The following is a 144179-nucleotide window of genomic DNA, read 5'->3' on the forward strand; positions in this document are numbered from 1 at the left end:
ACCTCACAGCAGGGGGGCTCCCGGAAATTCATTTCTACCCTTCAGTGCTTGAAAGGGAATTTCCCCTCCTTGGGCCACTCCTCAAAGATGCCTGCCTCTGGAGGGGAACCACCCTTCGCGGTTTGCCCGATCAGGAGGCAGAAGGGTGTCTTGAGATGTGGGTGAACCTGAATCCTCAGTGACTTTCCGGCAATGACAACAAACATCCCACTCCAGGTTAAAGAGTCCGAAGGACTTGCTTGGGTCTTGGGTTTAAAATAGGAAAGGGGGTGAGTGTGTCGGAGTTCCCTTCTCGGAGTTCATAGTCTTTTGTTAAATGAGATGCTATCAGGAATTTGAGAGTGATACTAAGCCGGAATCTCGTGCTAACTTTGCCTCCCCCTCTTCATCAGCGAGATCAAAGGCTTGCAAGGTTGGGGCGGGCCCTCAAGGGGGTCTCTCTCATCTCCCCTCCACCCCCTCAGTGGCAAATGGTCATTCCACTCTCCTGGACTCAGTGACACTCGCTGAGACAGAAGAGACAGAGAGGCACCTCCTGTTTACGAACATTTGATTCTTCTAGATCAGAGCTTCTTAAACTGGATTTTGACCCCAGATGGGCTTGTGTGACTGAATGTGGAGTCACCAAAATCTGGCAACTGTAGAAAGCTTCTGACGCATAAGGACCCAAAAGCGATTCAAACGCAAACACGGAATGAAGGCAGCGCTTGTCTGGGCCGCACCTTGAGCCTTCACTGTAGCTCTGGTTCTGAACACACTACGGTGCTCCTGGTCACCGCAGCACCAGGCTCTGTCGGGGTCTCTGCCCCAAAGGCTACGCCTTACGTTTAACTTATTTTCATTTCCATCTGTCCTTCCCCTCACCCATGCTTATTAAGTTAATTCTGACACATGGGCAGGGCGTCTTACATTTTGTTCCACTTGCAATCCCTTTTGGCCCGAGGAATTGTTTCATGACCTGGGTAGGGTATACAGGTGCTATATAAAATAAGCACACAAATCAAACGTGGCTTCTAATGACGTGAATGATTTTGGAAGTACTGTGAAGCACCACATTTCTGGTGGTATTTTTTGGCTACTATGAGCCAGAATCAACCTGATGGCAGTGGCTTTGGGCTTACTAGGGCTTCTGGGTTTTGGTTGTTTTTTTTTTTTCCTGTGCTTTCCTCTCCCTTCCTGTCCTTTTATCAGCCTTCTGCAAGCACTAGGTTCTATGACAACGGAGAAGAGCAGGAGATGCGTTATACTGAGGGCCCAGATGTTAAATCTTTTTCCGAAGCATTCTTATTTTAAAAGCAAAACAGTTTCGTTCCTTTGGGGCTGCCTAACATTCGCTTCCTCTTCTTCTGGTGGTAGCACATTTTGATTGCTTGTTTAATGAGCTTGGAGTTAGATGGTCATTTCCCCCATTGGATGGCTTGATTTGATGTTTCTTTGGGGATCATGCATTCTGAGTTGTCTTAATTAGTGTTCTCTACTTGTAGCTCTGGGTCGTAATATCCTTTGCACTGGCTACATAGACTTCACAGACAATACTCGTGATTAAAGGCTTTATTAGGGAAGTCGGCAGGTTGTCATTCGAGCAAGAAGGGCCCAGGAGACAGCTGTTTGTCTTAGGATATGTTACAAAGATCTTTATGGTCTGCTTAAGTATGTCCAAAGGGGCATACCACTTCGATGGAAGACCCAACAGGAAAATGTTCAGCTCAAGGTCTGTGCCTCAGCAGGCCCACTTTCCCCAATTAAGTGCCCAGAAGCGCCCACTTCAAAAGCCAGCCTCGTGCACAAAGGCGCTCAGCTTTACTGGCTCTGTGGGGTGGGAAGTGCATCCCTCTGTCCCAGGCTCGGGCTCCTGTCCTGCTGCTGCTCCTCGGATGTTGCAAGGGTCTTTTTGATGCAGGGGTCTCAGGTGCAGCGGATGTGCTCCACTTCTGGCTCTTCCCGGTAGTGAGACCTCTCCTCCTGCTTCTTCTCAGTGGGCTCCTTTTATGCACAACAGGATGGCATTCCAGAGAATCCTGTTCACAATTTTCCACAGGTGAGTCCTGTCATATCTTCCCCCACCTTCTTACCAGACCCGGGCAGGGAAAGGTCATTTGGTGGGAGTTAGAGGCTCTGGCTAGCAGAGCCACGTTAAACAATTCACTCACCTGTGCCAGCACATGTGACCAATGAATGTTTCCAGGCACCAAGTCCCTCTGCAGTTACCAGCTTCCTTTTCTTTCCAAACCTGCTCTTTAGTCTTTTTGCCTATCCTGAAAACTCCGTTGTATTTTTCCAGTACATTTCCATATCGCAAATCTCTGCTTAAGATCCCTATTATCTTCCCAAATTGGTTCACAGATTTAATGCCATTCTCTAAAATTTTCACAGAAATACAAAGGTCTTGACTATTTTGAAATAGTCAAGAATACTTTGAAAACCCATTCACACAAAGATTTGCACCCAAAAAAAGCTTATAGCAACTTTAGAAATAATAGCCTAATGCTGAAAACAATGCAAATCATCTGTGAAGAGGAGCATGTGCTATGTGCAGATAATGGAATCCGGATGCCAAGACCAAACTCACTGTCGCCACGTAAATTCTGACTCAGAGTCATCGACGGCACAGAGCAGCCACTGTGGGCTTCCTAGACTCTAACTCTTTACTGGAATAGAAAGCTCCATCTTTTTCCAACAGAGCAGCTGCTGGTTTCAAACTGCTGACCTTGTGGTTAGCAGCCCAACGCATAATCCACTGTGTCACTAGGGTTCTTTAGCTAACAGAATTTACTCAACAATGCTGAGAATGAACCATTCACTCTGTACATACTATGAAGGAATATATAGACACACGGGTGTGCGTATATGACTCCAGTATGAGAATTCTAGACTATAAAATCCAATTTGTGGTGATACAAGTCAGAACATTATTATTTATGGGACATAGGAACGATCTGAAACAGGACAGGAAAAAACCTTTTGGGCTGACTCTAATAAGGTGTGAGTTACATGATTCTTTATTGAAGAGTTAGTTACATGGGTGTATGTTATTTGAAAATTCATCAAATTGTACACTTAATGCCTATGTATTTCATTGTATGTAAATTTGCTTAACAAACTATTAACAAAATATACATTTCTCATTTGAAAAACAAAAACAAAAAAACCTTTTTCAAAGTAAAATATTCAGCTGAGACTTAAAAAGAAAACGTGCAAAGCCCTAATGTGGGAATCATTTGACACACATAGAAAAGGACTTGCTTCTCAAATATATAAAGAACTCTTAAAAAAAACTAAATATATGTACACACTGTGTTAGTCTGGGTAGACTAGATAAACAAATTCACAGACACTCGTGTATGAGAAAGAGCTTTATATAAAGAATAATTTCTTATAAAAAGAATTGTAAATTTAAAAAAATCCCAGCCAGTCCAGATCAAGTCCATAAGTCTGATATTAGCTCTTATGTGCAATACGAGCCTATAAATTCCTCTTGACACTCACAACACATGCAATGACACTGAATGCAGGAAGATCACAGATCAGTGGGTGGAAAGTCTTGTGGATCTAACGACAGTGGAAGCATCTCAGTGCCGGCATGGTCTTCATGTGGCTCGTCCAGGTCCAGGGCTCTGGCTCAATCAGCGTCACTCCTCGTAGTTTGTCAACAGGAAGGTCTCGCAGGGAGAGTGTGTGTCCCACCTCCCTGGAGGGAGACAGAGGTTCCCAGAATCCTCAGGAGAAGGCCATGCCCACACAGAGGCCTCATTGGCTATGACCTTATTGACAGGCTAGATTCCACCCCTTCATTCAAGTTGACAGTAGATTATGTAACTGCCATACACACACCAACAATTGTGTATAAAAACAGATGAAAGTTTTGTTTTGACTTTTGACTTTTCATGGAAGTAAGAATAGCTTATAAGCAATTAATGGATAAGTGTCTTACAGGAAATGAATATTAAAACACATTTTGAACTAAGTAGGCACACAGCCCCTGGGTACAAGCAGTTTACCTGTTTGGTTGCTAACGTAAAGGCTGGAGATTTGAGTCCACCCAGAGGTGCCTTAAAAAAAGGTCTGGAGATCCCTTCTGAAAAAATCAGCTACTGAAAGCTCTATGGAGCATACAGTTCTATTCTGGCACACATGGACTTGCCAGGACTTGAAATCAACAAAGCACCTGGTTCCTTGAAGAGGTGACAGGATTGGTAATAAATGCCAGGGGATTCCAGCAGGCTAAATAAAGCATTTCCTCGTTGGGAGCTATGGTGTTGCTATTGTGAAGTGTTTGACTGCTAACCTCAAAGTGGGTGGTTCAAACCCACCAGCTGCTCCAAAGGATAAAGATGGGTGTGTGTGATTTCTCCTCCTGGAGGGATTTAGCTCCGAAATCTTATATAGCATCTGTGGCAGTTATATACATTCATGCCAACTTGAGGGTATATAAAAGTGTAGGGGTGGTATCCAATCAGGTGGGTGTCTCCTTGAGGGGGTGGCCTCTCATAAGGAGGGCCCTGGGAACCGCCCCTTCTGCCTTCCTGTTCCTGCTGGCTGACCCTGGTTGCTGCCAGAACCCTGTGGTGGTTCCACTGCCATTGGATCCACATGACTCTGCTCCCACCGACCTGTGATCTCCCTGCATATTGTTTGTGGCTGCATGAGTCTGAAGTGGGACTTATGGTCTAGTATCAGACTCATGGACTTGAGTTGGAGTGGGCTGGGATGTTTTCTTAATATAATGCTCTTTCTTACACATATATGAGTGTCACTGGATTTGTCAACCCGGCCTCACACAGCATCCTAACTAAGTGGCATGGCAGTGACTTTGCTTGTTTTGGTGGTCCAGTGGTAGAGCTTTTGACTTCCATGTGGGAGATGAATCAATTCTGCTCAGTGCATCTCATGAGTGCACCTGTTGGACAACCAAGCCACACTGCCAGCAAAGGCGTCAGTGTTACTGTAAGGCTAACCAAGTTTCAGGGGAGCTTCCAGACTAAGGACTAGAAAAAAAGGCCTAGCAACCTATTTCTGGTAGTCAGTCAGTGGATCACTGTGGTCCAATGTGCAACCAACCATGGGAATAGCACTGAATTGGGCAGACTTTCCATGTGAAACCAACCTCGCTATGTGACAGGGGTGACTCTACAGCAGCTAACAACAGCAAAGAGGTCATAAATAAGAGGAGTCATCTACACTGCTGGTGGGTGGGTGTGAATTGCATACATTTTATAAAACAGTATGAAAAAATATATGCCTAGGGTCGCTCTGAGTTGGAAACAACTTGACAGTACTTAACAATAACATGAAAAAAGCAGTATGTAAAAATTGGCATTATCATGTAAAGCTGAATATGTCTGTCACTATAGAGACACCCCCCCACCCCCTAGCGCTGTGGATTTCCAAGACTGTAACTGCTTATGGGAGTAGCTAGCCTAGTCCTTTTCCCTGGAGGTTGTTTCAAATGGTGCAGTCATAGTGTTAACACAATTCAGCAAGTCCCCTGTAAGACGCGTATGGAAATGTTCAGCATTGCATTGTTGGTAACAGCTGAAAAATTGAAAACCGCTGTTTCCATACAAAGGAAAGTACCCGAAGGCATTCCAAAGACAAGGAAGGTGCATGAGCTAAATCCGAAAAAAAAAAAATCAGTTTTGAGTGAAAAGAGCATTTGTGGGAAAATGCATACCAAATAGCACATACATTGAGAAATGTAGTAATCAACACACTATTGGTCCTAGGGAAACGATGGTAAAAGCATAGGAACGATAAACACAAAGTCACAACGTTCTCCTAGGGAGAGGATGCTGCTCAGAAGTGTGCCAGGAGAGCCAACCCATAGCCACCCAACAGGGCGGAGTAGAACTCCATAGGGGTTCCCAGAAGAGTAAGAGGACAGGGGAAATGTCTCATAATCACCCCCCCCCCCACCCCCAGGGGACGAACAACCGAAACCACGTGGGAAAAGAGACAGCGGTCGGTGTAAGATATGAAAATAATAATAACATCATTTATCAAGGGGTCACGAGGGTGAGCAGGGAGGGAAAAAAGAGGAGCTGATACTAAAGGTTCAATAAAGTACATGTTTAGAAAATAATGATGGCAACATATGTACAAATATGCTTGATACAGTTGATGTATGGATTGCTTAAGAGCTGTAGAGCCCCCAATAAAATGATCTTTTAATTTTAAAAAGTTAAGGTAACTAATGATTTATTTCCTGATCCGGTAATGGGTCCATTATATATGCTACGCATATACCTGCACGAGACAAGTTTTTAAATTAAAAATCACAGAATGTTAGTTCCGTAAAATCCCCCTCCCAGATTACAGCAGAAGAAACGGATAGAGATAACATGACGTGCCCCAAAACACTGATTAGAGGGAGGATCCGGGATAGAAGTCTTTTTGGCGGAGTTAAACTCTCAATGACCAAGCAGCGCGGCTCAGACCGGTTTACATTTGTTTTACATGTGTTTTTGTCGCGCCAGCGGAAGCTTCCGCACTAGCTCCTCCCCCTCCCGCCCCCGAGGGGCCGGCCCTCCGGCCTACGGAGTGGGCGGGCCAGAGAACTCGCGCAGGGCGCGGGTGGAAAGGAAAGCCCGGGATAGATCCGGAGCTGCAGGAATCCTTCGGTGACTGATTGCTCGGCGTGGACTCCAGCTCCGTTTCGAATGATATCCATGCCGGGGAGGAGCCCTGGCCCTGGCCCAACGCACAACGTGGTCGCCTTCGGCTCCGTCGCGATTGGCTGCTCAGAGCGGCTGGGGGCCCGGCGGTCTCCGCGCGGTCTTTACGGCCTGGGTTTAGGTCCCGCCGCGGGTTGTCGCAGCTGCGGAAGCGCCTGGTGGGCGCGCAGACGCCCTTCCGCAGGCTGGAGACGGGCGTAACTTCCCCTCGGCTGCCGACGTAGCTTCGTGGGTTCCTTTGAGCCGAGTCCTGGGACTCCATGGTTCTGCCTCTGTGGTAACTTCTCCGAGCAGCAGTGAGTGCTTGGGCGTCCACGCGAGTAAAATGTGGATAGTAGCGCCGGCGTCATGGGATTTTCGTAAAAATTAAAGGACGTGGTGGGGAAATTGGTGCTTGGCAAGCACGTGAGTTGTTTGGAGTGTTGGCGCTGCGAGAGAGCGCCCGGGTCTCCGCCCCTAAGAGCTGGGTAGTCTGGGAAGCGCCCAGACCCTGCCGGTCGGGCTGTCGGAGTCGGTGTTTATTGGTGTTTTTTACTGTCTGCATGAATGTAGCGTGGAAGCGTGAGGCACCGAATAGTTCGCCAGGCCTTCCAGTCCAGCTAAGTGTCCTCTGAGGAGTATTTGCTTTGTGGCCTTCTTCCTGTTGTCAAGCCCCCAGCGTATTTGTAAAACAAACCCAGGAGAGTAGAGCTGAAGCGAATCATCTGGGAAGACCGAACGGTCCTGGTTGGCCCAAGCCATATACTATTATTTTTTAGGCTTTCATTTGAAGCCTGGTTGGAAAACGGCGCTTGGAATGTTAATTGCCTTCGCGGGTTGTGTGCACTTGCGGCGTTGAGGATGTCAGGAGCCTGTGTATCCCCGGCCCCATCACGCCCAGGCCTGGCTTGGGTGTTGAGGATTTCCACCTGCAGAAGAGGTGGTATTTGTCCTGAACTTGGGGTGAGGGTGGAAGGCCGCCCAGCAGAGCGGGGTGTGTGTGCGGTGGGGGGTGGATGGAGCCTTACTGAGCAGGAAGGTGGGGAAACCAGGAACTAGAGTCCTGTGGTCAGTGGGGAAGGACCAAGGACTTCCCCAGTGGAGAAAAAGTGATGGAGAAGAATTTAGGGGCACTGGACATCAGCTGCAATAAGGCCAACTTAATTTAATCAATCAGTGGCTTGTTTTTGTTTAACGTTTTTGTGTTAGAGGCAAGAGATTATGTTCATTCCCCCCCACCCCCCAATGCACTGTTAAAAATATACCATCAACTCTATGTATAGCTATCAGATTTATTTCCATCTTTCCAAAGTCCTACCTAGGACCTATTAAAGGCACAGAGGAATCTGCCTTTTTTTTTTTTTGGAAGACGGACATGGTAAGAGACCTTGGAAAGGACTTTGGTGAAGACATGTAATCTGGTATCTAGTTCTGTTACTATTACTTGGAGAAAGAACCGTTGTTTCTCTGAAGTAAGGATCATGCTCTATTAAGAATGTTTTAAAATGAATACTATTCCTACCATCTCGTTTTGATAATCCAATAAAATCATGTTGCTGCAAGTGGCTCCTGGACCAGCTAGCTACATACATCAGCATCACCTGGGAACTTGATAGAAAGGCAAAATCACAGACACCAGCCAGGTCTTTCCTTTTGCTTCTTGTTAGCTCCCTGGAGTCGGTTCCCATCCCAGGTAACCCTCTGTGTGAGAGAATGAAGCTGCCTGGTCATGACCAGTTTTGCAGCCATTGTGTCACTTCATCCATTGCACCATTTCAGGAGGGAACATGAACAAGAAGCTTAAGCTTCCCTGAGAACATTAGCAAAAAAATCAAAGCCTCAGGAATTGGCAGGAGATGTTTCAACAAGTGGGTACATTGCTAGAAGCACTCCTGTCTAGCCAAGAAGTCTGGAAAGCAGTAGTTACCTGGCCAACTGACTGGCAGATATCTGTTGTATGTGTGCGCATTCCAATTGAGGGTGATCCAACAGTGTGATGAATATAGCATGTGGTTAACATTTTGTTGATGACAGTAAGATCTATCTGTACGTCAACAAGGAATTGCCAGAAATCCGCCCTGGATGCCGCAGAGGATATGTTCTTGCTGTTGGGGGCTGTGTGGAGCCCAGTGCAAGGCGTAGCTACCCCGTGTGCAGCAGAGTGAAAGAATGCCCTGCCTGGCCTGCGTCCGCCTCACCATTGTTGTTGGACTTGAGCCATTGTGTGGCCACTGTGTTGAGCCACTTCATGGAGGATCTTCCACCCCTTTTTGGGGCGGACTTTCTATTTCAGTGAGCATGATATCCTTTTCCAGAGACCATCTCCCCTGATTCACATTATGTGAGGTGACGTCTTGTCCTTGCTTCCAAGGAGTGCTCTGACTGTCCTTTACAACAGGTTTGTTTCTTCTAGCATAGTGGCCTTCACCCTTGCTAAGGCCGCAGCCCTTTCATATAGTTCCTCATGATGGTGACCCCAGCCATAAAATGATTTCCGTTGCTACTTAATCACTGTAATTTTGCTACTGTTAGGAATCGGGCGATCCCTGTGAAAGGGTCGTTTGCCCCCCCTGTTCTAGCAGGTTATGTTACTTTATTCTTCACCAACACCAAAGTTCAAATGCGTCAGTTATTTTTCAGTCTTTCTTATTCATTGTCCACATATATGAGGTGATTGAAAATACCATGATGACTTGTGTCAGGCACTTCTTAGTTCCCAAAAGTGGCACCTTAGCTTAACACATTAAAAGGTTTCAGCACTGTTTTTGCCCAGGCAATATGTCATTTTGTTTCTTGACTGCTGCTTCTACAGGTGATGGTTGTGGATATAAATAAAATTAAATCCTTGACAAGTTTGGTATGTTCTGTTTATCATGATCCTGCTTATTGAACCAGCTGTGAGGATTTTTTTTCTCATGATGAGATGTGATCCATACCAAGGCTGTATTTTTTGATCTTCATTAGTAAGTGCTTCAGGGCTTCTCTGAAGAAAGATTGTGTGTGTGCATATCACAGGTTGTTGATGACTTTTCCTCTAATCCTGATGATGAATTCTTTATACGGTCCAACTTTTTGCATTATATCTCAGCATACAGATTGAATAAGTATAGTGATAGGATGCAACCCTAATGCATGTTTTTCAGGATTTAAGACCAAGCAGTATCACTGCAATATAATGAATTATTTAATATTGCTCTTCTAGCCATAACTTGTTTTACCAACCAAAGATCTTCATTTTTATGAGACTGGGAAAGATGAGCGGGGAACACCTGGCCTACAGGCCTATAATATCAATACCAGTACTTATTATCAATACCAGTAATTATTGCATGCTGTTCTAGCCATTCATTGAATTAGCTATGAGTTAAAGGTTTGACCAGTATGGCTCGAGAATGATGTTATAAATATCCAAATGGCCCTTGGGAGGAAAAAGATTCCCCAGGGGTGGGGAAGAAAATGGGAAAGACACTAGTTGATTATATGATTAATCTGAGTGACTGTTGACAGAGTTAATTGTGAGTGCCATCTAGCAGGTACAAAATCTGCCATCTCTGAAACAGGAAAGAGGACTTATTACCGACCATAGATGAGAGCTGTACCCCAACATCCTTACATGTTGATCCTCCTTGATCCAGGAGACAGCTTTGACACCAGAGGAGTCCAGATGAGCAGCAGCAGGAGCTAAAGCCTGAAACAGTGCTAGACTTCCCAGCTAAAAGGTGAGTGCTTTGGGGCATGAGGTTAGCTTGTAGAGTGGAGGGACGTTAGACTCAACTAGGGCGTCTGGGTTTGCTGACCCATGGAAGTGGCGCGGCTCTGGCTTGAGACTTACAGCAGAATGGCATGCCTTGTAGACATTCATTGGCAGCCTTATAGGAGGTTTCTAACGTTGGCAGAGGCTTGGCCAAGACGCTGAAGGCCAGGGAGAGGCCTGCCTGTGGACACGGCAGAGATGAAACTGACTGAACATCTGTTTTCTGAGCATTTCTCACCTGGTTTGTAATCTGTTACCTTCCTTTATAGCCCCATAATCATGACCATTGTGTATTCTGTGTGGCCATTATAATGAATTATAGAACACAGCCACCAAAGTAGTGCTATGGGAGGGCCAGTTGGTGATAGAGGAGGATACACGGGATGGAGGATGGTGGTATGTCTAACTTCTGCCATGTGGCAATTAACCTAGGGAACAGAGGCGGTCAGATTGGGTTCCCATGCTATTACTCAGTTCTCTTGTGTTTGAACGACTCTATGTGAAAGTTCCACCTGAGCACAAGAGTGTTTTGAAGTGTTACCTAGTTTGTTCTCATCCACACAGTTGAGTGTCTTTGCGCTAAATAACGTAGACAGAACTCTTCCTGCTCTTCTCTGCTGGCACCCAGATCCATTGGATGTCAATGACAATATCCCTTCTTCTGTGTCCTCTGAATCTGACAGTTCTGTGTTGAAGTGCTGCAACTGTGTTTTAGGATCTTCAGCAAAATTGTACTGTACTGATAATGACGTTTGTTAATTTCCATTTTCTCTTGGTTCAGTTTTCATTTGAAGGACCTGGTGGCTGTCTTCCAAATTTGGTTTTGATGAGTGCTTCTATCATTGCATTTGTTTGTTGAAAAGTCTCAAAGCTATTTAGCTTCACAGATAAATGCCCATAAACATCTGGTTTTGGCCTTTAGGCTCTATGCTCTGTAGCTCCATTTGTCGGTAAGCCGAGCTGAGCTCTTTCAACAAGAGTACAGAGGCACCAACAAACAATCCTTGAACTAACTACAAGCTTTTCTTTCTCACTGTGTTTTGTTTTGTTGTCATTGGTTTGTTGTGTACTGTTGCTTGGTTTTGCCCTGTCTTTTGTGCATGTTATCTCCGCAGGTCTGTCTAAATAAGATAGGTTGGATGAACAATCTGGAGGAGAAAACAGGACTGACAGTTCCGGTGGGACATGGGAGAGAGGGAGGTGGGGGGAAAGGTACTGGTGTTAACAAACCCAGGGACAAGGGAACAACAAGTGATCCAAATCGGTGGTGAGGAGGGTGTGGGAGGCCTGGTAGGGCTTGATCAAGGGTAATGTAACCAAGAGGAATTGCAGAAACCCTGGTGGGGGCTAAGCATGATAGTGGGACAAGAGGAAAGTCAAAGGAAATAGAGGAAAGAGCTGGGAGGCAAAGGGCGTTTATAGAAGTCTAGATAAAGACATGTACATATGCAAGTATATATATGAGGATGGGGAAATAGATCTATGTGCATATATTTATAGTTTTAGTATGAAGGTAGCAGAAGGACATTGGGCCTCCACTCAAGTACTCCCTCAATGCAAGAATACCTTCTTCTATTAAATTGTCATTCTATGATGCTCACCTTCCTGACACAACTGCTGAAGACAAAGCAGGTGAATAAGCAAATGTGGTGAAGAAAGCTGATGGTGCCCGGCTATCAAAAGATATAGCGTCTGGGGTCTTAAAGTCTTGAAGGTAAACAAGTGGCCATCTAGCTCAGAAGCAACAGCCCACATGGAAGAAGCACACCAGCCTATGTGATCATGAGGTGCCGAAGGGATCAGGTATCAGGCATCATCAGAACAAAAAAATCTTATAGTGAATAGGGGAGAGTGCGAAGTGGAGACCCAAAGCCCATTTGTGGGCCACTGGACATCCCCTTATGGAAGGATCTCTGGGAGGAGACAAGCTAGTCAGGGTGCGATATAGCAACAATGAAAAATACAACTTTCCTCTAGTTCCTAAATGCTTCCTTCCTCCCCTCCTCCCCCATCATGATCCCAATTCTACCTTGCAAGTCTGGCTAGACCAGAGGATGTACACTGGTACAGATAGGAACTGGAAACGCAGGGAATGCAGGGTGGATGATCCCTTCAGGACCAGTGGTGTAAGTGGTGATAGTGGGAGGGTGGGTTGGAAAGCGGGAACTGATTACAAGGATCTACATGTGACCTTCTCCCTGGAGGACGGACAACAGAAAAAGTGGGTTAAGGGAGACGTGGAACAGGTCAAGATATGACAAAATAATAATTTATAAATTATCAAGGGTTCATTAAGGAGTGGGGAGCGGGGAGGGTGGGGGAAAAGTGAGGACTTGATGCCAAGGGGCTTAAGTGGAGAGCCAATGTTTTGAGAATGATGAGGGCAATGAATGTACAATTGTGCTTTACACAATTAATGTATGTATGAATTGTGATAAGAGTTGTATGAACCCCTAATAAAACGATTTAAAAAAGAAATTTAAAAAATGTACAGCAAAACATAAATTAAAAAAACCCCAGAGACAGACAACCCTCAGAGCTGGTAAAGTTCATGTCTGAAGGTGCTTAGCTTTCTTATTCAATGGATTTCCCCTCACCGTGCTATCTCTTGCTGGTCTCCTGGTTCTACCTCTGATTCTTGCCATTCCTACCATCCCTGGTGTTACAGTTCTTCCTTTGTCTCCTAAGTTTAGGAGGTTCACTGCATAGGGAACCTGGCATCAAAGCCTCGTCTACTCCTAGCTCTTCTGTCTTGGTGGTAGTGAGCTCCCCTTCCTGTCCCTGGCAAAGTTCTATTTAAGCCTAGCAGGATGACAAAACTGACCAATCCTCATGTTACAGTTTTGTATGCATTATGTTCGTTATTAGCAAGCTGTCTCATCATTTGGTGGGAGTTAATGAACCTGTAGAGAACGGCCTAAAACCTACAGTACAGTGCCGCAACAAGCTGACAGAAGAGTGGTAGAGCTTAGCGTCTGTGTTTTTGCCAACCTTCCAGGTGATTCTGATCACAATAAAGCCCAAAAGCTTTTGAGCTGTTTTTGACTGTGCTTAATAGGAATGAAGGAGCCTTGGTGTTGTGGTGGGTTACCCAAATTGGACTAACAGCAAGTTGGTCAGCAGTTCAAGCCCATCAGCTGCTCTGCAGGAGAAAGATGAGGCTTTCTGCTCCTGTAAAGAGAGCATTGGAAACCCAAAGGGTCAGGTCTCCCTTGACTTACACGGTCCCTATGAGTTGTCATTGACTCAATGGCAATGAGTTTGGATTTTTTTTTTTTAATGGAAGTAGAGTATCCTGCGGAGCAGCTGGTGCTTTCAAAGTGCTGACCTTTTGACTCACTGCCCAATGCAGAAATATTACACTGCCAGGACTCAGTTCCATAAAGAGTACAATCAAAATCCCAGGGGATCAGCTCCCCTCTGAATCACAGGCTTGCCATTCCTCACAAGCAACTCGATGGCAGTGGACTTAGTTTTCAGTTTTCATAGGATGGTAGAGGGAGGCCTGCTGGTGCAGTGCTTAAAGAGCTCGGCTGCTGACAGAGGTGAGTGCTTTAGACCCACACCAGAGATGGAGAAGAGGGGTAGTGAGTTATGTACCGGACTGCTACCAGCAAGGTCAGCAGTTTAAAGCCAGCAACCATTGCGAGAGGATGTCTGTTCCCATAAAGAGAGGAAGGAAGAAGTAAGTGATCACCTGCTTTTGGAGAGATTAATAACCTTGGAAATCATAGGGGACCATTCTGCTCTGCTTTTAGGCCAACTTTTATTTAGTTGAATTGATACAGCAGTCGTAGGTTTGGTGTGAGTTAGAGTTACATCAGAAAATGGGTGTTGAAAAGCCTTTCACCATTTGGGCCAGGTGTTAGGCATGCAGTGCATGAAGTTGCTTCCCCTTTCCTGACTTCTGCAGAGATGTCTCATCTAGCGTTTGCTAATCCATGGGGACTTCAGAGTAGAGGCAGGAGTTCCATGTTTACCTTGCCCCCCAGGGAGAGGACTGAAGGTGTTGTATTACACAGCAGGGATAGGATTTGATCTGTAAAAATCTGTGGAAGATGGGTTCTGTTTCCTAAAGAGGATTTTGCTCTAACCTAAATTTCTTCTCATGAACCCTGTGCAACCAATGAAGACTGTCGGATTCTTGTGTCTTTTTGGCTGTGGGGATGCTCTGAAAAATATTTGTGATTGTCGTCTGTGTTTTGGTGTTTTACAGTATGAAGCATTCAAAGAAGGCCTTGGGAAGAGCACACCTCACGAAAGATGTAAGTTATCTTTTAATAATCTTAGTGTGCTTCTCTCAGTGGGGGCTGCCCCCTCGCTGCTCTTTTGGTTAACTGTTTTATCATAGGGAAAAATGAATTGTGTTTCCTTCTACTTCCCCAACGTCGTGGAGAAATTGGCATCATGTTTGTGTGGGGAAAGCATATGCATTCTGTGGCGTTTGCAGACCTAGCCGATGTGCTCATGTGTTTGTTTCTATATGTGCTATTTACGTGGACATGTCATGTGGGGAAGTAATGATAATATTTTAGAATTGTGTTTCTTTTTCTTTGAGTCTCCGTTGGCTTTATTTTGGTTTGTATAATTTCCATCTTGTGAAAATTGCACCACTTGTATTTTGCTTTTTTTTAAAAAAAATCATTTTATTGGGGCTCATACAACTCTTATCACAATCCATACATACATCAATTGTGTAAAGCACACTTATACATTCATTGCCCTCATCATTCTCAAAATTCGCCTTCCGCTTAGGTTCCTGGAATCAGTGCCTCATTTTTCTATTTTCCCTCCCCCTTCCTCCCTGTTCCCTCCTCCCTCGTGAACCCTTAATAATTTATAAATTATTATTTTATCTTATCTTACACTGCCCAGCGTTTCCCTTCACCCACTTTTCTGTTGCCCGTCCCCATTTTGGTTTTTTGACTTAGGCTTTTTTCTCCATGTTATCCATTAGCTTTAAAAAAAATTTTTTTTTGTTATCCATTATCTTTTTAAGTAACTGTGTTTTAAATCATAATATCTTCCTTAGTGCACATGACAGTTTGACTTGACCAATTCGTCATTTCCAGTTTTTCATTATTTTAAATAAAATAAGATTTTAGGGCTACTGAGTATCTGTATAGAGGAACATTCCTTTAGCGTGAGAATAAAAGGGGATGTACAAAACAGATGCATTTGTCTAACCTTCTGGTGCCAGTTTTTTTCTGATAACTTGTCCAGATTTGAATTGGTATTTGCATTGTTTGCAAGTACATGATTTCTAGGTGAGAAAATGAGGTTTTCCACCCTTGTGAAGATTTACTGTCTTGGAAACCCAGAGGGGCAGTTCTTCCCTGCTTTTTAGGATTCCGATGAGTCCGAATTGACCATAAGGCGGTGAGCTGGGTTTTGGTTTGGAGCCTTCTCTTTGTTCTCCGGTCCTGCCCTGGGCTTTCTCTGTCTTGCACCTTCTCTCTTTGCTGGGCGGCCCTAACCCCAGCCTCCACTGGCTGGCTGCTCTGCTCTCTTCAAGTCTTAGAATAGAGCACCTCCCCTCTGGAAAGTGCTCGTAGCGCTTGGCTCCCATCCAGCCTCCACGCGCGCTTACGTTTGTCTTTGTTTTTAATGACCGTTTCTCCGTTCTCCTGCCCTCCTGCCAGCCTTGGGGAGCTAGTACCCAGTATGTGTTGGAAGATTGATCTAAGAGACCCAGCCCTGATCCCAGCCTTCCTGTCGCCTTCTGAGGGCAGCTGCCTTTCACTGTTGGGAGCGACGTTCCCTCAGCATCTGTCAGCCCTTCTTGGCATTCCACCCCCAAGTCTCCCTGAGGAAGTCAGTCTCAAGGTCTGCGAGCAGGAAATGGTTTTGTTTGCCAGTTTCATCCCATCTTTCTCATATCTTTCAGATTTCTTCATGTTTTCTTGCCTGTTAATAGTACCCTTCACATTTTCCAGAGTTATTTATAGTACCCTTTCACATTTTTTTGTCATTTTATAAATGTTTTGTTTTTTTAGTAGGGCTTTCGGTGGTTAAAAAAGGGGGGGGGGGTGGAAACTTCATGGGATGAAAGTACATTGGAATGGAAACCCTGCTCACACTGTCGGCTCCCCGATGCCCGCATGCACTCCCCTGGGGAGTTCTAGGGGTGAACTTTGGGTATGTGGATGCCTTTCTGGATAGAGGGCTCTAGTTGTTGGTGAACTACCCACAGGCAAATCGAGCTCTCCTTTTTGACTGTGGTTTGGTTTTGTACAGCTCTTCAAGCGAAAAATGCCTTTTACATCTTTACGTGGCTGAAAGAAATCAAAAGCATAGCTAACACTTAGGACAGCTCCATGAAATGCGAATTTCAGTGTCCTCACAAGCAGCTTTATTGGAATCCAGCGACAGCCATTCTTCCTGCAGTCTCACTTTAGTGGCATCAGAAACCTGGTGGCCTGCAAACCTGATTCCCGCAGTATCTGCCCTAGACTCTGAGTGTGTCTACCCCTACCCCAAAGTGCTAGGGATTGTGCCTGTAAGCAGCAGGCATAGCAGGCGTGTTTGTGAAAATCGATGGGACTTTGTAATGTTCTCAGCGTATTAGAGCCAATTCAGTAACTTTGATTTATTCTCTTTTAGAGAGCCACAAAGCCACCTGATGTGTCCCCTTTTCCTGATCGTTCAAATGCCTTCTGCTTGGGCAGGCTGGATGAAAATGAGCAAGATGAGGAGCCTTATGAGGCCTTTGGTTAGTCCTTTAAATCATTATCCTAAAGAATAACATGTAGGCTAGATACTGTGATAGCCACAAAAACAGCAACTGAAAAAAATCTGGGATCGACTTCAAACTTAACAATGCTTTGCCTACATATAAATATGTTCTGGGGAGTGGCTCAGTCGCTCAGCTGAGGTGGTCTCCTGTCTGGATAAATTGGAACTGTTGTCAGTTGCCAGTGAGTCTCCTCCGACTCCCTACAATTCAGGAAGTTTTCTAGCCTGGGATTGTTGGGAAGCAGATTGCCAGGCCTGTCTTCTGCGGCCCCACTGGGTACATTCAAACAGCCACCCTAGTGGCCAGTAGTGGAGCACAAAACTATTTGGCAACTCTCAGGAACTAACAGGATCTGTGAACTCTAACCACTATCCAAGTAGAAGTCCTCTATGGCATTTGTTACCCAGTTAGTCACATCTACCGACTGTGACACTGTAACAAGAAGGATGTAAAATGTGTTTTTCACACCATACTACTAATAGAGCCAGGAGAAGAAGAGGGGCTATTTCCTCTTAAGTCACCTGAGACCAGGGATCCTTCAGGAGATCGATTGCTGAGTGTCACCTACGTTTTGAGAATGTGAGGAAGACGGGACCAAGAGCACAGTGCATTGCGCAAATGAGACTGTTTCTGTCTTGATGTGTCATACACAGCGAAGGAAACCCAAGAATAGAAAGAGCCAAGTAGCTGACTTCTGGAACAACAGTGATTAGAGATTTGTGCTGGAAGATCTAGCGTCTAGAATATCTTGCTGCACAAGACCTCTTAAAGTTGAGAAGTAAAGATGATACTTTGTGAGGACTAAAGTGTGCCTGATCCAAGCCATGGTATTTTTCAATGACTTCATATGCACGGGAAAGTTGGCCATTGAATCAGAAAGACTGTGGAAGAATGGGTGCCTTTGAATTGTGGTGCTGATGATGAAGCTTGAAAGTACCACGGAGTGCCAGAGAACAAGCGGATCAGTCTTGGAAGAAGTACAGCTAGAATGCTCCTTAGAGGCAGAGGCAAGGATGGCAAGACTTCTTCTCATGTTCTTTGGACACGTGATCAGGAGAGACCAGTCCCTGGAGAAAGGACATCATGGTTGGTAAGGTAGAGGGACAGTGAAAAAGAGGGAGGCCTTCGAGATGGCGGGATACCATCGCTGCGCCGAAGAACTTGACCATAACCATGGAGAGGATGGCACGGGACTGGGTGATGTTTCTTCCTGTTGGGCACCAGCCTGCTATGAGACGTGACCGACTCAAAGGTACTTAGCGAGAAGTACATATTTTAAGAGAATTTTGAATATTTGAATACTTTATTTAAAATAGGGTGGAGATGGTATCTGATGACCTCTGGCTTCATAACAGGAAATGAGAATTCAGCCCCCCATCGGTTTAAGGCCAGGTCCCATGATGCAGAGGTCAGAAATGATTCCTCCCTCTAATCTTGATCTATTCTGACATTGCCTCACATGACAATGCCTCCCATGTTATTCTCTCTCTCTCTCTCTCTCTCTCTCTCTCTCTCTCTCTCTCTCTCTCTCTGTCCGCTAGTCTGTTGCAGTGGCCACACAGAGCTCACAGACAATACGAGTATGCGACTTCTTGGGGGAAACTAACAAGTTACACAGTTCAGGCTCAGAAACAGTTCTCTGGGCAGGAGTGCCTCTTTTCAGGCACACCTCTCCCTCTGGCTCTCATCCCCTCAACTATTTGGCCTCTGCCCTGCTTGCACAAAGGTTACAAAGCTCGTTTACTGCTGCTGGTAGATCCCCAAAGAGCACACCTGTGTTCCTCTGGGTAGACTAGAGAAACAAATTCATGGAGACACTCATGTGTATAAGAAAGAGATTTATATACAAAGGAATTGAACATTGAGAAAACATCCCATCCCAGTCCAGTCCAAGGCCATAAGTCTGATATTAGCCCATATGTCTGATACCAATCTATAAAGTCCTCTTCAGACTCACGAAACACTTGCAATGAAGCCAAATGCAGGAGGATCACAAGCCAGTGGGTTGAAAGTCTTTGGGTCCAGTGGTGCTAGAAACATCTCAGTGTTGGCAGGGGTCTATCAGTGGCTTCTCCAGCTTCAGAGGTCTGGTTGCATCCATATGGCTTGTCTTCTGCAATGTCTCCCGGGGAGTAGCAGAGAGAAGTGTCTCTCACCTCCAAGGAGGAAGTACCAGATTTCCCAGAATTCTCAGGAGAAGGCCATGCCCACACAGAAGTCTCATTGGCTATCTCCAGATTGACAACCTAGAGACTCCTCCCCTACACTCTAATCCTTACATTGACACCAGATTGGGTGACTACCACAGCACCATTTTCCCGTAAGCTTCAGTCTGAAAGTGCTCAGCGTCAACTCTGGTGGGGTCAGCTCTGTGAGCCAGAAGCCCACTGCTCTGTTCAAGCACTTGGTTCTGCTGCTGCCACCGCTCCTTGGCATCATAGCTTCCTGGCTCCTAGATCAAGAGGCGTGCAGTGCAGGAGTCTCGTGGTCCAAATGACAATGCTCCTCTCCTGCTCTTCATTTTTTATGGTAGTTAGAGCCTTCATTTCTTTTATGGAATGGTGGTGTAGTGGTTATGCATTGGGCTGCTAACTGCAAGGTCAGCAGTTTGAAACACCCCACCCCCCCCCAGCCCCTCAGAGGCAGAAGGATGTCCCTTTCTATTCCTGTATAGAGTTACAGTCTTGGAAACTCACACAGGCAGTTCTACCCTGTGCCAAAGGATCGCCATGAGTCAGAATCACCTTGATGGTAGTGAGTGAGAGGATGGCAGAACTGACCAATCCCATGATAGTTTCACACACCCTCTTTGCTTGGTCCAGCCCAGTCTTTAATGGTAGCGACAGAAGTTATGTCTAGAAAAGTCATACTGGGCAGTTGCACCACAGCCTTCTGCTGACTTTCAATTTAGAATCTAAACATTTTCAATCTATTTTTTGTTAATAAATGCAGAAAATATTTTTAAATTTCTGTTTTCGATCAGGTGAAATAAAATGGGAACCATCCCCAGAATATAACATTAGTACTATTTAATACTAAAAAAGATTAAAAAGTGACATACTAAAAACATTATAGATAACAATACAATAAGCTCACCCTTTTTACCTGTACAGCTTTTTTAAAAGTGAGGTGTAAGTTACATACAATAGAACGCATCCAAAACTCCCTACATTTTTTTCTCCCAAACACTGGCAACCATTGACCTGTTTTCTATATTTCCATATAATTTGTGTCAGTTTGTCATACTGTGGCGACTCGCATGTAACTGGTGCTAGAAGGTCCGCCGCTGGTATTTCAAGGACCATCAGGGTTACCTAGTGGGCATTTTCAGCAGAACTTCCATTTCAGAATTGAATAGGAGGAAGAAAGACCTCTAGGGGTCTACCTCTGAAAACTGGCCAGCAGACACCTTATGAATAGCCGTGGGCATTGTCGGATTGTGTGCTGGGAGATGGATTAGCTCTTTGGGCTGAAAGCTGCTGGAAGTACAATAGGGCGAGAGCTAGAACTCACAGTAGAATTGACCTTAATGACATGGATGGAGCAAAGCTTTCAGGAACTTCATTTGCTGTTGGGCACGACTCACAATGAGAAGAAACAGCCAAAAGCGTCCATCAGTAATTGGCTCATGGAATGTACGAAGTATGAATCTTAGAAAATTGGAAGTCTTCAGAAGCAAAATGGAATGCATAAAGATCTGTATCTTAGCCATTCGAGTGCTGAGATGGACTGGTTAGGTCAATTGGAAGCAGATCATGGGGTTGTCTGCCAGGAATGTTGAAGAGCAATGGCATCATGGTCATTGTCAGAAAGCACCTTTCCAGATCTCTCCTGAATGAGAATCTGGCCGTGATAGGATAATATCCACACACCTACCTGCAGCAGAGGCTCCCAAACTTATTTAGTCCTCTGTCTCCTTTTCAGAAAAAAAAGAAAATCAGCATGCTCTTGGCAATGAAAAACTTTTGCACTATCGCCCATAATCCAGGATAAAGTGTAGGTATCTTCCTTTGCCTGCCCCCATTCCCCTGGAGTCATTCCAGTACCCTGGAGCAGTATGGCCCACTGGATGGCCAGTTAGCACAACGGTTATTCAGATCTGCACAGTGGCCACTACTACTAGAGAGTAAGACAGTCAAGAGTCTGAAGTCCAATAAGCTATCACTGTGTATTGATAATAACTGGGGGGTCTGCTGAGAAAGAAACAAAAAGAAAGGTTCTGCAGGGAAAGGTTTGGCCTGGATGAGACAAACCGCCTTGGAGATCACATGCTAGCATCTCGTAAAGCCAAGGGCTTATTAGAAGTACCTCTTTTTCAACATTAACAGCAACTGTACATTGGACTTCACCAGATGCAATACACAAAAAATTAATAAACTATGTCTGTGGAAAGGTGATAGAGAAATTCAGTATCAATCAACAAAAAGAATAGCATCTATTGCTCTTAGGCAAGTGTAAGTTGAAGAACCAAAGTAGAGCCAAAAAGAAAAGTTCATTAAAAAGGAAAGAAAAGACCAAAGCAGACGGCAGCAGAGACTCTTGAAACTTGCTCCTGAATTAGAGTACTGCATATACTCGAGTGTAAGCCGACCTGAATATCTGCAAGGCACCTAATTTTACCACAAAAGCTGCGTTAAAAATGTGCTGAAAAACTCTGCGTATACTCGAGTATAGATGATACCTAAAGTAAAAGGAAGAAATGAAATGAAAAGGCTAAGAGAGGATTTCAGAGGACATTTTGAGAAGACATAGTAAAGTTTCTTGATGAAATGTTCAGAGACCACCTGGAGTGAGACTCAGAGAAGACACCCATGCCGTAAGCTGGAAGAACTGAGGAAAATTCAAGCTTCAAGTTGCAATGTTGAAGCCTTCTATTAAGTAAAAAATTGCACGATGTAGGAAACATCAAAGGTAATAGAGTGTACAGGCTTTTTTTACACCAAAAATAATTGGTTGATGTTCATTTCAGGAGGTAGCTTATGATAAAGGACTGATGGTATTGAAGGAAGTCCAAGCTTACACTGAAGACATTGACCACACACACAAAAATAAAGGCTCCGGGAATTGACGGGGTACCGATTGAGAATTTTCAACACAGAGATAGATTGCTTGAGGTGCTTACAATGAATATTGACTGTGCTATGAATTGCCAGCAGAAGACACACGTCTTTCCTGAAAGAAATCCAGCCACAGTGGTCCTTGGGAAGGAAGGTGAGACCTATGTCCTTTGCTTTGTCTGCATCGCAGTAGCTGTGAGGACGGCACAGGACCCGGGTAGTGTTTGGTTCTGTTGTAGAGAGATAGGGTCACTGAGGCTGAACCGATTCAATCGTCGCTAACAACAGTAACTTACAAGATTTGACCTTTTGAATTGCTATTTTCAAGTTTCATCTGTATTGCAACGTGTATCATGAAAATTGGCGTTTTGTGAAAGTAGATTACATGCTGTAGCTGCAGTTCCCATCATTGCCTGTGAAAAACTGCGATCACAGCCCAGCCCACTCTACTCACCCAGCCTTAGCCATCACAGTGTTGCTCTTGCCCGGCACCTCGGTCATGGCCATGGCCATTGTTTGTCCCTGTTGTCAGGTAACTATGCAGTCAGTAATCGAGGGGCGTGTGCACTGCCAAATGCCACATTGTAACGGTTGCGCTGCTTTTGCAGTCCCTCCTCTGCACAGCACTGCGATCTATGGCGACGAGGAAGAACTGCACAGATTAACTGGGTCATCTACCTCCTCGACGCGTCCAGGGAAAGACACTGGAAGACGAAGGTAGTGGTGCTTCAAGTAGGGGTTAGTTTATGGTTGATGAGATTTCTGAGAAGCCATTAAGACAGTGGGTCTCATCCTGTGGGTCAGGACCCCTTTGAGGGTCGAATGACCCTTTCACAGGGGTCGCCTGATTCATAACAGTAGCAATATGTCAGTGATGAAGTAGCAATGAACATCATTTTATGGTTGGGGGTCACCACAACACGAGGCACTGTAGTCAAGGCCACAGCCTTAAGGAAGTTGAGAACCACTGCTTTAAGATAACTCACTCACTGCTAATAGAGTTGATGTGGCTTCAGTGACCCTGTAAGACTGCAGACTGCCCCTGTGAGTTTCCGAGTCTCTAACCCTTTATGGGAGGAGTAGAAAGCCTCACCTTTCTCCCGAGGAGCGACTCGTGGTTTCAAACTGTTGACCTTTCAGATTGCAGCCTAACTCCTGACTCTACTGGATTATAAAACTTAAAGCTTATGTAAACCAATCTTTTGCGCTGTCTCCTGGTATTTCCTCATGAGAACCAGGGAATATAAACTTGATTTTTAAAATAATTGGCACAATGAGAGCGCAGCCCCTGGAGAAGGATCTCATGCGTGGTAAAGTAGAGGGGCAGTGAGGCCCTCGACAAGCTGGACTGGCAGCAGTGGGCTCCCATGACAATTGTGAGGATGGCGCAGGACCGTTGTACGTGGGTCACTATAATACATGACAGTTACTATTGTCCTAGTAAACAGGTCTACAGTTTACATCACCAACAAGACAGGTGAATCACCTAGAAGTAGTTTCATAGGCAGCTTCAGCACACATGTGCAGGTGGTTGCCGGCGTGACAATACCGTCGTGCTGACAGCTGTGCTGCTGAGACGCTGCAGTGGGTCCTGCTGGCCCTGCAGCTGGGTCTCACTGCTCACAGCTCGAGGGAGAGCTCAGCAGCCTGCCCCCGGCGCTGCTCCTCCCCTGCCACCTCCAGGTCTTCCCGAGCATCACCTTCTCCTGCACTTGTGCTGGGTCCCACAGGCAGGCTGCCGTATACCACCGTGGTTTGACGTTGGCGTTTCCTTCTACTCAGTCAATACTCTTCTCTCTGCTTCTCTGCCTGGAAAAGTATGTTCAGAAGTCAGCTATGTTGTTCCATACCCACGATGCCCTTCCTGCCACCCCCGTCCCGCATCTACCTTTTCTCTGTCAAATGCTTACCAAGGCTTCACTTTCTACTATCATTCCATCTTCCTTCAAGGCAGTAAATGGTTTTAAAATAATTTATTCCGTGTATATTGCACTGCAGAGTGGGTGCTTAAGAAATGCTTGTACTGAGCTGAATGAAAACATGAAGGAAGGCAGGGTTATATTGCTCCAATGTTCCTTGGGGTTTCCTACTGGGCTGCTAATAGCAAAGTCAGAAGTTCAAAACCTAGCCGCCGCTCCAAAGGGAAAAGATGAGGCTTTCCGCCTCTGTACAGATGTGCAGACTTGGAGGCACAAAGGGACAGTCCACCTCGACCTTTTCTGGTTGCTGTGAGTCAATTAACTGGATAGCAGGGGGCAATGTGAAGCTTTAGAAGTCCCTGACATAGCACAAATGTTTTTTCAGTCAAGTACTAGCTGAAAATCCTTAGAGGAATGTAGGTGGACAGACCTAAGACCTATCCGTCTACCTTACAAGCCCTAGGGAGCAGCTCCACTCTGCACACGTGAGGACCCATGAGCTGGAACCCACGCGTTGACTGCTCACTGCAGTGATAGCAGGTTAGCTGTCAGTGTGAGCAACATGTGTGGGGAAAGTGCAGTTATCGTACATGACGACAAGGGGCTGCAGGAATGGGACACGGGCAGACCAGCAGAGGTAGCCTGGGAATGGGAAGATAAGGGAGATGGCTGGTCAGTCTGGGATGGGCGGGCCTGCCCACCACAAATACAGGGTCTCCTCACTCCAGGGAACCTGTTTCCCGCTTGGACAAGCACTTACAGTGTTAAAGAAAGGTACTGATGTCTTTCTTGTTCTTTGCTCCAGTTCCCGTGCTTCTGCAAACAAAGCAAGTCAAAGCAACTCTTCAAAACATGAAACGAATGAGGTGGGTAGAAATGCTTTCTTTTCTGCCTCTTGTAAACTACATCATACTGGGCTTAGGGACTAATAGGGAAAATACTCTGTTGTGACATTTTTCACAGAGCACAAGTTGACTGTTTTAGAAGGAAATGGCCCGATACTTGCAAAAGTATCTATATGTGCCCGCCTCACTGAAGAGGTCTGTGACCTCTGCGCACCAGTGCCCAACAGCCCTGTGCTCTGGCGAAGCTGTGATTGGAAACGGTACTGGGACTCCCGGAGACATTTATATGGAGCTTGTTATTTTAAGATAATTTTATTGGCTCTCACAGCTTTATAATAATCCATACAATTGTATCAAGCTAAATTGTGCATATGTTGCCATTATTATTTTCTAAACATTTACTTTCTGTTTGAGCCCTTGGTATCAGCTCCTCTTTTTAACACCCCCCCCCACAACCTCCCACCCTTGCGACCTCTTGATAAATTATAATTGTTTTCATATCTTACACTAACCATTGTCTCCCCCCACAGTTTGTTGTTCATTCCCCTGTGTGTGTGTGGGGGGGCATGCATTGATCGTTGCCATCAGTTCCCCCTTCTTCCCCTCTTCTCTCCCCATCCCCCTGCCCTTCTGGTATCGCTACTCCCATTTCTGTTCTTGACGGGTTTATCTGACCTGGATCCATGTGTCTTGAGCTTTTATCTGTACCTGTGTTCATGCTCCAGTCTACGCCACAGTGAAAGACAGGACTGGGGTCATGGTAATAGGGGTGCGAAAGCCTCAAGGAACCAGAGGAATATTGTGTGTTTCATCGGTTTTATACTGTACTCTGGTTTACTCATCCCTTCCTTGTGACCTTCCTGTGAGGGGATGTCCCATTGTCTACAGATGGGTTTGGGGCCTCTGCTCGGACCCCCCTCTTATTTGGAGCTTCTTAATCCTGGTTTCCCTTCCTATACATTAGTCATGCAGCCACTTTTCTTAATAGGAAGGTTATGTTCCTGCCATGTTTGAGGTAGACATTCAGAAATTAGAAGTGTGGATTTGCAATGATGTGCGATTGTGTGCAGAATTGTAAGCATCTGTGTTTCCTAAACCAGTATTTCTTGATGCAGCTTGAAGGAAGCCTACAGCTCGCCCTTGATGAATCCAAAAGCAGTGATGGAACCAGACAAGATCAACCAGCCAAGAAAAGGAGCTCACAGCAGCATGAAGCAATTCCAGCCACTGCGCCTTCGGAACGTTCCCCCAAACCTAAGGTCACTCTGAAAAAAAGGATGACGCAATGCCCATGCCTCTGTTGAAAAGAGACCTGGGCTACAGACGAAGAGTGCCTGCCTCCCTTTTTTTTGGGGGGGGGGTGGTGTTTCAAATGTTTAGGAGCATTTTCTCACTCCTTCAGCCCCTTGAAAAGATCAGTTTGCCATTTACAATCTCAGGGGCCTAAATGGTGACTGCTAAAGTTAGGTCCACGTCCTAATTCCTAGAACCCGTCTGTTATTTTGCCTCTTTAGGGTGGGAGCCCTGAGGTATCGGATGAGATGTGTGAGTCTGGAGAGAGGTTTATTTTAATAAATTGACTCATGGTTATAGGGGCCAGCAAATACGAGGTCCGTGGGTCTTGTGGAAGGCTGTGAAAGCCAGCAGTCTCGAGGCTGAACTCTGGGGCAAGCAGAGCAGGAACCCCAGCAGCACACCGACTTCAGCTCCCTTGGAAAATGTCGGCTTTGCTTTTTTTAAGTGATGGGATGGAGCTCACTCATTACAGAGGGTAGCCTACCACACTGGAAGACCAAAAAGCCCATGCCGTTGAGTCCATTCTGACTTGTTGCCACCTATAGGACAGAGTAGAACTGCCCCTGTGAACTTCTGAGACTATCTCTTCATGGGATTATAAATATTAATCATCTCTAAATACCTTTAGAGCAATATTTAGATTGGTACTTGACTAATTGGAGACCAGAGTTTAGCCAAGATACACATAAAAGTAACTATCACACACCCAATTATGGTTGCTTATGGAAAGAGAACGAGCCCTGTTGGCAGAGTGGGCTATGTGTTGGGCTGCCAACCTCAAGGTTAGCAGTTCAAAACCACCAGCCACTCTGGGGAGAAAGATGAAACTTTCTACTTAGATAAAGAGTTACAGACTCAGAAACCCACAGAAGCAGTTCTACCCTGTCCAGTAAGCTCTATAGGAGTCAGAATCGAGTCTGGCAGTGAGTAGGAATATGGCAAGAAAAGGGATCTAGAAGCGGTTATTTCTCCATTCCTCGGAAGAGAACTATGAGCTCTCATAATGTAAGCTCTGCTGCTTCCCAAGGAAAGCTCTCTAAAATCAACTGGACTTTGTTGTATTTTCTAACAGTGTTATTTAATTTTTGCAGTGTTTCTTTGTCTGGATTTAGTAATTTACATAATCAAATATATATAAATTCATAACTAAACGAGAATTAAAATAGTAACTGACAGTAGTTGGTAGTACTGTTTTCTCAATTCTTTAAAATAATCTCTTCAATAGAAATTGCTACTTTTTTTTGGTAGAAAACCCAGAAAAAGAGGCAGAGGCTTAATGACCAAAGGAAGAAATCAAGAAGTAAAAATGTAGACTCAGGTACCAATGATGTTTTACTTGTCCACTGATTTAGAAATTTCTTTCTTCCCCCCCCCCCCCAAAACCCTCTATCTTGATATACCATATATACTCAAGTGTAAACTAACCCGAATATCTGCCGAGGCACCTAATTTTACCACAAAAACTGCATTAAAAATGTGCTGGAAAAACTCCTTATCCTTGAGTATATATGGTAGTTAGTTTGGGATTTGTGTTTCTTTATGTGGTAAGTTGTTGGACTTTTACATGGCAGCATAGTTCCAAGAGGAAGCATTTAAGGAGGCAAAAACAGCCTGCATTTGAGATCTCTTCAGACCAGGCCTTCTTTGTGGAAGTTGCACAACATCCCTCCCTCATCTTCTGGTCTCAGCCAGCCAGGTTCAGGGGGCGAGGGACAGGCAGCAGGGGCAGGGAATCGATGGCTGTCATCAGCCAAGAATCGAGTAGAGATCAGGGTGAATCAGAGACAGTTCTCAGTCAGCGTGCTCATCAGTTTTAGGTATTAAATAAGGAACTGGCATCAGGGAAAAGTGAAGTATCTTTTCTCAGTATCTTTTTTGATCCCCCCTCCCTCGGTATCTTTTGTGAACATTATAAAAGAAATAATTTGGATATTAATGAGAAATGGACTGGTAGTAGCCCCTAACAAGCGAGAAAGACAGGGCTTTTCACTCCTGTAAGCAGTTGCAGTCTTGGGAATGGGGGCAGTCCTACCCTGCCCGATAGGGTCGCCATGTGTTGACATGGCTTGATGGCGGTGAGGTTTTTGTTTTGTTTTGTTTTGTGAGCACTTCACAAATGCATTTATGGATATTTCCTTGGCTCGCGTCCCACCATAAACATAACAAGAACAACATGGTTTTCACTTTGCTTTTCTTCCTGTTAGCTGTGAGAACCTGTGGCTCTGGAAGGTTACATGATCTGCCTGAGTCCAGTAGGTAGCTTTTCATAAATATTTTAGTGGCTGAAGAGCAGAATACTGTGAGTAATCTTGATGTGTTCCAGAAGTGGTCTATCAGATTAAAATTCAGGAACACTTAAAGGGGAGTTCATTCACTAGTAGTCTTGATTACAGCAAGCTAAGACGTAAATGCCCATCAGAACTCAAGCCAAATTCACTGCCATTGAGTCAGTTCCACTCATAGCGAGCCTGCAGGACAGGGTTGAACCGCTTCTGTGGGTTTATGAGACACTCACAGTCTGGGGGTAGAAATGGCTGTCTTACTTCCACGTAGTGGCTGATGGTTTCAAACTGGTTAGCAGCCCAACTCATAACCACTGCGCCATCAGGGCTCCAAAGCCCATCAGGCTAACTAAAATTGTTTTTGGACTGCTTCAGCATAAATGGTAGAGAAGCTGAGGACACAGCAGTTAGATCGGCAGAGAAGGCACAGGAGACTGTGTCCTGGGAGAGGAAGAAGTGAGTGAGGTTGCTCATAAGCTACTTCAACTACAGCTATCTGTATATCTGGTTGGGCTGTCTTTGACCCATGAATGGAAACCACAGTATGAATAACTTGTAAATTGACTTATTGGAATGTTCTAGATGGTGACAATTCTGACGGTGCATTTATTTGGTGTCTAGAAGGAAAGAAAACCAGGAACATCCAGGAGTTGGATGTGGTTTTGTCTGCATTTGAGAAAACCTTCTCGGAGTATGAGTAAGTACTTTGTTGTAGTGATACACAGGAGGGCTTAAAAAGGTTGTGAGAAATTCCTTTCTTGTAATTCTATTTTTCCATGCGCTTCTTGAAGCTCCTTCCTATGTACCTAATTTCCCTTGAAGCGCCACTTTTGGTCTTCAGTCTTTGATGTGTAATATTTTCATTAGCATTCTGTTTTACGGATTTTGTGCAATTCCTTGTAATATTTTCTCTAGTCCTGAGTTTATTTACCAGTCTTGTTTTTAAATATTCAAATAGGTAGACTTTTAATTTATATTTTCCCATTACCCTTTTATCTTAAATATGTTAAAATATAATCATGGTCTGGAAGTACTTATTTTTTTTCAATTTTGTGTCTTGCTTTATGGCCTACCATATGTTCTTTGTAGAATTCCTAATTACTGGATTTGTGCTTAATCTATGATCAGTTTTTCCCAGTGTTTCTGTCAATTTTTGCTATATACGTATATGTGTGTATATATATATTTAGAGATTGTTTTATTAGAAACTTCATGTATAAAATGCTGTCTTGTGGATTGAAAACTATAATTATGTAGCAACCTTCGCCATCCCTAACAATACATTATCGTCTTAAAAATACCTTATCCTTACCTACACTCACTAGCTTCTTCTGTTAGTATTTACCAGAGTGTACGTTTTTAATCTTTTTTTTCTGACCTTTTGTGTGATCTTAAACATTGTTTCTTTCCTTTTTTTGGTAATTATTTTATTAGGGGCTCATATAACTCTTACCACAATCCATCCATACATCTATTGTGTAAAGCACAATTGTATATTCATTGTTTTCATAATTCTCAAAACATCTGCTCTCCACTTAAGCCCCTGGCATCAGCTCATTTTTCCCCCTCCCTCCCCGCTCCCCCCTCCCTCATGAACCCTTGATAATTTATAAATTATTATTTTATCCTATCTTGCACTGTCTAACATCTCCCTTCACCCACTTTTCTGTTGTCCATCCCCCAGGGAGGAGGTCACATGTAGACCTTTGTAATTAGTTCCCCCTTTCCACCCTCCCAGTATCGCCACTCGCGCCACTGGTCGTGAAGGGATCATCCACCCTGGATTCCCTGTGTTTCCAGTTCCTATCTGTACCAGTGTACATCCTCTGGTCTAGCCAGATTTGTAAGGTAGAATTGGGATCATGATAGTGGGGAGTGTAGTGGAGGGGAGGTAGCATTTATCAACTAGAGGAAAGTTGTATGTTTCATAGTTGCTATGAAACACTGCACCCTGAATGGCTCGTCTGCTCCCCGCGACCCTTACATAAGGAGATGTTCAATTGCCTACAGATGGACTTTGGATCTCCACTCTGCACTCTCCCCCTCATTCACAATGATAAGATTTTTTTGTTGTGATGATGCCTAATTCCTGATCCCTTCAACACCTCATGATCACACAGACTGGTGTGCTTCTTCCATGTGGGCTTTGTTGCTTCTGAGCTAGATGGCCGCTTGTTTACCTTCAAGCCTTAATACCCCAGACACTCTTATCTTTTGACAGCTGGGCTCCATCAGCTTTCTTCACCACGTTTGCTTATGCACCCATTTGTCTTCAGCGATTATATCAGGGAGGTGAGCATACAGTGATATGATTTTTGTTCTTTGATGCCTGATAACTGATCCCTTGGGCACCTCATGATCCCGCAGGCTGGTGTGCTTCTTCCATGTGGGCTTTGTTTCTTCTGAGCTAAATGGCCACTTGTTTACCTTCAAGCCTTTAAGACCCCAGACGCTATATCTTTTGGTAGCTGGACACCATCAGCTTTCTTTACCACATTTGCTTATTCATCCGCTTTGTCTTCTGCGGTTGTGTCAGGAAGGTGAGCATCATGGAATGCCAATTTAATAGAACAAAGTATTCTTACATTGAGGGAGTACTTGAGTGGAGGCCCAATGTCCATCTGCTATCTTAACACTAAGCCTATACATATATGCACATAGATCTATTTCCAGATCCTCATATAGAAATATATTTACATATGTACATGCCTGTATTTAGACCTCTATAAATGCTCTTTGCCTTTTAGCTCTTTCCTCTAATTCACTTTACTTTCCTCTTGTCCCACAGTCATGTTCAGCCTTCATTAGGGTTTCAGTAATTCTTCTTGGTTGCATTACCCTTGGTCACGCCCTATCAGGCCTCCTACACCCTCTTCACCACCGATTTGGATCACTTGTTCCCTTGTCCCTGAGTTTGTTAACTCCACTACCTTTCCCCCACCTTCCCCTTTCCATGTCCCCCTGGAACTATTGGTCCCGTTGTTTTCTCCTCCAGATTGTTCACCCAGTCTATTTTATTTAGACCTGCGGAGATAATAACATGCACAAAAACAAGACAGAGCAAAAGCAAGCAACAAAATAAAACAGAACAACAATAAGCCAATGAAAAAAAACAACAAGAAAAGCTTGTAGTTAGTTCAAGGTCTGTTGGTTGGCCTTTAGGAGTGTTTTCCCGTCGAGTCTGCTGGCATGCCAAGGCCTGGTCCCAAAGTCTGTTATTCCCTGGGGACTTCATTGCTGTGTTCCCCTTGCTGGTCTGTTGCACGCCCTTAGTGTGTTGCCTCGGCGTGGTGGGATCAGATCAGGCGTATTCCCACCCTGTGTCTCCAGTGTTGTCCCCTGTAGGGTTATGGGTCAGTGAGAGATGTCGTGTCTCATAGTGGGGCCTGGCCATATGGTCTCCTCTATGGATTGGCTGCTCTGAGCAAGAATATCTTCCTCAAGGCTGGTAGGCCAGGATGTGCTCCACTCTCTCTTCCTCCACCTTCATCTGCTCCCGTGTGCTCTGATCAGATATGTCCCTCTCCCGGAGCTGCAGATTCAGTGTCATCCTTCGAAATAAATTCTTCTCCGGGGAGGGGCAGCTGTCCATGTAGTTGGGATTGGGGTCAGCCTCCCAGACCTCTCCACTGGTTCCCTACTCCATGCCGGCATGTTGCATTCATATCTTGGAGCACCGGGTTGAAGCCTGGTCCCTCTTTCCCTGTGGGGACCTAAACAATACCCTCCCCTTGGGTGGGTTAGTGCCCCGTTACCCATTTAGTTATTTGTTCATTCATTCATTCCCTTTCCCCGCCTCCTTTTTAGTTGTCTACCATATGTATTCCTGGATTTGGTCTGGCCCCTGCCATACTACTTGGTCCTATCACAGGAATGTTTGTATACAGTAGCTTTTTCCCTATGCCCCTTTTGCATTTTTTTTTTAAGCTTACCTCAGCAGACTCATGTTGTACTTGTCCTTTTGTGCATGGCTTACTTCTCTTAGCATGATTTCCTCCAGTTCGTCCCATGCGGGGATGTGTTTCATGGGTTCATCGCTGCGTTGTGTGTGTCTGCACCACAGTCTAAACATTGTTTCTTACAGTTCTTTCCATGATGCCTGTCTTTGAATTGAAGTTAGCCCACTTACGTCTGTCATTATTTCAACATATTTGGACCAGTGTACCGATCCTATTGCTTCTACCTATCTCTTTTCACTTTTTAATGTTTTTTAATCTTCCTTTAAGTCTTTGTGGTGGTGGTAGTGGGCTACACACAGAGCTGCTAACTAAACACAAGACCCAAAGTTTGAACCCACCAGCCACTCCATGGGAGAAAAATGAGGCAGTCTACTTCCATAAAGATTTAAAGTCTCCAAAATAATAATCTATAAATTATCAGGGTTTATGCGGGAGGGGGGAGCAGGGAGGGAGGGGGAAAAAAAGAGGACTTGATGCAAAGGGCTTACGTGGAGAGCAAATGCTTTGAAAATGATTAGGGCAAAGAATGTACAGATGTACTTTATACAATTGATGTATGTATATGTATGGATTGTGATAAGAGTTGTATGAGCCCCTAATAAAATGTTTTTTAAAAAATGATTTAAAGTCTCAAAAACCCACAGGGGCCATTCTCTAATGATTTACTATACCGGGAATAACACAGTCAAGAGGAATGACATTTCCTTCATTGTCAGAAAGGAGCTTGCTAAATCTTCAGGTCTAATGCATCGGATTACATCTATCTGCCTCCAAGGAGATCCAGTCAATCCAGCGACTATTCAACTTTATGCACCAACCAAAGAGCTAATGATGAAGAAATTGAATTCTACCAGCTTTAGTCAGACATTGATCAAATATGCAATCAAGATGCACTGGTAGTTATTGATGATTGGGATGCAAAAGTTAGAATCAATGTACCTGTCATTTTTAAGATTCTTTTTTTTAACCTTTTTTTAATTATTAAATACTTTTATTGGGGGCTCTTACATCTCCCATCACAATCCATACATTCATCTATTGTGTCAAACACATTTGTACATATGTTACCATCATCATTTTCTTTTTTTAATCGTTTTATTGGGGGCTCATACAACTCTTATCAGAATCCACACATACATCAGTTGTGTAAAGCACATGTGTACACATTCATTTCCATCATTATTCTCAAAACAGTTGCTCTGCACTTAAGCCCCTGGCACCAGGTCTTCATCTCCCTCCCTACTCCCCCTTCCCTCATGAACCATTAATTATTATTTTGTCATATCTTGACCTGTCTGACGTCTTCCTTCACCCACTTTTCTGTTGTCCGTCCCCCAGGGAGGAGGTCACATGTAGATTCTTGTAATCGGTTCCCCCTTTCCAACCCACCCTCCCAGTATTGCCACTCACACCACTGGTCCTGAAGGTGTCATCTGCCCTGCTTTTCCAGTTCCTATCTGTATAGTGTACATCCTTTGTTCTAGGCAGACTTGCAAGGTAGAATTGGGATCATGGTAGTGGGGAGGGGGGCGGGGGGAGCATTGAGGAGCTAGAGGAAAGTTGCATTTTTCATTGTTGCCACATCACACCCTGACTGACTCGTCTCCTCCCCGAGACCCCTCTGTAAGGGGATGTCCAGTGGCCCACAGATGGGCTTTGGGTCTCCACTCCGCACTCCTCCCTCATTCACTGTGGTAAGATTTTCATCTAAGATTCTTAATGCCGGTTTTTATTCCTTTCTCGTTTTCAGACTGTTTGAATGATAGAATTGCTTCTTTTCTTACCCGTGCAATGTGGCTTTTTAAAAAAAAATAATTTTCCTGTTTTCATTTTTATTTCTCAGATGTATCCATTCTATTGTTCAGCTATTTTGGTTTAGCTGTTTTTATTAGCAAGTGAGCACTTCACCATTTTGCTACCAGGGCTCCTGGTTTAGCTGTTTTTATGGTTACTATTTTTGCCTTTTGTTTCCATGGTATGTCTTATGTTGCTAATGGCTCTCAGAACATTCCTTTGACTAATTTTAAATAACTACACCATCAGTTCTAAAAAAGACAGTTCTCCAGTGTCTTGTGACTGCAGACTGTGAGCTTACTTTCCTTGGGGCTCTCGGCTTTCCTCTCAGCCAGTGAGTGTAGGTGCAGGCTAAGCCAGGCCCCATCACTTCCCAGGAGTTCAGGGTGGGGAGTTGGTTGGACCGATGTTAGGAAACTTTAGTCGCTCACCCCACAAAACATGGCTTGCCAGGACTTCACCCTCTGCCCTTCAGAAGTGAGCAGCCTGAAGAGCAGATACTCTTGGAATGTCATCCTCCACGCCTGAGTGTTTGGCAGAGGAAAATGAGGCATCAGTTACCAAAGTTGGTTGGTTTTTCCCTCCAGGATTTCTTTCTGGTGTTCACACAGCCCTGGCTTCGCTCTTGAGGGCACGGGGATAGAGGTCCACATTGCTGCAGGTGCTGGGGTTATTGTGGGAAGCAAAACCGAAGTCTGCCGCAAGCGGGGCTTCTCTTATTTATGATTATCCCTTACAGCCAGGCTACAGCCAGCAGACTTCAAGCAGTTCTAACCTATGCCCCCTCAGACCTCAGTTACTTTGTACATCTTTCCCTCCATTTTCTCTGTCTCCATGCTTCACTGTAGGAAGTGTCACTTTAGTCATCATGCTATATGTCTCAAAGCCACTTTCTGCACAAGTGGATGGAAAAGTTCTGACATATCTCTCAGTTTCCTAGGGCGCTGTCACGAAGTGCCCCAGGCTTACTGTCTTCACTCAGTAGAAATGCATTGCCTCCCAGTTCTGTGGCCTCTGTTGTTGTTAGGGGGCCACTGAGTCCGTTCCAAGTCCAAGTCCATGTACAACAGTGCGGCACGCGGCCTGGGCGGCACCATCCTTGCAGTTGCCGCCACGCTGGAGTGGGTGACGACTGCAGCTTCCGTGTCAGTCCTCCTCCATGATGGGCTTCCTCTCTCTTCACCGACCCTCCACCTTACTAAGTGTGATGCCCCTTTCAGGGACTGAGCTCTCGATAAAGCCTCACCCTCCTCAAGTCTAAGGGGCATTCGACCAATTTGTTCTTCTGGCAGCCCATGCAGAAGTGCAAGTTCTGGATATTGACGGACCCATGCGTTCTTCAAGATTCTCCTTTCCTCCGAGCTCCTGGTAGCCCAAGGCGTTCCCGGGCTTGCTCTTGTAGATGCTCCATTCTTGCCCCCAGAGCGCTTCCTCCTGTGCTTCTGTCTCTTCTTCTCTATAAGGACACCATCAGTCATACAGTATTAAAATTGGAATTTTTTCATTCGGGAATTTTTTCCCCTTAAATTCAAGTTGTAAACAGTTATATCTACATTCTTTCTAAAGTTCAATTTTTGATTTTGAGATAATTGTAGATTCACATGCAACTGTAAGAAAAATGCAGACAGGTCTCTAGTCTTCAGGCAGCTTCCCGGTGGTGGCCCCTCACAATTAGGACACACACGGGCGGTGGTGCCATCCACCGACCTCCATGAGCATTCCCACTCTACTGGTGTTCTCTTGTGGCACTTAGTTCTGTGCTGATTTCTCGCATGTGTGGGTGTGTGTCTCCACCACTAGTCAGGATGCTGAAGTGCCCACGCCCCAGGGACCCCTGTGCTATAATGACAGTGACCTTTCCATAAGCCTCCCTGCTGCCCCTACCCCACTGCCCTAACTTAGCCCCTGGTAAGCTCATCACTTCAGCCTAGCTCTAATTCTGTCATTTCAAGATTGTTGTACAAATGGAGTAATATAATGTGTAGCTGTTTGGAAGTGGCTTTTTATTTTTACTCAGTGTAATTGCCTGGAGGTGCCTCGAAGGTGTTGGGTTTATCTGTTGTTTGTAGTCTGTGGTGTAGGTGTTAGCAGTTTGTTGACTCATTCACCCGTTGGCTACCTGACACATACTGGGAGACTTACTACTCTCAGCCCCAAGGCCGTGTGTGAAATGATGTATCCTGCAGTGCGCAGGCCAGAGGTAGGGTTCTAGCTGCTGTCTTCTGCGCAGTCCTAGTAGGACTGCCATTCAGCTACGCACGTGAGCTGGATTTCTACAACCAGAGCTTGCTCCCCAGTTTCCTCCTCTCAGTGACAGCGGACCTGAGCCCACTTCTTTGGGTCAGGTTTATGCTTTCTGCAGGGCTGGAGAGTTGATTGTTGGCTACGTAGCCGACAGTCCAAACATGTAGCAAGCACTGAGAGCAGGGATAAGAGCCTTGTCAGTCGTTGGACCAAGCAGCAGCACAGGGTCTGTGTTGGAAGGCATTTCAACATGAATTGGTGTCGCTTGTGGCCATGGCCTGTGTCAGAGAGTGAAGATGAGAACATACCAGACAGTCATTGGAAAAATATTTCCTCTTTTTGTTTTGCCGAGACATGCTTCCAGTACGTTGTCCTCCTCAGAGATGCAGACTAAGCATTGCCCTCTTAAATATTTTAAATGCCATGCATCGATTGTGTGTGTGTGTGTGTACATTAAGCAAATGAAGCACCTTGCAGAATCCTTTTAAGTAACTTTTTTCTTTTTTTTTACTCAGACAAAGAATAAAATCTAGCGTGTGTAAGGAAGCCATCCACAGATTCTACTCTACCGTTAAAGACGACCTCATCAAAATGGTAAACTCATGGACATAAATGTGTCGGCCAATTTTTTTTATTTGCTAATCCTATAATGCTGTAGGAAAGCTGGCCTTTGCTGGCAGGCTGTCAGTGGTCTCCTGATGCTGATGTAAATGACACGTGACATGTTACAGTAGTTACATTGTATGTGCCTTTAATTTTGAAAAGCACATGCAAATACGTGTTTGTTTTGTGTAGATTAACGAGGTCCAGAAGCTGAGAACCCTGAAAAGGACAAATGTGAAGGTAAACGATTTCTGTGTGGACGTGCAGTCAGACGGCAGGGGTGGGTGGGAGTGAGGCAGACGACACGGGCAAGGGTGGGAGCAGCGCGGACTTCGCGCATCTGCAGGAGGAGGTGCTCTACTGCTCACTGTGACACGTTCCCAAGGAGCCCTGGTGGTGGGACCGAGTTAGACACCGGGCTGTTAACTGACAGGTTTGACCCCAACATCTACTTCTCCCGTAGGGATTGACAGCATTGGAAACACCGTGGAGCAGTTCCGCTCTGTCCCACACGGTCATTAGGAGGCAGAGCTGACTCGGCGGCACCGGGTTTACATGGGTCCCAAACATCAAGGCTGATTTTTTTATTTACTCCTGGGTCCATCTGCCCTAGGAACACTGGCATTTGCTGGCAGTGGTCTCCTGATGGTGATGTAATGACATGTGACATGTAACAATCGTCACGTTATATGTGCCTTTAATTGTGAAAAATACATGCAAATGTTTATTTTGTGTAGATTCCTAACACCATGCGACATTAACTACGCTCATCTCGTTGTGGTGCCCGCACACCGCCACGAGTGCTTCCCAGGTGCTTGCCCTAACGGAACGCGGCAGCATTGGACAGTTGTCGTCAGATTTTCATGGAGCCCTGTGGCATAGTGGTTGTATGGGGTCAGCAGTTCAAAGCCACCAGCCAGCTCTGGGGGTGAAAACAAAGCTTTGTAAAGAGTTACCATTTTGGAAACTCGGGGGCAGCCCTCCCCTGTTAGAATTGACTCAGGATGGTGAGGTTTGAGCCAGCATTGTAATTGATTGATGTGGTGGGTGCTGTAAATGTCAGCTAAGGCACAGGGACCTAATCGTCTTTGCTTCTTAAAGCTGCTCAGATGTCAAAATAAGGGTTTTTTGAGCACAGATGGGGGGAGTCAGGCCCTTTGTTTCCAACATTGACCTAGAAGTGGCTGTCAAGGCCAAATGACTCCATTGATGAGTATCACACTGCTTGGTGATGGCTTTTGTGGATGTCAGAAAGCTAAACTCCCCAGAGAACTGTCCCAGGTCAGAGGACAACTAGGGACAAAACCTCGATTAGTGGCCAGGAGACTTCCTTTCGAGCCCTGGGCTGCTGCTGGCGTGTTGCCCCCCTGACGGACCCTATAAATGTGGGTGGAAAGCAGTGAGCTCGGCCACAGCTATAGAACCACCGCAGGGCCCTCGCTGTGTGGATCCGGGACTGAAGGGCGTGTCCGCTGCGGCTAATAGAGAGGTGGGTTCGAGGTGTGTAGTTTTCTCTCAGTGGTTCTAAGCCTTTGTATTCGCACTCTCAAGCTCTAAGTGAGCGTTTGATGGTGTTGCTTATAAGGAACGGTCTGAATATCCAGCAGTAGGATATTGGCTAGTCAATGAAAGTGATGGCTAAGATAGTGAAGTTTTTGATGTTGAGATGTTCTCCTTGGACCAAAGCATTCCCGGCTTCCACATTTAATGTGACCCAGATCAGGTCTAGCTAGGAAGACCTTTAAAATCGTCATGAGGTAGAAATGCCTGCTATTCTTTTCGCAGCCTCACTGCCAGCCACGGCAACCCTATAGGGCAGAGTATATCCCTTTGGGATTCTGAAATATAAATATTTATGGAAAGGGGCAGCCTCATCTTTCCTCCTCAGAGTGGCTAGTGCGTTTGAACTGCTGGCCTATGGTTAGAAGCTGTCTTCCCTGCTAGACCAAAGCTCTGTGATGGTCAAGAAGCTCTTCGCTGCTGTGTCTCTTAGACACGGCAGTGCTCAAACACTGGCACAATTAACCGAGGCGTCATTGTGTCACGTAGATGATTTCGGCTATTGAAAAGAAAAGGCAGCGTCTGATTGAAGCCCAGAATGAACTGCTTCGGTAAGATGGGATCTGAATTTATGGTATAAAATTGAGTGCCATTTGGGAGTAATGGGTTGATGTGCTGTAGTTAAATCCCCTAGCTTTGGATATCCATGAAGAAGGTTATGCTGCCTAGTTGTAAAACCTTGATCAAAAGAGAATTCAGTAGTCCTCTTGTGCCAGCAGTGTCTGGACTCTGGCCTGAGAGGCAGCGTACATGTATGATTGAATGCACCGGTTGTAGAACCTGCCTCTTGCGACTGTGCGACCTTGGGCGAGCAAACCTCCCTGACCCTCAGAGTCCTCATCTGTAAGATGAGCCTAACAGTAACACCTGCCACCTCATGTGTTCTGATGGCATATAAGAAGCGCTATGTCTGTGTTAATCACCCTTTTTTAATGAGATCGGTGAACCCCTTGCTAAAAGCTGGGCCAGGAGAAATTCCCAGGCCTCCCAAGCCAGAGCTGCCCCTGTGTCTGTGAGAGAAATCGGAACACACACTACCAGCCTGTTGAGCAGGCTGTAGGTCTGTCTTAGAGTTCTCCTGGGAGGCCCAGCAGTCATGAGAGCTGGAGCGTGGCTAGTTGCACAGTAGCCATCGACTTTCGCTCCGCCAGGGCCAGCTGTAACATCCCTGGGCTACACAATCATCATCACCTGAAAAGACGGTGTGAAACCAAGCGTAACTTCTAGAGATTGCCACAGGAATTTAGAGAAAGGAGAGATTGGTTCTCTGGTCCATTGGTCTTCATATCTCACCTGTAAATGGGTGTTGGCCCATGATCAGGTTCACTGACCCAGGCCAGAATAAGAAACAAAGGCAATATAATGCCTAACACAGAAAAGCTTTCGGAGTGCCAGACACAGTCCTAAATTACTTTGTGTGTTAACCCATTCGTCATCACGATAATCCTGTGAGGTAGCTATACAGTAAGAGCTGGTTTAGTAGAATTTTCATCAGCATTGAGACCACTGACATGTTTTAAAGAGCAGCCTCTCTTGTTCCTTTTCTGGGTGTGATTTTAGAAGTTGAGAAGCCTATTCAGAAAGGCATAGGAGGAGAAACATGTGATCTGTCATTATCTTAGACATGAAATCCCAACCCAGGATGGTAGCTTACACACTTAGGAGGCAGCGGCAGGGTCTGATGGCAGCTCCTTCTCAGAGTGCTGGGTTTATTTCAAGAACTCCTAAAATTGACTTACAAAGTTACAACACTAGATTAGTTCTTTTTTTCTACCGTTATCTGAGAAAATAAAATACTGGCAGTCCTCCTCACCCCCACCACTCGAATCCCTTGCACTTTAAAAAATGGATCCATGGAAGTGTCGAGATCCTGTCCTGTCCAGTGTTTCGCACAGGCTCGGAGTCCCAAGGAGCACTTGATGCGTGGTGGCGTGTTGCAGCGCTGAAGCATTGGATGCTTGACAAACTGACGGGTGTTTTTACAGCAAAGGCACTGAGAAGACGGTGAACATTTTCGCCTGATTGGTGACACCAGAGGCCCTCTTCCTGTTCATTGTCCACCTCTGACGAGGCCAAGACAACTCGTTGCCTCCTGGGACCCATGACTCGGGAGAACAGAGGCTTGCATTTGCAGTGCATTCTCCAAAGGAGCTTCTTAAAAGATTGCACAGTTGGCCAGGCCCACGTGGGCCTAAGTGGATGAGAGCCGGCTGGGACAAGATGGCGCAGAGGGCGGTGCAGGCTGTGCACCGAGAAGCAGGGGTGTTGGGGTTATGCATCGGTGGGTTGGTTGATGATGTAAGGAGTGACTCAAGATATGCACACACTGGAACTAAAGAGCCAGCCCTTGGTGAAAAGGTTGACACTGAGAAGATTGTTCACATTCATTTTGTCATCATCACACAATGTTCTCATAAGAGGAGGGACTGAGTGGAGATTTCTCCAGAGCAGTTGTGGGTGGCTTCAATAGAAGCAGAGAGGTTGGCTGAGCTCACAGGTCTCCCCATGAGAGTTGTGGGCTGGTACCATTCCCATCTTTGTATAACTGTTTGGCCTTCTCATGTTGATGCTTGCACACAAGCCATGTACCAGATGATGGACCAAGGATTTGTTGGGCTGGTTTTTACCTGTTTCGTTGAAGATAGAAACACCAAGACTGGCTGGCTGCTCTACACTTGCTTCCACAGGAGCTCGGAATATGAGAGCACTGAAATTCCAATGCACATTGTGCCTCATGTCACCATTGGGAAAGTGTGCCTTGAATCAGCAGTGGAGTAACTCAAGATCCTGTGCCAGCAGGAGCAGCATGCATATTGAAGTACCCAAAGCCTTATACATCTGGACTCAGTAACCAAGATCCATAATGGTTCCATGTTTGCCAAGAACCTGTGCAGTCAGATGTCAGCAGTCAGTGGGCCTCCTGCAGTGGTTGGAGGATAGACCGGGGCAAATCCAACAGCATTTGCAAGCGTTGCAAAAAGAAAAAGAGCTTATGCAAGAACTTTCTCGCCTGGAATAAGGCAGGAGATGAAAGAGGAAAGACTAAACACCCGCTTGTAAAAGTAATAATACACTGAATCAATTTTGAAGACTTAGAAAGCTTGAGGACTCATAGTAATAGGCCAACTTCCAGGCCACAGTAATCAAGGCGGTGCTGTATTTTCAGAAGATGGAGGCACGGAAAGAGACGTGAACAAGTATGCCCAGGTAATTCTGACAATGGTGCAGAGCACTTCAATAGAATAGAATTAGCCTTTTGGACATGTGGGTATCCATACACGCAAGCATTGAGAGTGTGACTTCAACCTCAAGCTCCTCCTTTTTTACAAAATGTAACTCACAATGTACCGTGAACATAAATGCAAGTTACCAAACATTCAGAGAGAAATAACGGCAGGAAACCCTCAGAAGCTAAGCTCGGGAGAGCGATGGGCTCCTTGCCATCAGATTGCCTGAACCCCAAAGCATTGACGTCTTAGACTCCATCAAAATTAAAATGGTTGCTTGTGAAGAACTAAAGAAAATGAAAAGACAAGCTGCAATTTTAGGGAGCTTGTAGACAAACCTTACATGTTTCTGACCCATGCTGAAAAATAGAATGTTTAAAACTTCCAATCCAAAAGGTCAGGAATTGGACAGAAGACAGGAACAAGTAGTTGATAAGTGGCGAAGAAACACGGGGAAAGGTGTTGGATACCATTGGTCCGCAGGGAAATAAATAATATCACAGTACGGTAACATTACAGATCTATCAGAGTGGCTACAGGGAGAGAATAATTGTTAAAGTCAAATGCTGTTGAATTTTGAGCAGAAACATTTGCCCTATCAAAACTGGATAGATCCCATGGCCCTGTTGGCAACGGGAAACTGTAAAGCCGCTCTAGAAGAGTCTGGAAATGTCTTACACGTACCCCTGTAATTACCCTCCTTCATGTGGCTGGCTCTCAGTCGATGGAAAGCCTGTATCTGCAATAGAAAGCGATGCGGGAATGTTTGTAACTGCTTTCCCACCATTGGGCTTTAACTTGAAATCTAGAGGCATTCACATATTCTTATAATGATCGTTTACGAGCCAAAGAAATCTGCGATCATCTACGCCATATCCCCTATTTTGCATATTCACTCACTGCACTCAATCTCATACACTTTTGTACTTTATTATACTTCTTTGTTTTGGGGGGATATGTTTTTTTTTTTAAGGTTGGAACCACAGCTGGAGCAGCTCCAAACAAAATACAAAGAGCTTAAGGAGCGAAAATCTTCCCTTATGAGTGCAGCATCCTTCTTATCTGACTTACAGCAGCTTCACCAGGGTTACTCAGCTGTTCCAGAAAAAGAACCAGACACCACGCCAACGGTCAGTGCTTTCACTGGGTTTCAGGGCATAGATGTTGCTCCCCGTAAAGCAGCACCACTGCACCCCAGGGCTACAGCCGTGCTGTTCTAGCGAGAGACATAGTGAAGACCGGAGGGGGCTAGAGAACCACCCGGAATAGTGGTCGTACGTTCTCATCATAACCATGCTGAGGCCACTTCTGAAGTGAACTCTGACCTCTCTCACTCTGTCTAGCCCATGCACCTCTAGCTTGAGCACCTCTGAAAAAAAAGGGGGTGGTGGTGAACCATCGATGGCAGGTGCTGTTTTAGAAGTTGAGAAGTCTAGGTGAAAGGCACACAGTACCGGGAAATATGATATATTCTTACTTTAATGTCAGTTGCTTCTGGATTATTCCTACAGTTTGTTGCCTTGTGACATCCAGCACAAATTGAGATTTAAGCAATTGGAAAAAATTATACATACTTATATATTTTACTATTGTCATAAATGTCATGTATGTTCATGCCCTGATGCTAACCAAAAGGCAGGCAATTTGAACTGGGAGAGAAAACCTGGCGTCTGCTCCGTGAAGATTACAGCCTGGGAAACCCCCTGCTGGTCATCCTGAGTGGCTGTGATCCTGCGTCCACTGGACAGCACATGGTGCACCATGTGTACCGGTGTGTGAGAATATAAACATTCACACATGCACACGTCCCTGGAGCTGTTTCTTCACTCCCAACTTAAACTTTACGCTTTTGACATTACCCTGAAAATTAAGTCTCTTAAGCAGACGAGAACTGGAAATAAAAATGGTTTTTAAATTTTTAAAATATAATACTACCCAACTAGTCTAGCACTATTGAAAAGGGATTTGGGATGACTTTTTGTAATGGATGACAATTTTGTAATGAGTTGAGAGTAGCACTGGTTGAGTTTGTAAATAACAGCTTTGGTAAACACCAAGCATACTGAACCTACTTTGTTTAGAGCCCACTAACACCTATTCTTTGCCTGTTGGACTGCTAATGAAGCAGCCTTCCCGTTTGCCTCAGTCTGTGGTATTTGGGTGTACGCCTTTCCTCTTGTCCTGAACTACCAACGCAGCACCAAACGTTAGTTCGTGGCCCTTCCAGAGGACAGATGCCCAGTGGCTCTCAGATGTTTCTGAAAAGTGAATTGTGTAGCATCCCATTCCATGGGTGATAGTCCTGGTCTGGCAAACAGTCACAGGCGTGCGCAGCATGATACAGTTTTGTGACGCGGAAAGCTGTAAAACAGTCGCCCTCAGCCACGGGTTGCAACAGGAAGAAATGAAAGAAGCCGCAGGAAGGTCAGCTGGGTTAGTGACTTCAAAACCAAGAGTTGGATTTGGCGTTCCAAGTCCGTGGGTTTATATTGTCATGTTTGTCTTTTAGCCCCACCACGGGACGGGCAACCTGTAGACAGTAAAATGGTCTCCACAGTAAACCATTTTCCTAGATGGGGCTTTTTGTCTCTAAACCTAGTGTGTTCTATTCTCCCTGCTCTATCAAGAAAAGCAAACCCGCCTTACACTTTGGTTTCAAAAGAGACGAGATGAGCAGACGTCACACTGTACCACAGTCTGTCCCAGGAAAGGCTTGCTTTACCTAACTCCGCAGTGAGAAGCCCAGCTGGGCTGTGCAGAGCAGGTCCTGCCACATCTGTGTGTGATCAGTTTGTCCTAAGGAAAATAGATGACAGCTAGTTTTCACAATGGTCTTCATTTAAACAGAAGCGCTAATGAACCATAAGATTCTGCTGTTTAGAAGACATACTGTTGGGTGCTAACCTAAATGCAATGCTTTCCCCCCAGCAGTACGATGCATCCAGCCTCCCAGCTCTGTTAATGAAGGCACGAGGTCTTTTGGGAGCTGAAACTCACCTGCGGAATATTAACCATCAATTAGAGAAGCTCCTTGGTCAGGAATGAGATCAGTCTACTGAGCTGTCCCTGTACAGAGACCTGCCTCATGCCACTGTCAGCATTCTGCAACTCTTATTTGTAAATAAAATTCTTTTTTAATTAATGGAGGGTGTACATTCTTACTTCCGTTTTTCCACACGAGATGGGGAAAACACGAACTATATTAATGTTTCAATTGAACATTTTATTGTTAAAACAACACTGAGATATGTGAAAATAAACTTGTCTGCTTGTTCAAGTTGGATATCTGGTTTAGTCACCAAAATAAGATTTTGCCATCACATCAAATAAGCGGCATCAATTTGATTGTATAGTTTGTGTCATATGCATTTCTAGCTATTGAGTAATAAGTTATAAAATGTTAACACCTTATTCTAATTAACTCCAGGCATGTTTTAAACTATAACTCAAATAGATGTGAAGATAGACTAATTCTGGTATATCAGTGGAGATTTTTATTTACACCAGTGAATTTTTAATAAAAGTAGTTTACATAAGTTTAAAAATATATCTATATAACAAACAGCAATGTGATAAAACTTTGTTCATATAAATAGGTTTAAGTTAATTTAATGTTTATATTATAAAATCTAACAATCTTCAGGCAAAATAAAAGCTAGTTATAGAAGCATCCATTTAGAAAGTGTCCACAGCTACTCTTGTAAGATTTCCTGAAGTAGTTCATCAGGAATATCCTCGATTCCACTGTTGTAACTCAGAAGACTATTCTCTGTTGCTTCAACCAATTCAGCATCTTCAGTGGCTTCTAGAAAGCCAGCATCGTCAATGCCATTATCCCAGTCATCGATGGAAGGCACACCCGTTGATAACTTGCTATTTGGTGGCTTGTGAGGATTCTCGGTTTCAACGTTCTGGACTTCAGCTGTCATGACTTCCTCGTCCTTTGTTTCCATGGGGGAAGAAGCAAAGGCGGCAGAAGGAAAAGGTAACAGTTATAAAACGTGGCTTCACCCTACACTGTATTGAGGCTTTCCACTGGAGTAAAGAGTTAAGCTGGAGAAACCCATGGGGTCAGTCCTACCCTGTCCTACAAATTGGCCATGAGAATCGACTTGATGGCATTGGGTTTCTTTTTTGGTATTGAAGTAAGATGGCAAGTAAAAGGGCCAATTCTTTAGCAGGTTGTAAGATGCATACACTGGATGAATACAGTGTCTCCAGTATCGCAACCATGAGCAAGCCCACCCATCGAACTGTTGCTGGCACTGCGCTCATGTACTTTTGAATGCCAAATGTGGAACGGGTGGCAGTCTCTGTGGGGGCGCGCTTGTCGGTGCCCTCAGCAAGGGGAGATTTTGTTCAGTTAGTGTAGCTGAACACAAGTGGGAAACGATTCCGTTATTTCTTGATTTAGAGCACTCAAGAATTGCTATAAGGGAGAGCTGGGGGATACTTGTCAACATTAAGATGCACCAGTGGCCATGAAGTTGATTCCAACTCCTGGTAACCCATCTGCATCAGAAGAGAACTCAGAGTTCAGTGTTTGATTTTTCCAAGGTACCTCTTAGTGGACTTGAACTTTCAAAAGCTTTGTTAGCAGCTGAGCTAACCAAGTTAACCACCAGTACTACTTGGGGACTCTGGATTAGACAGTACGTAATAGTAATATACCAATGAATATTAAAACACCTGGATTTCATAGTTCTGCCATGGTCATATAGCAGTGTCCTAATTCTTCAATTACATGTTTAAATACTAAGAGATGAAATGTTTTCATGTCTGCAACTTATTCTCAAATGGTTCATCCAAAATAAGGCAAATCTAGGTAAAGAACAGACACAGTTCCTTGTTCCCTTGCAACATTTCTGTAGGTCTGAATTTTTTAAAATAGAGAATTTAACAACCTCAAAAGGTTTAAAAAATCAATAGCAAAGATCATTAAATGGAAAACCAGCAAGTAAGCTACTTGGTAATAAAGCAGAAATGACAAAATGGTAACGTAAGAATAAATGGGTATTCATTACACTGTTCTTTTTAGATGTTTCAAATTTTAAATGGATGTCTAACCAATGGTAATCAACCTCCACTGGCAATCTGCTCATAAAAATAACAAATGAACAAGGAGGAAAAGACTAAAAATGTTTTTCCTCCAAAGAATTTTTTCATCAGATCTTCCCTTAAATGTATTCGTTTATCATAGAATCTGACTCAGCTATATTGTCGCCAGAGCAAACAGACCAGTGAGATTTTCACCCTTTCTCACGTGGATCTTTAAGAGTGGTCGGTGGACTGTTTATATAATTGGATACGACTAGTACCGCACCGCTGAACAGAATGTAATTCAGCTTGGAGCAGGTGACGTTTAGTCCAAATATAACACTAAGGAAAAAGCCTGTTAGCCGTGACCTCCCACCCCCCCAAATCACTGTAAATTAAAGTCAGATTTTACAGAGCACCAAAAAGAACACGTAGGAAAAAGATCTTCAGTGTATTCACAGAAAAACAAGCTAAGGACAAGTACAGACCATTTGTAATAGAATTACAAGTAGCAACTGAGAGGTGTTCCAAATTTGTCAGAACAAAAATATAAGCCATTTATTTTTTGCTTCTCTGCTAAAAATTAAAAGGCTAAACAAAGGCAACACTGGCAGAAGTATGGGTGACAAGTATTAAGAACTAGTTGTGTACACTTAATTATAACTTTTATAAAGTTTTATCAAAGCAGTTTGGCAGTATGTACTATTATTTTTTGTTGATATATCAAATAGGAGAAAGCAAAATTAACCTTCCAAATTGTGTACTATGATGTTTAAAAAGTCGCCATATACACCTATGCATAAACTCTGGAATGATGGATAACAAAGTTTTCTCTCAAGTAATCAAGTATGAGTGAGGAGGATTTACCCCTTTTGTTTTCAATGGATTTTATAATTTTTTACAGACTTTTATTTGTGTAAATAAAAGTTGATTTAGCCATTTGCAAGGAGCCTTGCGGTGCAGTGGATTGGGGCTTAGTGCTCTGCAGTTAGCTGCAAGGTTGCTGCCTCCCACCACTGACTGCTGTGCAGGGGGAAGATGTGGCAGGCTGCTCCAGAACGATTGCAGCCACCGGGGCAGGTGTACCTGGGCCTACAGTGTCGGAGGGGCACCGCGTGTTGGCACTGACTGGACGGCAATGAGTTTTGTTTGAAATCAGAGGTGCATTATCTTTTAATTCAGTGAAACTTCTAGAAAGCCATACTGTAGGAAGAAATGCTCAAAAGAACACATACAAAGACGTGTATTTTTTGGCATACTGGGAAAGGGAAAAACGGTTTAAAGGTCTGGGATTGAAGGGATTTCTGTACAATGGCTGTGCAAGCAGTAAATTAGAATGAGGTACATATTCTCAGGTATGAGGTGAAGTGAGAATTGCTACATTTGAATTCTAAGTGAAAACAAGGCACCAACCAATCATGGTGTTTAAAAGCAATCTGGATGCAACTGGCTACTCCGCTCTCTGGTCATTCAGAACTGGAAAGCGAGGAGAAACAGAACCACACTTACGTCTTTGAAAAGCAACTGGAGACACACTTCCGGAGGTAATGGGAAACCTGAGCCGGAGAGTAAAACTGCTTTAGAGAAGGCATCTACTTTTCACTTTGTGGAAAGCATTGTAAAAAAACGAGTAACTTACAGTCAGATTTGAAGTTTTCTGCTTTACATATAGGGTCATGACATTTTTGATACCAAATTTCATTTTTCATATCAACCAGGATCCTTTAGATTAAAAAAAAGTATTAATACCTGTATTGGACAGGGTTCTCTAGAGAGACAAACCAGATTGCTAGTAATTATATATAAATATATTTATAAAGATAGATCTATAATTCAAGAAATAAACCGTTAAATAATATACAGATAGATAATACAATAAATTAACAGTTAAATTATAAAGCAGTGAGACACTAGCAGTCCTTCAAGTTTTGAGAACTGCCAGTTGCCAGTCCCCTTCTGTAGAGAGAGCTGGACTATATATACCCAGGCAGCAAACAGCAAGGCAGGTCCCCAACTGTCATCAACTGTCAGTCCCAAGCTCCAGAGATGAACATTCCAATCGTGTGGGCTTAAAGGGACCTCAACTTACAGCGACACAGTCCACAGGCTAGGCATCCCACAGGTAGTGTACCCCTTTAAACTGAGGCACAGAACAACCAAGGTGAGGCTCACCGAGCCATTTAATCCCTCTGCCCTTCAGTTAATCCTACTTGTGTTTATCGGCCAGGCTGGCACAATAGACTATAGCAATACCCAAAATGGATTTTTAAAAATCCAGCTATATGTTCCTTACTGAAGATAAGCACAAGGCTTAAAAAATAGAGAAAAGCATGAAAATAGATCGAATGCTATGCCTAAAGAAAGAAATGCTATGGCACCCAAAAATACCACACAAAACTAACACTAGGGCAAAACGTGTATGACTGAAAAAAGTCCCCCAGGAACACATTACAATTCTTCATCTATATCCAGCAAATGACACAGCTTCACAGTATGTAAGAGCAACAAATGGACATAAAGTGTAAACAAGTCAAGATTTTTTAAAAACAGAATTCAAAAAATAAAAACAATTCAATAATAGATGAGTAAAATCAAGAATTTAGGAAATGTCAATGATAGTTTCACTGCTTAATTGTGTTCATGTGGAAACACGAGACTTACTGAAACAGAGCAGATGGATATCGCATGGTCTAAAATTGGGAAAGGTGTGACGGTTGTAGCCCATCTCCATTACTTATCCAACCCAGGTGCTGGGCAGATGACCCACGAAGCTGGACAAGATGCATGTGTAATCGAGATTGGAGGAAAGCTCATTAACCTTGGAATGCAGATGCCACAGTTTTGCTTGCTGAAAGGGAGAAGGGCTTGAAGCACTTGCTGATAAAGATCAAAGACTACACTCTATTCTGTTTTACAACTCAGTGTAAAAACAAATCTTCACAACTGAACTCTGGGACAGTGTGATAAAGGGAGAAAAAATATCAAAGATTTCATTTTCGATCCACATTTGAGGGCTAAGGTGTGCCCAACTCAGGCCATGGTATTATCAATTGCTTCAGATGGATGAGAGAGTAAACCCTCCCACTATTTTAATCTTAGTTCAAACTCACAAATCCTGCTAGACAGATGTACATACAGTGGCAGACAAGAGCTTTCAATGTACAGAACTCAGGAGAGAGAAACCTCAATCAGTAATGGGAGTAACGATTCCAGGAAGGGAGGGGAGGGGGAACAGAGCAATGATGGCAGATTAACCCCCCTCAAGGGGGATGAATACCAGGCTAGCAGGTGAATGGATAGAATGGGAGGTGTAAAATATACCGATATATAAATAATAACAATACATAATAAGGGTTCGCAGGGGAGCGAGGGGGGAAAAGCTATCAAAGGGCTTAAGGCAGTATTTAGAAGTTGTTGATGCCAACAACTGTACATATCCACTTGATAGAAGGGATGTATGGACTGTTAAATGTAAGAGCCCCCAATAAAAAGATTAAAGAAGAGTCGCTAAGAAGGACTGAGCTTTTAAATTATGGTGGTGTTCAGAAATACTGAAAGTATTGTGCATTGCCAGAAGAGCAAACAGATTTGTCTTGGAAGAAGTGACGACGTGGAGACTCGTCTGACGTAGTTCGGACATCATACTATGAAAAGGATAGCACACTGGATAAAGAGCGTCCCGGAGAAGAGGAAGACGCCGAGACGGCTGACACGGTGGCTGCTTGTAAGGATGGAGCGGGGCCAGGCCAAGTTTTATTCTCTTGTAAGTGGGCTCACCATGAGTCAGAGCCAACTACAGCAGCCACCAATTCTCAGAACTTACTAAGTTTAATCATAGAGGCGGTTTCCAATAAGTAGAAATTGCTTTTCACAATCACATGCAATACATTATAAAAACTGACTCCAAGCTAGGAATCTATTAAGAGTAACACTGTCAGTTCACTCAGCACATTTCTGACCCCACACACAATTATTTAGGAATAAATAATAAAAAAAGCATGATTTGGAAATCCAAAACTTTCTAAATAACCAATGTCTCAAGGGGAAAAGGGCATAATAGGAATTAGAAAATGCTTAGGGAATGAATGGAAATGAAAATACATTAAAATGTAAAGGGTAGTAGTCTTTACAGGGAAACTTATAGTCCTCAAAGAGCAACTATATTATTACTAAAGGGCAACTAAATATAAATAACAAATTGGAAAATGAACAATAAGCCATCGACTTGATTCTTGGTGGCATAGTGGGTTACACAATGAACTCCTAACCTGCAGGTCAGTGGCTTGAGCCTACCAGGCTCAGCAGGAGAAATATAAGACTCTCTGCTCCCAGGAGAACTTAGAAATCTCAGAAACCCTAAGTGGCAGTTCTGCTCTGTCCTGTGGGTCACTGTGAGTCAGAAAATGAATAATACAAGTAAAAGGAATAACAAAGAATTCAACAGAATCAATAGACCCAAACTTGAACAATGACAATTCATGCAAAATTAATTGAAAGATTCATAAATGTTACTAGAAAATATAGATACAATGGCAGCCTATGCTAGAAAAAAATTTTTTTTAACCATTTTATTTGGGGCTCTTAACAGCTCTTATCACAATCTATACATCTATCCATGCGTCAAGCACCTTTGTATATATGTTACCATCATTTTTTAAAGTATTTTTTGAGGACTCTTACAACTCTTACCAAAATCCATACATACATCCATTGTGTCAAACACATCTGTATACATATGTTGTCATCATCTCTTTCAAAATATTTTCTTTCTACTTGAGCCCCTGGCATCAGCTACTTTTTTCCTCTCCCTCTCCCATATCCCTTGATCATTTACAAATTCTTTTTTTTTCTCCATGTCTTATACTGACTGCTGTCTCATTGCACCCACTTTTCTGCTGTATGTCCCCTTACTCTCCTCCCCACTACCCTTACCCTCCTAGTATCACTACTCCTGTTATTGGTCCTGAGGGGTTTATCTGTTCTGGATTCCCTGTGTTGCGAGCTCTTATCTGTACCAGTATACATGTTGTGGTCTAGCCAGATTTGTAAGATAGAACTGGGATCATGATAAGGGTGGGGGGCATTAAACAACTAGAGGAAGGATGTATGTCTCATCGAAGAATTCTATGAACAACTTTTGCCAGTAACTTTGAAAACTTTGGTAGACACGTTACCGACTCGGAGCAGAGCAAAGCTAACTAACACCCCTGCTGCTTTTTGCTGCCATCAAGCTGATTTGCACTCAGTGATGCTGCTTCTCGGGGTTTCTGGGCTGTAATCTTTATGGGGTCAGATAACCAGGTTTTTCTTTCTGGAGTAGCTGCATGGATTTGAACTGCCAACCTTGTGGTTAGTAGCCCAAAGTTTAAACATTTGTGTGATGAATGCTCCTTAAACAATCCCTGACCACTAACAATGAAAAAACATGTTTTTTTAAGAATAGAGAAGGTAGCATTTGTTCAGCTCCATTTGTTATAAGTATACAGTACCAGATGCTTAAAATTAGGGTTGGTGATGGTTACAGAGACAGTCTATTAGCACTGTTGTGGTTTCCTCGCTGGTATACATTCTAAACCACGGTTCTCAACCTGTGGGCCCGTGACCCGTTTGGGGGTTGAACGAGCCTTCACAGGGGTCACCTGATTCATAATAGTAGCAAAATGACAGTGATGAAGTAGCAATTAAAATAATTTTATGGTTGGGGTCACCACCACATGAGGAACTGTATGAAAGGGTCGCGGCATTAGGAAGGTTGAGAACCACTGCTCTAAATAATATCTTCTGACTTGGAGTGGGTAAACTGGCTGTGATGCTCCAGTTACCTGCATTTCAGGTGACAGGACACCTGTTACAGCTTTTACTCAGTGATGATTGGGAAACGAGGAATTCAACAAAAAGTAGCCCTGCAAATCTTGTTACCACTTGAATCGTTTCTGGTCATAGCGTTCACATGTCAAAGCACTGAAACTCTTCGGCTGTTCCAGGATGTAGGAACATACTTGCTTGTTAACTGTGAAGAATTTCTCACGCTGCATTCTGAGAAGCTGTTCATATTTCACTACTGAAAAGTCAGTTACAACTCAGCAACGCTGTCGATGGCAGAGTGAAACACTGCCCGGTCCTGGGCCCCACACAGTAATTCTTACATTGGAGCCCAGTGTTGCAGCCATTGTGTTACTTCACCTTGCTGGGCCTTCGTCTTTTGGGCTGCCTCTAATCTACCAAGCACGATGTCCTTCTCTAGGAATTGGCCTCTTTTGACAACGTGTCGAAAGTATGGGAGACAAAGCCTCACCACCCTTACCTCTACAGAGGATTCTGGCTCCTTACATACGTCCTCGAGGACAATGTGTTTGTTCTTTGGCAGTCCACGGCACTTTCAGCACTCTTCACCAGCACCACGACTCCAGTGCATCAGTTCTAGCGTCTGTCTTCCTTCATGTCACAACGCATCCGAGGCCACTGAAAATACCATGAAACATCCTTGCATTCCAACACTTTAAAGAAGTCTCGTGCAGCAGATCCACCCAGTGCAAAGTGTCCTGTGGTCTCTCCACTGCTGTACCCATGGGCATCGACTGTGGGTCCAAGCAAGGCGAGATCCTTGACCACTTTTGTCTTTGCTCCATATACCGTGATGTGACCTATTGGTTCAGTTGTGAGCATTTGGGTCTTTCTGTGATTTATAATCTATACTGAAGGCTGCCATCTTTGATCTTCATCAGGAAGTGCTTCAAGTCATCACTTTCAGCAAGCAAGGTAAGCCTTCCTCTAATCCTGATCCCACATTTTTCTTCATATAATACAGCTTCTCTGATTATTTGCTCAGCATACCTATTGAGCAAGTAGGTGGGAGGATACAACCCTAACACACACCTTCCTGATTTTAAACCATGTAGTATTTCCTTGCTCTGTTCCCACAACTGCCGATTGATCCATATACAAGTTCCACACGCGCACAATGAAGTGGTCTGTAGTTCTCATTCTTCTTAAGGTTATCCGTAGTTTGTTATGATCCACACAGTTGAACGCTTTCACATAGTCTGTGAAACACAAGTAATGTATTGTTGGATGATCTTCAGCAAAAAGTCACTTGCATGTGACATTGTTCTGTAATCTGAACACTGTTGGATCACCTTTCTTTGGAACAGGTACCAATGTGCATCTCTTCCAGTCAGTTCGCCAGCTAGCTGCCTTCCAAATATCTGAGGGCTTCAGCGCTTCATCTACTTGCTGAAACATTTCAATTGGTATTCTATCAATTCCAGGAGCCTCGTTTTTGGCTAATACTTTCAGTGCAGCTTGAACTTCTTCCTTCTGTACCGCTGGTCCTTGTTCATCTGCTACCTCCTGGAATGTTGACTTCTCTTTTTTTGGTACAATAACTCTTCTTTCCATTTTCTTTGACGTTCTTGATTTGGTGACTGCATATGGTAAACACACCTACAATCTATGAATCTGTGGTGTGTGGCTCAGGGAAATCTCTCACATACTTTGTAACTACATGATCACAAAATGCAGCTATTTTCATAACACAATTGCTGTCTGCCATATGAGAGGACCACACGCTTCTGCGAGCGAGTCCAGCACAGGAGGGCAGACCCCGGGGAGCCCGGCCATATGTCCCAGTCCTCATTCCCTCCACTTCACATGTGCCAGATCTCTGACTCACGCATGGCTTCACAAGCCAATCCTCAACTTCATTAGTAATCAGAGAAATGCCAAAGAAAATCACATGACTTCTCGCACTCATCAGCTTAGCAAAAATACTATCAATAACAAAGCCTAGCAATTATATAAAAAGGTGTTCTGGTGGCACAGGGGCTAAGTGCTGGCTACGAATCGCAAGGTCAGTGGTTGAAAAACTATAAAATAATCCAAATGTCAGAGCACACTGGGCAAACTGGTATGTTTACATGACAAACTTTTCAGTGATGTCACATAGAATAAAAATAGCTACACGAATGAGTCTGACAAACACGCTGCTGTCAGAAACATGCTGAAGGAGGCAATTTATATAAATTCAAAAAGAGAAGTAAAATGAGACGAGGTTACAGCGAGAAAGGGAAGACACTCGGGCCGAACCCACTGATTCCAGGTCCATAAGGTTCTTTCCTCGGGGAGGTGGTAGATATGATAGGTGTTCACTGATGGTTAGTTTTTTACACATACACAGACACTATTAAATACACCAGTGGCATCCAGTCAGCTCCGACTCATTAACAACCCTCTGCATGGCAGAGTGGACCTGAGCTCCACTGGGTTTCAAGGGCTGGCTTTCTGGGAAGCAGATCACCAGGCCTTTCTCCCGAGGTGCTCAAATGGATGGAAACCTCCAACCTTCCAGTTATTGGCCAGGCACATTAACCACTGGCATGGCTCAGGCTCACAGGCCTGTGTGATGGCTTATTAGAGTAGATTATGAATACCACTTTGAACAGATGACGAATGTGGCAAAGTCAGTACATACGACTTTGTGATTCTTCAGAGGCAAACATACTGTAACCTTTGGAAAACAGCGAATGGGTCTAAGATAATCGTGGATGGCGCTGCCTGTTTTGGGTTGTTGTTTTTTTTTTTTTGGTAAGTTTACAGAGACAGAAACAAGACGAGTAAAAGAAGAGCTACACTAGAAAGACATACATGGAAATGTTAACTGTCATTTTGGCTGATTTGTGGACCCAGGTGATCTTGTTCTGTGTGTTTTCCTGTGATACTTGCCTGGGTGCTGTGTTAGACAGGGTTCTCTAGAGAAACAAAGGCCAGGTTGGCACAATAAATTATTATTTTAACGGCATTATTCTAAGCGTACATACCAACTGTTGCACTCACACAGCCACTAAACAGATGTTCCAGCTGCCAGCAATGGCTTCATGATGGTTTTCTCATGTCTGACCTATGTACTGTGTATGCCTGGTTATACAGACACCACACCTTAGGTACTAAATATAAAAAACATAGCAAGCTCTCTCTGTCATAGCCAGTGGGATTTAATTTTACCCCCATTCTAACCATATTCTTACATTCGTTAAGATTCCATTCTTGGCTTACTTCTCTTTCCTCCCTCTCAGGGGCATTTTGAAGGAAATACAGGACCACAGGGCTGGGCACACACAGAAAATATTCAACACCGCTCAATGGATGGATGTATGGATTGTGATAAGAGTTGTAAGAGTCCCCAATAAAATTATTTTTAAAAAAACAGCACATCTTGGTGCCCTTCAATATCCAGTCTTTGTTTTGAGCAAGGAAACAACCTTAACCTCCGATTCTTTTTTACAAAATCTCTTTAAAGAGGAAGATGGAAGATGCTTATTTTGTCCCTCTTCAGTTGCTTTTCCCTCGAGCGCTCCCCACCTCGGGTGCTGTGTGTGACACAGGTGAACGAAGGCAAGGGAAACCCTCACCGCTGGACCAACAGCACCGTGACATGCGGAGACGTTAAAGTCGCACATCGCACGTGTCTCTGGACCACAACAAATATCCATGGACGCAGCAGTTAAGGAATCAAGTGACGCATCACACTGGACAAGTCTGCTGCCAAAGACCGCTTCAGGGCATTAAAAAGAAAAGATGTCGTTTTGATAGCTAAGGTGTGTCCCACCTATTTTCAAGCACCTCATATGTTTGTGAAAACTGGACAATAAAATAAGGGAGGCTAAAGAGGAATCTGTGTTAAAAGAATTAACGTTGAAATGAAAATAATCTATAATATCCAACACTAACCAAATACAACTATAAGTTGAATTACAAATTGAATTTACTAAACTAAACTTATTACAGAACCGTTTTTAATCTTCTCAAGTATGAAATTGCAGACATTTAAAATGCAATAGTATTAGATACCATACTTACATGATATTATTACTCTTGTGGGCTCTTCCAACATTGTCACACCAACGATATTTGCAAATGTCATAAACCAGTAATTCTTCTGGAAAAAAGTAGTTCCAACGCCGAATTCCTAAAATACAAACAATGTTCCTAAAGGTCCTAATATTCTGTGACATAGTAATTAATAAAGATAAATATTTATTTTTTACCTCCTTTAATGCCATTTTTAGTCACCAAAGAAAGAACAAAACGATCAATCTCAGGGTAGGGTGAACACTGAAAACCTTCAAGTGTTTCTACTGCAAAATACAAGAAATATTTATAAATCACAATTGTCAAATGTTGAGGAGTTAAATTTTTATTAAACTCTTAATTAATACACTTATGGATCTTATAACCTCAGCATTTTTGGTTGGTATATTTTTGTAATCTGCCTTTTAGTTGTCAGAGATCCTACTATCCAACAAAAATTATAACAGCATTTGAAATGATACCATCGACCTCTTTCTTCTGTCATTCTGAGAGAGACGAGCTGCCCTGGTGTCAGGAGCTGGCCTGGGCGGGACACACCACCTACCTCAGCCTTGGTGTCCTCGGTCGAACATACCCTCTATCACAGAATGTCAACCTCAGCGATGGCCTCCGTGGTCACAATAAATCAAGACCACTCCAGCACGTCCGAACGCAGGCAAAGTGAGCAACACCTTCCCATCCTAGCCAACAGAAGTGACTGCTGCGTCTTCACCAATCACTAGTCTCCCTCCAGTTGTGCCTTCCCCTTACAGAAGAGTGGTGCGCTTCTGTGCGTCAGTGCTTGGCAGCTACCAGAAGGGCATCTGGTTGGAAGCCATGGAAGAAAGATGAGGTTGTCTGCTTTCATAGAGATTACAGCCTCAAGTCTCTAAAGGGGCATTCTACTCCGTCCAAGAGGGACATGGTTAGAAGCTATTTGGTGGTCGACGGGATTTTGTTTTTGAAGGCTTTCTTACCCCCCAGTATTCAGACACCCAGTCATAGATGGCAGCACCAGGTGTCCCTGGCAGTTCCTTCCATTCCCCAGTGCACTTTACTAAAGCCTATAAATCCTTTCCAACATCCTCTTATGGCGTCCTGGTGGTGCTGTCAGATAAGCACTGGACTACAAGGTCTGTGCTTCGAGCCCACCAGCTGCTCCCCGGGGGAAAGTGGAGACTATCTGCTCTATGAAAGCTTCCAGCCTCGGAAGCCTTCTATCCCTGTGTCACTGAGTCAGAAGGGTTTCTTGCTTAGCTTTGAACTTCCTCTTTCTGAGCTGCGTGTCCTCCCTTGAGGCAGTGAGTAAGCAAGCTGCCTGTGCACTGCAGGGGGTCCTGGGCGATCAGCAGCTGGAAGGCACTGCCAATTCAACTGCACACTAAGAAGCTACTGTAATTGTGTATTTAAATCCTCAGTTTATTTCATAAGACTTTTCATTGTGAACCCGGTGAAGGTTTACAAGGGAGATCATCAGCTTTACATGGTTCAGGCATGTTTGGTTTCAACTCATCCATTGCAATCCCCTCAACATACCAACCAATGTATCGTCACTGATGCGCTGTACTTACAGTTTCCATCCCTAACCCGACTGCGCTCTGTCTTGGGCAAATGCTGCCCTGTTGATCTGAAAGGGTTGATTATAGAGGCTTGTCTGTTGTTTGGCTGAAAGCTGAGCAATGGAGTGAGTTCAATTCCAAGCCTGAATGGGCCTAGGGCCTTAATCTCATGGGTTACATCAGTCTCTACCCAACCACCAAGTCTGGTCTCTCATGATTTTGAGTTTTATTCCACATTTTCGCCTGCTCTATCCATGATCTAATGTGATTCTTTTCAGAGTACTTGGTAGCGGTAGCTGGGCACCATCTAGTTCTTCTGGTCTCAGGGTTGTGAGACTGATGCGTGTGGTCCATTAGGCTATTTTATGTTTTTGATTTTCAACATCCTTTTATCTTCCAATCAGGGAGATGGAGATAATTAATTGCACCATTGAGGGCCACTAACAATCTCACAACATCCCAGTCACTACTCACTCAAAGGATTTAGAGCAGTCTTTGTGAACTACGCTATGCTGATTGACCTTAGTGTCCCCAGAGACTAGGATCCAGCTCCGCAAGGGCCCAGGCTCATTCCCTCAAGGTGTATGATTATATTTAAGAAATTTTCAAAATTTGGCCTTGGCTTATATGGCCTTGGTAGCATAGTGGGCTATATGCTGGGCTGCTAACTGCAAGGTAAGCAGTTCAAAACCATCAACTGCTTCATAGGTGAAAGAGGCTTTCTGTGCCTGTAAAGATATACAGGTTCAGAGACCCACAGGACAGACAGTTCCCACTGGGTTGCTATGAGTTAGAATCGACTTGATGGCAGTGGGTTTCTTTTTGGCATAGGCAACCAGATGCATAGGTATATTTGCAGCAAAGATAAATACACACACACGTGCTCGCACACATGTTCTCTGTCAAAACTATATATATTTGTGGGTACACTGCTATTCTCCCACCCATTTGATTTTTAAAGATATAATTCTCATTGCAATTTTAAGACTAATACATCTTAGTTTTCTTAGAAAAGGGCTATATTTCAATGATAAAAGTAATATGCATAATTGGAGAAATCTTAGAAAATATGTTAAGGTAGAAAGGAGAGAAATAAACCACAGACTAACATCTGGAAATAAGTCTTAAACAGAAGAAAATAATCATAAAAACTGTTTTCTACATTTCTTTAATAAACCTGTGGTCCTATCACATATATAATTTCAGAGCTTATTTTTCCTCATAACATTGTGAATAAGTATTTTCCCTTTTAATATATAAGCTTTGTAAATTTAATTTTAGTAGCTTTAAAGTATTTCATACTATATCAACAAACTTGTTGTATTGTGAGTTTACAATATTTTCAGTTTTCACTATTAAGAATAATGATCACTGATTAAGATATGATCACTGAAGACAAACATGTGCATAAGCAAATGTGGTGAAGAAGCTGATGTTGCCTGGCTATCAAAAGATAAGAGCATCTAGGGGCTTAAAGGCTTGAAGATAAACACACGGCCATCTAGCTCAGAAGCAACAAAGCCCATATGGAAGAAGCACACCAGCCTGTGTGACCACGAGGTGTCGAAAGGATCAAGAATCAAAGAATAAAAAATCATACTGTAAATGAGGGTGAATGCAGAGTAGAGACCCAAAGCCCATCGGTAGGCAACTAACTGTATACCCCCTTACTGAAGGATTGTGGGGAGGAGATGAGCCAGTCAGGGTGCAGGATAGCAATGATGAAACATATAACTTTCCTCTAGTTCTTAAATGCTTCCCCACCCCTACGCCCCCCACTATCATGATCCTAATTCTACCTTAAAAATCTGGCTAGACCATAGGATGTACATTGGTACAAAAGCAATTGGAAACACAGGGAATCCAGGAGAAATGACTCCTTCAGGACCAGTGGTGAGAGTGGCGATGCCTAGAGGGTGGAAGGAATATGGGGTGGAAAGAGGGAACCAATTACAAGAATCTACATATAACCTCCTCCCTGTGGGATGGACAACAGAGAAGTGGGCGAGGGGAGACGTTGGACAGTGTAACATATGACAAAATAATAATTTATTAATTATGAAGGGTTCATGAGGGAGGGGGAGGAGGGATAGAGGGGGAAATGTGGAGCCAATATTAAGGGCTCAAGTAGAAGGCAAATGTTTTGAGAATGATGATGGCAACAAATATACAAATGCGCTTGACACATTGGATGGATAATGAATTGTGATAAGAATTGTACGAGGCCCAATAAAATTATTTTAAAATTTTTAAATTAATAAATTCTGTGCTATTGATAAAATTTTTTAAATGCTGTACCAAAATATATGTATAAAAATGTTATAATCAGTACCAATCATTATAACCAGAGACGCAACGGATGGTCCCTTATAGAATGGGAGAAAATAGGGGGGAAAAAACCACAAACCCTCTAATTCTTTAAAAACAAATGTCAGACTTGACATACTGGTTGAAACTAGAGAAATCCCTAAGACTATCACTATGAGATACATTTTAAACTTTGAATTGAAACCACTGTCAGAGATCACCATTCACCTAAATAACAGACTGGCTCATCACATAAACAGTAGGTCTCCTGAATATTGTGCACCTTTAAAAAATTCATCTACGAGACCCATCAACAGTCTAAAGCAAAAACTGAGACAGTAAGGTGAGGCAGGGAAACTAAATGAACTGAAACAGAACAATGCTGACACATTGTAAAAATTGTAGCCAATTGTTAAATGGGAACCTAATTTGCTAATGTTACTTTCTCATATATATATGAGAAAGTTCTTGGGAAAATGGAATTAAAAGATAATATAATTTTCCATGAATTTTTAAGCCTATATTGTAAAAGGAATATGTAAAGAATAAAACTTTATCAAATTAAAATTTTTACAGAGGTAGAGCGTTTATGTAAGAAATCTTGGAAAAACCCAACACATTCTTTCAGCTCTGGAAAAACTAGCTGTCATTATGAAAATGAAGATTTCCACATACTAGAAACACAGGGAAAAGGGTCCCACATAGGAATACTGGCAGTGTTCTCTCCTTTATTGCAGGCAGAAAGAGGAAAACTTTTGAATTTTGGTTTTATTATTTTTATTATTTGGTTTTGAATTTTGGTTTTTTAGTTTTATAACCTCCATGAGTATTGTATTAACCCCCCCCCAATAAATAAGAAGCAATCAATGCTGCTTTAATAAGTATCTTCTAACACAGTCCACAGTCCCCACTATAGATGGAAACTTAGAAGCAGGTTTAAAGGGTCAGAGATATGAATACATATCACTTAAGACTTTTGAGGTCACTGAGATTTCGTATTTCTAAATTCTGCGAGGAACTTATTTTCTGAAAATTACCTGGAGTGGTGCTGTGGTTAAAACAGTCAACTTGCTTTTGTTTGTTCTGAGATGTGTCACATCTAAGAATTCGTAAGGTATTTGAGAATCTGAAAGAGAAAATATGTAAAAGAAACAAATTAACGTTATAATAGAATTAAAGAGGCTTGTTACAGAAGAGAAACTGAATTTCAAGTAGTTCAATATTAAAATTCTTTCTTCAAAGGCTATTTGTTCTAGGATATTTATGCCACATTTACCCCCAACGGCATCATTCCTATGCAGATAAAAAGAAGAGGAGGCTGGTGATTGTTAAAAGCACTTTCTAAAATTACAGAGTAACTCAAAAGACCCCAGGCGTGCTCTATAGACTGAAGTCTAACTCGGTTCACAAGCCTTCGAATTTTTGTTATAATACGCTGTATAATAGGAATTGAAGGAATTATTTCGTTTTTGTGAGCACAATGAGAAAAAGGATTAAAATTAACTTAATGAAAGATACATTCACAGCCTTATAGAAATAATTTAGCCTTGCTTTCAGGAAGAAAAATATCTGGTACTTAGTTGGCTATTCAGAAGCAAATTAAGATGACCTATCCAGAAAAGAAAAGATGACGCCATCCAATAGAAAAGCAACCTTCTCATTCAGACTCTACTACAGGCCAACTAGGATTTTTATCCCACATGATTAAAAAAAAATTGGCTTTATCCTCATGCCAGCAACAGGGGGTGCCAAGAGGCATACACGTTTTATAAGCTGACTACTCTTGTCCTAAGAAGCCCTGGTGGCGTAATGGGTTATACTTCTGGTCTGCTAGCCACAGGGTCTGTTGAATGTCGATGTTGCCTGGCCGATCTTCCTTGGAGAAAAGCCAGCAAGTTTGCCATCACAACAGAGAGAGTCACGTGCACAAGACAGCAACCCACGACAGTAAACAGCAAAGATTTAATCAGCAAAGTATACTTCAATCACAAAGCAGGTCGCCTCATGGTTTCAAGAACCCGACAGTGTCTAAAGATAGGATGCTGAAATTCACAGGGGTCGGGTGATCTGACCCCAGTGGCTCACTTCAGCCCCTATGGCCTGAAGTCCCATTGGCCTCACTCTTGCATGCTGATTGGTGCTTATTCCAGCACGATGGTCAGTCTCATAATCCACGGCTTGTGCCACTCAATGTCATGTAGGGTGTCTTCTGGAATGGACAAGGTGAGACAACTTGGGATGGGTCATCCAGACCTCTAGTTGCCCTGATGTGACTAGAGGAATGGATCAGATGGGGTGGTGTTGGGATCCACGCTTGACCAGTCGAATGGCTCAAGGGGAGGCCATTCAGATTTCATAGGGCATCAGGCCTCTAGCTGACCTTGACAGAAACCACCAGCTGGTTCACAGCAGCAAAATAAGGCTTTCTGTTCCTGTAAAGATTTACACCCTCAGAAACCCAGTAAGGCATTTCAACTCTGTCCCCGGGGGTCAACTCCATGACAGGGAGTCGAGTGACTATTATGTGGCTTCTGCCAGCACTTACCCAACAACTAATATTCACTGAGCAAATGCCATGGGCTGGCACTGTTCTGAAGGCCTCCCAGATACAGCTTAAACATCCCACGGCACCTCATGAAACAGATGTTATCATTGCTCCTATTTTAAAGGTGAGCAAAGGTAACACTTGATTTGCCTATGAGATACGACAGGAAAATGACTCAAACAGTGCACAGCTACATGAACCACTGTCAACTAACTTCCCACACTCCTGGTGAACTACTGCTAGCAGGAATATCCTGATACAACTTCCCTACAGTAGTGTGTTTTAAATATTTATTACGAAAATTTGTAACTGTGTTAGGCTGGGTTGAATAGAGAAACAGATTCAGAGGCACTCGTCTAAGAAAGGGCTCTGTATCAAAGAGTAATTGTATATTAAGAAAACATCCTGGCCCAGTCCAGATCAACTCCCAAAGTGCAATGTTGGCCTGTATGTCCTCTACTGGCCCAGAAATCCTTCTTCAGACACACAGCACATGCAAGGATGCAAAATGCAGATCATAAGCCAGTGGGTTCAAAGTCTCGTGGATCCTGTGGCGGTGGGAGCATCTCCAGGGTTCCAGCAGGTGTCAGCATGGCTCCACATGACTTGCCAACAGAAAGATGATAGGAGAGAAAGGGTGTGGCCCACCTCCAGTGAGAAAGAGAGGAAGGTCCCAGAATCCTGAGAAGGCCATGCCCACTAGGAGGGATCATCAGGCTGTGACCTGATTGACAAGTCCGACTCCGCCCCTACGCTTATTTACGAAGTTGACATGAAATTATGTAACTACCACAGTAGCTAACACCATTTATTTAAAGGTGTACCTAAGTAGGCAAAGGAAAGGAAATCTAATCAGTTAGTTCTCCTTTTAACCACACATTTGGGGCTGGCAAAACTAGATGCTAGTCCAAATTGAACAGGAATGAAGGTACAGATTTCTGTTGAAAGATGTGCTTTGAAAAACAACCAAATAAGTATATATGTATCATAAAATTATACGGGCATTAGAAGTTATATTGGAATTAGTTGTTAGCAAATTATTAACTTGGCAAAATATTCATGCGATGACTATAAGTATAAAAAAAGATGATATAAATAATCTTAAGAAATACTTTGAAGGAGCTATGTAAATTGTGTATTATATAAATTACATGTGCACACTTGAAAAGAAAGTGAGGATTTAGTAATTGTTACCAAATGCAATACATTTTTTATTTTCTTCTTTAGGTGTAATTACATTCTAGAATAATATATAAAATAGAACCATAAAGACATAGGCAGAAAATATTAGGTGGCTAAAAATACCTTGTACAACAATTTTTCAGTTAATGGAGAAAGAGAACATAATTTTTTGTTAAGGTCGAATTAGTTTATAAAACTCATGCCTTATTAATATGCAACACCACTCACTGATTATTAAATATTTATAAGTACACCGCAGTTTCATTGTGGTACTATATACCTGACATTGCTGACCAAAGATGAGAGGAAATATTGATTTTCTTCGGAAATATTCTTTGATTGCATAGGAAAAAATCTATTATCTTCAGCAACTTCCAAAGCCGCATGTTTTCCAATTTTTGATGATTTGTACAGCCGAAAGTTCCTATTTTTTGTATAAACTCCTGTATATAAAATAATTAAAATACTGTAAAATATACTCTCAGTAATTTGTTTTTAGAGTCAGCAAATATTCTTTTTTTTTAGTAAGATTGTACACAAAATGAGAGCAATATGTAAATTTAAACTAAACTAAACTTGGCCTTGAACAATGCCACAGAGATGGCGAACTAATGATTTTGGACAACCTTTCCACCGTCCAGTCAGTTCTTAAACAGTCTTCTGAGGGTCCCGAGATTTCATACTACGTGCCAGTTGTTCTTTGGTCAGCTTCTTAAGGGAAACATTCATATACAAAAGGCATCACTCATGAAGGTACAGCTCCAAGAATCACAAAGTCAACAACCTCTTGTTACCACACCACTCAGAGACATGACTGCCCGGACCCAGATCCTCCCCCATGCCCCTCGCCGGCCCCCGTGCCAGTCAGCACCTCTTCTTCCTCCCTGCAAGTCTGCCCTGTTAACATCAGAGATTACTTTAGCCTATTATCGGACTTTACCTAACTGACATCCCATCACATGTATTCTTTGTGTCTGTGAGAGGCATCCTGTGTTCCGTGTGGAACAAGATCCAGATTCATTAGTGTCTCCCAATGTGGGCAATACCACACTGGGGGTAGAGGGTGCCACGATGCTCCAAGGGGTTACAAAAGCAGATACCTAAGTTTATCTTGGATTGTGGGTTATAGTATAAACATCTTTTTATTGCCAGGGGGCGCTGAGTAATTTTTTTTTCTGAAAAGGGGGCAGGCCAACCAAATTTGAGAACCTATTGATCAGATCAATGAATCAGTGCTCATCTGATCCATCTTTTTGATACTGAAATAAAGCTGTGTCTGCTTTTGAGATAGTTCTTACTAGAAGATCAGGGAACTTCCCATGCGAATCAAATCATCTAACTTTCCAGGCTAGAACTGTCACGCCTCAGGTGTTGTGTTTGGAGTTTTTAATCTCGGGGCAGAGGTGGGGCACCGTCCCTGGTTACCGCTGCTCTCTTGTAGAAAGCTCACTCACGCCTCTCTCCTGGTTGATCACAGGCAAGTCCTCCTGGAGCGGATCGGTCCTCAAAGATAACTCACCTAACTACGCGAGCGCATTGTCTAGGTCTGGCACTTGGTTGTCAGAGGTGCCAGAAAGACTCGCGGTCTTTCCGGATCGTTAGTATTCCTCACACTGTTGCCAGTCACCCTGATTCCGACTCACTGTGACCCAGTGAGTGTGCAGAGTTCAAGGCTGTAAAACGCCAGAAACTGATCACCCAGCCTATATACTGACGTGCCTCCAGTGGAGTTGAGGTGCCAACCTTTCTGTTTCCAGTCCAGAGTTTAGCCGTTTGTGTCACCAAGGGCCTTGAAAGACAAGGAGCACTTGTTTATCCTGCCTGTAGTTTAACCTACTTTCTCTCAACCTATCGGTACTGGCCTCTCCAAGGGAGTCACACGGAGGACGGCAAAGGTTGCTCTTACGACTTTTGGAACCACAAGGTAGAACCCGAGTACAAAAACCAGTGGTTCTCAACCTGTGGGTGTGACCCCTCTGGGGGTCAAATGACCCTTTCACAGGAGTCACCTGATCCATAACAGTAGCACAATTAGTTATGAAGTAGCAATGAAAATAATTTGGTGGTTGGGGGGGGCGGTCACCACCACATGAGTAACTGTATGAAAGGATCGCGGCATCAGGAAGGTTGAGAACCACTGACCAAAATGAAGTTTAGTGCATCACATGCCAGGCCGGGTGCTGCCGGAGTAGACTGCTGTCTGGCCTGCCTGCTCGCTGATTGAGAGAGCAGGAGAGCAGCTGGGTCCTGGCAGCAGATAAAGTGGGCCTACCTACCCCTACCAACAAGCTGCCCCGCTGCTGCAGAGCCAGCAATGGGCCCACTGCCCAGCCTGACCTGGCCACACAAGAGACCCCGTTCTAGATTGTCTTTACATTTATCCACTAACCCAGCCTCTCGGCGGGGTCAGAGGCTGGTCCATTTGTTCCCTGCCAAGGGTCCCCGCAGGAATCCCTTGGCATTTGGAGCAGAAACAGACCGCCCTGCCCTTTGGGGCTCAGGCCGCCGGGTGTGTCCGTTTCACAGGGACCCGAACAGGCACCCGAGGTCACTGGGTGCATTCTGTTAGTGACCCCACCATCCCTGTGGGGAAGTGGTGCTGGGTCGAGGGAAATGACAAGTGGGTATTGACTAGTCTCCCACAGACATACCCCAGGACAGTCTACTGAGAGAGAGCTGTCGATTGCGCTTACCCAGATCCACAAAAAGGTGCTTTTCTCCCGTCTGATTCTTCACAACTAAAAACGAGAGCTCAGGGCAGCTCTGCGCAGCGGAACCAAGCCTCTCCAGTTTTCCTGCAGGCAATGCCCCACTCTCGTCCGGATCTTTTTGCTTGGACATTGTGTCAAAGGAAGTTGCTTGTTTTCTTGGTGCTTCAGAAACATGGGAAAATCCAGGCCCTGCTGTCTCTGGAATTCCATCATCATCTCCACTGGTGATTAAGTTAAGAGCAGGCTGCAAAATTTTTCTTACAAAATTACCTAAGGAAAAAAAGCCGTATGATTACGCTGTTTTATGCAAACTAGAACCAAGGGGCAAATCCACACATGGCAACTTTACACCTGATAAGACTTGCTACTTTTGGTTTTGGAACTGACTTGTTATTGTATCTAAATAGACTGAGTTGTTGTAAAGACCTGCATCTTGATAAGCTACAGCATATCAAGCTCCTTCCTCTTGTGCCATGTCTCCATTTTAACTCCCACTGATAGGGCACTCCTAACCAAATGGCTTAAGTGGGAAGGTTAACTTGAGAAAATACATCCATGTTGCTAGTATGGACCTGCATGTAGCTTACTGATGTCACTATAACCACCACTTAAAAAAATTATTTTATTAGGGGCTCATACAACTCTTATCACAAAACATACATACATCAGTTGTGTAAAGCACATCTGTACATTCACTACCCTCTTCATTCTCAAAACATTTGCTCTCCACTTAAGCCCCCGGCATCAGGTCCTCATTTTTCCCCCTCACTCCTGAGCCCTTGATAATTTATAAATTATTATTTTGTCATATCCTGCCCTGTCCGACGTCTCCCTTCACCCACTTTTCTGCTGTCCATCCCCCAGGGAGGAGGTCACACGTAGATCCTTGTAATCAGTTCCCTCTTTCCAACCCACTCTCCCTATACCCTCCCAGTATCGCCACTCACACCACTGGTCCTGGAGGGATCATCCACCCTGGATTCCCTGTGTTTCCCGTTCCTAACTGTACCAGTTACATTCTCTGGTCTAGCCAGACTTCCAAGGTACAATTCGGATCATGATAGTGTGTGGGGGGAGGGGGGTGGAGAGGAAGCATTTAGGAACTAGAGGAAAGTTGTATTTTTCATCACTGCTACATCGCACCTTGACTGGCTCATCTCCTCCCGTAGAACCCTCTGCCAGGGGATCTCCAGTGGCCGATAAATGGGCTTTGGGTCTCCACTCTGCACTTCCCCCTCATTCACTATGGTAAGATTTCTTTTGTTCTGATGATGCCTTAACTTGATCCCTTCGACACCTCGTGATCACACAGGCTGGTGTGCTTCTTCCATGTGGGGTTTGTTGCTTCAGAGCTAGATGGCCGCTTGTGTACCTTCAAGCCTTTAAGCCCCCAGACGCTATATCTTTTGATAGCTGGGCACCATCCGCTTTCTTCACCACATTTGCTTATTCACCCGCTTTGTCTTCAGCGGTTGGGTAGGGAAGATGAGCATCATAGAATGCCAATTTAATAGAAGAAAGTATTCTTTTATCAACGCAAACTGGGTAGAATTATCTTTACAATCAACGACTACAGAATCGAGGAGTACAGGGGAGCACGTGGACTGTACTTTCAGGTAACACCACTCTACTGAGCGCCCCGCCACGCCCTCCTGCTGGGGTGTCAGGAAACCCCCAGGAGAGTACGCGCCGTGGCACACCATGAGTCGAGGCACACCATGAGTCAAGCCTCAAAAGGAAAGTCGCCTTTCTCTTCTTGCTACAAAGAAGGCACAGCGCGGGTGGAGCACTGACACTCAGACAAGGGGAGTGAAAGGGAGTGGGCAAAGGGATACCAGTTAAGAGTTAAGATTGACTAAGGATATTTGGAATGAGGATAAATTCCTGCTAGATCTTGCTAAGGAAGAAAATCTGACTGCTGTCAGTGTAAACGACGACATGCCTTTGGTGATGCATCCATAAGGAGAGAGAGCAGTACTGGTAAGAGAGTAGGATGCGACAGTGTCTGTGTGTCAGTTTCCTCATGTGAAACACAACGATAACAATCTGAACGGTGCAGTACTGACGGGGCCTAACGGGAAGTGAAGCTTCTAGCATGGACCTTGGTATTTGTAAATGACCACTATTGTTACACAATTGCATTGCAACAGGTTATTATTGTCCTTTTTTTAATGTACGACATTGGTTTTTAGTGACAGAAGAAGAAATGAAATACCAGTATTAAATATATTTATTGTCTTTTTTTTAAAAACCTAAACATTTTTTAAAATTGCCTTACCCTACCAGGCAGAGTCCCGGGCCCCTGTGGGTTTCCAAGACTAACTCTTGATGTAAGTAGAAAACCCTCTTCCTTCAATGCAATAGTTGGTGGGTGCAAACTGCTGGTTAACAGCCCAAAACACAACCACGCCTGTCCCACGGCTCCTCAAACTCCCTGCCATCCACTAAGTCCCTTCCGACTCATCGGACCCCACAGGACAGGTTATAACAGCCTGTGGGTTTCTGTGCGTTATTCTGAGAGTTCTTACTATTACTGGTCTTAATCTGTACCGTGAAAAAAAGTTGATGACAGCAACTGAAGCGTCTTGAAATTCCCATATATTGTTTATGCTACTTTATCAGGCCACAATTTAGTCCTCTTTCTGTTTTATGTAGAATACTAGGGAAATGTACTACTGTAAGGAAAGCGTAATTTAATTTTAATGTCTAAAACTGTTACAAGTTTGTCACCTTACTCATCACCTAGGTTTGGACTTGTACATCATGAGACATGCAAACTCTAAATTAAAAATTCCCTTTCCCAAAGTTAGACTGAGTCACTTTCCTCCCCCAAGGAAATAAATCCAGTGTATTGTGAAACACTAAACATCACAATGAAAGCGAAAGCATTGGATGCCTGGCAGTCACAGTGAACATGAGGGACTCTGAACTTACAGAGGGACGGGCAGGAAGCCAGAACACGGGCAAGGACAAAGCAATACAGGTGAGACAGGGCACATTCAGGGGTCTGGCCGGGGCAGGACACAGCAATCTTGGGGCCCTTACATCTCCGCTACTTCCTGTTGTGTCCGGCTGGGTTGATGACTACTCGGGGCAACCGCATGGGGTGAGTAGAACTGCCCCTCTGGGGCTGTCAGGCTCTGGTCTTTACGGGCACAGAGTGCCAGGTCTGTTCTCCTGTGGGACCACTGGTGAGTTTGAACCACTGACCTTGGGGTTAGTGATTAAGTGTTTAACCAATGCACCCCTTGGGTTAATGAGACAAGTGAGAACATGTTTATGATGGTCGTGCTAGGTGGCTGGGAGGCAGAGAATATGACCGCCGTGAGCCACCACACTGGCAATTAGAAGCAAAACAACTTTCTAATTCCCTTCCCCCACCTCACCATCCCCACACACATCAATACAGGGACCACCTGACTGACTGATAATAACTCAAAAGAACTGGTCCATCACAGAATTTCAGCAGGAGGGCCAAAGAGGATCTTTTGGCAAATCAAATGTAAACATTTTGCAAACCTATTGTCTCTTACACTTAACCTAATGTTCTGGTTTAAAAGGTTCACAAAGGGAACCAGAAATGTAGTCAAGAGATAGATACTGGGAAGGGAATTCATGGGGAAATTTTAGGAAAGGCTTCATATCCTCTTCTTCATTCCTAATCCTGGTAGCTCATATGTTAGGGCCTGAGACTCAGATGAAGTTCTATTGAGCAGGGGATGGTCTCTGCTTCTAGCCACAAAGGATTACCCGCTGCTCCCCGAGTGAGCCACAGATTCCTGTCTCTGGACTTGTGGGCACGCTGTTCCCTCAGACAGCAAAGCCTTTCTGATCTTTGTCTATGTGATGAAATTTTATCTCAAGTCCAGCTCAACCATCACCTGCTTTCGGAAGACACCAGAGCAGAGACCGTTAGTTACCCATCACACTTCCACTCTCGTCCTCTTCCCCATCAACAGATGCAAATGTTTCCGTCCAACACAGGCTACGAGGAGCAAGTAGGAAGCAGAAAAGTCATCTTGCTTCGTTAGCACTCTGCCTTCCTGCTCCGACAATCGAGCCTAACAGTCAGTCAGTCATTCAGCAAGTATGAGACGCCCACTTATGCTTGCTATTGCTGTTACGTTCTTATTATCCCTATTATGTGCTAACCTTGGAAAGACAACGGTGAAGAGGAAACAGTCTCTGCCCAAAGGACCAGCAGGGGAGCAAAAACAAAAAGCACGCCAGGAAGGGGTGAATGCTGCGATGCATTACGCGACGAACTAAGCTACCAGAAGGCCAGGGGAGACCTCTCACAAAAGACTTAGAGCTGGTTCGATGTGACAGGAGCGGCTTCTCAAATGACTTCATACGTCTTCTAAGTCTTACAGACCATTAGGACTGATCCAGGTGGATGGAACTGGTCAATTGTAAAAAGTGCGCAGGCGAGCAAGCAGCCTTCCTTCTCGTCCCTTTGTGAGCAGCGCACTTACCAACGTGGGTGTTATCTTGGAACGCCGCGTTGTGGAGCTGAAAGATTAAATGGCGGCTGAACTTTTCCTTCGTGCTCGAGTCCAAATTGACAACATCCTCAGCTGAACAATTCACGCTGTAGAACTCCTGAAGTGCTTTACAAACGTGCTAAAAACACAAGAGGAATAACTCTAGCAAGTCACTTATGAGTGGAAAAATATATCAAACTTAAATGATCAAATTATTCATGCTTATGTTAAAAAAACTCAGGTTCTCGGGATTAAAATCATCTGAGAAATAAAATAATGTACGCATTAGTCTTCTCTACAATCACAATGAAATCATGTTTTCAGCATCTTTTTAAATACTGTCTATGAGTTGAAAAGTCATACTTTACAGAGAAAGTTTCTCAGCCCAAATGGGTCTGAAAGAACAAAGTCAGGGGCTACCTGACCCCGATCGTGGAGGCAGCACACGGGCAGGACGCAAGCTCTGTCGTCACAGAGATGTAGATTTGACTCGGAGCTCGGTTATCCACCAACGCCGGGACTCTGGCCCAGTCCACACCGTGTGCTCCTCGCTGCGCCGGGGCCGTGATGCAAGGCCAGAGCAGTCGTGGTCGAGTCCATTGTGACCCCTGGGCTCTCAAACCAAAGGGCGCTCCTTAGGGTTTCAAGGCCATGCCCTTTCTGAAGCAGCCCCCCAGGCCTTGCTTCTGAGCTGAGAGTGGACAGATGAGAAATGCCAGCTGTGGGGGGCGTCGTTGAGCATTGCACCATTTACATCACCCAGAAACTACCCCGGCAATAACCGTGAGACTGAACACGGGGCTGTGGTAGGGAGTAAGTAAGAGCATGAGACAAATGTGTGAGAGCAGTGCGTGGTGCCCAGCCACCACCAGCGAGTCCATTCTGACGGGTGTGACTTTCTATAGGGTTTTCGAGGCTTTGTAAATCTTTATAGGAATGGACAGCCTCATGCGTCTCACTCAGAGTGGCTAGGGGTTTGAACCACCAACCTTGAGGTTAGCAGTCTCATGCTTACCTGACAGCTCCTTATATCGGGCACAGTCACTGCTTACAAGCATTATCTGTGCAGCCTTAAACAATCACGTCTCCCTAAGCCTCACTATTCTTTTCAAAATGTAGCTGCGTAGAACATCATGCATGGTTGCCATCAGATTTGTAAACTGCCAAGTCTCCAGGCTCCTAACAGGTGGCGTCATTCAATCACCACATTCCTCTTTACATTCTCAGATCCTGTTCTTGTCTCAAGTCTTCTCCAAAGTCCCCGCCCACCACAAATTCCTCCTCTACTTCTCTCTTAGCAGCTGAAAGTTATGCTAATTTGTGGTGGTTTTCACGGTTTCTCTGTAAGGGCTATCTGCCAGGATCTCCTTTTTTTTTTTTTTTTTAAATCTTTTTATAGAAATAGAATCCCAAATTTTAGCTAGACTTCTAGCCAGCCAGAACAAAGACTACATTTCCCAGATTCACTTGTAATTAAGTCTGGCAATGTGACTAAATCTCTCCCAGGAAAAGTGAACAAAAGTAGAGTGTGCACCTTCCAAGTCGCATGCTTCAAAGTCAGGGACACGCTGCTCCCTCTCTCAATTCCTACTGACTGGAAGGGAGGCTGGGCGGGGGTGTGACATCTTGGAAAATGCCACTGAGGCAATTTCTTAGGGGGAGCAAAGCAACAAGACAAAGACAGCGCATTCCTAATGTAGGGGAGCCACACCTAGACATTACGTGAAAAAGACATATGTTTCTAATGAGTGTAAGGCACTTTACTTTTTTATGCTAGCAGCTCAATATCGTCTATTTTATATCTCCGTTAGACTATACATTTTGTGACGGCATAAGCCATGTCTTCTTGGCCTCACCATTACATTCTGAGTACTTAGCACGGTGCCTGGTCTTTACTAGCTTCAGAAAACAATTGATAAATGAATGAAGGCTAGTTTTCTGTTTTAGAGCAACACAGAATGAACATAATGCTTCTTCAGGTAATAAAAGATTATCACACGCTTGCTAAATTCTCTGCCACATTAAATTTTAAATTAAAAATATAAGTTTTAAAAATAATTATCAAATACAAAAGCTAAAAATAAAGCTTGAGTATTATTTCTAATCTGTATGATTTTGCCAAATGCATTAAACCTGGGATTCATAGTTTATTGAAATGTGTCAGTTATTGAATCAAAGTACATTATCTATTATCACCAGTTGTAATTATCCACTTATTTATTAACCATCCCTTAAACAAAAGCTGACCTGATTTGTGCCTCTTTACACAGACCAATTCAAAGAAAAAGTACTTACTGGATTATAAACTTGTTATATTCCAATTATCCAGTAAGTAAAATAAATGCATTTAAACATATAATCATTTAAAAACCTGTTACAGAAATTTTTCAATCAAGTTGGTAAACATGTTCAATACAACCACTGTATACATTTTGAATTCATTTCTACAACTTTTTACCCCCAAATTTTCCTGATACAGGAGATAACAGTTCTAAACTTATCTGGATAATGTACAGAATTAAGGGAGAAAAATGTAATCCCCTACATGATCCTTGACACACCAGTGTGAATTAATCTATGTTACAAATGGGATTTGTACTGGCGTTGCTTCCATTAGGAATAGTTCAGGTTTTTACTACAATGCTTTCTTTTTGCCTGTGGTATCACCATGTTAAAGTACCACTAGTAAACCCTCTGTCTTTATTTCTAGTTGTCCACATAGAGCCTATACAATACATCCTATCTTAGATTTCAGAAGCGGTCTACAGCCAGACCACCTTGAATGTGCCTGATCTCATCAGATTGTAGTAGCACATTACATATCATAAAAAGTCAGTATTTATATACATGGATAACTAAAAGCGAGGCGCCCCGGTGGCAACAGGTTGAGCTGTTAACCACAAGGTCAGCAGTTTGAAACCCCCACTGCTCCTCGGGAGAAGGCGGGGCTTCTACTCCCGTCAACGGCTAGTTGCACAGGCAGGTCTACCCTGTCCTATAAGGTCTCGTGAGTCGGAATCAACGCCACGGCAGTGAGGGTTTTAGTTCATTTCTAAAAGAAACTGACACTAATTTTACTACAGCTTTCTTGATGTCCACAGTACCCATTTGGATGGTAAAATTACTTTGGCCTTAGTCTGAGTAAGTTATTGATACTGGAGGTCAGATAATTAAGCCATAAATTAAAAATGCAGAAAATGCCCAAGCTTCTATCTTTCTCAAAGATTTTCACCAGGTAGAGTAATGTTACCAAACCTATGTGCATACATTGAACTGCCCCCACCCCTTTCTCAGCTTGCGAAGACATGTGATGCTCAGAAACAAGTCACAGGGGAAAACACTAGGAAAACAGAGATGCAATTCCGAACCTGTGTATCACACGAGCTAGCTTCACCAACAAATGCAGGAAAGAGTGGAGAGCTGCCCAGAGGGAGAACGGGAGACACGGGCGTCTCTATTTACCTCAATGAGTAGGGCCACCATCTTTTTCCCATCGGCTCCTGGATTGGCCAGTCTGTTGAATTCCAGATCAAAATAAAGCTTGCACACCGAATTTTCAGGTATAACTTCATAGCAGTGCAAGAGATTTTTGCTAGATTGAAAAAGTTGAGAAGGTGAGATTCCTGTCTTCAGTCTTTTAAACCATATGAGCTAAACTTGTATCTCAAGAGATACTTTGTTGGCTGTAAATGACATGTAACAAGGCAGTAATGGAGACACGAGAGAGTGAGCATGTACTATCCACGGGTTTAAGGCTCCCGAGTTTCCACCAAACGAAACATGACACTGTGCTCTGTAGCATTATCTAACGAGAAAACGCACTTCACCTCAACCAACATGTTATTTCCTGCCAGGGGACCGGAACAGCGGCTAACACTTCTATATTGGCTCTGTTGTTGCTGAGGTCTATTGTTTTAGAAAGGAGCTGCATTTCCCTTAAAGGATCACACATTCTGGGAAGTCCATGACTCTTCTGTGAGGACATTGAAAAGCATTTCCACCCGGAAGACACTACTTTAATACTGATTTAATTTTTTAAAATCATCTGGCTTCCAGGAACTTTCAGCACTCCCGTGTAGTTAGGTACACAGGCGGCGTGACTCTGACTCGCGTTCCTGAGGACAGATGGTGATTTCAAACATAGCCGATACTTTGGATGGTCCCTTGAACACCTAAGTAATAGCTGGGTCGAGAGACTGTCCAATGGCAGCTTATACAAACGAAGGTTTCGTAATCAGATGAAAGGAGGCCTGGGGCGCAACAGGAGCCACGTTGGGCTGTTACCTGCAAGGTCAGCAGGTGGAAACCATCTGTGGCTCCCGGGAGAAAGAGGCTTTTGACTGATGGGAAGAGTTCCAGGGACCATTCTACCACGTCCTGTCGAGGTGCCATGAGTAGGAATGGGCTCCCTGGCAGTAAGATGACCATCAGAAAGGGGCAGGAGAATTTTGTCCTGGTCTGGCACAGGGAGTATAAGAACACAAAACGCAGGTAGAACTAGACACACATGCTCTGTAATCATACAGTGCTGGCATTTCAAGATGAAACTTAGTTTCAGCAAGCATCGTCTCACACTATCTTGATGGCTTTAGCTCCATTCAAAGTGGAGTCACCGATACATAAACATAAGCAAACTTAGTTTTATATTTGAAGGGAATTACAGATATCAAAATAGAAATCCCTTAAGTCAGTTGATTAAATAAATTAATAAAAATAGCATTAATCGGAGGGAGGGGGAGGGAAAAAAGGAAAACGAGCTGACTCCAGGAACCCGGGTGGAGGGCGAATTTTGAGAGTGACGAGGGCAACGAATGTATAGGGGTGCTTTGCTCAGTTGATGCATGTGTGGATTGTGATGAGAGTTGTATGAGCCCCAATAAAGTGATTTATTAAATTTAAAAAAAAATAGCATTAATCAATTCAGGAATCCACATTAATTTGTTCCCCTTTTCTACGCATCACTCAAGTATGATAAGTACTTGACTAGATCTAAAGTTATATTAAGCAGCAATTTCTTCATTGTTAGATGGGAACGCAAGAATTCACCTGGAATTAGGAAAATCCACACCAAATCCACTGTAAATCTCCACAGGAGCATACAACCTCATCTTTGTCCCACAGAGTGACTGGTGGGTTACTGAAGAGCTGACCTTGCACTTAAGCAACTCCACATTTCCCCCACAGCACCACCAGAGCTCCCAAATCAAACCCACTGTCATTGAGTCGCTTCAATTCTAACTCACAGTGACCCTACAGGACAGGGTAGAATTGCCACGGTGAGGTTCAGAGGCTGTAAATCTATAGGAGCAGACCTAAGACAAACTCACTGTCATTGAGTTAATTGGTGGGAGCTGGTGGATGTGAACCATTGACCTTGTGGTTAGTAGTCCAACTGGTAACCTACTGCAAGGCCAGGGCTCCTTTCTTGATTAATAGTACAATTTAATTTTTGCTTACAAAAAGAGAACCTTCAGATCCCCTGTGGGTAACAGAAGGACGCAAACATATGAGGCTAAGTCAAAAAGTCTTGCTACTGCTGTGGTTCCAGCTATACATGTCCGGCCTTATTCCAAGCAGAACGTATTTCAACTAACACGTCTCTAGATGCAGTGGGTGACTACAGACAAGTTCTCTCTTACTGTAGGAGGCGCCCTGGTGGCTTAGTAGTTACGCATTAGGCCGTTATCCGCAAAGTCGGCAGTCCGAAACCAGTAGCAGCCTGGCAGAGCTTTCTGGTCCCATAAGCAGTTCAGGGGCAGCTGTACTGCTCTCTAGGGTCGCCACGAGTCAGCATAAACCGGAAGGCGGTGAGTTAGACGTTTGTTTTGGTTGTATCACTAAGGGTGACTTCAAAACAGAAAACATAATCCAAACACTGAACAATGGCTTCTGAGGCGAGCTGCCAGCCTGGGCCGGTTAAGTTCAAGGCAGAGAGAACAGCTCAGACACTTATAGAGATTCCTTTGTAGAACTCCAAGGGAAATCTTGGTAGATTTTACCAAAAGACACAAGAAAGTTTCGAGAAAATTGAAAACTGCATTGTACCAAGGAATTTTCCATGACAATACACTGTCCCTCCGGACTTCTTTTTCTTCCCCAAACTCAAAGAACATTTAAAAGGAACATGATTGGAATCCCTTCAGGAAGCCAAAATAGCGGTTTTGACAAGGTGCAAATCCAAGAGCACCGAATGTTGCCATGTTGCCGGGAAGGGCTCGAGAGACGGAAACACTGCCTTCAGAAGAGTGTACACGTAAATGGAAGAAGATACGTAGGTAAATAGCTGCACATTTTGATATTTATTTTTTACTAAAGGTGCCTGTGATTTTGTCGCAGTACTTTCTGACTTACTCTGTGTGCGTGCATACACAAACGCACATGAACAAGACAGGTATATTTGCTCCTCACCAACCAACATGCTTAGCTTCCTAAGGCCGGGTCCTATTGCGCGAGCATTGGTGTCATGCAACAACAGGGGATGATCACATCAGTTCACAAAACGGAGGGTGACTACATCACTACGTAACTGCAAATTACATCATCGTACAGCTTCCAAGCCGCCGAGAATCCTGGCCCAGCCACGCGGACCCATGACCTAACATGGCAGCCAGAGTGACTGGAGCTGCGCACATCAGCATTCACTACTGCCATAGCACACAGCTGATGCTCCAGAGACAGATTTGTTTATGCTTGTCATTAGTGCAAAACACGAGTAAGTGCCCATGAATTTTTTTCCCCTAACAGCATCTGGTGATAGAATTCAATGTTTTTATAGTCTTTTAAATCCTATGGAGGTAGTTTTATTCTGTCTGCTACAGTTGCTCTAAGTCAGACTCAGCCTGAAGGCATAGGTTATTTGGTATATTTGGTTACCAAAAAGTAACGAAATTTGGGGTCAAGGACCGTGAAAGCCAATTCAATCTGAGTTTATTTTACAAATACTGCTAGATGAAAGAAATGTCACGTTAGCTTAATCTGCGGCATTGAAAAACGACTCACCGGGACTGATAGTGGAACCAAAGCTGAGCATAGGTGGTGACGAGGTAAATCCGCTGTCCATCTCCCACTTTGTATTCCAAAGCAAATACATGAACATCCTTCGCAAAATCAAAAGTGACATTCCAAAACTATTAAAAATGCAACTGTAGCAATTAAATGCACAGAAATCATTTTACCTTCAAATTTTAGTAAAAGGTGAAAGATTGATAAGATCTGAAGAGAAACCAAAGTATACCTTCAAATTTTAGATAACTAGAATTTGAACATTCGTGTTATTAAAGGAAGATTAAAATACTTAAGTCTAGGCCAAGCAAAATCGAATTACTTATATTTATTTTTAATCACCTAAGTAATCTATGTTTAAGGCGAACAACAGAACATCCAGATTTTTAAAAAGGGAGGTGGGGGATTAAAAAGTACTCTTAATTCTACCATTCTAGTTGACTTCCTGTCATAGTTTTGATTGATAATTTATTAAATTAAATCTATTTTGCAAAACTACTTAAACACTCTAAAGTGTTTGAAGTAATAACTTCCTCTCTGCCAACTCGCTGCCATCTAGTCTTTGCTGACTGAGAGTGACCCTATAGGACAGGGTCCCTGGAGATTTCTGAGAATGTCATGCTTTGTGTGAATGGCAAGCCCCATCTTTCTCCCAAAATAATCCTCTAGTACATAGAAAATGTATGTGGGAATCCATCTTGAAAGACTGATGACTGTGGTGATTGAGTAAATGCTACTGGTTACTTTGTTTTGTTTCTATTACACAAAGAGTTGGAATATGCACACAAATTCCTTTTGTTTCTGGAGGAAAAGGTTGCTCGTGTGAATGAGAAGTTGAACGAGGACTCTACCTGGCCCTGTTAAACTGCTTTTGAGGCAAGCTTTAGACTAGTAATTGGGATGTCCAGCAATCATACCCTTGCATCTTTTATTAAATTTCAGTTTAAAAAGAATCAGCTGTTAATTTTTTGACATTCTGATGCTTGCACCAGCGCAAAAATAATTAAGCAAGGTCTCCCTTCCTAGACTCCTCGTTACGACGAGGCCCCTTCAAAAGCTATGGCACTTTAAACTCTGCTCCCCCTTCAGCACCGCATGGCACAGCATACTGATCTTAGGGCGCACCCTTCACCTCACTTCCTAGTCTCCACGGTGCCCAGCAAGGCAAAGCAGTGCATAGCACACACCCACTGCTTCGTTTCTTTTTGTGTCGCATTGGCGTGTAGCAAGCAGTTCCTCCTACTTGCCTGATGTGTTGACAGTTATTATGACAAATCCACTCTACTACTCCAAAGCGTAAAAGGAGGTAGTAGAAAGAAAAACACAAGTCTGCTTTGAAACCATGATTTACATTCTAGGGTTTACTTTACTCTTCACATGTCTACTAATGTTGGAGGAACTTTTGAGTACGAGCTCCCAAATCCAGCTCCTTCTCTTCTTCCTAACAAATCCACGCTCCTCCATTCATTCCTACATCTGCTCGTATTCCTGAGTGTGCGTTTAGTTTCGCTGAGAGCAATGCGGTTTCCATCCCTGGAAACTTCAACTCAGCACTCCCTCAGCAATGACTTTCCGATCCTGCTCCCTTCAGCATTCTATTCTCTTTCAGAGTCCTGGTGGTGCTTCTGGGTGCTGACCCCACCAGCTGCTCTGCAGGAGAAAGAGGAGGTGCTCTGTTCTCATGATGACTGACATCACATATCCTATGTAGGATTTGGAGTTGGAATTGACTCGATGGGAGTGGGGTTGGTCCTGAAAGCACAGCTTCACTTAAGTGGCATTACAAATATTGAAAATGGTCCATTTCTGTCAAGTGGATTCTGACTCACAGAAACCCAGTGAGACAGTTGTACCAGTTCTACTCTGTCCCGTAGGGTTTCGATGAGTCAGAATCCACTTGACTGAGTAGAACTGTCCCATAGGGACAGAGTAGAACTGTCCCATAGGGCTTAAAAGGCCGTCAATCTCTGAAGCAGAGTATCATATCTTTTTCATGGATGACTCATCACTGCTCCTGTGGGTTTCTGAGATGATAAATCTTTATGGAAGCCTCATCTTTTCCCCAAGAAGCGGCTGGTGTTTTCAAACTGATAAGCTTGCAATTAGCAACTCAATGTATAACCCATGAAGCCACGAGGTCACTATGCGTCAGAAAGGATTCGAGGCAGTAAGTTTGCTTTGGTGGCTGGTCTCCTAAAGAGCTCTTGGTGTTTTGAAGACAAGCCAGGTTGGTTAGCCATCCCCTTACAGTCTCTGTTTAAAAACCAAAAAAAGGAAGGTGATGAGACAATTACCTCTTTACAGCTTTTAACGAAGCTGAAAGCCTGAGTCTGTCGATGAAACAGTTTCCAAATAGAGGCTGGCTCTTCTGGTTTGGAGAGCCGCGGTCTGTACACTTTGGACAAAGGTTTCCTCTCATAATAAGCAGCCCGTTCTTCAATTTGCTTCAGCTTTGCTTCCCATCTTCCCTTCGTTAGTTCAGAAGCACGAGAAGACTCAAGCCCGTCCATGGAAGACTCCTACCGATCAAACGAAACAAGGGCATTAATGGTGTTTTATTTTGAATAGGTTTGTTTGGTGACATTCCAAATGTCTTTACCTGAAGCTTATTTCTATGTTTAAAATTTTTTTTCAGCAAGAGGTTTCACTGTGGAAAGAGAACATGGGCCCAATTGTGTGGCCCCAAATTACCATATACACTCGAGTATAAGCCAACCCAACTATCAGCCAAGGCACCGAATTTTATGACAAACTGAATAAAAAGTGTGCTAAAAAAGATTCTATATGAGTATATATGGTAGGTGTTGAAATTTCAACCCCTGTATCTGTGGATGTAATCCTACTTGTGAATATGATTTTCCCTGCTCTGTTAATGAGGCCACACCATAGTGAATGGTTGCTAGATTAGGGCTAATGGATGTGTCTCCACTGAATGCCTATGCTCAACAGAAAGTAGCTGGCATTGCTACAATAACAGGGTTGGGAAGAAGTCAGGCACACTAATCACACACCTATTGGAAAATCCAGACCGAGGTCACCTAGGCCCAGGTGAGAGGTCCACCTGGGCACAGAGTAGGCACTGGCTACATGGCATCACACAGATGCCTGAACTCAGCCAATAAGATCGGCCAATACCCTCAACCATGCCTCCCCAGCTAGTGGAGAGGGGAAGGGAAAAAAACCAGACTGAGGGCAAGCCACTCTCCCTAGTTCGGGAGGCTCTCTTGCAGGTTGGAGGGCAGGGGTGCCTAAGTGCCCCGTGCCCTCTCCGGGCTCTAGCTCTCTCTTAGGCTCTCAGGCAGCTGTCCCCCAGGCCATGCCCTCTCCCCCTTGGCTGCACACCCTGGATTCGCATTCCTGTTCCAGGACTCCTTTTGTGTGTTTTCCGAACTCCCCTGACCTGGCTGGAGGGGCCAATTTCAGTCACAAACTTTCCCACACCCCTGCCATTCGGCACTGCACGCTTTCCAGAGATTGTGCGTACCTTTTGAGACTGTAGTACCTGAAACTTCCCTTTCCCTCTTAAAAGTTACTTGGATTTACAAAAGTGCTTCTGCCAGGAAATTCTTTCAGCGTTGAGAAGAAAGAACCAAGGTAAACCACCCCAGAAACCTAACAGGAAAGTACGTCCTAAACCTAATGTCTTAGTGAGGAGCAGCACAGACACAGAGACAAGCAAGCACACAAGGGAGGCAGACAGATACCATGCGAAGAGAGCACTGTCCTTCACAAGGACCCCTAGCCTCCTAAGCCACAAGATCATCAGTTCAAAACCACCAGCTGCTCCACAGGAGAGAGGTGAGGCTATCTCCAGTCTCAGAAATCCACCAGGACCGATTAGGGTCACTATGAGTCAGCATTGAGTCGATGGCAGTTGAGTTTGGTTTGATTTTTGGTAGTCCCCTAAATTTCAAGAAAATTTAATTCTGTCCTTAAAAGCTACTCCCTTGTGGTAATTCTGTTACAGCAGCACTAGGAAATTCAGACAGCTGGTTCTCAGAAATCCTTGGCTCCTCCTTTGAATCGTGCTATGATTTTGGACAGGTTAATGAACTACCTGGATTTTATGTAATCAACAACAAAATGATAATCAGCACCATCTCAAATGCTTCATAAGGTTACCTTGAGGTTAAGTAATGATAGGATATAATTGAATGCTGCATAAACAAGTCTTACAGGTTATCACTGGAAGTTTTCTTAAAATGGTTTTATTTAACCAAGTGCTACCTACCTGGCCCAGCTGACCCTGTTGCCTTGGCCACCATTACTGTGCTGTTATTCGATGTAGAATTCATTTTCTGGTGCCCCTGAGCCACTCTCAATCAATTCCCTTTTGCTCTGTTTCTGTCCACTGCCTCCTCTTCTTTCTAAATACAACTATTCGTTGGAAGGAGAACACAGTGTATGAATGGGAACCACAATATCTGCGAGTTTGGGCTTTGAATGTCTATGGCCGTGGGCAGTTTCTTGACTGCGTATGGTCCTTCCATGTTAGTCTTGGCAAGGTGAGGGCCAGGCGAGGCGTTCCTCAACATGCCTTCTTGAAAAAGAAAGGGAAGAGGTGGAGGGACTTCCACCATAGACTGAAAATGGCTGCAAATTCCTTAACATTTTCCCCCTAAAGACCACCCTCACACTGACTGGGCGTGACCTTGTGCTTTTCTTAGCTAGTGAGAAGTTGGTAAATGTCCATCTAAACCCCGAAAAACAAACCCACTGCCGTCAAGTCGAGTGCTCCTCATAGATGCCTACCTGTAGGAGAGAGTCGATCTGCCCCCCAGCATTTCCGAGACTATAAACCTTGTAGCAGTTCAATCTAACCTATAGCACCCCCAGACTTCTCAGCAGAGCTTTAAGAAGTACAAAGGTAAGAAAAAAAACCCAAAACTTGCAGCTGGTTTCAAGCCAGCAAGTTTATGGGTCATTTTCATATAGAAAAAGGAGGTGTATAGTTCTCCTCTTCACGGAGAGCAGCTGGGGCAGTTCTTCTGTCACACAGGGCCACTGAGTCACAATGCCAGGCACACAATATTATCATTTAGGAGTCCATGGGTGATATCATGAGCCCATTGCTTGACCACCAGCCCAAAGGTTGGCAGTTCAAACATCCCGAGGGGCCTCAGAAGCAGGCCTGGCCGGCTGTTTTGTTGTTGTTTGTTTGAGAGATGGGTTACAGGTGTGAAAACTGCATGGAGCTCTGCTCCTCAGCACACCTGGGTCACCGCGACTTAGGATGAACTCCACACGGAACATCAACAGCGTCCTGAGGCATCTATGTGAACATAGGGTCACTGGTATTTTTTAAGTGAGCCGTGAAAGCATTCGAGGGTAAATTTCTATTTTCCTTTATCAATGCTTTTCTAGTCCTCGTGCTGTCTCAGGTGAGAGATATTGCCTTGAATTTTAGCAGAAAACTTTGAGGCGAACTCAGTCGTGACTAATGTAATTCTCAGGAAAGACAAGCAAAATGATCCTAGAAGATGGAGAGGGCAGGAATAGGATGAGGTTGTTGCGGGGAAAGGCACGTTCTCTAGGCACGCCAAGCTTGACCCCGCCGGAACAGACCTCGATTCTCGCAGCCCTGCACAGTCCACATGAAAATTACAATGATAAAACGAGAAACCGAAGTATGATTCTAAATGTACTGACATAAGAGGCTTTCCAAGCAGATGTGCCTAGGAACGAAAGAATCCTCCGAAGGACTGAGGAGGTTGGACAACTTCAAAAAAAATCATGTCCAATGGGAAATGACTGGGTTCCTTATTGTTCCATCGACCTGAATATTTGGTTATTTTAGCTGCTCTGGGTAAAAATAGAAATCGCCTCCAGTCAGAAAAACTTACCTGAGAAATTGATTTTCTCCTACGAAAAGCACTAGCTTACCAACACCCACCGGTGACTTAGGAAGAAAATAACACACAGAGCACCATGGGATGGCAGCTGCTATCCCAAGCACTGACTAGCAGAAACCACGTGGAGGTTCCCATGGTAATGAATCATAAAAGGACTCTGTCAAAATCTTGGCATGGCCAGGCCACTGTGCCCCATGTGGAAACCATCAAAACCATCCAACTCTGGGCTGGGGACGGGTGCGCTAGCTCCCACAGAAGGGGAAAGGAAGCCAGTCAGCGTGCAGCAGGGGCCACGCTCCATGCCCAGCTCACGCTTTTCAACAGCCGAGGGAGGAGCTTCAGACAGCTGGGGTTTGGGCGACTCCAGCAGAAAGGCGAGACGAAGAAAGCGAGGAAACGCACCAAGGAAGGCACCTGTCACTCCAGCTGTAGACTATCGTATTCCCCACTCCTGCCTGCCCTCTGGGGAGAAGGCCCCATAGGAGACATGCTTGTCATTCTTGGTGGAGCAAGAGCCCTGTCTTTCCTTTAAGATGGCATCAAACCCTCTCTACACAGAGACCGTTAACTATGTTGGGTAACAGCCTCCAAGCCCCAAAGAAAAATGATATTCATCTGGTTTTCTAACAGCAGGCTTAAAAGATCTTTTACATATTTCTTAACATAGCACCACAATATTGAACCATTGTTGAAACTGATGTTACAACTCATGTGACCAGGACAGAAAAAAAGGTTAGCCAGCAAAGCAGAGTTGGCTTAGACCTTCTAGAGTAACTGGAGTGCACGAAGAAGCAGTGGAAAGGGGAGTAGCCTCGGCTTCTCTGAATTGATGTCCAGACTTGCTCAACTATGGTCCCTGAAGATGCTCCCAGGAGCCTTCAAGCTCGCCTTTGCCATGGTCCTCGCCAGCCCAGCGCTCCAGCTTCTTTCTTCCGAGTGTCTGTCCAGTCCCTGATCGATTCCTCTTCCTCAACTTCTCCCTCTGCCCCGAGACTTGGGATTCATGAGCATTTTCTGTTTTCCGGCATCGACGTTCTAGTTCCAGCATGAAGCAAGGTGTCCTTAATTGACGGCCTGCCTCTTGGAACGTACTCATACATTTCTCCCGGTAGTAAAGTTTTCCAAGTCGGGTCTCTTCTTAAAATACATTCATAGTAATATTATTGAAAAGTTTACTTTCTGGATTAATAGCACCTTAAGAAATTTAAGTATGTATGGATGGATTGTGATAAGAATTGTATGAGCCAGGGCCGGCGCAAAAAAAAAAAAAAAAAAGAATTGTATGAGCCCCCAATAAAATGTTTTCTAAAAAAAAGAAATTGAAGTATAAAAATAGACTGGATTTTCTTTTTTATTTCTCCACTTTAGTTACCTTGTCTGTCTATGCACAAATAGAAATGACTCACATTTAAATTTCAGCAAAACCTACTGTAAGGGATAGGAAAGCAGTGACATGGTTTTTTTCTTGTTCCTATTTTCTACTTGGCTACATGATGCTCCCCCGCCCTCGACACACACACAACCCCACCCCCCACCGCCAATCCAACGAGCACAACTATCTTTGCCAGACTATCTTTAATAACTTTTCAGAGAGGCATTCATTTTTCATTCGTGTTGATATTGGTGGTGTTGGTGTTATTGTTAGGTGCCATCAAGTCAGTTCCAACCCAGAGTGAGCTGATGCACAACAGAACCAAACCCTGCCTGGTCACAACCATTCCCCTTTTTCCTGCCTGTTCACTTTCCCAAGCAGAGGTCCTTCTCCAGGGATGGTTCTCTCCTGACAACATGTCCAAAGTAGGGAAGATGGAGTCTCATCATCTGTGCCGCTAATGTTGTTAGGTGCTGTCAAGTCACAGATGGAAAGACTGCCCCGTCCTGGGCATCCTCGTAATCACTGACAAGTCGGAGCTCAGTGGTGTGGTTACTCTGTCAGTCATCTCACTGCGAGTCTTCCTTGCTTTTGCTGACCTTCCACTTTACCAAGAAGGACGTCTTTCTCAAGGGACTAGTCTCTCCAGATAACACATCCACTCTTGCTTCTGAGGCTCATTCGGGCTATATTCTTCCAAGACAGACATGTTCACTCTTTTGGAAGTCTGCATGTAAGAGTGGTGTGAGGGCAGCATCATAAAAGGTAGCTAGATAGGGACAAAGGAGGATTGTCTCCCCTGAATGCCTAAGCTAAGGAAAATTAGCTGCCCATGCCACAATAAAGAGATTGGAAAGAATTCAGGCACACTAATTAAATACCAATAGGAAAATCCAGAAATTAGCATGCTGAGACTCGAGTCACCTAGGCCCAGGTGGGAGATCCATCTGGGTGCACAGACTAGGCACCTGCCACATGACATCTCACAGGTACACTTAAACTCAGCCAATAAGGTCGGCCAATACCCTCAACCACACTCCCCAGCCAGTGAGGAGGGGAGGGAATAAAAGCCAGCCACGGAAAGGCCACGTTCTCTCTTCCCCTTTGGGTGTGCTCTCCCAGCAGAGGGTGGGGCTCTCTCCTGCAGGCGACAGCCCACATTCTCTTGGCTCTCTTGGGATTCCAGGTTCTAGGCTCTGCCTGCTGGTTCCGCGAGCTCCTGTTCTGGTACCCCTTCCCGTGTTTTTCCCCTGCAACGGTCACTTTCTCATGGCCCCGCCATGCGTCCTTGCACGTTGTCCAGAAATAGCATGTACTTTAGAGATTGTAGTACCTGAAACTTCCCCTTCCCTCATAAAAAGTTACTTGGATTTACAGAAGTGCTTCTGCCGCCTGGATTCTTTCAGTGTTGGGAAGGTCTGAGGTAAACCATCCCAGTGACCTACAATCAGACCTCGGCTAACTTCCGAGAGGAGGAGGGGGGAGAACCACTAACACGTTTCTATGAGACAGAGGTCAGACAAGCCTCCAACCTCAAGACGTTTCACCAACTCTGACATCAAGTGTCCTTCCCTTGGCGTTCGCGACTTCTCTGCTGGAGGCGATAGCCGGTTAAAGTGGCTACACAGAGCCATATTCACAGACAATCTTCATCATGCTGAGGTTTATTAGGGAAGCAGCAGGACTAGAAATGCTCAGGGCACTGTTCTTCCACCAGGCAGCCACCTCTCGGTAATACCTACAGGCATACCTCTTCCTGGCCCGGGGCCTCTGTGTCACTAGGCCCCTGGGCCTCTGTCCTGAATGGTTCCTAACTTTCAAAAGCTCTGCCAGTAAGTGGTCACCAGAGTCACCCACTCTGCCGTAATCTTCAGTCCAAAGGCACTCAACTTGAGCTCCGAGGGTCAGCAAACCTAGCCCTTCTGATTAAGAGCCTAGAAGGCATCCCATTCCACCTGTGAGCCTCCTGGCCAAAGGCACTCGGCCTTCTCACTCGGCGGACCATGGCAAAGCCTCTGCTTGCTGCGCCCTCTGCTTCTTGCCACCTCCCGCCACCTGAGCTACCACAGCAGTCTCCTGAATCACGGAGGTTCAACACAAGGCTCTCCGGACGCACTCCACTCCTCTTCCTACTTGAGGGTAGTGAGATCCCTCCCCTGTTTATGGGATGGCAAAACTGACCAATCCCCCCCCACGAGGGACCCATAGACCTTATTTGCATGTTCCCATCCCACAGAGGGGACAAGTATCTTATTTACATTATTTGTAAGCTATCTAACCCCCTTGGAGGGCCACAAGCACCTCACATTGGCATAGTCCCAACCACTCACTTTGAAGGCGGTATAAAGATAATGACAAGGAGGGTCATGTTAAGTAATTCAACACAGCACACCATGGTGTAAACAATGTGCTTGGCTCCCAACCGCCGAATTCAAATGCATCGATTCTTCATCAGTTTGTCTTGTTTACTGCCTAGGTTCTCGTGCATGCATGTGAGGCAACTGAAAATACCAAGACTTAGTCTTCTTAAGTCTTAGTCTTCAAAGTAATACCTTTGCTTTTTAACATCTTGAAGAAGTCTTTTTGCAGCTGGTTTTTGAAGTGAAAAGTGTTATTAAATTTCCTGACTGCTGCGGCCATGGACATTGATTGTAGGTTCAAGTAAAAGGAAATCCTCGCCAGCTCAATCCTCTTTCCACACAATTATAATAATGTTCTTTAGTGGGTCCGTTGTAAGAATTTTTATTTTCCTTAGGTTGACTATAGTGTCGATAGTGATTTTTACTGGTAAGTGCCTTGAGTCCTATTTGCTCTTGGTATTAACTGAAATGGACTGGTAGCGACCACTTTAAGCAGGATAGTCGCGTACTCTAATGGGCCGGAAATGCTAAGCTCAAGAGGAATGGTGTTGCAGTCATCATTCCAAAGACCACTGCACGGTCCATCCTGAATTAGAATGCGGTCAGGGATAGCACAGTTTCATACATGTATAGTACAGTGGGCATAGTATATACGTGTACGTAGTATACGTCCTATAGGGAAGACAGACTACTACAAAGATTGTTGCAATTTACCCACCAATCACTAACGTGAAAGATAAAAAATTATAGATTCTTACCAACTTCTGCAGTCTAAACTTGACCAAACATGCAATCAAGATGCATTCAAAATTACTGGCAACGGGGGTGAGACAGTGGAAGCCTGAAAGGATCAGTACCTGGAGACAATGCCATTGGTGGCAGAAACGACAGCGCAGATCACAGGATAGATTTTGTTAAGACCAATCACTTCTTCAACACAAACACCGTTTTCAACACTTTCAATAGCAACGATCATTGTGGACCCCCCCAGAGAGAGCACACAGGAATCCAACGAACTGAAGAATATCACTAATATTACACGGAGGCAAACCTTGAAGGTGATTCAGACACGAGTGGCAGTAGTAGGACAGAAGAGTGCCACAAAAGCAAGCTGGATTCCGAAGAGGACTTGGCAAGAGGGCTCTCGTTCCTAATGTCTCAGAGATCTTGGCTTAAGGCAGACAATACCGGAAAGATGCCCACCTGCTTTATTGACGATCCAGGGGCGTTTGACTCTCTGGGTGATAGCAAACTATGGATAGCGTTGTGAACAATGGAAATTCCAGTTCTACTCGAAATTCTACTGCTCATGCAGAACCCAAACATGAACTATGAGGAAGTCGTTTGACTAGAACGTGGATGCTACATGGTTTAAAATGAGGACAAGTAGTGTGTCAGAACTGTCCTGTCACCAAGCCTCTCCTTTCACTATGCTTTATTCAATTTGTATGCTGAGAAATAATCCAAGCTGGGCTTCACGAAGAAGATAGCAGGGTCCGGATTGGAAGAAGGCTTATTACCAGCCTGCAATATGTTGAAGACTCAACGTCATGATTCCTAGTATCACTATGTTCACACTACAGTTTGCTTCATGGAGCTAAACTCATCTCCATAGTCTGGTCCTAACTAACGTACCCATTTTCTCTCTCGTTGCTTGGCCTTCTCAGCAAAGGAGTAACGACCAGTCCCTGCTCCGTGGCTCTTGCACAGGCTTCACGCACCTAGAATGCCCCATGGCAGCTCTCCCAGGCTGGTCCTTTGGCACTTCAAGGCCCAGATCCAGTGAACACCTCTGTTACCATAGCCAGAGAAAGCAGCCTTCATGCAATCCTTTTGCTGTAATTAAAGATTGGCTAGAAAAACTAAACATGGTAACTTGCAGAAAAACAGAAATCTGCTGCTCTATTTGCAGCATGTTGGTGTTTGGCCCGGGAAGAGGCTGTGCAGTTGCATCATTAGGTTGGTAGGGACTGCCATGGGTGACACTGTTGGAAAGGGTGACACCAAGACTGCCTACAAAATTTTGGTGCATTTTTTTGGCAGCAACTTATTATTCTTTATAAAAATATTCCTGTACTTTACTAGAGGCACAAAAATATTTTTCATAAATTTAACTTACAATGTTCATTAAAATTATACCTTAATATATAAGGTAAAACGCAATGGTAATTAGCTTCTTTATTTTTACATTGTTAGATTGAGGCTTCCAATTACGTGGTTGGTCTGCATGCGCTAATTAGATGGCATGGTTCTCATTGTTGCTACCAGCGCGTTCATAGTTGCTGGCTATGTCACATATTCTGGGGTTTTAGATACAACAGTATGGTCATTAGTACCACTTTTATGTCACTTTGTCATACTTTGGTGGTTTGCATCATATTACTGTGATGCTGGAAGATATGCTGCCAATATTTCAAATATCAGCAGGGTCTCCCACGGCAGCCAGAATGCAGCAGCGCTTCCAGATGAAAACAGATTAAGAAGCTGGTGGTGCACTGGCCAGTAAAAATCTTACGAATGAAAGTGGAACACTGTCTGATAGCGTCCTGGAAAATGAGCTCCCCGGGTTGGAAGGCATTCAAAATACTACTGGAGCAGAGCTGGCGCCTCAAAGTAGAGTCGGTCTTAATAGACAGGTGAAGCGTTGGGGCCTTTATTGGCTGATGGTGCACGAATCCAAAGAAGAAGAAATAACTAAACATCAGTGAATAATTGGAATGTGGAATATGTGAGGTAGGAGTCTAGGAAAATTAGAAGTAGTTAAGAATGAAATTGACATCTAAATCTATACCTTATATCTTAGTGAGCTGAATGGACTAGGATTTTTCATTGAGGCCACTGACCAGCTACAGATTTGGCTCATTAACACCCTCTATGAAATAATACACTAAGGAATTTATGACTAGTTGTTATGTATGCATGATTATAAGCATTCCTATCTAAGGATTCTATATAGTCTGCTTAGGGAGAAGGTCCAGGTTGGGTGAGTGTAGAAGGGGTGACACCATAAGTTACCCCACTGGGTGAAGAAACCCTAGTGAACCCAATGGGTTTGGGCATCAGCGTTGGGTCAAGAAGGCTTGTTCAACTATCCCTGTCACCTCCTTGAGAATCACTGTCATGCTGAGCCACTGCTAGGAATGAGTCCTGTCCCTCACTTTTGCTACAGCAAAAAAAAGGACCACAAAACATTGGTTCCTCAGTCTGGGAACAGGAGCCTTGGCGGTGTAGTGGTTACACATTGGTTACACATGCAGAAGGTTGGCAGTTTGAAGCCAGCCGCTGCTCTGTGGGACAAAGACAGGGCTTCTGACTGCCATGAGGAGTTCCAGTCTCAGCAAGGACCCTTACCTATAGGTGGCTATGAGTTGGCATTGACTCGATGGCACTGAGGAAGGAATTTTAAAAGATCAAAAACAGTTTTAGCAAAGTTGAGCCTGGCTCATGTGGATCCCTTCATGTGTGTGAGAGGCCTAAACTTACCTCTGAGATCTATGGTTGACTCATGTGTCTTATAAACAAAAACAAACTTAATAAGCCTTGGTGGGTTGGAGAATTCCTACTTCGAAACGTTGTTCAAAGAATACAACAATAAAATAGATAGTGGAAAGGTAAGGGCTTGGGATAAGCATTCAAAAATGGTAGCCCGATATATAATTGTGTATTTTAGGCACCCGTGTGGCCCTGACTCACAGTGAAGTAGGCAAAAGTGGTGGGGCAGGCAGGCTAGTTCTTCTGCAGAATGCCAGAGCCTCATGCAATGCTATGCAGAATGCCATGCTCACGCATACTTTCCTGGGAAATCGGCTCATAGTTCGCATCATGCTCTGAAATAAGTTCATGACCCCACACAGGCAAGAACCAGTAGGTCAATGAAAGCTCTTGATCTGGGGAGAACACAGGCGGGTAACAGAAGGAAAGGCGGCTGGTCAGAGAGGAAGAAGAGGTTACCAGTGCAGGTTCCGATCTGTCCCCTTCATCACAGACTGGGCGTTAGGCCAGGCGTCGACTCCCTGCCCTCCGCTCCTCGGACTCGGCACGGCCGGCGGGCATCCCTCAGTTTACCTTCAGAAACCGCGCGCTTGGGGCGGAAGCTCCCGGGATCGCAGAAGAAGGGGGTGGGGCGCCGCCGCCGGCGGATCCGGGGGCGTGGCTAGGGGCGTGGCCCGAGCGGGGCGGGAAGGGGAGCGCGCTCGGCCGATAGGCTACCGGCGTGGGGGCGGGGCCAGCGGGGCGGGGCCTTGCCGCCAGCTTCGGGCTCCAGCGGGAGCGCAGCGGAAGCCGAGCCGGAGTGCGGAGCGCAGAGCGCAGGAGGGTGTTTTCCTGGTGGCGCTGCCGACGCCGAGCGGTGAGTGTCGCCCGCAGCCTTCGCTCCGAGGCCCTGTCACCCGGGCCCGCGCCCTCCGTCCTCCCCGCCTCGGGCCGGCACCTGCTGGATCCGCAGCGGCCTCGGGGACTCGGAGGAAAAGGGCACGCTCCGGGCGGCGGGTCCTTTGTCTGGCCACGACGCCGGGTGCCGAGCGAGCGCCGGAGCGCGCGGCCCGGCCGGGGGCGCCTCGGCTCGGGGGGCGGAAGCCGGGCAGGATGCGGGCGAGTTGGCCGCGTCGGAGGCCGCAGACCGAGGGTTGGGTCGGGGAGGGAGGAGGAGCGCCCTGGGAAATGGTGCCCCGAGGGCGCGCGGCCGGCCGGCTGGGTGCTGAGCGTGGGGCGCGGGCGCTGGGACGTGGCGCTGTTCTGTGCCTGCTGGATTGATTGTGGGACTGAGCTTTGCCAGAGAGCTCTTTTCAAGCTTCCATTCCATTTCAGACCCACACATTTCCCAGGATCCTTCCTGCTGATGCCAATGGCTGTATGCGTGGTCAGAGTCGTTTAAGGTCTGCGTGGAAATCCCCTCCAGCCCTATTGAATAAGAATACCTTTCCGACACCGGAACCCACCTTTTAGCCCAGGGTAGAACTCACCTACCGTAGCCTCTACTGAACCGCAGTACTTCATCTTTCTCCGGCTGATCTTGGGCCAGCTTGTGGTAACCGTTTAGTTAGCAGCCGGTGCTTAACCCAGGGTTTCTTTCCCAGACTAATCACCCAGGTTTTTTTTCCAGTGAATCTACTCGCAAGCCAACCTTCCCCCGCCCCGAAATCGCCTCATCTTTGCCCCTTCTCAGTAATTGTCATCAACCATGGAAACCAAAGGTTATTCTTAACTACCTCCATCACCACCTCCTCCCGCCTCCATGCCTAGTCCCCCCCCCCACCCCCAGTCAGCCACTGTGTGGTCTTCCTAAACATCTGACATATCTCCCCACTTCCCTCCATCAGATTTAAGCAACACGCTAGAGTCTGGAGTGTAGACTGTCCCTAGTTACAGCCCTTTCTTCTCAGGTCTTTCCACCCCCACCCCCTGCCTGTGCCCTTGGGGAGCCTGGTGGCCTGTGGGGTAAGCATTGAACTGTTAACCATGAGGTCAGCTGCTGCCCCGTGGGATAGAGTTCAGGCTCTGTGCCCATCAAGATTTACAGCCTTTAAAACCCCGGAGAGGGCCACCAAGAGTTGGAATGGATTCCACGGTGGTGAGTTTGGTGTGGGTTTTGGTTTGTTGCCTTTGCCCTCATATTGCATCTGATCACTGTGTGTGTCTTCTGATGACACTACAGGACAGGGTAGAACTGCCCCATCGGGTTGCCAAGTCCGTGAAGCTTTACGGAAGCAGCCGGCCTGTCTTTCTTCCTCAGAGTGGCTCATCGTTTGAACACTGTGTCATCCGGCCCAAGTCAGATTGGCCTACCCTCCAAGCCTAATAGCTTACCTTCACAGTTTCACTTTCTATACAGCCATGTTGACCTTCATGACTGGAGTGTCTGCCATATATCACTTTTGCTGGAGAAACACCGACTTATCCTTCTGTTCTCACTAAATACTTCAGTGCTGCTGGATGTTCTTTTGACTCCTATTTTTCCTAGGAGAGAAAGAAATGTCATCTCCCTTGCAGTTGCTTGTGTATGATCTCCCCTTCTAGATTGTAAATACGCTTCTGGGGCGTGGGGACTCGGCTATCCTCAGTGATTTTCTCTATCTCCAGGACCTGGTGCCAGGAAATGTCTCCATGAATGCCCATGGTTTGTGTTTTTATTACAGTGTGGTTGAGTGCCATCGAGCGACCTTATGTACAACAGAACACAACACTGCCCAGTCCTGCTCCATCCTCACAGTGGTTCCTATGCGTGAGCCCTTTGTTGAAGCCACTGTGACACTCTGTCTCCTGGGGGACCTTCCTCTTTTCCATCTCCCTCTATTTTACCAAGCATGATGTATTTCTCCGGGGACTGGCCTCTCGGCATCATGTCCAAGTATGTCAGATGGAGTCTCGACATCCTTGCCTCCGAGGAGAGCACTCTGGCCTCCCTTCTTCCAGGATGAATGGGTTTACAGTATTAGGCTTTCTGTCGATTTTAGTGTGATACAGGAAATCCTAATGAAAAGATTTGGGTTAGAAAGGAATAATGCAAGTGAACAATTTCAATATGCAAGGTAGTGGTGCAAGTCCTAAGCTAGGTAGTACCCACTGCCTCCTGGTTGATGCCAACTCATAGTGAGCCCCTAGGGCAGTGTAGAGAGGTGTTCCTGTGAGTGTCTGAAACTAAATCATGACAAGAGTAGAAACCCTCTTCAGTCTCCCATGAAGCAGCTGGTGGTTACGAACTGCCAACCTTTCAGTTAGCAGCCCCCAACACATAAAAGACACCACCAGGGCTCTTGGCCATTAAACCAGTCTTTTATCACAATGCACTCTTCCACTTTGAATGTGCTGGTGGTGAAATTGCAACTAAGCTTAGTTGCAATTTTATTTTGTTTTTCCCCAAAGACATATTTCCAGTGCAGTGAATTATTTAGTATGACTCTTCTAGTCATCATTATAAGTCCCACCCAAATGACTTTCAGGAGGAAATCAGCCGCTTGAATTAGAAACTGCATAATCATCACCTCATCTTCTTTATTTCTTAGAGTGAGTGCATTCTGTGCTATTTCAGTCTGCAGTCAGATCCTGCCATCTTAGTTACTGTTTGTCTCTTCTGAGTGAGAAGCTTTTGACGTTGTGGACTTGGGTCCCTTTCTTGAAATTATATTTAATATTTTTCATTTCTGTATGATCCCTATACAACAACAAATCTCAAAACCGCTGGCCCAGGAGTGGATTTCAATGCAGAGTTCCCCATTGGACACAGTAGAATTACCCCCTAGGGTTTCTGAGATTAAATCTTTCTAGGAGCCAACAGCCTCATCATTTTCCCTCAGAGCAGTGAGTGGATTTGAACAGCCAGTCTGGGAGTCAGCAGCCCAATTTTTAACCTGCCACTTAGGTGTAGAGGAGGTGCCGATGGGTTAGTGGGACTGCTAATTACAAGGTCAGCAGTTTAAAACTACCACTTGCTCCACTGGACAAAGATGAGACTTTGTACTTCCTGAAAGAGTTACCGTCTCGGAAACCCACAGGGGCAGTTCTGCCCTGTCGCATAGGGTCTCTGAGTCAGAAGAGACTTGATGGCAGTGAGTTTGGTCTTTTGGTCCCTCTCCAGTAAGTTCATGGTTTGAATTCTAATTCTGCCACTGAAAAGTTTGGCAAGTTGTTTAACTTCTCTAACTCTTAGGCGATTGAATTATAAAATGGGAACAATAACATCTTATACCAGTCCCTTGAGAAGGACATCATGTTGGGTAAAGTAAAGGGGTAGTGAGAAAGAGGAGGGCCTCCAATGAGATAGATGACAGTGGTTGCAACAATGGGCTCAAACCCAGGAACAATTGTGAGGATGGTGCGGGGCCAGGCAGTGTTTCATTCTGTTCTGCGTAAGGTCGCCATGGGTCAGAACTGACTCAGTGGGGTCTAACAGCAACATCTAATAGAACACTGTCACCTACTGAAATCACATATGGAATTGATCCTTTTCTCTGTTTGGTTAAGTGTTTTTAATGAACTTTTCAAAGTATTAAAATTCATGGGGATAATTAAGAAATCCACAGTATAGGTTCTTCTGTGTTCATTCTGAGATTTAAAACCCTGAAGGAGCCCTAGTGGCATCCTGGGTTAAGCACGGGGGTGTGCTACCCATATTCAAACCCACAGTGACACTTTGCCTCTGTGCTGCAGAATCACTGTGAGTTCCAATCTACTTGATGACAGGTGTGTTTTTACTTTTAGGGCAGATACCAGGTTTGATCTCATACCTCAAGTTTTCCATATAGGACAGATGCCAAGGCAGCCACGGTGATAGAAACTGCTGGAGCTGGTGTACTAATATAATGCGTCCTTTTGAAATCACTACCATAAACAAAGTATTAAACAATAGTTTAGTAGCAGATGGATTCCCTGCCCCCTTAAACAATGATTTGTAGATCGGTATAGACATTTCCGCATTAGAAACTAATTTTTAATTGCCTTAATTCCCTAGATAATTGATTCTGCTTTATTTTGTATTCAATGTCTAGTAGTCTACAATGTAAGCAGAACATTAAAACTTGAAACCTCTTTGGGAAAACCCAGTGTGAGATGTCCACAATGATGAAGAGCTGCTTCCTAAATGCTCCCCCCTCCACCCCCCACTATCATGATCCCATTCTTACCTTACAAATCCGGCTGGACCAGAGCATGTACACTGGTACAGATAGGAACTGTAAACATAGGGAATCCAGGACAGATGGTCCCCTCAGGATTAGTGTTAAGAGAGGCCATACCAGGAGGGTGGAGGGAAGTAGAGTAGAAAGGGGGAACTGATTACAAGGATCTACATATAACCTCCTCCCTGGGGGATGGACAACAGAAAAGTGGGTGAAGGGAGATGTCGGACAGTGTAACATAAGACAAAATAATAATTTATAAATTATCAAGGCTTCATGAGGGAGGGGGAGGAAGGGGGAAAGTGAGGAGTTAATATTAAGGGCTCACGTAGAAAGCAAACGTTTTGAGAATGATGATGGCAACAAAGGTACAAAGGTGCTTGACACAATGGATGGATGGATTGTGATAAGAATTGTACGAGCCCCCAATAAAATGATTTTTTTAAAAAAAATGATGAAGAGCTGCCTGTTGGGGTTTCAGGGTAACACGTTGGGGGAGCAGGGCAGTCAGACAGGAACTGGAGAAGTGATACGACCTCAGTCTAGGTGGCCATCTGCGGTCACTTGGTCTACTTGTTTCATCAGCATCCTGAAATGCTACCAAGCTACACTTTATCGTCTCAGGAAGTGCTTCAAGTAATTATGGGATCAGGATATATTCTTAAGCATTCTCCGCCCCCCTCCCCTACACACATCTTTGTTTATTTTCTCTCTTAGTGATCTGTCAAATTAAGACTGTTCTGAAATCTTAAGTAGTAACTGTTTCCCTCAGGAGGTAACTTTGTAATCCTTTTAAGATGAGATCACCATCCCAGAAGAGTTTGTATAGTTCAGCTAGGCGTTAGCTAATATAGGTGAGGTCATGCTTGCTGTAGCACTTCAGGGACTGCAAAAACCAAAGGTCTCCTCCCAGGACTGTGAACTTGGTGCCTTCCTGGAGGAGGGAGGGGCGGGGCGTGTGGATGGTGACAACCAGTGAGGAGCAAGTATGCACGTGCATGTGTCTGATGTGATGAGGAGTCAAAGTAGGATACTAAGGTCAACTGAGACTGTTAATTATGTATCATTCAGATACTACCATGAAGGAAATTATGTCCATTTCTCTATTCTAGAAGAATTCATGTATTTTTATCTTTCAGCCAGTAACTTTACTAAAACAAGGATGAATCTCATGCTTCATCCCAGATATGACTATATTTTAAATACTTAAATTAAGATTGATTTGAGCTTCTTTTTTTTTTCTTTCACTTTGAAGAACTGATTGGTTTGTTGCATGAAAAATATCATCATATTTCAATGAAATTTATTGATCTGAGCCAATAAGGAAATGATTTTGGAAAGCTGATTCCAAGTTAAAGCCTCTATTACCAGTTGCAAGGAGAGAATTATTTTATTGCTGTCAAGAGTTAAAAGGTGGTTGAAGTCTGAATTTCATTCAAAGAGTTTCTGTACTGTTTGCATCAGAAGTACCTGCTGAGAACTCTAGGGTTGGATTGGTGGTGCTGGGGAGCTTTGGGGTCCCTGAACATGTAAAGGACCAATTATGGAGCAGACCAGGGGGCCAGGAAGCACACTGGCAAGAGGGCCAGGTTGCCTTTCAATAACTACTCAGCCCCTTTCATTTCCCACTGTTTTGATGCAGATATTCTATAGTCTGGAAATGCTGGTGATGTTTTTTCATGGACTGCAATATAATATCGATATACCATGTATTCGGTATTTGTCTGTTTCCAGACTCATTAGTCAGCCTGTAACTGTTCTCTAGTTGATGAGTTAAGAACAACGTTATCTTAATCTCCCACCAGTAGGTTTGACTTGTGAGCTGCCCACTGAGAATTAGTGTGTGTAAAGTTCCTTGTGCCTCACCCAGACTTGGTGAATGTCTGAAAGAGAAAGGTGGCTAGCCGGGGCAGGTACAGGATCACTTTCATTAAAGGGGATACCTGCAGCTTTGTCACTCCTGATCCTTCTGAGACAGGTTAAGAGCCGGATTGGCAACCTCAATCCTGGTAGATGTAGATTGCCATTCTACCCCACTCACAACCGGGCTCCCTTTGTTGGCATTGTTATAAGCTGATTGTTGTTAGAATTTTTTTAGTCTTAAAAGCATTGTAAACTGTATTAGCTTATTAAGGCTACCGTAATAAAGTAACTACATTTTGGTGGGGGTGTTTAAACAACCAAAATGTATAGTCTCAGTTCGCCGTGCATTTCAAGGAACCCAGGAAAGACCTTTCTTGCCTCTGTTTCTCTGGGAGCTCCCAGCTATTTGTTTTTCCAGCTGCATCTTCAGAACGCCCTTTCCCTGTATCTCCTGCTCGCTTGTGGAACACCCCTCAGCTTGGAGTAAGACCCACACTGTTCCGTCAGCATAACTGAAACCGTGTACAGGGACCCTCGTTCCAAACAGGGTCATGTTCACAGGGACCTGGGCTTAGCGCTGGAACATCGTTTCAATCCATAGCTCAACTACCGAGGAGGCCCAGACATGGGGTTTACTCTTCAAAATCACTGCCATTGAGTCAATTCTGACCCATTCATAAGTGACCCAGGAGGACAGGGTAAAACTGCCCCTGTGGGTTTCTGAGACTGTCACTCTTTACTAGAGTGTGGAAGCCTCATCTTTCTCCCCTGGAGCAGCTGATGGTTTCTAACCGCTGAGCTTTTAGTTTGCAACCGAACACGTAACCCACTGCACCAACAGGACCCCTGGAGTTGACTGGACAGGCAGTTTCTACTCAGTTGTCTGAAATGTGCATTAAGAGATAGAGGGGGAACATAGACATAGAACTAAAGGAAATTAGGAGAATGGTGCCTGAACAATGTATCAATCAAGAGATCGCATCACAAAAATGCCTTGACCCTTTAATATAGTTCCTCATGTTGTGGTGACATCCCCCCCTACCATAAAACTATTTTCGTTGCTGCTTTATAACTAATCTTGCTACTGTTATGAATCGGGCAACCCCTGTGAAAGGGTCGTTCTATCCATAAAGGGGTCTCGACCCACAGGTTGAGAACCGCTGTGCTCGCCAGAAGAGCAGATAGATGCAGACTCCCCAGACTAGGGCAGGCAGGATGAATTGCGACCATGGACTCTAGTAGCCCACTTGAATTCTTTCAGAGGCCCCCTCAGACAAGTCCTTTAGGGGTAGGCTACCCTTCCTGGTCAGGCTAGTGATGTCGCAGTAATTAGTCCACTCTGTGTACACTGCCTGAGAGCAAGATATTTATATTGCAGAGTAAGTGGTCAGAATTTAGTGGAGGTTGAATTACTTGGAGACTCACAAATAGATTTAGGAATTCCACTATAAACCATCGACTTCTGCAAGCTTCCGAAAAACTCACCACTGTCAAGTAAATTCCAACTCATAATGGCCCTGTAGGACAGGCCACAACTGCCCCTGTGGGTTTCCGAGGCTGTAAATCTTTATGGGAGTAGAAAGTTCTGTCTTTGTTCCGTGGAGCAGCTGGTGGTCTTGAACTACTGATCTTGTGGTCAGCACCCAACTCATAAGATGTAAGCACCCAACCAGATGTAAGCTCTGGTACAAAATGTCCATATAAATTGTTCGTGTGGAGAAGTAAGCATTGGGATAGCGAACATCATGGAGTGGCTTTATGATGGCTGATACTGACTAACTTTATTTTCATTCTAGTTAATAACATGGAGACCAGTGAAAACTCTGTGGATTCGAAATCTGTCAAGAGTTTGGAAGCGTGAGTATCCAAGTAGAATCTATAGATTGTGATGAGTTGTACGAGCCCCAATAAAGTGATTTTTTTTTAATGTGTATATATTTAGACAAGGGAACGTTGAAAAGTTCTTGGGAAAATTGAATTAAAAGATAGTGAAGTTTTCCCACAAACCTTCAAAAGCCTCCTTAGATGGCGACGTTTGAGAAGTGGGGAAGGCTGGGGTATTACATTTGGTCTTTATGGATCAAGGTGGGTTCCCCCAGCAGCTGTGTGGCCTTACACGGTGAATTTGACCTCTTGGAATCTCATCTTTAACATTTTCATGGAACTGTGAAGTGGATAAAAGAGGCGTGTAGAAAGCCACCAGGCAGAGCACTATTGAGAAAGCCAGCCAGTGAAACTGGGGCGCAGGGCCCCTAAACATGAGGCCTCCGTGCGCCAGAATTGACTTGGTGCAGTCGGTTTGGTGTTGGGTTTTGTCTGACCTGTGGTTTCCTAATTTGTGTCCAGGTCAAAGGTCAGGCTTAGGCTCCCTTTTTGCCCGGTTAATGAAAGCACAGCCGTGCCCCTGTGACAGCATTTAGTCAGGGCTCCTTTCAGCAGCAGAGTTGAGTGACTGCCCCAGATCCAAAAGACTATCCATCCTCGAAGCCAAAGTTTCCAGAGTCCTGGTGGCACTGTGAGTCAAAACCACCAGCTGCTCCAAGGGAGAAAGACAGGGCTTTCTGTTCCTCATTAAGAGTTAGCAGCATCTTGGAACCTACACAGCAGTTGAACGCTGTCCTATGAGGTCGCTGTGAGTCAAAATCAACTCGATGGCAGTGACCTGGGTTTGGGTTCAAGATTTTCTTCCAACCTGGAAAGATAAAATACTGTATATACTCGTGTGTAAGCTGAGGTTTTCAGCACATACGCCGTTTTTGTGGTTAAATTAGGTGCCTTGGCTGATAGGCGGGTCAGCTTATACTCGAGTGTATACAGTACTTCACCAAAGCTACAATAATTTCTTTAAGTTTAATCTATTCGACCGGGAGTGTGTTAGCATTTAGAAGAAAATAGAAACATACAGATCAAAAGTGTGAGCTTGGAAGTCCAAGAGGTGCTTTCAACCCCAGCTCGTGTCCTTCATGGCTGCACCAGCCCCAGGACATTACTTAACCGTGTCTTTCCTCTTCTGCAAAACCTATGATTGTGAAATTTCAGTGAGGCAAGCCTTCAGCCTGTCCTCATAACGTTCAAGACCCAGCAGGTGTTCTTTTGAGTTAAAATTTTTACGAATATATAGCAGCATAGATCCTTTCTAACTCTGTCAACTATTGTTTGATTTCTAAACAGGAAGATCTTCCATGGAAGCAAATCAGGAGACCCCAGTGTCCCCTTGGACAGTAGTTACAAAATGGATTATCCCGAGATGGGCTTATGTATAATAATTAACAACAAAAACTTCCATTCAAGCACAAGTATGTATCTTACATGGTCTTCAAACCTTTTTGCATATGTGTTCCATTTGACATGTTAAAAACCAGTATTAAAATGTTATTAGTCAGAAGAACATAACGGAGGGTAAACATGAAGTAGACACGGGACAGTATACCACAGGTCATATGTGGGGTTTTTAAAAAGTTCCTGGAAACATCCCTTTACCTTTAATTCCACTTTTCCATGAACTTTTTGAAGCTTCTCCTATAACACAAGTTCATAACTTTTGTACCTAGCTTCAAAATCCCTGTCTTCCAGAGACGATCCTCTTATCGTTATGCTACCTTCCTGTCTGCACACCCTGACTTTTCTGTTAACTTGATTCTTTTTCCTCTCAGCTTTCCAAGAACTAGCAAACCCTTCTGATAAACAGCAGTGGAGGTGGACACACCTGACCTCTGGCTTCCCCATTGACACGAGGCAGGGGTCAGACATGCCTTTCCCTTCCACCCTTCGCTGCCCTGTTCTCATACCAGCCATTGCTCCCACAGCATTCTTCTTTTCCAGGCTCGATAATTCATTACAATGGCCGCACAGTACACACGGACAAAACTCACACTTACAGGGGGCTATTCAGAAAGTTAACAGATTACCACAAGTCAGGATCAGCATACAGTAAGGACACAGTCATTGTTTGCAGCAACCAAGTCTTAGTCGCAGCCAAGTCTCTCTCCGGTCCTCAGTCTCTCAGTCCCTTGGCCTCTGCCTCCATGGGCCGGAAAGCCAGCCCTTCAGCCTCTCTGTCCCACATCCCCATAGTCTGGCCCAGATGGTATTCTCTACACCAGAAAGATGTTTACTTGTGTTTTATTGACAACCCCAAGGCATTTGACTGTGTGAATCGTTTAAAAAACAACTATGGATAACTTTGAAAAGAATCCCAGAACATTGCGTTTTGTGCATGTGGGACTTACACATGTATCAGGAGGCAGTTGTGAGAACAGAACAAGGGAATACTATATAGCTTAAAATCAGGAAAGATATGTGTATGTCAGGGTTGGCTCCTCTCATTGTACTTATTGAATCTATGCTGAGCCAATCATCAGGGAAGCCGTATTATAAGAAGAATATGGTATCGGGATGGACATGCAGATGGAACAACCTTTTTTGCCAGAAATGAGAATTTGAAGCATTGGCTGATGAAGATCCAGGATTGCAACCTTCGGTGTGCATTACAACTCAATGTCAACCAAAAACCTCACAACTGTACCAATAGGTAATAGGATGAATCGAGAAAAGATTGAAGTTGTCAAGGATTTCATCTTGCTTACATCCATAATCAATACCCAGGGAAACAGCAGTCAAGAGATCATAGTACTCATTGCGCTTCTTAAATCTGCTGCACAAGACCTCTTTAAAGCGTTGAAAAGCAAGTGTGTTACTTTGAGGACTGAGGTTCGCCAGTCACAACAACATTTTCCATCACCCTAGATCATTGGGTCTCAACCTTCTTATTGCTGTGACCCTTTCATACAGTTCCTCATGTTGTGGTGACCCCCGCCCCCAACCATACAGTCATTTTCGTTGCTACTTTATAACTGTAATTTTGCCACTGTTATGAATCAGGCAACCCCTGTGAAAGGGTCATTCGACTCCCAAAGGGGTCGCAACCCATAGGTTGAGACCCACAGCCCTAGATGCATGTGAAAGTTGGGTATTAAATAAGGAAGGCCTAAAAATAATTGGTGCATTTGAATTATTGGGTTGGCCAAGAGTATTGAAAGTACCATGGACTGCCAAAAGGACAAACAAATCTGTCTTGGAAGAAGTACATCCAGAATGTTCCTTACAAGCAAGGAGGAGAACTTCATCTCATGTACTTTGGACATGCTGACAGAAGAGACAAGTCCCTGGAGCAGGAAATCACTGGATAAAGTAGAGGGACAGCAAAAAGGAAGGCCTTCAATGAGATGGAGTGACACAGTGCTTGTAACAATGGACTCTACCCTACGGACAATGGGAGGGGACAGGACCGGGCACACGGTCGCTGAGTAGGAGACGACTATATGGAGGCCAGTACCAACAAGACTCCCAAGGACACAGAAGGATGACCCTCTAGTAAACTGAAAGGTTCCACTAAGGGAACCAAGGTGGTGATTGGGTTCACACACTACTTAAATCAAGTCTTACTCCCCCCTAAGCCTATCCGTTAGTATAGTAGAGAGCACCCTCCAAAGTGGGGTCCCAGCCACAGGTGCAGAGTCCAGAATGATGATGTAGCACATAAGGGTTGGTGGCTAGAAGGGCCATATAATCGTCTCCGGCTCAACCATGTTGCAGGTGTTGTCTCGGGTAATATTTCTAATAACCCTGAGAAACACCTTGGTCCTGAGCAGAGTCCCACAGACGGACACTAGCTGGGACATGGTGCGTCTGGCTGCCCAGGCTGAGCCCTTAGTGGATGTAATACTCTACTTCTATTTCTTGTCTCTTCAGTTCTCCCACTGAGGAACTCTTAGCCCGTCTTAAGGATACCTTTCTTTGCCTTACTTCCTTGTACTTTGTGGCCGGATTCTTGTCTCCTTCCTTTGTTACTAAATTTCTAATGCAGAATAAGCATCCCATCTCCACTGTTTGATTCCCTCCTGAGCCTGGTTTGCTGTTTGTGCCTCTGCCATTCTACTGCAGCCGCCCTCTACGTGCCTGCTCCCTGGCCCACCCAGCAACCCCCTTCTCAGTCCCCAATCTAGAGAAGAGAGACGGTAAAACCCTTTGCAGACGCCCCTCCCCTTCAAGAAAAAGTCAACTCTTATTTTGGTGTGTTGGATGGGGCTTCAGAAGGTCTATGGAAAAGTGTAATTTTCCCGTGACCTTTGCGAAACCCCTTGTCTTTATCCAGTAGTTTTTACCTGACAATTTTTAAAACTTAATTTTATTCATAATATTGCAATGAACATTATATACCCTGCCTGGTCAACTGAATGTAATATAAGCATTTTTTTCAAGTTGCATAATGCCTCATATCTGTCATTTTAGTGGTTACATAATGGTTTATTCCAGAAGCATGGGGGGAGTGGCTTCAAAAAGTTCATGGGGAAAATTCATTTGCTTTCTATTCCATTTTGCCATGAAATTTTTCATCTCCCTGGCATTATCATCCACGTAGCATATTACTTGTCTTAGCATATAGTCATATGTGCTGGGCATATCCACTTAGCATATACCATATATACTCGCATGTAAGCTGAGTTTTTCAGCACATTTTTTATGCAGTTTTTGTGGTAAAATTAGGTGCCTCGGCTTATATTCGGTTCGGCTTATACTCGAATATATATGGTAGTTAAGACTTGACTTTTCCCTGCTTCCATTTTGAAATTGATGGTATATTAATTCTTCAAATGAATACTTTAATCCTATTAGAATTAATCTTAAAAGAGAGACACAGGTGAAGAGAATCCCATTTAGGACACTCCAGAGGCAAATCAGAAGTTCGGAGTGCTGAGCCATGGTGCAGTGACCATGAAAAGAGCAAGAACACACTGGAAAGAGATGCAAGATTTGTTGCTCAGATTAGTCGTAAAGAGTGAGGAGGAAACCTTGAAAGTGGGTCTCTAAACCTGAGTAACAGCATTTTTAATTGCTTTTGTCTAAGTACCACCTTCAGTCATTAAGGTCAACGGAAATTGCTTATTAAGGGTTTCTGGTTTTTTTTTTCAATTTGTAGATATTCTGCCTCATAATACGATGCTCTCATTCTATAAAATTTTATGATGTTTAACTTGTTAAAAACCAGCACTACAACAAAGGATCTTTGATGGGGTAGTGGTTACGCGTTCAGCTGCTAACTGCAAGGTCAGCAGTTTGAAGCCATCAACTGATCTGGGAGAAAGTTGGGGCTTTCTGCCACCATTAAAGAACAACTCAAACAAAATGTTATTTCACTTCCCCTCCTCCCCCTGCTCAATAATTTTAGATCCATGGATGGCTTTTGTCTTCAAGTGAGCTTTTCTGGTTTAACATTTGAAGGTGTGGTCTCACCGCCATCTCTAGAAGCCTAGTGGGTCTTGCCATCACAGGCTTAGGAGGTAACCCTAGAGGTCATCCGCATTATCAAATAACTACAAGTGGTCCTCCGTCTTTCCAGTGTCACGACCATGATGATTTTTTTAATTTTTGTAAAAATTGTGCTCGTATATAGAAATCATAGAGGCAAAATGAAAGGGGGAAACTGTAAATCAGACTACTATAGAACTCTTAACAGAAAAGTGGTGAGAAAAGAGACAAGCAACAATATTTTAGAAGCATAGTCTTTTTTGCTATTGATACATATTAAACTACAGCCACATTTTAGCACTTTTGAGATCTGCCTGCATCATGCAATTGATCTATACTCTTACGTGGATGGTACTATATAAAAGCGTGGTAAAAAGCCCAGGACTCCTGCATAAAGGTCCAACCCTAGTCTTGTTTAGACAAGTTTCTGAACTCCTTTATGCTGAATTTCTTACATCTGTACAAATGAATCGAGTAGTAATCACTATCTCATGGTGGTTGGAAGGATTAAAGGGAGTCTCATACTACAATGCTTATTAATGTGGTAGTGTTTTGTCCTTCCTGAAAAGGTATTATCAAATTAGTAATGTACCTTAAGATATTTGAAGACTTTGAATCAAGGAATTAAATATACTTTGAATACATGAGATGCAGGTGTGTAGATATGTGGTAGATATGAGGTAGACAGGTAGATATGATATGATTTTTTTAACGAAACAAAGACCACATTATCTTCTAGTCTTTTTAAAATAAATGAGTAAATAAAACCGTGACCATGACCATTTTTAACCAAGGCAAGTTTTGGTCTCTGTGATGGCAGCACAATATTCCCCTATGTGAGTAAATAGCGATTTATGTAAGAAAGCCCATCTTGATAGGCATGTCAGCTCTGACTTGTATTTCAGTCACTGAGAAGCTGTATGTGCCAAGAAAGCAAGCTTTGTATAATCGTGAACAAAATTCACGGATCCAAAGGACTAGGATTTTCTGAGCATTTGCCAGGATGGGCAGGCTGTGCCTGTCACTGAGCGGCTCCTTTCATTTCAAAGCAGTTATTACTATTTTTTAAAATACAGTTACGATTATTCTTTCTGTTCCAAGAAATGGCACCTCGCTCTGGTACGGATGTAGATGCAGCGGAGCTCAGGAAAACCTTCGGGACCTTGAAGTATGAAGTCCGGAATAAAAATGATCTTTCGCGCGAAGAAATGGTGATGTTGATGCGCGGTGGTAAGAGAAGCCCAAGAATTAACCTTCACTGGCCAGCTTCATATTTTGCCTTAGCTGGAATTATGCCTATGAGGTCGAGTCAACAAATACTGCTACAAAACCATAGGAACCTTTATTATACAAAAAATGTAAAAATAGGGTGCTGTTGTTCCTCAACCTCTTCTCCTTCTGGGTTTGTTCGGTTCTGAAAGCAGTGGTCCATGCTCTCTAACCCTCCCTTGAACCCTCATCCATTGATAACACATCAAAACAGCAGTTGGGACACTGCCCGGCTACTCTCGTCGTCTTCCTGTAAGATGGTGTTTGAATCTGATGAACTAAAAGGTGTCTGAAGGAGCGAGATCAGGGCTCTAGGCTAGATGGGGCGGGCGAGTCCTCCCAACAAAGTTTTCTTGAGAGTAGACCTTGCTACCCTGGGGAATGGGTGGGCACATGGTTGTGGTGGGGGAGAACCCTTGGCACAACAAGACTTTTTCTACTCAGCTTTCTTAAAACTTCTTTATAAATAGACCCCGTGATTGCCCCATGTCCTTTAAGAAAGTTAGGATTTTGGATTGCAAAATACACTCACCATAACCTCTGGAGCTGATTTCACTGTCTTGACCTTACCTGGCCCAGGAGATCTCTTTGGAAGCCCTTGTTCGATTGGACCTTTTTCTCTGGGTCATATTGGTCCGTCCTTAGTTTGGATGCGTTCCATAGAAATCATCGTCATTGGCTTGGATCGTAAAGGACTGTTGTGAGCATCGGTTCATTCCATATAGCTGACCGTCACAGTATATTCTTGGCCCTCATCGTGCCAAAAGCCAGTAGCAGGCAAGATGTTTCTATAAAATTGCAAATGCTGAGTCATGTGACACTCCAGCCTTCGTCAACTGTCTAATCAGCAGTAAGTAGTTCTGTGGCCTTCCCACCCTAGCCTCTGGACTTCCACCACAACTTCTTTATTCCAGGAGGTGGAACATCTTCTCTCCTTGACTCATCCCCGAAGTCTTGCTGACCTTCCTTAAAATGCTTGCTCTTTCTAAAAGCTTGTTTGGTGTGCAGCAGCATTTCTGTAAACTGGTAGGTGCTGTCAGACCGATCCTGACTCACACGGACCCATGAACAACAGCAGAGAAACACCGCCCGCTCTGGTACCATCGTTACAGTTGTTACTGTATTTAACACTGGTGTTGTGGCCACTGTGTCCTTCAAGTTCACTGAAGGTCTTTCAGGGACCATCTACCTTACCCAGCAAATGCCCTCCAGGGACAGGATCTCTCCTGACCACGTGTCCAGAGTGCTGGAGACAAGCCTCATCAACCTTGCTTCTACTGAGCATTCTGGGTGGGACTACCCCCTAGGGATCTGCTGGCTCTTCAGGCAGTCCCCAGGACCTCTCAGTGGTCTTCCCCAGCACGCTCATTCCCATGCCTCCATTCGGCTTCAGGCTTCCTCACCCATGGTCCAGCTTTCACAGGCCTGGGAAGCAATTGAAATGCCCGGACTTGGGACCGGTAGATGTACCTTCATCTTCAAACTGACACCTGTGCTCTTTGACACCTCACCGAGGTGCCGTGCAGCACATTTTGCCCAGGGCAGTAAACACATTGTTTGATTTCTTAACTGCTGCTTCCGTAAAGTAAAATGAGATCCTCAACTTCAGTCTTTTCTCCGTTTATCCTGACATTGTCCACTGGTCAAGTTGTGAGGACTTGTGCTTTTCTCTTTGTTGTTCATCAGCAATTGCTTCAAGTTCTCTTCACTCTCAGCAAGCAAGGTTGTGTCATCTGCGTAGCGAAGGTTGTTAATAAATCTTTCAGGCTTTCAGCTGAGTTCCATCCAACATCAACAACAATAACCCTGTTTTGAATCTGCCTTACATATCTCACGGCTCCCGGTCGATGTACTGCTGCATCTGTTTTGAATTAGCGTCAGAATTTTACTGGCACGTTATGTAATATGGTTCAAATTTTCTGCACCTTTTTTCGTGTGGTGACTGTATCTTTCCCTACTGATGATTCCTGCATCTTTCAGTATTTTGCCCACAGAATCCTTCGGTGTTGCATTGCAGGCCTCGGTCTCCCTCCAGGTTTGTTCCACTGAGACACACGGTGTGTGCTTCCCCGTGGTTTCTGACTACTGGGCTCACTTTCATTATGATCTCACGGTGACGCTTTACCCTGTTCTCGAGCTGCCCTCCGAACATGGCTGTTCCGGTCTCTTATTTCATTATCTATTCCATATGCTTTAGAAACCTTACATTCAAGGGCAAGTTTCAGAGGCTCTTCTGACGTCCACGTTAATCCTTTCTGGCTCGTCCTTCGATAGCCTTCTGCCTTCTCCGTGACGATGGATGTTCTTGGTGTCCCCCCGCAGCTCATCAGCTCTTCTGTTTTTGGTGTTCGATGCGTCAAACCTGCGCTTCGGATGCTCTCAGCAGTCTGGTGGCATCTACTCAAGGCTGTATTTTGGCTGTCGAGGGAGAACTTTTTTCATTTGCTTCCGCTTCAGCCTGGACTTAACACGTGATCAAATGATATTCTGGTTTCCAGTTAGCCCCTGGCCTTGTTTAGCTGATGATACTGGGCTGCTCCATTGTCTTTTCCCACAAATGTAGTACAGTCAAAGGTTACTTTTGCACCAGGAAAATTTAACAAAAAAAATTGGAGCCAAGGGCTGATATCACTTAAGAAAATCAGTGAACGTCTTCCCAAAGCCCTGAAGCTTAACAAGTTAAGTATTAACTATTAAATGTTCTCTTAGGTTTTTTCCCCATGGCACAAAAAGGTATCATTTTTCTGTTGTTTTTTAAAGGAACCCTAAGAAGACTTGACAAGTCTATTTGTTTTTTCTTTTTTTTTACATCATTTTATTGGGGGCTTGTACAACTCTCATCACAATCCATCCATCCATGTGTCAAGCACATTTGTACAATTGTTGCCATCATCAGTCTCAAAACATTTGCCTTCTACTTGAGCCCTTGGTACCAGTTCCTCATTTTCCCCGCTCCTCATGAACCCTAGGTAATTTATAAATTATTGTTATTTTTTTAAAAGTCTGTTACTGAAAGAGCTTGTCTGCTGCCATCTCCTAGCAGAGAAGCAGAGCGAAGCGCATTGTGCTTAGAACAAGCCATGCGTGTGTGAGCTGGAGTGCCAGCAGCGTGTTTGTTGACTTGCCCGTGGAGTGAAGTATGCGAGTCGTTGCATTGCCCTGTCCCGGCCCCGATCTTGTGTATCTGCTAAGAATCGTTCTTTTAACGACGTTATTCTTCCCAGCTCCCTGAAATGCTCTGAAGAGCTGGTGCTGTGCTCCAAGTTAGGTGTGGAGCCTTTAGTTCCGTGTCTGTGCTATTCCCCGACAGTTGATCTTGTTGAATAAATGGCTGTTTTTGCCTCCTTATTTGCAACTGCCTTTCAAGTTTCCGAGGAGGATCATAGCAGAAGGAGCAGCTTCGTGTGTGTGCTCCTCAGCCATGGTGATGAAGGCGTTATTTACGGAACAGATGGACCTGTTGACCTGAAAAAACTGACCCGTTTCTTCAGGGGGGATAATTGTAGAAGCCTCGCTGGGAAGCCCAAACTTTTCATTATTCAGGTACAGTATAGCTGAGCTCCTCAACCGTCTGCTGCCTCTTGCTGCTGCTGGGGTCCCACTCACGGTGACCTCGAGAGTGGCAGGGTCTGACTGGGCTCCCGCCCCCCGGGGGGTTTTCATCAGCTGAATTTTCAGCAGTTTATCACTAGGCTTTCCAAGGTGTCTCTAGGGGGACTTAACACTTAACTGTTTGTGTAACAGCCAAAGGCCCTAACCATTGCACACCGGGTATTCCCACACACAGACCCGTCAGCCACTCCTGACTCGGTGGTACAATCACTGCGGGATTGATTTATTCCCTTGACACTACTGAATTCTTACTCTCTTTCTTCATTTAAACCATCACCTAAGAGATGCAGCATAAATTTCAACTTCTACATAACAAAAAACATAATTAACACACATTTTCACGCCATCTTTGCATTGCTTAGAAGTAATTAATTTGTAGAAAAATATATATATGCCTACCCACCCCACCCCCTGTTTTTTTCTCTACCACCCAGGCCTGCAGAGGCACAGACTTGGACTGTGGCATTGAGACTGACAGTGCTATCGACGATGACATGACATGTCAGAAGATACCAGTTGAGGCAGACTTCTTATATGCATATTCTACAGCACCTGGTAAGAACATTACAAATAATGTCTGTCGTGTGTTGATTTGAGGTCTCTTGCTGTGATGGATTACAGAGTGGAACTCTGAAGAGCTGGTCAGTATTACAGTGTACCTTAACCATACAGAAGCCTCAACAAATCGTGTCTTGCCACGTTTGATTAGAAAAATGTGCATCCATGTCCACACCGACATGTTTGAATATGTGTGTATAATGAGCTTACTAGCACAGCATCACTCATGAACTTCATACCAGAGAGTAAAGGGGGCTTACAGATGTGTGTGAGACAGTGGAAAGATCATGCAATTTCCCCACAGACTCCTTGAAACCCCTCGTATTGCACTGTGACATAGGCCAAAGTCAAAACTTGACCCACTCTGTGGAAAAGGAGAGAGGTAGACTTTCTAGGAAACCTTTGGACGATTGGAAATAACAAAGATAATTGTGACTATATAAGAGAGCAGTAAAACTAGAAAGAGCGAAAGAAGCACATTAAGAAATTATATATTACCCTCCATTTTTAATGGCTGTGTTGAAATGCCATCATATAAATCAATATTTATCGGCGAGGTGTCACCAAGTTTGACAGTGGTAAGATACACATAACATAAAAGTCACCCTTATATTGCGCATTTCTTCATTTCGTGCTGAAATTGGGGGGGGAGGGTTTGGTGGTGATTAAGACAGACATAGGAACGTGCGGCCATTTTCAAGTGTACGACTCAGTGACAGTAAGGACATTCACAGTGCTGTGCCACTATCTTGATCTATCACCTGTTTAAATCTTATACTCAGTACTTGGATTTTTTATAAGAGTTCAGCATTTTCAAATATGCTTAATATATTGAAAAAAATCACACACTACCATTGAGTGGATTCAGACCAGTGGTTCTCAATCTGTGGGTCACGGCCCCTTTGGGAATCAAACAACCCTTTCATAGGGGTCTCCTGAGTCATAACAGTAGCAAATGAGGGTCACCACCACACGAGGAACTGTATGGAAGGGTCACGGCATTAGGAAGGTTGAGACCACTGATTCCGACGCATTGGTGACCCTATAGAGCTTCCCCTGTGGGCTCTCCAGACTGTGACTTGCCCAGGAGCAGAAAGCCTCAGCCGTAAAGGGGAAAGGGTGCATTTTCTCCATATGGGGTGTCTGGTGGTTTCACATGGCTTCATTTGGGGGTTAGCCGCCCCCGACAGAACCTGCACTCCTAGCACCTCCCAAGGTGAGCGCACTGACCAATTTCAGGCAGTGGGCCTGGCTAGTTCATTTGAACGAGAGTGTAGCAAAGACACTATTTTCCCTTCATGGAGTTTATTTGCTCCAGGAACTCTAGACAAATTGCGGGCAAATCAATTGATTTTCCCCCTCCCCTCTTGGCTCATCCAGCATTAAAGCAAGATGAAACCTGCTGGAGACATCATGCTGTTCAGAATGATCTTTTTTAGGTCTGTTTGCTCCTGCATGTGTTCTTGTTTGTCGCTGTTGAAGGGGCTCCTGGAGAGTGAGAAGCCTCACTGCTCTGATGGTAGAATTAGCCCACAGTGTCTGCCTTTGCTGAAAGCACAGGACACATACCACCAGAAGCCAAATGTGCCCCCCATTCTTCCCTCTTACCCCCATCCCCCCGTTTTACAGCTCATCTTTGTGATTATGTCATGATCTGCAGCGCCAGCTTAAACAGATGCCCATGGTATTTGGCTCTCTTTGCCTTATAGGTTACTACTCCTGGCGAAATTCCAAAGACGGGTCCTGGTTCATCCAGTCGCTGTGTGCCGTGCTGCAGCAGTGTGCCCACAAGCTGGAGCTCATGCACATCCTCACTCGGGTGAACCGCAAGGTCGCAACCGAGTTTGAGTCCTACTCCCTTGACTCGACGTTTCATGCAAAGAAGCAAATTCCATGCATCATGTCCATGCTCACAAAGGATCTGTATTTTAGTCACTGAAGGAAGATTTAGGGGTGGGGGTGGGGGTTGTTTTTGTTTGGGGAGGGTGGAGATTTGTTTTCAGTTTTGTGAGCCAATTGGAAAAAAAACAAAAAACAGTATAACTACAGATACTTTATTCCCTTCGTTCATTTATATCCAATCAAATACTTCCCGTGGGCCTGTTTTCATCATCATAGAACCACGCTGAAGCTACCTCAAACCAAAAGCCAGGTAGCCGGAACTGACTTTAGTTAGGAATACATTAAAACAGTAGTGTTATCATTGTTGTTGAGGAGAGATGATGGTAGATTTACAACTTTCATAATTAGCACGTCTATGGTACTGTGTTCTGAATTTTCAAGTAAGTATGAAAATGCTATGCTCTTCAGGAGTGAATTCTAAAAATGCGCTCTCGGCAGAAGACTTTGTTCTCGTTCTTGAGCTAGCGCCCGGGACGCTGGGATCCGCCAGCATGACCCAACGCTCGAGACCTTTACTTTTTAACCTGGTTAATTGTGTCTTCCAAGCGTTTCCCTGAGCTTGTGGCTTTGTGATGTTTTGTCCTGAGCATGTCTTTATGGTTTAAAAATCATGTGTAATACTGAAAAAGAAATGAATCATTTGGAGAGAGTGAGCCTACTGGGTTGACCCTTTGAAAGGCGGCCTTTGTGGAGGGACAGAAGGACAACTGAGATGCCACAGATCTATCTACCAGCATGAGTTTCCTAGCATTTGTCCTATGCAAATTAGTCTCATGTTCCCATACCAGCAGAATACGTGAGCTATTCATGTAAACACCTCAAACTTCATGCTTCTTGGGTGAAGCCACTCTAGAGAATATCAAAGTGTATAACTTGCTTGCACGATCAACAATAGGAAGAGAGCAATAAATCCATCACGATCTGCTCGGTGATCAGAGCAGAGGTGGTGAGATCCCAAGTCGGCCCTTGTCAGCCTTTGGGAACATGGCAGACCACAGACTGTGGCTCCAGAGGAGGCTGCTGGCTCCCCCGGGGTCGCCTGTGGGGCTACTTCCAAGGCAGGAAGGAGTCTTCCAGTCAAGGAACCAAACCAGAAGCTTCTCACGCGGAAATTTCCCAAGAGTGGGTGCCACCATAAAGTCAAAGACCTCTTTGTGGTAAACATTTTGAGCCCATTATTTTCTCTTGAAGTTCACAATCAAAAGGAAACTGGTACAACCTTATGCCGCCCTCTGAAATGAAAGGACGAGGCACACAGGACTTTGGAAATCACCCAACCTGAGACGAGGAAGCTGAAGGCCCGAGAAGGGGCCGCAGGGCGGCAGCCCCCGCCCCCCCACCCCCACCCCATATGGTAGCTGTCATCGCACCGTTCCCGTCTTCGGCTTTTACTCTGACGTTTCCAGTCTACGTTCTCTTTGCTCAAAGAAAGGAATGCCAGCCTTTATAAATGACTCCTTCATAGTGACGACGTCTGTAACTTTTTATAGTAAGTCTATCCTGTAGTGACATCCTTAAGTTATTCCTGTGTGGCCATTTTTTGTAAAGATTTGTAATTCTGAATTTTTATTTCAAAATATCAATTTAACACAATTGCCAACACGTTCAAGTTTTTTGTTGTCTTCATCGTCAACTTTGTTGTGCTACTAAGTGGAAGTGAAATTCTTAGCCAAGAGCTAAGTTTTCTCATGTCAAAGGGGATGTAACAGAAATCTGATCTGATATTTTGAAGTGGTAGCAGAATATTGAGTAAGGTAAGCTTCCCACGTCTCCCAGACTCTGTTGCTAAAAGGACCTTGATTCATAGATTTTGGTTCTTAAATATGAATCTATTTCCCCTTGGTTTGCTCGCTTTGGGAAGACGGATATTACTGAAGTGTAAAACACTTCCTCTCCCCCACTATCGTGTCCCAAATTCTACCTCACAAATCCAGCTAGATCAGAGCATGTACACTGGTACAGATAAGAGCTTGCAACATAAGGAATCCAGGACAGGTAAACCCCTCAGAACCAATAATGAGAGTAGTGATCCCAGGAGGGTAGGATTAGGGTCATGATAGGGATGGGGGTGGGAGGAGCATTAAAGAACAAGAGCAGTTTTTCCTCAACCTTCCTAATGCCGAGACCCTTTAATATAGTTCCTCATGTTGTGGTGACCCCCAACCATCAAATTATTTTTGTTGCTTCTTCATCACTGTAATTTTGCTACTGTTAGGAATCGGGCGACCCCTGTGAAAGGGTCTTTCGACTCCCATAGGTGTAGTATGTTTCATCGGTGCCATACTGCACCCTGACTGGCTTGTCCCTTCCTTGTGACTCTTGTAAGGGGGTGTCCAATTGTCTACAGATAGACTTTGGGACTCCACTCCCCTCTCCCCCTCATTCATATTGATATGATTTTTTGTTTTGGGTCTTTGATGCCTGATCCCATCAATACCTCGTGATCACATAGGCTGTTTTGCTTCTTCCATGTGGGCTTTTTGCTTCTCAGCTAGATGGCTACTTGTTTATCATCAAGCCTTTAAGACCCCTGATGCTATATCTTCTGGTAGCTGGGCACCATCAGCTTTCTTCACCATGTTTGCTAAAGCACCCATTTTTTCCCATCATCATAATAAACCCTTATTACTTTTAAATCAGAAAAAAGCAAGATGAAATTGGCCTGTATGGAACCAGAACTCTTGCAGGAGTAAATGGTGGCATCAATAACTGCTCAAGCTATGATTCTGTGATGTATTGGGAAACCCATTCCAATCTCTGCTGTCTAAATAAGGGTGATACATAAAATAACCCACATTTAGATGCTAACCCACAGGTGGGAGATGCCGCCACAGCTAACTTCTTTAGGATCATACACAGAGAAAGCACTAGACAAGTACAGTTCTACCCTGATACACATGGGGTCACCGTGAATCAAGCAACTCAAGGGCAATGGGGCTTATATTACAAAGACCAACAGAACCAAATGCCCCTTAAATTTGAGTAAAGAGTTTCATCTTTATCGTAATCCATACAAATTTAAACTATAACTTGTCACCTATCAATTTGGCAAAAATTTAAAGAATTTGATAACCTCTTGGAAAATCCATGAAGAAATGAGCATGTTCAGACACTGGTAGCAGTGCCCAATGGTATAAACTAGAAAGAGGCATATGGTAGTACCTGTAAGGTTAGTTAGTACTCGGGGAGGTAATAGTTCACTTTTCATCTCTAACCTACCCATTGACTTTCACATGGGCAAAATAATACTACACACTTATTTAATGATTTAAAAAACAGCAGCAACACAACAGTAAAGAAGACAGGATTGGACACTCACCATGCTGAGTGAGGATCCAAATCAAATGTTAGGGTAATTTAATGGACAAAAATTAAGTGTATACCACTAATCAAACCACTGCTCCAAACCAAGTCCACTGGTGACCGATGAGTCAGTTCCTACAGTGACCCTACTTAGGGTTTCTGAGCCTGTAAGTCAGCAGTTCTCAATCTGTGTATCATGACCCCTTTGGGGGTCAAACAACCCTTTCACAGGGGTCACCCAGTTCATAACAGTAGCAAAATTACAGTTATAAAGTAGCAGTGAAAATAGTTGTGTGGCTGGGGCGATCACCACCACACGAGGAACTGTATGAAAGGATCTCGTGCATCAGGAAGGTGGAGAACCACTGCTGTGAGTCTCTAGGAGCAGGCAGCCTCATCTTTCTCCTGCAGTGGCTAGTGAGTGCACTACATTGACCCTGTGGTTAGCCAACACTATAAATAGTATGCTTTACTTTGTGTTAAAAAAGGGGAAGATGAGGATATATGTTTTTATAAAGAGCCTACACTAAGAGATCTAACCTTTGCCCTCTGTTCCTGGAACATGATCCATAAGTTTGGGAAGCATCATCTGATTGCCTTAGGACCCCGATCACATTTCCCACCCAGGTCTCGCTGCTCGCACTGCTGAGAGAGATGCAAAGCTTTGCTTTGGTTGATAAAACAAGGAACAAGGCAGAATGAGGATCCTCAAGACAAGCCCGTGGGAAAGGAATTGTATGGCAGGAAGTAAATTGAGGGGAGTTATGAGTATAACATTTCACAGGAATGGTCATAATACATTAGTGCGAGGCTATGATTCTTGACAGAATAGAGCTTATCAGACCCCTCACTTTCAAGTGTCTCTTGAGTTGATCTGGTGAGATCTTTCTGGAGACTTTCAGTTTCTTGACCAAAGAAAGCGCCTTTGTTCAGAGGTGACTGGAAGGTTCAGCTCCCCTTCCTGTGCATGTTTGGCAGACCTGGGCTGAGCATAACCAATATTCACTTGCTGTGATGGGATACTTTACTGGGAGGAAAGGGCTCAAAAGAGATGGGTTTTCAGGAAGGAGAGTATCAGGAAGATTTTATATATATTAAAACATCATCCTGGGAGATTACATATCCCATGGGTAGGCTCCCTGGACAAATGGTAGAATGTACAATTTTACACAGGGCTAAGCAGGTTGGGGAGTGGTCTCAATAGTCTAACTGGCTTATGGTGAGGCCTTTGGATCATGTGATATGGACTTGACCTGCCTAGGGGCTGGGGACTGACTTCAGCCACTAGGGCAGCAAGCCAGATGTACATAACTGAAGCCCAACACCAACTGCTAGGGGAACTTCCTGATTGGCGGCCTTCTGTGCGTGCTGTTGCTCACTGTTACTAGCAGAGTAACTGAGAACGCTAAGGGACTGCCCTGCACTCTGCTCCATGTGTCTCTTCCCTCTACAGACTTCCATCTCTGTCGAATCTGTAATAAGCCAAACGGTGAGAACCCACCAGAGCAGTGCGCTCTCTGAGTTTTTCTAGTGAGTCATCACAGCTGAAGGCAGTCTTTGGGACTGCAGAGCTTGTACATTCAGAATAAGGAGGATCGGGGCAGATCACATCCTGACCCCCACCCTAATAGCAATGAGTGTACAGGGTGGAGATGGGATGACGTGAGACTTCAGTGTGTGCCTTTCTGTATCATTTGTATTTTTTAAATCATTTTGTTGGGGGCTCATACAACTCATCACAATCCATATATCAATTGTGTAAAGCACATTTGTACATTCATTGCCCTCATCATTCTCAAAACATTTGCTCTTCACTTAAGCCCCTGGCATCAGGTCCGTAAGTCCCTGGCATCAGGTCCTCATTTTTCCCCTCCCTCCCCGCTCCCCCTTCCTCATGAGCCCTTGATAATCTATAAGTTATTCTTTTGTCATATCTTACACTGTCCGCCGTCTTCACCTACTTTTCTGTTGTCCATCCCTCAGGGAGGAGGTCACAAGTAGATCCTTGTAATCGGTTCTCTTTCATTTTTATTTTTTTTAAATCCGTGTAAAATGGTGTTTAAAAATAGAATTAAAGGGAAGCGGTAGGGACAAAATGCAATAATGAGAGAAATAACACCAGTGCAGAAGGGAGGGCTGTTGAGAGTTCCTATGTGTTTTCACTTACAGCCCTATTAAGTCAGTATGCTAAGCTTGTTTGTTTTCATTTTTCCTTCGCCTCAACCTCTGTCGGTTCTAATTGAGATATCCTAGTGTATTTCACAATAGGGCTTAAGCAAAAAGTAATACTCAATACCTTTTTTAGTTAAAGAAGCAAACTAAATAGGGTGTCCCGTCACATTAATTCTTTAATTCTCCTTTAAAATTTTTTCCCAAGTATTCTCTCCTTATCCTTTGCAATGTGATTATAATTTTTAAATTATAATTATTGCATGATGAGCAGGCCCACAAATATCCATCCACAAAAGGATTTTCATGGACAGAATATCAGCTTTCTGCTATGTCGATAATGAAAGGAGCTAGGAAGGAAAAACGGAAAATAGAAAGGAACTAGGGGGTTTGATGGGAATGCCATCTAGAAAAAGCAAGCATTCTTTTGCCAGGTTTAAACTTGGTACAACAATTCAGTAGCGTGATTGAAGCGTAAGAGTCCATTGTGTAATCTTCCCCCTTTGCTTTATGTTTCTGGGTGACAGCTGTAAACCCAGAAACCCAATAATTACTACTTCTGTTAGAGGAAGTCAGGCAAATTAGTTGAAAGTTAATTCACCAATATACTGAAATGTACACAAAACTCATTTCTGCAATGCATTTAAGGATCAATAAAGAGGCTAGTGTGTCTGGGGGTGGAAATCAACAAGAGGGGGGGTGTGATGTGCGTGTGCACGCACGTGCATGGGCAGAGAGGGCCCTGTGGGTCCTATGCCTAGACATCTCCCCAGGAAGGGAGTACGGAAAACCAGGAGAGACTCCTGCACTGAAGAATCCAGAAGGGGCCCAGAAAGGATGTTGTTCATTTCGATCGAGTCGATTCCAACTCCTAATGACTGCTTGTACAATGGAATGACGCACAGCCTGGTCCAGAGCTGTCTTTACAATCGTTACATTTGAGCCCATTGGTGTCACTCCAGCCACTGAGGGTCTCCCTCTTTCTCCATGACCCTGCACTGCACCATGCCTGCCACCCTTCTCCAGGGACTGGTCTCTAGACACCATGTCCACACTGTGTGAGACGAAGTCTTCCCTTTCCACTCAACTACGACTGCACTCCATGCTGGCTTTTGTCCTAATATGTGTATAAAACCACGCTTGTTGGGACCACCTGGAACTTTGCACACACAAATGCGTGTAAAATGCGTCATACCCTCTGAGCATCCAGTCAGTCTCACAGTTGGCTCCTTCTCAAGATGGTTTCCTCCTCTGGCTGTCCCCACCTGGAGGCTCCTGGCCTCCCCCCCCCCCCCCCCCCCGTTCCTAAAGAAGACTGAAGGAGAATCAATGCATGTGAATCGTGGTCGGGGTGAAGGAGGTCATGGACTGTCAGAAGCACAAACTGTCTTTTGATCTCTGGACTGCTCCTGCCATGACAGACAGCACAGGGATTCTGACCACACAGGAGTCGGGACAGTCGGCATGAGTTAGGGAAAAGAGACCTTGTTGTTTTCTTCTTAATAGAAGGGGTGAGAAGCAGTGCACGCGAAGTTAGGTTTGTGGTTTTGTAACAGGAAGTTGGGGATGTTTCCTTGATACTCTCTTTTTTTTCTTTTCTATTAAGACAACAAAGTGAAGCCCCACATACTTATAATTTAGAAATTATTCCAAGAAAAAGAAAGTCTGCTGAAAGCTAGAGAGGTGGTGGGGTATCAAAGTTAGGTGACTGAAAAGAATAAAATTGGAGTCACTCATTCTCAGTCAGGAAAGAGTTGACCAGAGCTTAGTAGGATTGCAGTAATAACATCATCCCACAGCATCATTTGTAGCAAAATTCAATAAAAACAAAAATAGATACTGGTGAGGCTGTGGAGAGTGGAAACATTGCTGGTGAGGTTGTGGAATTGTACAGCCACCACAAATCCAAATACCTATGATCTGGTACTCCCTCTGCTGGGCATACACTCTAAAGAAATAAAAAATACAACACAAACAGACCTGTGTACACCTGTTTATTGCAGTTATTTCCACAAGAGCAAAAACATGACAATAACCAAAGACCGCAACCATAGAGAAATGGATAAACAAGCTCTGGTACATCAATACAAAACAATGACAACTCTTAAACAACACAAAACATGGGCGAAACAATAATATTGTGATTACCAAAATGAATTTTGTGAAGATAAATATTCACTATCACCCCTGTTAAGGGAAAGACAAGAAGAAATGTGACTTATGCCCCCATAGACAAGACTGACGAATATGAGGTAGCCAGAGATGGGGGCAGGAACAGGGAGAGGGGTGAGAGGGAAAAAAAAGGAGGGTTTAACAGGAAATTCCTAGTGATTTCATTTCTTTAAATGGCTTTTGTGTGTGTGTAATATATTTCTTTTAAAAAATTATTTTAAAAATTTTATTGTAATCCCTCCAAAAAGAATTGCAGCGTTCCAGGGCAGTGTGGAGAATCCAGTTGAAACAGATGGTCATGAATTTGACTGGTGTCAGCCCACCGTGCATGTGATTTGTGCTGGTTACACTCCACTGCTTGTATATTGGCATGGGTGTAACAGTCTGGATTTCTCTGACTCTGGGCCTTAGCCAGCATTTGTAACGAAAAGTCAGTAGGGCCACAGATTGTACAATGAATTCCAAAATTCCACAGAACCAAAATTGGATATGGAGGGAAATTTAAATGGGGTTACTTTAGGGCAGGAGCAGCGTAGTCCGTTGCCTGGTGGTCCTGGTGGAGCAGCAGGGCCACTGCAGGGGGAGAAGTGGGACAGGGGAGGTTCATGGTCTGAAATGAACCAGCCCAATGAGTCATTTGGAGGGGGGCAGAATCAAGAAGGAAAAGGATGTGAGTCAGCACAAGAAGGGAGTTAGCACGAACAGACCACTGGCAATGAGGTCCTGGAGCTGAGGGGAGGTGTTGGCTGTGACTTCCTTGTGGACATTGCTTTCTTGCTGAAATGGGGCCACAGCCATTAAACAGTGCGATCTAACAATCCTTTGATTTTTATGGATTTAAGGGAAATCTATGTTTTGTTTTTCCTCTGTTTTTCCCTTTCTCCAAATAGCCTTTCACCACTGTTACTCAATAAGAAAAGACATTTTACCTCCCCTCTTCGATTCCACCTCAACCTCAAAACCGAGAGGCACATCATCTCCGATTAAAGAGAGCAGTCCTCAAGGAAAGGCCGTGTGCTTACAGCAACCCACACACATACCACGGCCCACCAATACACATGCCACGGCTCACCCATACACAAGCCACAGCTCACAATACACACGCATGCCACAGCTCACAATACACACACATGCCACGGCTCACCAATATACACACATGCCACGGCTCACAATACACACACATGCCACGGCTCACCAATACACATGCCACGGCTCACCGATACACACACGTGCCACGGCTTACCGATACACACACATGCCACGGCTCACCAATACACACACATGCCACGGCTCACCGATACATGCCATGGCTCACCTATACACACACATGCCACGGCTCACCAATACACACATGCCATGGCTCACCTGTCTCCGCTTGCTAAGCCGCACTCTCACAGATGGACACAACCCCTCGGTGGCAGTTAGGTTTCTCGAGTGGGAAATACCTTGGATCATTGCTTCACACGCTGAACAGATTCACACCAAAGCACGCTGGGTGATCCAAGTCAGTTTTTATGAAGGACAAGACAAGTTTCAGGTTTTACAGTCTTCAGAGGGGTTCACAACAGGGCACAGAACCTCGTGGAAAACAGCACCCACACATGCAGAACTAGGGGGCACCCCAGGAGACCAGAGGCCCAAGAACCCTAGAGGCTAAGAGCAAGTGGACCCAGAGCCTGAGAGCATGTGGGTCGAGGCTGTGGGCCTGCAGAGGCCTGGAGTAGTGAACCCGTGCAGGGGAGCGAGACCCACACGTACACCTGCCGCTGACCGGGAGCAGGGTAAGAGAGAGCGAGGGCTTCCCACAGCCAGCATATTTGGAACCTCCGACTGCTGCGGAGGCGTGGTTGATGGTATTGGTTGACCCCATTGGCTGAGTTAAGCCCCCCTGGGTGATGTACCTAAAGTGGGTGTGTCCAAGATAGTGGTTTTACCTGGGCCTAGGGGGCTTGTGTCTGTGCCCGCTCCGTTTGGGGTCTTCATAAGTGTTCAATGGTTGCCCGATTTTTTTCCAACCTCCTCTATGGGGGGAGATTTGCGGCCTGGGCAGGACACCCCCTGTCTCTAAGCTAGCTACCTAACAGTACTACTATGGTTCATCAAAATAGGATGTCACCTAGCCAGTTGAAAGAACCTTTCACGTTTTAGAAAGTCGCTTCCGTAAGAGAAGACTTAGTCCATGATAAGCAGTAACGGCTGGAGATGGCATGGAGCTGACCAAAGCAGTCCTTCAGAGGCGGGGCAGATTCACGATGGAAAAGGAGAAGACTTGGGATGAAAATGAAGTAAGCACGGAGGTCTTAGCGTATCTTTTTGCCAAAATAATGTAAGTCTTTGTATACCATTATTAGCATTATTAGTGAGATGGCATACATGCCATAAGTAAATAAAGTTTCCAATTTAAGTCTACTTTTGCAATGCATCTGACTTTTCAGTTGATCTCAAGCAAGAGGGGAAAAAAGTATTTGGGGGGCATTCTTTGTATCCCAAACAACGCTTGCTACCTTTTTGAACTAATACCTGTAATTTATTGCAATGGCTACACAGAATTCACAAACAATATTCATAACTAAAGGGTTTATTAAGGAAACTAACAGGTTGCTTCCTATTAGTGAGACGTGCTCGGGATAAAGGTGTTCATCAGGATGTGTTAGAAATTCCTTTCAGGGCTGCTAACAAATGCCCAAGGGGCATACCACTCCACCGTAAGCCTTAGCCCAAAGACATTCGGCTCTAGCTCCATGGTCAGCAAACTCAGCTGCCCCAGTTAAGTGCCCAGAGGCACCCTGCTCCCCAAGCTAGCCTACTGCCCCAAAGCACTCTGCTTGACTTGCTCCCCGGCCTGGGCAGTCCACCGCTCTGCCCCCGGCTCTGGCTCCTGGTTCGGATGCTGCTCCTCTGATGCACAGCTGTCTCCTGGACTCAGGAGGTTCGCTGCACAGGAATCTCAGGGTCGAGAGGACAGGCTCCCTTCCTGGCTCTTGCTGGTAACGAGATCACCCCAGCTCTTCAGAGGACTCCTTTTCTACCCCCAGGATGACATTCCAATGACTCCTGGTCCCAGTTACTCACAGGTGAAGCATATCAGTCTCTCCCCCTCACTGTCTTACCAAGACCCATGCAGGAAAAAGAAAAAGTCATTTGGAGGAGTTCGAGATTTGGGCTAGAAGAGTCACATTAGATCATCCACTGTGCCTGCATGGGGACATGCAGACGTTCTACTCTGTGACTCTGTAGAGGGCTCTTGCATCGATGATTAAGAAATAGTAGACCGTAAATGCACATCAAGGGTAATGAGCATGTGGCTGTAGTGTGCTGGTAGTCCCTCAGTGCTGCAATGGTTAACCCTCTTGGTTACTAACCTAAAAGTTAGTGGTTTGAATCTATCCAGAGGCACCACAGAAGAAAGGCCTGGAAATCTACGGAAAAATCCGTCCCTGAAAACCTACGCAGCACAATTCTACTCTGACACCTGTGGGGTCACTATGAGAAAGGGTAGATTCGATGGCCCCAGTCTCTGTTGGGTCCCTAATGGAGTCTGGGCTCGCTCTTACATCCAGTTTTAAAGTAAACGGCACCTTGAACTTGTGTGGAGACTGTTCACACTCTTCAACCTGTGAGGCACGCACCAGAATCCTTATTTTCAAAATAGCTGTGCTAAGGCTCTCTGCTCTGAGACCCTGATTCATGGGGTGGGGGAATCTCCATGTTCAGCAAGCACTTGAGGAGATTCCCATGGCTGGTTCCCAGGGCCACATTTGGGAAAACACTGTCTGGATCTGTTCAGGGGCCCTCCCTGTCCTAAGCATGAACCAGATGGCAGAGGAAGGCCTTGGCCAACAGCTATTCTACTGTACTTACTCAGGGGTGGGCCCTGAACTGCCGCCCCCCTCTCTTGCTCCCTCCATTCTCAAAGTGTCCATCAGAGAGCTGTGATTGTGCATCTGGGGATCCTTCTTGACAGCCGAAAGTAAGTGGGCAGAGCAGAAGGAACCTGGTGAAAGAGAGGGCCGAAGAGAGTCCAGATCTGGAAGCAGGGGAGATGACACTAGACAAAACCTAATGATCTGTATGCAGCATGGTGGTATGTAACATTACCTAACTGTCTTCTGAGTCTGCTGCTGAAGCAAATTCATCAATGGACTGAAAAACTCAGATAGCAAGTCGTTCAGTCGACAGTTTCTGTCTGTCCTTTATAAAACCTGTAAGAAAGAGTTGGACCATCTCAGGTTTGAGTGGTGAAGGCACGTGCTGAAAACTTGTTTTGCACCCATGTGCCTGCACAATTTCACCCTGCCTTCCCCACCCCTTGCCAGAGTCCCCACTCGCCTCCCCAAGATTCACTGGCTCTTGTCATGAGCTTGCCACCTTGGAATGAGAAGCAGATCAAATATGGCTGCCACAAGCATAACAACCCAGGCTGATGCAGAACAGCATCACTTATGTGGTAAGGATCAGGTGCTAGTGGACCAGCTTCATTGTCTATTATACTTTCTACCACTTGATCCCTATCGATCCACTCGATAACTTTCTGGGGTAGAAATGTTTTTCTTTCCTCAATTAAAAAAATATATATATTTAGTAAGCCCTGACTCTCCTTTTCCCCCCCTAGTCTTTATAAAAAACCTTTAGATCATGAAATAAGGAAATGTGTATACAGCTGATCGGTGTTCCGTTCAATTACGTATAGACGTCGCGTTTCACTCCTTGGATTCTAAACCCCACAGTGTAACCTTGCACATCCCACTTTCTCCCTGCATATCCATTCCTCTTTTCCTCAGCCCTCTGAAATGTGTCCTTGGGTAAATGTCTTTTTTATTTCCAATGTATGCCAGTTTTAAGGTGTGTGTACCTCCTTAGTGCTGTTCCCGTTACAAACCTGACGACGGTTTGGTTGAAAATGGAGCCTCAGGGGAGAGTTCATTTCCAGACATGAAAGGTGACTAAGGCTGATTCATTGAGCCACGTGATGAAGAAAGATGAGGTTGAATCAGAGCCACGATAATATATTCATATTGGTACTAAACGTTAAGTACTACACTGTAAGACATTTCATATGGATTCTCTTCACAAATTCCTTGAAAAATAATTTTAATATGGTAAGTGTATTATGAGCTTTCAGTCTGTCTCTCTGACCAGATACCCAATTATCCTTTATACTTTATTTTAATTTCCAAGTACAAGAGCATACAAAACTATAACTATTCATTCCCTGTTTTTCCACCTCCCACCTTTCCCCCTTAAACCAACAACAGCCAACAAAAACACCCTGCCACACACACTGCCATTGAGTTGATTCTGGCTATAGAAAAGTAGAACTGTCCTCATGGGCTTTCTCCGCGTCACTTTCTCACCAAGCGGCTTCTGCGTCAGAATGGCCATCTTTTCAGTTATCCACCAAAGGCTTAACCACTGCACTCGACTCTTCCACTGATACCCACACAGAACCCCAAGCATCGAGCAGAATTAAAAGATTGCAACACTTGGCCTAAAACAGTGGTCTGGTTTACTCAATGAGCACGTGAAAAAGAAAGGTGGAGTGGACGCAGGGCCATTAGTACGTAACGTGAAGGTGAAGGACTAAACTGCTAAGAAAATGTGTTACGGGTTCTCGACACACATTTCTTCTTAGAACTAACCGAGTGGCCCATTGTGAGTTTATCTGCACGATTCAGTCCCATCACGTTAGTGTCCAAGGTCAGATGCTCATGTCCTTTCAAATCACTGCATCGATTTTAACCCTGGAGCCTGAGGGAGAGGGGGGCGTGGTTAACATGGCGACCCCAGGAAATCCCAGGAAGAGGTGAGTTGATGTTTGCACTGTCATTGAAGTGTGATGTTGGCCAACTCCTCTTTCAGCATTAGGGTGACGTTACCAGGAAGCTATGACTAAATATATATACATATGAGACACAGCCACGCCTTATTTGGATCCAGAATTCCCTACTTCACCCCCACCCCACCACCTGCTTCGTCTCCCACATCTACACTTGGTCCACCAGGTTTCGTGTCGTTTAGATAGCACCCGCTCCAGCATCAGATAGCCAGGTACTACCACTCCCACAGGCTGAATTCCAGTTTCTCCTCTGAACTGGGGACAATGTCTTCCTTCAAGTAGGAGTAATATGGGAATCTTTGAAAAGGTCATAGTGGATAGTGACTAGACAAAGCCCTAGCGAAAGGATGGCGGTTATAGAGATAGCTGTCAGTGTTGTCATTGAAAATCTCGGGAAAATGATGGAAGTTTTTAATCTCCACACACACTGCTACTCTGACAGGGGCCAACCACGCGTTGGAATCAACTTGATGGCAACTTATTTTGTTTGTTTGGCTATTGATTTTCATAGTTCTTACCTATGAACCCACCTGTATTCTAAGCACTTTATATAAATATTAACTCACTTAATCCTGTTATCTACCCTATGAGGTATCCTCATGTTTCTCAGGGGAAACTGAAGTAGAGAGAGATTAAGCAACTTGACTCAAGGTACGTGGTCAGGACTTGAACCCAGGGAGTCTGGGGTCTATGCTGGCTACAAGTGTGCTATAGGGTTTCTGTGAGTCAGCATAGCTGAATGGCACTGAGTTGAGTATGCTAAGTTACCTTCAGAAAGATGTCCTGTAGGGCTATGGGACCATTTGACCAAATTTAACCCTAGGTGTACTGACTAGCTCTGTGAATTTAAATGTTATTCAATTAATAAATACTGTTTACAACTTATTTTCCATTCATTATGCTAGATGTTAGAACTACAAAGATAAAAAAACACACCCTTGAGGGGGTCCTGGAACATTCCAGGGGGGCTGCAAAAGCAGATAACTACACTTTATCCTGTATTATGGGCAATACTACAAATGTTTTTCATTGCCAGGGGGATACTGAGTAAATTTTTTCCCCCTAAAACGAGGGTGGTAGACCAAATAATTTTGAGTCTACATGTTTGGTGATCCAAACAAACAACACCTGTCGAGAAGCCATTTCCTTTCAAGACAGTAGGAATAAACTGAGTCAAAGAAAAGTTGACAATTTTTGACAGTTTGACAATTGTTAACAAAATTTGACAATTCAGTTTCCTGTTTCATCGAAGATTTACTAGGTAACCGTCGCCCAACAGGGTCTTAGCACGGTCTCTGATGAGAAGGTAGATTGCTGACAGACACAAAAAGCCCAGAGTCACTGAGTCATTCCCAATCCCAGGGACCTATCTAGAGCCTCCAAGGCGGTGCAGCTCTTTATGGGGCAGACGGCCTCATCTTTCTCCAGCACAGTGGCTGGTGGGTTTGAACTGCCCTTCATGCAGTTAGCAGTCCAGGGAATCTGCAAGTGAGGGCAACGTGCCCAGAGGTCAGCAGAACAGGAAGACAGCATGATGACTCAGCATATATGTGTGTGTTCAGCTCAGAGGTTCAGTTCAGCACAGTGTTTTTCGAGGGTGTTAGCTAATCTTGGGAAAAATAAAGGTAATAAAAAGTTTTTAATCCTCTTAAATTTATGCCATTACTTAGTGAATGAATGTGGTAGTTATATAATTGTCGATTTGAGAGGCTTAAGAGTGAAGGGGTAGAGGCTAGCCTGTCAATCAGGTCATAGCCAATGAGGCCTCTGTGTGGGCATAGCCTTTCCTGAGGATTCTGGGAACTCTTATATTCCTCCTTGGAAGCGGGAGTCTTTCTCCCTCTCTGCTCACTCCCTGAGAGGCATTGCAGCTGATGAGGCATATGAAGAGGCCTGCCAGTGCTGAGATGCTTACAACAACACCGGATCCAAAGACTTATCACCCACTGGCCTGCGATTCCTGCATTCGGCATCACTGCGTGTGTTTTGTGAGTCTGAAGAGGACTTTATAGATTGGTATCGGACATATGGGCTAATATTGGATTTACAGACTTGATCTGGACTGGGCTGGATGTTTTCTTTATGTACAATTACTCCTGTATAAAGCTCTTTCTTATTACGAGTGCCTATGATTTTATTTCTCTAGTCTACCGAGACTGACACAATGAAAAAAAAAAGATGCTTATTCATTAAGTTTGTGATACATAATCAGTGCTTAATAAATGAAAGTTATTATAAATATTCACTAGGTGTTTTCAGTTTATGTTACCATGGTTGTTTGTGTGTTGCTATTGATAAAAATAATCAAACAGAAATATTGAAACATAATATTTATTCTGAGCAATTATACTATATACATATAGGGAGACCACTTTGATTTCAAAGGAAAGAGAGAGAGAAGAAGGAAGGGAGGAAGGAAGTAAGGAAGGAAGAAAAATGAGTTAAAGTAGGTTGATTACAGTGAGGTTTGTAGAGAGAAGAGGAGGGAGGAGAATAGGTCAACCACTGGCTAATCTTAACATGACCGATGGATCCCCACCCTCTGTGTTTTACTGAGATCAAATGATAGCAGGTCACAAGGTAATCTCTGGCCCTCCATTCACCTACAGCCATGATATGTTTTTGAAATTTACATGAACTAAGCCTGGCTTTTACCAGGAAAGAAACGATGAACAACTTTGGGTGAAAAGGACTCCTTGCATGATTAGTTATTGGCCAGGAAGTCTTTCACGGTTCATGTTTGGTTTGTGAGTAAGAAAACCCTAAGTACAAAAACCCTTGTCCCCCACAAAAAAAACAAACAAAAAAAATGCCTTGTCCCTGAAGTGAACACATTTCTGCAAAGCTTTCCACACTGCCAAGTCAATGCCAACTCATAGTGACCAGAAAGAACGGGGTAGAACTGCACCATGGGGTTTCCCAAAGCTAGAATCTTTATAGACTCGACTGGTGGGTCCCTCACAGGCCTTTCGGTTCACAGCTGAGCCCTTGGTCATTGTGCCGTTCAGGCTCCTCTATTGGAGTAGATAATAGCAATGGAGTCAAAGCAAGTGGGGATGCAGATAACGGGACCCCTATAGCTTTCATATTACCTAGACCATTTTAAGGACATCTGTGGTGTAGTGGGCTATATACTGAGCTGTTAACTGCAAGGCCAACGGTTCAAACCCATCAGTTGCTCCTTGTGAGACAGATGAGGTCATCTACTTCCATAAAGATTTACAGTCTTAGAAATTCAAAGGGGCAGTTCTACCCTGTCCTGGAGGGTTGCTATGAGTTGGAATCGACTCGTTGACTGAGTTGAGAGTTAAATACCATTTTGCTACAAACTCTATGCCCTTTAACTCTTACAAGAGTCTTATGCAAGACTTCTTATCCCAATTTTACTTTAAAGAAATGAAAGCTTAGAGGTTACACGACTTGTCTGAGGCCACACAGCTGTAGGTGGTAGTGCCTGGATTTGCACCCAAATATTCCTGACCCCCAAGCCTTCATTCTTCTTCCTGTCCTCCCTCCCTTTCGGGAAGGGCACCAAGGGGAGCATGGGAGGGGTGCACTAAAATCTAGCAGAGAGCCTGCGTCCATAAAGCAGACTAGAAATGCAGCTTGCCCTGGTTCTGAGAGTTCTGATCCTGTGAGATATTGAGACATCATGTGGCTAGAGAGACAGTCAACTTATAGACAATCAGCAAGAGGCGGCCAGAACATGGCCTTTCCTTGGGAATAGCAGGAGGAAGAGGAGGAGGAAAGAAGAGCTCAGATCCTTAAAAACAATCTTGAGCAACTGGCACAGACTCGCTTTTTTGTAAAATCCGCACTCTAGACTGCCAAGACCTGTAATTTACTGCAGTATTTAAAGAAATCCGTTTCAGGCAGGCTAAATGGCCAAGGCCCGTGATAAGAGTGGAAACGCTCTCGAGTTGGAAAGTGAACTTTGGTTGGAAAAGAGTAGATCTATGTCCTGTGGTTCAGAAGCAAGGACGGAGAGACTTTGTCTTGCTCACTTCAGACACTTCTCCACGAGGGACCTGTTGTTGGAGAGGGACATCATGCTTGGTCATGTAGAAGGTCAGTGAAACAGAGGGAGATGTTCTACAAGATGGGTTGGCAAAGGAATGGAATGGGCCTGGGCAAAGTTTCATTCTGTTTTACAGAATAATTCAATCAATGATCCGGAGTTAACACTAACAGCGTCTCCTGTGGTATGTATTTTTTTCTTTGTAAAGTTTTTTATTTGTATATAATCCACGTATCCTACAATTTGATAGTTTAATCATACCAAGAAGAGTTGTACAATCATGATCACAATCAATTTTAAAATATGTTCTTCTTGTTTATAGTCATTATTAGTGCCCCATTTCCTCCCAACTTCCCAGCCATGCTCCCAAGAAACCATTAATCCAGTTACTGTCTCTATAGATTTACCTAACCTGGATTTCATATACAGAAAGACATTAAAACAAACAAACAAAAACTAACAATAACAATATAAAACAGAGAAAAACCTCAATAAAAAAGTAAAAAATATTAAAAACGAGAACAACTTTAAAATGAGTCAAAAGCGAGATCACTTGATACGGTGCTACATTCCAACCTAACCAGCTCTGCCATAATCCACTTTCCAATGCACTCTTCATGGTAGCTAGGCTATGCACATCCTTGGTCAGTGGGGAGAGGGAATTCAATGGAGACTTAATCCACAATGGGTTTTCTGATCCTAACTTCTAAATCTCCTGGGAATAAATTTAAAACAGCATAGTTTTCTTGTATAGTTTATTCCCTTTGAAATTTTCTATCCAAGTGCATTCTTCGCCCTGCTATCTGTCACCTTAGGATCCTGAGATTGAAAAGCAGCGTATACCTGAGGAGTCTGCGCTAACAGCTTCCTCCATAGGGTTATGTGGGTAGCATTAAACATACCTGCCCTAAGACCAGAGAGCGTCTGAGCTACATGCATTGCGCTAGGCTGGGAGAAACTCCACAAACATGCAGAGGGCTTGAAGTGCTCAAGTGGTGGCAAAGTTCACCTTAGAATTCTTGGTCCAAAGGAAAGAGATATGAGAATAAGAAGCAACCCTGTTACATGAAGGCCGCATGACTTTGAGCCAGTCAAATCTGGATGTGAGGCTTGACTTGTTCTCTCACATGACTCTGGACATTTTACTCACACCCCTTGAAGATCAGCTTTCTTGTTCATAATATGATAGGAATAAAGGGCATCTCTTTGTGAGTAGTTGTGAAGATTAGCATGTGAAGGTCAAGGGCACAGATTAGGACTTGATAGGCAGTCAGTTCTGTCCTGTCTCCAGGCTCATGTGTCTCCTATGGTATTCTCCATGGTTTCCATCAGATTCTTCCATCTCATAACAGATTGGCTTTACTGTCCTAATTTGTGCAAGGTGAACTTTGACATGCTGTCAGGAGAGACCAGTCCCTGGAGAAGGACATCGTCTTTGGCAAAGCAGAGGGGGCAGTGAAAAAGAGGAGGGCCCTTGATAAAATGGATGGACACAGTGGCTATAACAAGGGGCTTAAACATAAGAGCAATTGTGAGGATGACACAGGACCAGGCAGTGTTTCCTTCTATTTAAGGTCTCTCGGAGTCAACAGCACCTAGCAACAATAACGTGTGCAAGGCACTTGGCCAGTGCTAGGAAATTAAGGAGTAAGCAGATACGGCGGAAAGCTGAGAAAATGTCAGTGCCGACTCATCCTGCTGTACTCATTTTCTATTCATGTTCAACAATTTGCCATAAACTTTGAAACTTCAAACAATACACATGTAGAGTAATGCAACACATAATAAGAGGGTGACCAACACGACATTACTGAAGAATAGGAAGGCTCACAGAGGTACACATGAGTGACAGACCACAAAATAAATGCCATTACAGACATAATCCTGCATTATTAGCAGTAACACACAATAATCTAAAGTGGATGCACAGGTAGATAAGCAAGATGAACAATATGAGTCAATGAAATATATACTTAAGACCATATACAGATGTGGCAGATGATATTTATATAACTGTCTTTATATGTGCTGTCACCATACCCATGTTTATTATAGAGAAAAGAGGACAAAGGTTTTAAGCTCCTTAGTAATAACCAAACACCTGGAGGAAGTGAACCCCTGGGCTTGGAAGCGTACGACCGTAGTCTCGAGGGACATCAAGGCATAACATTGCTCACATGTTCTCCATTCAACTTTTGAGATCGGGTCCTAAAACCTTGTGAGAAATCTAAGATGCTACTATTGATCCTGCCCCATGCAGAGCAAAGAAGAATGAAGAATATTAAAGACACACGAAACAATTTATATCTGAAGGACTAACGCATCGGCTGAACCTCACTTCCCACCACCCTGACACCAGAACAACTAGATGGTGCCTGGCTGCCCTTGCTGACCTCTCTGTCTAAAAGGGTTCACAATCAAGGATCCTGAGTACAGTGGAGAATATGGTCTGTGGGGATTGGTAGAACCCCTGATGCAACTGAACTCAACTTTCTGCAAGATAATTGCCCGGCAGGGTGAGGCCAGGTTGACTAGAGAAATCAATTCAGTGGCGCTCATCCATGTGTAAGAAAGAGCTCTGTATCGAGAAGTAATTGTACATCAGGAAACATCCCAGCCCGTCCAATTCAGGTCCATAAGTCTGAAACTAGTCCATAAACCCCTCTTCAGACTCACACAGCCAGATGCTATGATGCAGAATGCAGGAAGATCACAGGCTGGTTGGTAAAAAGTCTTGAGGATCCAATGGCAGTGGCCACATCACAGGTTCACACAGGCCTCCGTGTGACTCCTCCACAGGATGTAAGGGCAGAGAGGGGGAGGTTCCCAGGACCCTCTCCTCATGAGAAGGCCACACCCATAGGACACATCATAGGGCCTGATTAACAGGCTAGATGCCACCCCTACACTCTTATCAAGTTGACACAAAATTATGTAAATTCCACACCACCTATAGGGTAAACAATCACACTAGGAATGTACGGACTCCTTAGAACAATCAATCATATGAAATCACAAGGGCAACATTTGCCTTGGGATAAACCTCTGAAGGCAGACATGGGTAGGGAAAGACAACTGAAAATGGCTAATTCCTATCAGAACCTGTGTTAATCTGGGTACATTAGAGAAACAAATCCACAGAAACCCATGTATAAGAGAGAGTTTTATATAAAGTTTTTAAGTGTACATTAAAAAAAATCATTGTATTAGGGGTCATACAACTCTTATCACAATCTATACATACATCAATTGTGTAAAGCATATTTGTAAGTAAGTGTACATTAAGAAAGCATCCCAACCCAGTGCTGTCCAAGCCCAAAAGTCCAACATTAGCCCATATGTCCAACACCAATCCACAAAGTCCTCCTCCATCTCACAAGACACGCAATGATGCCGACTGCAGGAGGAAAGCCGAGTCAGTGAGCATGTAAGCATTTCAGCACTGGCAGGGTCTCCACACGGCTGCTCCAGCACCCAGGGCTGCATCGGGGTAGGTCCATGTGGCTTCTCCTTGGGGATGTCTTGCAAGAAGTGAGCCTTGCCAGCTAAAGCAGGGAACTGGCTAAGGCAGCTGCACCCTGGTCAGACCATCAGAAAGCAAGAGACCCAAGAACTAGAAAGGTGAGGCTCATTGATCCATTTATCCCTCCACCCTTCAATTAACCCTACATGTGTTTATCGGCCAGGTTGACACAATAAACTTTAACTATCTCAGGATGCCAATTCTACCCTACAAATTGGCTAGGTCAGAGCATATATATTAGTACAGATAAGAGCTCAAAACACAGGGAATCCAGGACAAATAAACCCCTAAGGACTAATAATGAGAGTAGCAATACCAGAAGGGTAAGAGGAAGGTGGGGGGAGAAAGGGGTAACCGATCATAATGATCTACATATAACCCCCTCCCTGGGGGAGGGACAACAGAAAAGTGGGTAAGGGAGACAGTGGTCGGTGTAAGACATGAAAAAATATTAATTTATAAATTATCAAGGGATCATGATGGAGGGAGGATGGGGGAGGAGGGAAATGAGCTGATACTAAGGGCTCAAGTAGAAAGAAAATGTTTTGAAAATTATGATGGCAATATATGTACAAATGTCCTTGACAAAAATATATGTATGTATGTATGTATGTATGTATGTATTGTGATAAGAGCTGTAAGAGCCTCAATAAAATGAAAAGAAAAGAAAGGAAAATGGCTAATTCAACACAGGATGAAATAAAATTTATATGGATTATTGAATGGAAAACCAGTTACTTGGGAAAAGAAAGCATTATCTATTTATTGTCTAAATTCCCAGAGCAATTTAACTGGGTCCTCTTGCTCAGGGTTTTCCCAGCTTGTAAAGCATTTTTCATCTGGAGACTTGATTAGAAAAGAAACTATTTCCAAGCTTAAATATTTGGTAAACTTTTGCTCCTCATAGTTGTGATGTTCCTCTTTCTTTTTCTTTCTTTCTTTCTTTTTTGATGTTCTTCTTTCAGTGCTGGAGACGACACTTAGTATTTATTGGCACCGCTGCATCTTGCTTCTTTGTGGTCAGTAGAAGGTCTCTATTCGTTTGAATCTTTCTCTTCTGGAAAGGCTTAGTCCTTCATCACCTGACTAAGTATAGCCCACCCAGGGATAATCTTCCTTTTGATTTACTCAATCCCATTGATCAGGGGCTTGAATGATACCTGCAAAATCCCTTCTCCTTTGATATAATGGAGTCTCAATGGCTTACAAGTTGGGCTGCTAACTACATGGTCAGCAGTTCAAACCCACTAGCTGCTCCCAGGGAGAAAGATGGGGCTTTCTACTCCTATAAAGAGTTTCCATCTCAGAAACTCATGGGACAGCTCTACACTGTCCTATAGGGTCGCTGTGAGTAGGCATCTACTCGATGGCAGTGAGTTCGGCTTTTTGTTTTACAGATAACCTAATGATGTGGGTGGAATCCCATCCCATTCACAAGTTCCCTACATTCTCCAAAGGAGGGGATTACCCAGGACATGTCCAGCAGGAGCAGGGATTTTAGGGGCAAATTTAGAATTTGTGCACCATAGCCACATGGTAGCATTCAGCTGCTAGGGAGGGCTGATGGCTGAGCCTTCGCAGCAGTCCTTGATAGACCTGTAAATCAGGTTTTGATTTATTGACTCACCGGTGAGTTTTCTTCTCGTTGGATTCACAAACAGAATCCCAGCAGCAATTCCAGAGAGCACACTCTGCAGGACAATTTTCCTTCTGGGAAATATGTCCTGGAGGAAGCTTCTCTTACCAGCTCACTTTCCACTGTCTGTCTGTCTTGGAGACGATTTTAAAGCTGTGCTGTGCAGACAGAGGAATACAGGCCATGTGGCCTGTGATCTGATTGTGGGAAAATCCTTAGTCTAACTAAGAGACAAGCCCAAACTTATCCAGCTCCCTGCTTCAGGCCTCCTGCAAGATCTCCATGGACAGGTTGGATCTGCCGGTCAAATGAGAAAAGTGTCCACTGACTAGGTTTCCAGACTGGTGGTCTACTGGGTGTGTGACATCTAGAGAGTGGAAGAAAATACTAGCCAGTGTGGGTAACTTGGAGTATTATATAAATATAATGTAAACTCTTGTACAACTACTCCTAAAATTCTTACATGACTATGGATATAGAACGTGGTAAAACATTTTTTTTCAATTTGTGTGAATTGAGGAATACTTCTGTTATGTATAAACAACCTTTTTTCTCATTTTCAATGAAAATTTTTTATTAAGAGTCTAATGAGACAAACTTCATTTGAAAGTAAGCAACTGACAGGGTCTCATAAAGTCAACTAAGATGGTGACAGCTACAAAAATGTCTTGTTCATTACCTGACTGATTTACTGAGCTCCACTACCCTCACCTCTCCAGATGAATCTGCAGCTCATTCAGGCTAAGTTTCTTAAGTAATCCGTTAATGTTAGTATTCTCTTAAGGAAGAACCCCACCCCTCACCTCTATTCTGACAAAAAGTAGAGCTAGACTTGAGAAAGGCTTGTGGGGCTGCACAATTCCAAAGCAGAATGGGGAAGATGGTTCTGGGTGTGTGTGTGTTTGGAGGATGGCGAACAGAGCCTGTCCTGACTCAGCCCTCCAGTTGAGGGAATTTAAAGAGCCTGTTATTGTGAGAAGACTTTAGTGGTGTGTAATCCTGAGCCCATGTCAGGTTGGAGGGATTCTCACCAGGGCAGGTGGTAGAGACCAGAACCCAAGTCCTAGTCCAGAATGTGAAGTCACTTGAATTTTCGCGCATTGCTCTTAGGAAGGCATAACTGTACAGCCACTTTGCAAATCAGTCGTGCAGTTTCTTATTAGGTTAAGCACTTGCTTACTGTAGAACACACCATTCTACTCTAAAGGTGTTGTGTTGGACAGGGTTCTCTAGAGAGACAAACCAGATTGCTAGTAATTATATATAAATATATTTATAAAGATAGATATATAATACCAGAAATGAACCGTTAAATTATATACAGATAGATAATACAAGAAATTAACAGTTAAATTATAAAGCAGTGAGATACTAGCAGTCCTTCAAGTTTTGAGAGCTTCCAGTTGCCAGTCCCCTTCTGTAGAGAGAGCTGGGCTATATATACCCAGGCAGCAAACAGCAAGGCACGTCCCCAACTGTCATCAACTGTCAGTCCCCAGCTCCAGAGATGAACATTCCAATCGTGTGGCTTGAAGGGACCTCAACTTATAGCGACACAGTCCACAGGCTAGGCATCCCACAGGTAGTGTACCCCTTTAAACTGAGGCACAGAACAAGCAAGGTGAGGCCCACCGAGCCATTTATCCCTCTGCCCTTCAGTTAATCCTACTTGTGTTTATCGGCCAGGCTGGCACAATAAACTATCGCTGGTGTGTATTCAAAAGAAACAAAAAGACTTGTCTACAGAAAGACTTGTCCATTGGTTTGAACAGCCAAAAAAGAAAGACTTATATGTGAATGTTCACAGCAGCTTTATTGGTCCAAAATGGAAACAACATAATGGTGAAGGACAAATAACATCCGTTTCAACAGGTGAACGGATAAGCAAATCCACTGCATTAGGACTTCCCAATAAAAAGGTGCAAACTATCAAGACTCGCCATGCGGATGATGGAAAGGAGATCAACACCAAACAGCACAGCCTGTGGAGTCCGTGGACATAAGGGTTGAGAACAAGTAAAATCAACAGGGGGGAGAGAGAGAGAAAGCAATGAATACTCATGGCAAGAATTAGGAACGTAGCGGTTGCAAAGGTGTATAGCTAATGGAAGTAGGCTATCTAGTGATGGTGGCGGTACAGACATGGCACAGTGATGGCGGCGGTACGGACACAGATGCATACACTTGTCAAAACTCATCAAACTGTTGTTAACTACTCATGACAAATGTCTTACCTTAGTGTATTTTATTATCTAATGAATAATAGGTAAGATATAAGCCATTGAATTAAGAAACAACATCCTTAAGATTGCATTATGATTAAGCCTCCATAGGATCCCCAGGGTGGCACAGAAAACTAAGTATCCAGCTACCAACCCCAAAGTGGGTGGATCCAAGCCCCCCAGCCTGGCCTTGGAGTAAAGACCTTGGCAATATACTTTCAAAAGACAACCCAAACCCAAATCAAACTCACTGCCTTCAAGGTGATTCCGACTCAGAGCAACTGTGTAGATCAGAGTGAACTGCCCTCGTGGGTTTCCCAGTCTGTCACTCTTCATGGGAGTAGAAAGCCTTATCTTTCTCCTGAGGAGTAGCTGGTGGTTTTGAACTGCTGACCATGTGGTTAGTAGTCCTACTAATACCCACTGTGCCACAAGGACTCCTCTCAAAGATGACAGTCCTTAGAAACTCCAAGGAGCACCGTTCTATCTTAAAATGCGCAGGGTCACCACCAGCATGAACTCAGTGACACCTGGTTTTGCTTGGTTTATCACACCACAGTACGAGGGCTTCTTAAAAAGAGATACATGTACAAGGTTTGCACGGAAGACAAGATGGGTCTAGATGGTTTCCTGTGTCTCTAGAGATACCTGTCATTTTTCTTAGTTTCAATGGAATCCTTATGTAATTGGTAAAAAATGCAATCGAGACAAAGAGAGAATAGATGCACTTTCCCTGTCCCTCCTGCCAAGTATCGCTAAAGGCTCTCGACATTGGAAAGGTGAAGGGAATAATTGTTGTTATGTCCCAGATGCCACAGACTGCATGCTGCAGGTGTGAGTGCCCCAGAAGTGCCAATGGGCACAAACTTTAAAAAAAATTAAATTAAACATGAGAAATATCGTTTTTTTTTCTGAAAAAGGATCGGCCTAGCAAGATGTCAACTTTTGGTCTTCCTCAAAGCAGTACAGTTTCTTCTAAGAAAAACAACAACAACAGCAAATCTGTTAACATTGTCACGGACTCTGCCCATGTTTTAGAGTAATTCATGACTAACTACAGTTTTATTTAATAAAATAAATCGTACATGTGCCTCACTCCTGGAGGAGATAATATATCCGAACTGTTGGTTGGCACTCCACTGCTCACCTCAAGGTTGGTGGTTTAAGCATCCAACAGTGCCAGGAGTAAAAGGCCTGCTGCTGGAGTTCCGTTAAGATGAGAGTCAAGTAAGCTGAGGGCACGGTTCTTCCCTGTAGCACACGGGTCCCCGGGAGAGCTCTGCGCAAGGCAGCTCACAGTAACACAGGGTCCTCATCACTGTGCTGCCCGCTGCCATTCTCAGACTGGATCTTGGATTGTTTAGCCAGTCTTCTCTGAAAAGCCCCCATTCAGAACAGAAAATACTTTGGAAAATGTTAGGGTGATTTTGTACCCACATTATCTTTGGCATCCCTGGCTGGTCATTTGTATGGCCAAAGGGTTACATCTTACAGATGTAATCTCACAACTGGACCAATAGGTAACCTGATAAACTGAGAAAAGATGGACGTGTCAAGGATTTTGTCTTTCTTGGATTCACAGAGGATGCTCATGGGGGCAGCAGCCAAGAGCTCAAACAGCACATTCCGTTAGGTGAATCTGCTGCACGGGACAGAGTGTTGAAAAACACGGACGTGACTTTGAGGCCTAAGGAACACCTGGTGTAAGCCATGGGGTCTCCATGTGCATGTGAAAGTTAGACATTGAACAAGGATGACTGAGCAAAAATCGATGTCTCTGAACCCTGGTGTTGGCAAAGACTAGTGAAAGCCCCATGGATGCCAAGACCAGACAGAATTATCCTGGAAGAAATACAGCCAGGGTGCTCCTTGGAGAGAAGGCTGATTGCATTTCTTCTCGAGCAATCTGGGCATTAACATGCTCGGTAAAGGGGAGGGGCAGTGCCGAAGAGGAAGATGGCCCTGTGACGAGATGGACTGGCACGGTGGCTGCAAACAGTGGGCTCAAACATAGGAATGGCTGCGAGGATGGCACAGGCCTGGCGGTGTTTCATTCCGTTGTACCTACGGTCACTATGGGTCACAAGTGACTCAATGACATGTTAACAAAGCAAAGTGTGTAACTGCTAGCCTGACACACAGGAAAAAGGAGAGCGTATAAGAATCATTTTACATGAGTACTAGGACCCAATAGTACTAGTGAGACCCAATAGTACTACAAGAACAATTCTATTTTCCAGGCTTGAACTGTGAGGAAACACTTTCAAGACAAAGATAGTTCATCCTTCTTCTCGAGGGAAATTTATAATGGCTCAGACTTAATTTATTCACATAAAAATAATTAATGGTACTATGTGCTTTGGTCATTTAAAAACTATTTATCAGGGTGGAGAGAAGCAACCCCTATGTAAATTTGGACACGATCCTGTCCATAAATGGAAAATAACTTGTTTTGAGTCTTTTCCAGTGTTTGAAATACCTTATTCTATTAGTAGTTAATGATACTCATGAAAGGACAGCGGAGCATAGAGTTTGTAAAGACCTATAACCTCAACAATGATTCTACCACTCACATTCAAACCCGACAGGGATAGTCAAAACATCAAAGCGGCATTAAAAACAAACAAACAACTTGTCATGCTCGCTGTAAAATGTGGGCTTATGCGCACACAAGGCAAACATCGTGATCAAAAATGAGCAAAGGACTTGAATAGACATTTCTTCAAAGAAGATATTCAAGTGACCAATAAGCACATGAAACGATGCCTGATATCATTAATTATTAAACAACCATTAATCATTTATCAACACTAATAATAAATAATCCAACTCACTGCCATCGAGGTGATTGCACATCTAAGGGACCCTAAATGACAGTCGAAGAGATATACACCACGTCCTGGCTGAACCTTGTCAACATTGTGCCGAGTGAAATAAGTTAGACACACATTAGCAGGTAATACAGTCTCAGGCGAGATAGCTAGAATATGCAAGTATGCAGAGACAAAAGTGTTTTCATGATTTCCAGGGGCTGGGCAGGACAGGGGGATGGGGAATTATTACTTAAGGGATACTGAGTTTCTGTTTAGGGTGAAAAAATAAATAGATAGTAGTGATGGTTTCATAACGTGGTGAAAAGAATTGATGCCACTGGATTGTGAGTTTAAAACATGGCTAGCGTTCCCTGGGAGGCGCGGCCTTCCCAGAAGAAAGGCCTGACCTCCTCCCGGGAGACATTTGCCGATCCCTTCTGCCAGCTGGGCCGAGGCACCAATCGCTTCCCCAATCAATTTGGCCTTTTGACATCTTTCCTTTCCGCCCCGGTATCACGATTGTTAAAGACTTAGGAGGCTGGGTGAGCAGCTCGGTTGGATTTCACTGGGGTTCCAGGGTGTTCTGTTTTCTGTGTTTGTTTTTTTCCTAATATCTTGCAAAGAATGATTGATGAAATGGGTGTTTAAAACTCTCCTTCCCTCGGGTGACCCAGGATCTCAGATGGTGAACTTGGTCATTGTAGCCTCAACAGGTTTCGGAATTTGACTGAGTTTTCTTCGTGGGTCTGGATTAGCGTAGCTAATAGTTTAGAATAGTTTCACTGGCTTTCTCTGAATTTCCCTCATTCCCTCGGCAACGAGCCAAGTCTGCATATCATCCCAAGCGGCTTGACCACCATTGCCAACCTGGCCTCCTTGGTATTCTGCCCTGGATCCACAGTGGGCACAGTGTGGGCCCGTGAGCCTCTTGGGGGTTGGTGACCCATTGTCTGCTGATGGCGAACCCCATAAAGGAGTTTGCGTTTTTCACCAGGAGGACACGTGTAGGCTGGTATAGTAATTAAAATCTTTCCAGGTTTTATCCAAGATGATCATCAAGCCCTGGCACTTCTTAATCTACTGACCAGGGTCTCCTGTGAAGGGGCCTAGCAGATCTTTACACATCTGTAAAGCTAAAGACTGTTTGTTGCCTCTGAGGACATCCTGGGAAGGGTAAAGGGAGGGCCAGAGCCGCCCCTCCAGTCAGGGAGGCACCAGGCACTTCTGCCCTAGGGAGGACTGGACAGTCCAGGAGCCTGTGGGCGTTTACCCTTTTCTGACCTGTGTCCCTCATAGCGGGACGTTTGGCAGTCATTTCTGGTTTTTTTCTGGTCAACTTCCTTTTCTCAGAGATCAAAACGGGCTGGTAAGGTGGGATACTCAAATTCCAGGGTGAGAAGCCGCAGGATAGATGCCCGCATCCCTGGGGGCCATCGGACCCCTTCCCTTCTCAGCAGCAGGAAAGATCTCCAGCGCTCTCCGTTCTCCAGAGGGTGTCACGGCCAAGACGGATTACAGAAACTTGCTCCTTTCCCAGGGCATCTAGCTGGGGGCACAGTTGAGTCCAGGATACAACAATCTAAAGGAGTCACTCTGGGTCTCGCCTGAGACTGACTTTGCCCCAGGATTGTGAGACCTGCAGGGGAAAGGAAATCTCCAAGAGAGTGTTGAAAAAGGCCCACCTCCTTCAGTCCTTTTCCCACGTACCTGCCCCTCTTCCAGATGACTCATTCATCCTGAGTCGGAACGTGCCAAGCAGCGGCAGATTGGGTGCCCAGAAACAGGTGAACCCCGCCTAGAGACCTGCTCTAGGCTTCTTCTCCCACCTGGGGGCTCCTCCTGCAGCGGCTTGACAGCAGCAGAGAAGGCTTGGCGCTACTGCTGGTCCCGGTCCAGGGGTGCCCGCTCACAAGCACCTTTCTTGGCATCCCTGCCTGTTGGGCCCAGACAGACCCGTCTCTTTTCTACCAGGTGCTCCGTAAATATTCTTATTCCTTCCCTGGGCTAAAGGCTGGACCCCGCGCGGGGAGGTCGCGTTCCAGGCTGGGAGACGAAGGCCAAGTCCATAAGCATCTTTGGCTGAGGCGGTGGGAACGTTTTTGGGGGAGGGGAGCCTGACTCGGGATAGAAATGAAAGAGGAGTCCTGGGGTTGGCCAGGGCGTGGCGGCTGCTGTTAAGGCAAATGAATGAGCCCAGTTCGTCCTGGGCCTTCAGAGACGAGACCACAGTGTGGGTGTTCGGCCTGCTCCACCCTTGCCCAGGTGAGCGGTTTCAACCTTAGATGGACGGAGGCTCTATCCCCAGAGACTGCCCTAGAAGTGGCCGCGGGCTCGGGACCATCAGCAACACAGAGGAGCCCCACAGTGCTAGGTTTGTCTCCAGGGAAATTTTGGCAGCCTGCTGGTCTCTGAGGAGCTCCTGGTCACTCTCTTACCCTTATGAACCCACGGCCAGTCCCCCACCGGCTGGGACCTGGTGGGGGGGCATCCCCTTACACAAAGGCGTCCATCTGGCGATCTCTTGTGAAACCTGGCAGGCGCAAGCCCACACTCTCACTTTCCTAACTGGCCGGAAAAGACCAGGGAGACGAAAGGACGGAGAGAGAGCGAGAACGGGGTGACCACGTTACCTGGAGGATCCTCTTGCCACCTTAGCCAGTCCCCGTATGGGCCACCGGGATGCTAGGGAAGGATGAGCCCTTTTGCGGGTACATCTTGATGCCGCTGGCTGCTTAAAAGGAGCGGTGGCGGCAGCAACGGAAGAAATAAATAGGTGGGAGGAGGCAGCCAGCAGGTTTATTAAGCAATACAGTCGGCACATGCTGGGACCAGGCCACCAGGGGGTCTACAGGACCGAAAGGGTGAGAGCAGTGGCATGGCAACAATGATACTTCGGCGGAGCCCTTCCAAGCATGTGCTACGAACCCTCGCGAAGGGATACTATGTAACAGGACACACTGCCGGAATATTTAAAGAGTGTCTTCGAAACGAAATCTGAAGAAACAAAGGTAAGCGATTTTATAAAGAATCAAACTTAATATATTATTAAAGAGGTAACAGAAATTATAAGAAGAAAAATTTGAGTCCTACATTCCTTAAAAGTTTTCTTCCTTTTTTACACCTCTCGCTTTTTAAAAGGAGTTGAAGTGCAGAACAATAGATGATGCTTTGAGAGCCCTC

General features: G+C 44.4%; 3 protein-coding genes and 1 pseudogene across 7 annotated transcripts; 3 read left to right on the forward strand and 1 right to left on the reverse strand.

Annotated features, from left to right (window-relative positions):
- Positions 1–6738: 6738 nt before the first annotated feature.
- On the forward strand, positions 6739–45068 carry CENPU (centromere protein U). 4 transcript variants are annotated; one of them, XM_075556830.1, is made up of 14 exons: positions 6739–6967; positions 10286–10369; positions 14621–14669; positions 17008–17116; positions 22806–22914; positions 24922–24982; positions 26077–26220; positions 27506–27575; positions 29122–29236; positions 37052–37130; positions 37332–37379; positions 39189–39250; positions 42900–43056; positions 44858–45068. In XM_075556830.1, exons 3-14 carry the CDS (start codon positions 14622–14624, stop codon positions 44969–44971), a joined length of 1116 nt encoding a protein of 371 aa, XP_075412945.1. In that variant the 5' UTR covers positions 6739–6967; positions 10286–10369; position 14621; the 3' UTR covers positions 44972–45068. The 4 variants fall into 4 exon arrangements, with proteins under 4 accessions (XP_075412945.1, XP_075412946.1, XP_075412944.1 ...); XM_075556831.1 differs by having other exon boundaries at positions 6742–6967; positions 29161–29236; positions 44855–45068; XM_075556829.1 differs by having other exon boundaries at positions 6758–6967; positions 44855–45068.
- Positions 39259–42890, forward strand: LOC142455179 (lys-63-specific deubiquitinase BRCC36 pseudogene; annotated as a pseudogene).
- Positions 45069–45411: 343 nt separating the features above from the next.
- PRIMPOL (primase and DNA directed polymerase) lies at positions 45412–92312 on the reverse strand. Of its 2 annotated transcripts, none has more exons than XM_075556826.1 (13): positions 92135–92312; positions 80894–81118; positions 78597–78694; positions 75060–75189; positions 71589–71736; positions 67096–67383; positions 64683–64845; positions 61713–61801; positions 57007–57096; positions 56819–56927; positions 48603–48685; positions 48473–48519; positions 45412–45867 (listed from the first exon to the last, which is right to left on the reverse strand). In XM_075556826.1, the coding sequence occupies exons 2-13, from the start codon at positions 81107–81109 to the stop codon at positions 45619–45621; spliced, it is 1710 nt and encodes a 569-aa protein (XP_075412941.1). In that variant the 5' UTR covers positions 81110–81118; positions 92135–92312; the 3' UTR covers positions 45412–45618. The 2 variants fall into 2 exon arrangements, with proteins under 2 accessions (XP_075412941.1, XP_075412942.1); XM_075556827.1 differs by lacking the exon at positions 92135–92312 and adding an exon at positions 89819–89920.
- A 111-nt stretch (positions 92313–92423) lies between these two features.
- CASP3 (caspase 3) lies at positions 92424–114907 on the forward strand. Its single transcript, XM_075556833.1, has 7 exons — positions 92424–92531; positions 100455–100515; positions 101830–101954; positions 107068–107196; positions 110603–110778; positions 111282–111402; positions 113115–114907. The coding sequence occupies exons 2-7, from the start codon at positions 100463–100465 to the stop codon at positions 113342–113344; spliced, it is 834 nt and encodes a 277-aa protein (XP_075412948.1). The 5' UTR covers positions 92424–92531; positions 100455–100462; the 3' UTR covers positions 113345–114907.
- Positions 114908–144179: the final 29272 nt, after the last annotated feature.

This window comes from Tenrec ecaudatus, chromosome 8, assembly GCF_050624435.1.
Source record: "Tenrec ecaudatus isolate mTenEca1 chromosome 8, mTenEca1.hap1, whole genome shotgun sequence".
Classification (NCBI taxonomy): Eukaryota; Metazoa; Chordata; class Mammalia; order Afrosoricida; family Tenrecidae; genus Tenrec; species Tenrec ecaudatus.

Excerpts from the sequence above, each read along its gene's own strand:
- CASP3 (XM_075556833.1), top strand. The coding sequence starts at position 100,463 with ATGGAGACCAGTGAAAACTCTGTGGATTCGAAATCTGTCAAGAGTTTG. Across the intron at positions 107,197-110,602 it reads GGTGATGTTGATGCGCGGTG|TTTCCGAGGAGGATCATAGC; the intron begins GTAAGAGAAGCC and ends CTGCCTTTCAAG. Across the intron at positions 110,779-111,281 it reads CCAAACTTTTCATTATTCAG|GCCTGCAGAGGCACAGACTT; the intron begins GTACAGTATAGC and ends TCTACCACCCAG.
- PRIMPOL (XM_075556826.1), bottom strand. The coding sequence starts at position 81,109 with ATGGACGGGCTTGAGTCTTCTCGTGCTTCTGAACTAACGAAGGGAAGA. Across the intron at positions 71,737-75,059 it reads TGGTGGCCCTACTCATTGAG|CACGTTTGTAAAGCACTTCA; the intron begins GTAAATAGAGAC and ends TTGTGTTTTTAG. Across the intron at positions 57,097-61,712 it reads TAACCACAGCACCACTCCAG|TAGAAACACTTGAAGGTTTT; the intron begins GTAATTTTCAGA and ends TGTATTTTGCAG.
- CENPU (XM_075556829.1), top strand. The coding sequence starts at position 14,622 with ATGAAGCATTCAAAGAAGGCCTTGGGAAGAGCACACCTCACGAAAGAT. Across the intron at positions 17,117-22,805 it reads GGAGCCTTATGAGGCCTTTG|TCCCTCCTCTGCACAGCACT; the intron begins GTTAGTCCTTTA and ends CTGCTTTTGCAG. Across the intron at positions 27,576-29,121 it reads AAGTAAAAATGTAGACTCAG|ATGGTGACAATTCTGACGGT; the intron begins GTACCAATGATG and ends GGAATGTTCTAG.